Source organism: Strongylocentrotus purpuratus, unplaced genomic scaffold (assembly GCF_000002235.5).
Source record: "Strongylocentrotus purpuratus isolate Spur 01 unplaced genomic scaffold, Spur_5.0 spur5_scaffold_12, whole genome shotgun sequence".
Classification (NCBI taxonomy): Eukaryota; Metazoa; Echinodermata; class Echinoidea; order Camarodonta; family Strongylocentrotidae; genus Strongylocentrotus; species Strongylocentrotus purpuratus.
In genome coordinates this window covers 2,760,481-2,904,659 of record NW_022145597.1, presented here as the reverse complement: position 1 = coordinate 2,904,659, position 144,179 = coordinate 2,760,481, and the positions used below count along the sequence as shown (strand labels likewise).

General features: G+C 37.8%; 7 protein-coding genes and 1 long non-coding RNA gene across 13 annotated transcripts; 5 read left to right on the top strand and 3 right to left on the bottom strand.

The window, feature by feature from the left end:
- Nucleotides 1–8,412: 8,412 nt before the first annotated feature.
- On the top strand, nt 8,413–19,370 carry LOC105446168. Of its 3 annotated transcripts, none has more exons than XM_030981599.1 (8): nt 8,413–9,366; nt 10,308–10,483; nt 11,122–11,224; nt 13,443–13,521; nt 13,792–13,950; nt 14,680–14,783; nt 16,518–16,635; nt 17,404–17,506. In XM_030981599.1, exons 1-7 carry the CDS (start codon nt 8,458–8,460, stop codon nt 16,632–16,634), a joined length of 1,647 nt encoding a protein of 548 aa, XP_030837459.1. In that variant the 5' UTR covers nt 8,413–8,457; the 3' UTR covers nt 16,635; nt 17,404–17,506. The 3 variants fall into 3 exon arrangements, with proteins under 3 accessions (XP_030837459.1, XP_030837460.1, XP_030837458.1); XM_030981598.1 differs by having other exon boundaries at nt 8,414–9,366; nt 16,518–16,614; nt 17,404–19,370; XM_030981600.1 differs by lacking the exon at nt 13,792–13,950 and having other exon boundaries at nt 16,518–16,614; nt 17,404–19,370.
- Nucleotides 19,371–34,226: 14,856 nt separating this feature from the next.
- LOC105446162 lies at nt 34,227–36,439 on the top strand. Its single transcript, XM_030982533.1, has 4 exons — nt 34,227–34,959; nt 35,582–35,654; nt 35,982–36,149; nt 36,318–36,439. Exons 1-4 carry the CDS (start codon nt 34,348–34,350, stop codon nt 36,437–36,439), a joined length of 975 nt encoding a protein of 324 aa, XP_030838393.1. The 5' UTR covers nt 34,227–34,347.
- A 7,427-nt stretch (nt 36,440–43,866) lies between these two features.
- On the bottom strand, nt 43,867–61,564 carry LOC100892364 (neurogenic locus Notch protein). Its single transcript, XM_030982532.1, has 11 exons — nt 61,501–61,564; nt 60,078–60,173; nt 59,361–59,459; nt 58,483–58,581; nt 56,726–56,824; nt 55,414–55,512; nt 50,653–50,751; nt 49,687–49,785; nt 48,910–49,011; nt 48,507–48,682; nt 43,867–45,250 (listed from the first exon to the last, which is right to left on the bottom strand). The coding sequence occupies exons 1-11, from the start codon at nt 61,562–61,564 to the stop codon at nt 45,077–45,079; spliced, it is 1,206 nt and encodes a 401-aa protein (XP_030838392.1). The 3' UTR covers nt 43,867–45,076.
- A 2,464-nt stretch (nt 61,565–64,028) lies between these two features.
- LOC115922568 lies at nt 64,029–68,711 on the top strand. 3 transcript variants are annotated; one of them, XR_004063478.1, is made up of 5 exons: nt 64,029–64,353; nt 65,183–65,282; nt 65,840–65,961; nt 66,609–66,723; nt 67,866–68,711. It is a non-coding gene; the product is annotated as an uncharacterized LOC115922568 (long non-coding RNA). The 3 variants fall into 3 exon arrangements; XR_004063479.1 differs by having other exon boundaries at nt 65,840–65,970; XR_004063480.1 differs by lacking the exon at nt 65,183–65,282.
- A 2,941-nt stretch (nt 68,712–71,652) lies between these two features.
- LOC762641 lies at nt 71,653–103,204 on the bottom strand. Its single transcript, XM_030981596.1, has 18 exons — nt 102,643–103,204; nt 93,262–93,303; nt 89,466–89,539; nt 88,775–88,843; nt 87,483–87,549; nt 86,438–86,576; nt 86,008–86,076; nt 84,667–84,790; nt 83,571–83,670; nt 82,515–82,573; nt 80,870–80,934; nt 79,817–79,966; nt 79,141–79,183; nt 77,623–77,737; nt 76,767–76,854; nt 76,258–76,327; nt 75,625–75,728; nt 71,653–74,964 (listed from the first exon to the last, which is right to left on the bottom strand). Exons 1-18 carry the CDS (start codon nt 102,908–102,910, stop codon nt 74,841–74,843), a joined length of 1,770 nt encoding a protein of 589 aa, XP_030837456.1. The 5' UTR covers nt 102,911–103,204; the 3' UTR covers nt 71,653–74,840.
- A 2,480-nt stretch (nt 103,205–105,684) lies between these two features.
- Nucleotides 105,685–115,167, top strand: LOC762632 (S-formylglutathione hydrolase). The gene is made up of 9 exons (XM_001198332.4): nt 105,685–105,811; nt 106,673–106,760; nt 107,653–107,741; nt 108,857–109,080; nt 110,350–110,414; nt 111,715–111,769; nt 112,598–112,696; nt 113,749–113,916; nt 114,706–115,167. The coding sequence occupies exons 1-9, from the start codon at nt 105,721–105,723 to the stop codon at nt 114,778–114,780; spliced, it is 954 nt and encodes a 317-aa protein (XP_001198332.3). The 5' UTR covers nt 105,685–105,720; the 3' UTR covers nt 114,781–115,167.
- A 4,368-nt stretch (nt 115,168–119,535) lies between these two features.
- LOC753877 (coiled-coil domain-containing protein 28B) lies at nt 119,536–128,182 on the bottom strand. Of its 2 annotated transcripts, none has more exons than XM_030981594.1 (8): nt 128,046–128,182; nt 124,325–124,537; nt 123,697–123,869; nt 122,909–123,062; nt 122,121–122,220; nt 121,057–121,117; nt 120,580–120,602; nt 119,536–119,926 (listed from the first exon to the last, which is right to left on the bottom strand). In XM_030981594.1, the coding sequence occupies exons 2-8, from the start codon at nt 124,518–124,520 to the stop codon at nt 119,869–119,871; spliced, it is 765 nt and encodes a 254-aa protein (XP_030837454.1). In that variant the 5' UTR covers nt 124,521–124,537; nt 128,046–128,182; the 3' UTR covers nt 119,536–119,868. The 2 variants fall into 2 exon arrangements, with proteins under 2 accessions (XP_030837454.1, XP_030837455.1); XM_030981595.1 differs by having other exon boundaries at nt 128,069–128,182.
- Nucleotides 128,183–139,789: 11,607 nt separating this feature from the next.
- LOC115922825 lies at nt 139,790–140,621 on the top strand. The gene is made up of 2 exons (XM_030982531.1): nt 139,790–139,860; nt 140,264–140,621. The coding sequence occupies exons 1-2, from the start codon at nt 139,790–139,792 to the stop codon at nt 140,619–140,621; spliced, it is 429 nt and encodes a 142-aa protein (XP_030838391.1).
- Nucleotides 140,622–144,179: the final 3,558 nt, after the last annotated feature.

Here is a 144,179-nt window from a genome sequence, read left to right as displayed (position 1 = left end):
TATCAAAATGCTGAATAACTATTGAAATATTACATGTCTATGATGTAAATGAATATTTATTTTGTTTGGACCTTCTAATATATTACCTTTTTTAAAAATATTTGTAGAAAGAGACCTTTCCTGAATGATTTCGTTATTTTATGATACATCAGATGCTCCAGCAACAATTGCTCCATTCTTTGTTTCATGAACAGTATTGGGGTTTGGGTTTCAATAGGGTTGTATCTTAAGTGTATTATTGGATTAAGGTTAGGTTAAGGTTGAGTGTTTGGTATAGGGTTGGAGGTAAGAATTTGATTGGTATAATATATTAGTCGGAAGCAATTGGCTCTGGGACGTGCTGTTATACAAAAGATTGTATACCACTAATCATTGTGACCAGCAAAGCTGATATGGTACTAAAACTGTCTAAATACTACATTATTACAAAAGCATATCAACGGTTGAATGTAATTCTGTAGTTGTATCCAAATCTACAACATGCCAAATCTACCATACTTACATATTGCACATGTACACAGACTGGAACATGTACACAGTTGTATTTTAGCTTATGTTTTTCATCAGGTGATATGTTGTTAACCAAGATTCTATGTTTTACATGAAACATCATTTATATTTTTCTATCATAGCTTGCAATGTTTCAGACAAAAACTGGAGTATGTTGAAGACTTGGTGTGCATGCATGTGTGTACTCAGTTTGTGAATCTTTTCACAAAGCAACAAATTTTGCCCACAAGAGTTTTCATTTAACCTTCATGTAATGCACCTGTACAAATGTTCATTGCAGGTACATATAACAAAGAAAGCATAAAGACTCATCTTTTTTGTTAACAGTATCTTTTGTGATAACAAAGGTGCAGACTGAGAGCAGTCATAACGTGGCCCCAAAATCCATTTCTTATCAAGTGTGGTTTACATGAATGTATTCATTCTCATTTCTGAATTATGTAAGCAAAATGCCCTTCACTTTGGGTGAAAGTAAACAAAAATGAAATATATCAATTAATAATAATAATAATAATAATAATTTTTGGTTCTTGTATAGCGCAAATCGCATACAAATGTCTCTATGCGCTTCTTACCAAATTTGGAAATTATTACCCCGGCTTTAGCTGTGCTGCCATTACGGTTGCTCTAGCATTTCAAGGAATTAATTCCTGCCAGGTACCCATTTTTTAGCAACATTTATCTTCTTTTGCTTTATCTAAGATTTACGATTGGACGTTGAAACAAAGCGTGTGTTAAAAAAAGAAAAAAAAAAGAAAATGCTTTCCGCATTTGCATTAACCCATCATTACATGTATATGCAATAAACTCTCGAAGAAATATGTGTTGTACTGGATGTGCTAGCGAAAAACTGTAGATGTATAAAATGTAATAAGTGTATCCATGTGGGATTCAGACTTATACAGAAAGCGGAACAAAGTAGTCTTCCATGCTCAATCGAGTTGATGATACTACATATCGCATTTATAATGTGCCATCAATCTAGTTTACTATACTGAGGCACAGATAGTTATTAAGGGCTGGGAGAAAATAGAATGATGTAGAAATAGATATAAATAAGTAGGTGTACTTTGGGAGAGAATTGATATTATGATATATCTCTTGAACTCGTCCAACTATGTGATGATATCAAATGAAATGTGATGTATATTGACAGATACTATGGAATAATAAAACTTTAAAAAATGTATATACTTTCCCTGTCATTATTTTATTTTAGAATTTCTACTTGACATCATACCAAGAATAATTCTATGACAGGCAGTGGTAGGAGAGGGTGGGTCCGGTGCCCCCCTCCCATGATGAAAGCTTCTTGCATTTCAAAGAAATGCGAGAAGAAAAAAAAAATCAGATGAGGGCGAGGGGACCCTCGTACAAATTTTCAGAACGCCAATAAAACTGACATGCTGGTCTCGTGAATCCTCAAGTATTTTTTAGAAGGTCATGCAGAATGCTGGAGCGTTAATGAGGTATAGATTATTTTCAATATAATTATGTGGATATCACATCTGAGCCAAAAAGGTGTTTTCTTTTCCATTATTGAATGAACGAATAGTTTTTACATATCAGATTTGCTCCTGAAGACTCATCTCTATGCTTTTGCTTCTTTAAAAATGTTTTTGTGTATAGTGATGTATAGTCTTCTTTCAAATCAAACTAAATAATTTCTAAGTTGGTAAAAAACATTTCTTATCTTACAACCATTCCCGCAACCATTAAAATACAGTTTATTGCATCGATATTTATTTGTTTCATAAATAATAATAATAATAATGAACGTTACTTTTATAGCGCATATCGCTGACACAAAGAAAGTCCCTTTCTTTAATCTGGTCAGGAGATTCAAATTCTAGGGATTTATTTGTATGAATAACTAAGTCATTTCCTAATTTTACACAAATGCATTCTTTATCTTTAAAAATAAATAAAAATAGTGCATCATACATGGTGATTCAATTCTCTAGCGTTCGTCCCACACCTATTTCCATAATAATTGTCTTCATGTCTTATGCCTTATTTCAAAATTCAGAACTACTTTGCATTCTAAATCCATCTTGGTATTTTTTAATCTAAATTTTTCTTTCGAATTGGGGTGGTGGTGGTGGATTGACTCGTTCTTAAACCCATCAAGGATGTGCCAGGATGTACACTTTACCAAATCTAGGGACTTAATAATTCTGAGATTTCTTCCACACTTACCCCCAAAACACATGCATATGCTACATTTATCCATCATTTTATGCAAAATTCAACTTCTTTGCGTTATAATCATGGTTAAGATCTTAGAATATTTATGATGTGGAACGGGACTCGCCCAGACCTACATGTATTTCTGATATATCCAACATTTTGTTTTCAAAAGGGGAAATTTTGTGCATCATAACTCATTTGGAGAAAAAAAATCCCCATACCCCGTTTTCAAAATCATGATAGGCCTGTATTCCTTTCATTTTCTCTAAAATGTTATTGACGTTATTGGCTGATTTGATTGAGCAATTGGATTTTCCGAATAAAATTTAAAAAACAATGTTCTCAGCACCACTTTCATCCTTTGAGTATCCTTCAAGTTGCTCTAAACGTTATAACATGGCGTGCATCATAGAAAGTCTAGATAAAGTAGATATGTAGACTCTATTCACGTATGTGCCTCTACCCCCTTTTTGGGCTGGCGTTCTGGACAGCCAGGATAATGCCAATTATCCAATATCTTGTCAGCAAACTATGTTCGCATTTATATAGGATCAGTGCCACGAGGTGGGCAGGGGGCACAGTGCCCCTACTTTTTCAAATACCCCAAAAGTGTCCCTTTAGCTTTGTAAGAATTGCCCCTTTTTACATGGAAAAGTGCCCCTTCTACTTTAAAAAAGTGTCCCTATTCCATTATAAAAATGCCCCTCCCCTTTTCACCTCTGATAAGTGACCCTTTTTTGACACGTGCCCCTTTTACTTCCACAAGCCTTGCATAAGCCTTGCTTTCAACCAAGGTCACCTCATCTTTCTATTGTAACGCCATATTCTGTTCACTTGTTATATTCATGTCATATTTGTAAAGTGTGTTATGAAAGAAAGATAAATAAAACTTGAAACCTGAACTTGAAACTTCGACAATTTTTCCTTCGCAATAATTGCAATTTTTCCATTCTCATAAGTGCCTTTTTTATATTCCTTGTGAGTGCCTCTTTCCAGGTGTAAGAAGTGCCTCATTTTCACCTCTGGTAATCACCCTTTGTACCTTGAAACGTGCTCCTTTTCTTTTCTAATAAGTGTGTTGATTTATCCCTTTCGATAAGTGTCCCCTTTTCCTCTCATCATGAAACGTGCCCCTAATTTAAAGCGACTAAGAGCAATTTTCCCCAAAGCTCGCTCGCTAACCCCATCAGGATCGTTTTTTCCTCCTCTTTATAAGATGTAATTTTTCACACTGCGACCTCACAAATCTTAAAGATTTTCCTTGCTCGCTTCGCTCGCTCGCAAATGAATATTCAGACATCACACCTAACTGCAAAGTTCAATGCTTAAGTAATATATTTTATGATGTATATAGAGAAACAAATATTGAAATTATCCCTGATAATGTAATCACAACGTAGGGGTATATACCAATGTCTAAAAAATGTATATTTTCGTTTTGAGATTTCCCATTGTAGGTTTCCCTTTTTTTCTCCAGAAAGTGCCCCTTATTGTTGGTGCCCCCCCCCCCCAGATTCCTGAGAAATTATATAGCGGCACAATTACAATAATTACACTATCATCATTACAATGAGGAAAAAAGTTCCTACATGCTATCCAGTCAAATCCAGAGCCATGTTTAATGAATGCTTTTATATGTTATACAGGCTCTACCACCTGTATAAACCCATTCTGTATGCAACTTAATATATACATATTTATATTTTACTAAAGGTGTCATTAGAGGGACATTGGGAGTGAAAAAATAAGTCAATAAGTAGACATTGTCATTAGGACAATTTGGTGTCCTCTTAACGTTTTTTTAACGTTTTATTTCTCATAGAAGGCCCAATTTTGTTATTATATATCATCTCTCTCTATATATGTAATTTTACTAAAGGCGTCATTGGAGGGACATTTGGAGTAAAAAAAAGTGAGTCATTAAGTAGACATTAGGGTGAGGGGTAGGATTAGGGTTAGGGTTAGGTTTAGGGTTAGGGTTAGGTTTAGGGATAGGGTTAGGTTTTAGGGTTAGGGTTAGGGTTAGGGGTTAGGATTTTTATCGTTCGTTCGTTCGTTCGTGTCTCCTTAGATCAAGATTACTGTAATCTTGATCTTCGGAGTAGTTGCTACAACCGGCCGTGTCAGACACGTTGCCCCGGGGTGCGAGATAGGACTCTTGTAGCGTGCCCCCATTTAAAACAATTATACAGTTACAGTTAACAATACATTTAATTAATAGTATGAAACTATTAAAATTACTCTCATGTTACGGGATTTTTATGAAGTCCACTTAATGCACCACTTAATGCACTTAATGCACTTAATGCACTTAATGCACCACTTAATGCACCATGTAGGGTTATATATATTTGTTTTGTGGTTATTTCTCGTAGATTTCAAACGACTACATTTCTTAGATAAAGTAGAATTGAAAATAAATACATTTTGATTAATGGTGGTGGTCATTTTACCTGACTGCTAAGAAAGCATACATGCTTGTAAGTAAGCAACAAGAGTACCGACGGCTTTAGGTCCTCTCCGAGAGACCTCGTGATTAGGATAAATACCTTACCAAAGGGCGCTTATTAGTGCATCGACTTGGTATTGAACCCGTAATACCGGATTACGAGACCACTGCTCTACCAACTGAGCTATCGCGCCTCTTACATTAAAATAATGAAAGCTGGAAATCCATTTTACATTAAAGATTCAACCGACACTTTTGCTTCTGTGCAATCATTTTATTACAAAGCCCAGACAGAATTAATTTTCTATGATGGATATTCAGAAAGATAAACAAAACATTAAGATAGATTCTGTTGAACTCTACCGGAAATGTATACCAAAATTAATTCTACATTGTATATCCGCTCTTATTCTTATTATTTTTTCTTCTTTTTTTGCTTAAAATTGAGTTTGTTGAACTTTACCGGGCATATCAAACAATACATCGTATATCCGCTCTTATTCTTATCTAAATTACAGGACCGGAAGACTATTTTTTTAAAGCTAGGTTCATTTACTGATTCTAAATCGGTCAGATTCTAGTCAGGCCAGTCGTTTCATTCGAACATGATACCGGCAATTAGAATAGCGTGCAAAATAGTTAGTGAAAGTAAAATTTCTTCCTGTGTCATATATTTGATCATTGGTTGATATACGAATCGGATGAGCCTACCAGATTGTCTCCTCTCACTCCCCTTATTAAGGCCTCTCTAATCTCTCCTTCTTTAAAATTCTTTTCAGAATAATCGATACAATTTTCGCGCACCTCTCATTCGACTTTTGTATAGTGTTACATCAGACATTAGAAAAACCAAGTTGAATTATGGCGGCGTGTATCATTAAATAACTTGTAATTTCATTTATTCAGGATCATCTTGAGATCCATTAATTCTCTTTATTTATTTTTTATTCATGGCTATAGTTTTATTGATTGATTGTTTTTTTGAAACCACATAAAGACAAAATAAAGTATCACCAATATTGAAAAGGCCTAAGAAAGCGATAATTTTTTTTTGGCCGTCGAAAATTTGAACGCCGGGGGGGGGGGGGGGGACTATCTAAAGAAAAAAGGTAAAATTAACGTGTTCTTACACTTTTTTTTTCCCAGGGCGGAGCCCTCAGAAGCATAATTTTATACCTTATTTTTGACACTGGCAGGTCACAAATTGGCGCGGGGTCCAGGGGGCGGAGCCCCCGGAAGCTCAGGGGTTTGGGGCAATAAATTACTGGCATAGGAGCATGATTTCATACCTTATTTGTGACATTTGTAGGTCACGAATTGGCGTGGGGTCCAGGGGATGGAGCCCCCGGAGGTCAAGGGGTTTAAGGTATTTAATTACGGTCAGATGAGCATATTTTGATTCCTTTGATATCTTTACCCTTTAATTCCTTTTTTTTTGTTCCTTCTTTTTTTTTGTTCCTTCTTTTTTTTTGTTCCTTCTTTTTTTCCCTTTTTTCCCTTCTTTTTTGTTCCTTCTTTTTTTGCCGGGGGGGGGGGGGCGGGCCCCTGGCCCCCTGAATCCGCCACTGGCTGCTAGCTCGCTCGAGCTTACTAGCTAACTGCAGCAATGTTTCGCCGAATTCATATAACGAATCAATATATTCAGGGGGGCACCATAAAAAGGGCACTTTCTGGGAAAAGGGGCACCTTCAAATGGAAACGTCAAAGCGATCTTTTAATATTGTTTTATACATTGGTATATTACACCCCCAACATCGTGAATACATTATCAGGGATGATTTCAATATTTGTGCTCCCGGTAAATTTCAATATTTTCAAATAGCGCCTACGGCCATACAATGGTAGTTGCGACCATGAAAAGCTCAGAATATTTAGTTGTCATATAATTTCCAAATGGGATTAGTCAATCGGTCGATTTCAGTCAAGAAACATTGTTTCATAGCTTAATTAATATCGTGACCTTGAGAGGAAGCTATAAAACGAAAAAAGTTAATTTTTTTTCACTTTCATCACTTTAGACTCGATTTCAACCGCGACAACGATTACTGAATATTGTAGGATCGCATATGTTTCCAATTATATTGCTCCGGTTGTCTCATTTTCGCTCACTGGTCGTATATAGCAGGCGGCAATCGGCGGATTAGACGACACTTCGTAGTGAATGTGTATGTGATATTGCTTTGCTAAATATAACATTCAAGAAATTTTCCATATCTTTAAAATATCTGATCATTAAATAATTATTAAAATAAACCTACCAAACTACATAATACAATGAAATACTTGACTTAAAATAGGGGAGTTTGATGTGGTGCACAATTGCACCCCTCTGTAAATAATCGAATAGTCCATGGCGATCATGAATATTCATGTTTTTGCTTACCTCGGCAAAATGCTTGCCTATACTAAATGGAAAAATTACGGTGGGGGGGGGGGGGGGTTGGCTGAAATGGATATAATGAACCGATCAGAACTGATCTATGATAATTCATGCTTGTTATCCTTCGTGTGATTGACCTATAACCTTAAAATCGCTTGTCAAATTGCGTCCAAAGTTCGACTTGTTTCACATGTGTTATATAGGCAATGGCGAGCTAGCGACCTATTTTGACCAAATTACGGTGGGTGAACTTTCAAAAGTCAATGGGACATGAGGGTTCCAATGAAAGAGCTAGTGTCAACGTACGTCGGGGTGAATGTGCTTTTCGTTTAAACAAAAAAATGAATTTTTAACGATTTTGGGGGGTAAAAGTTAGTAGGCTAACATGTTAGGCTGCTGGACTCTGACGATAGGGGGCGTTGTCCAATGGGACTATTCGGAGCCATATGATGTGTATTTGAACCAAATTCATGGCCCCATACCAAAACTTTGTAATACCTTTAACAAAGCAAAGAGCATGTTTTACATGTGTTTTCCTATATCAAGCTCTAAATGTTGATTGTGGGATTTTGTTACACGTTACAATTCGGCGAAACATTGCAGCTTGCTAACTCGAGCGAGCATGCAGCATGAAGCCAGTTATAACGACAACGCACTGTACTGTCCGTCCACACGCAGCGAATAATTTTTCGGAGCTTAGGCACCGTTTTACACTTTAAGACCATGTTACACTTTAAGACCTTATCACAAGTCACTCCAGGCCAGCTAGTCACCCTTTTTGCCTACGTCACTTTTCCACGCCTTCTTAGCGTCCGCCCCTTTTATATTTTTTCCGGGAATTCTCTTCTTGTTATTAACAGGAAGGTGAGACCTTATTATTACATATCACTGAATCCATGGCTTGTGCGCAGTGATATACGTGTGTTGAATGAAAATGATAAATACCAGGACTCGCAAAGCTACCTGCTCATTACCTACAAGGATACCGATCAACTACAACACAGAAGAGGTTTCAAGTATCAATCGACGACCAGTACATAGTTTTTATTTCGATTTAAGAGAATTAAACAGCAGTTCCAATATGGCTGAGCAAATCCAAAAAAGAAAACGATCTTCTGAACATTACGTGGGGAAGGCTGTGATCAAGCGGCAGGTTTCAGCGCGAACACAGGTGGCAAATAAACTTGAAAGCTGTCTGCATCTGGGAAATTCATCACCTAGAGTGATGGCGGATCAAGTGCCCTCCCTACCCAAGAAATTCAAGCGGGCACAAATCGAGAACTTGGACGATCCCTTCTTTCTTGATAGAAAGGTTTCCAAGAAGAACTCCTCGACCAAGGAATCCAAACCCGATATCGAACGCGAACGTTGCTCCGAATCAGAGCAAGAAGACCATTGCCTGAGCGAAGACTTGGAAAAAAAAGACGTGTCATTCAGCCAGGTACAGGTTCCTGTCAAACCTCAGACGACGGAAGCCGAGGAGGGCGTCGAGAAGGAGGGGTGTGACGAACCAGAGCAAGAAGACCATTGCCTGAGCGAAGACTTGGAGAATGCAGACGTGTCATTCAGCCAGGTACAGGTGGTCAATGTCCCGATCATTCCTGTCAAACCTCAGGCGACGGAAGCCGAGGAGGGCGTCGAGAAGGAGGGGTGTGACGAACCAGAGCAAGAAGACCATTGCCTGAGCGAAGACTTGGAGAATGCAGACGTGTCATTCAGCCAGGTACAGGTGGTCAATGTCCCTAGCATTCCTGACAACACTGATCCGACGACGGAAGCCGAGGAGGGCGTCGAGGAGGAGGGGTGTGACGAACCCGATGGACTCTTTGGGATAATAGTAAGTGTAATAAATTTGTTTTGTTAATGAACAATATAGTATTATGACATATGCAGACCAACTGATGAAATCATCTAACATTTTCTCAATGAGTTCTTGCTTTATAGGATATTTCAATCATTCAACTTTTTAAGTCGGAAAATAGTTTGTATGATAGATCCAAACTCTCGAATCTCACCTATCCATCATGTCAAACTAGAATAGAATGAGTTATTACGTCGTACAGTAAGAATGTCATTTCATTGAGATTTGAATTACAGGATAATGACAAATGGTGAGAAAAAGGAGAAATAGTATAAGCGGACACTTTTTTTTGTTTTTTGGGGAGTCCAAAAAAAAAATCACAACGACTCAGCCAGCCGAAAAGTCGCTCAGTGGGGGGGGGGGGGGGGGGGGGGGGGGGGGGGGGGGGGGGGGGTCTCGAAATTTGAAAATTTGCTCCGTTGGGGGGGGGGGGGAAGGCCAGCTTTCTTAGGTCAGCCATGGGGGTAATTTTTTTTATTTTTTTTAAATAATTAAAAAAAAAAAACGAAAAAAAAAATCCAAAGGGGGGCGGGGGGGGGGGGGGGGGGGCGGGGTTTAGGGATTTTTTAGGGGGGTTTACACACATAAAAATACCAAGGGGGGGGATTTACCCCCCAAACACCCCCCCCCTGCGTACGCGCCTGGTGTGACCCGCTTCGGCGACCACCTGTACAGACAGACCACCTGTCTATAAAGACCGCATTTTCTGCTTCCCTGGAATAGTTTTTGTTGTTGAACTTGAACTTGTCGTTGTTAAGGAACTTGTATGTTAAGACCATCTGCCTAAAGAAAGACCTCTTTTCTTGTCTCCCTTGAGTGGTCGTTATATACAGGTGTTATTGTATTGATCATCTTATCAAAACCTTCACATGATAAAATCTCTATCGACCATCTATTCTTTCTTTGTTGCTTCCCAGCACCATCACCATGATGACGACGACTATGAACTGGACGGTTTCAGTGTTCATCTACCGGCTCATTTTCATCGATTCGCCGACCCATGCCCGTTTGGTGCTCGTCTCAATAAATCGGAGAAAGGGTATAAGCTTGCCAGGGTACTCACTAATACAGCAGCATATACGGCTGGTTTAAGGTACGTCTGTTCACACATGATTTTCATTTGCTTGTGCTTGTTCATGTTTTTGGTTCTTTGTATGTTGTGTGGGTGTGCTAATTAAAATTGATATATTAAACGCAGGCAACTAGCCCCTCATATGAATTCATTAGGAATTTTGTGGAAATGAAAGAAAACCACATTTTAAAATTTAAATGCATTAATTGTTTTCTGGTGTCGATTTTTAGAAATTGGATGAAATGAACCTTTGTTTCGCATTTGAAACTTTATATGAGTTTAATAACAGTAAGAAGTCATGCTTCGGTGCTACGTACTGTATAAAAACCATGGGCTGGTAATAATAATATACATTTATAGTACAAAAAATGACACTTAACTTGTCAAATTCATCATATTATTTATTAACCTCTTCTTTCTTTGTTCTTATTTGCCTCCCCGCTCTAATTCTGTCTCTTCTCTTCTGGTCCTACTTCTTTCCTGTAACTCCCTCTCCATTTTCTCCTTCTCTCTTTCTCCCTCTTACACACACACACTCTCTCTCTTCCTCTATCTCTCCCCCTCTCTTTGTCTCTACCTCTCTCTTTATCTTTTTCTCTCTCCCCATCTCTCTTTCTCTTTCTATTTCTCCTTCTCCCCATCTTCTTCATTTCAAGCAGAGAGTCTGATACACTCACCCATCTCAATGACACAGAATTACACACATTAGACATCAGTGAGATTCAGAAGCTCTTCATGCATATTGAGACAACGTTCACATTGGTAAGTTACCTTAATCCTATCTATTCTCTATTCAATATTTCTCGTTATTTGATTGGAAAAACGGAAGTGTGAGAATATACAAATAATACACAGGTGTGAGTGCGTTATGGTCGATGCAGCGTATGAGGGTATTCACTAGGGTGCAATAAAATTCACGAGGCGTAGCCGAGTGAATTTTGTGCCATTGTGAATACCTGAATAGCGCTGCGTCGCCATAACGTCACGAACGAAAAACCTGTGTATTATTTGTTTTATAAAATGGGTCTACTATCAAATCTCTTCAGAAAGCAGCTGAAAGTTCGGCTTCTTAGAGGCTGCCATTTTGCAACAGGGTCACTCGGCGCTCGGTCATTGTCATCGCACAAAATTGTATTAAAGTGGGCATGCAGGGGCGCGTATTTGTGCGCGCACACAGCTAGCTAGCTACAGACGATCGCGCGAGAGCAGTGACCTTTGGCAGTGACCTCGTAAACAAACTGTGCAATGCACGGTAAATATCCATTGATTTACACGCAACCATTTTATAAAACAAATAATACACAGGTGTGAGTGCGTTATGGTCGATGCAGCGTATGAGGGTATTCACTAGGGTGCAATAAAATTCACGAGGCGTAGCCGAGTGAATTTTGTGCCATTGTGAATACCTGAATAGCGCTGCGTCGCCATAACGTCACGAACGAAAAACCTGTGTATTATTTGTTTTATAAAATGGGTCTACTATCAAATCTCTTCAGAAAGCAGCTGAAAGTTCGGCTTCTTAGAGGCTGCCATTTTGCAACAGGGTCACTCGGCGCTCGGTCATTGTCATCGCACAAAATTGTATTAAAGTGGGCATGCAGGGGCGCGTATTTGTGCGCGCACACAGCTAGCTAGCTACAGACGATCGCGCGAGAGCAGTGACCTTTGGCAGTGACCTCGTAAACAAACTGTGCAATGCACGGTAAATATCCATTGATTTACACGCAACCGTGTGTTATGCTTTTCTGTTACACACTTTTTTGCACGGCTGATATCACCAAGAGCGCATTGTTAAAATTAATGCACTCACACGTGATTTATAATTCTCATTGGCTACATTCTTGAACCCATTTTTATAAACAAGTAACGGTGCACACAAAGAAGCTTGTTGACTGACTTCATGTACTATATGTTTACGTCTGTGTATAAACATTGTCGCTCACTTTATGACTGTTTTTATATCTTGATCAAGTTTTGACGTAACATCATGATCCATTCCTAATAACAAGATAGCAACTACATGTACTTTATAAAAATCAACCTAAGCTAATTTCAACAGCCTTGTGTGTCACCTATCGCAATGTGTGTCACCTATTGCAATGTGCGTAACATATCGCAATGTGTGTCACCTATTGCAATGTGTGTCACCTATTGCAATGTGTGTCACCTATTGCAATGTGCGTCACCTATTGCAATGTGCGTCACCTATTGCAATGTGTGTCACCTATTGCAATGTGCGTCACCTATTGCAATGTGTGTCACCTATTGCAATGTGCGTCACCTATTGCAATGTGTGTCACCTATTGCAATGTGTGTTACCTCTTGCAATGTGCGTCACCTATTGCAATGTGCGTCACCTATTGCAATATGCGTCACCTATTGCAATGTGTGTTACCTCTTGCAATGTGCGTCACCTATTGCAATGTGCGTCACCTATTGCAATGTGTGTTACCTCTTGCAATGTGCGTCACCTATTGCAATGTGCGTCACCTATTGCAATGTGTGTCACCTATTGCAATGTGCGTCACCTATTGCAAGGTGTGTCACCTATTGCAATGTGCGTCACCTATTGCAATGTGTGTCACCTATTGCAATGTGTGTTACCTCTTGCAATGTGCGTCACCTATTTCAATGTGAGTCACCTATTGCAATGTGCGTCACCTATTGCAATGTGCGTCACCTATTGCAATATGTGTCACCTATTGTAATGTGTGTTACCTATTGCAATGTGCGTCACCTATTCTGTGATACAAAAAACAGGATCCCAAATGCTTTCAAAAATCAGCGTAACGCAATGTCAATAGACCTGTTCAATTTTGAAATATGCAGACAATACAAGGTCACATTGCACTGTCGTAATATTTTCTCTAGACTATTCATATGGTTTTAAAACTGATCTTCAGTTTGCGATCGTGTTTGACGCTTGTATAAAGGTAGGAATTTACCTCATTTTTTGCTTTGACTATCTTTCCTTGAGCAGACAATTCTTAGAAAATATGGAGAAGGTGATGAGGTTCATCTCGAGAAGACAACGATACGGGTCAACATAGATGATGAAGGTAAGTAGGACATCCCCCCGAACAAAAAAGATAATGATAAAACCCACTGAAAAACAGCAACAAACTACAGCAACAGCGAAAGGATACGACCATGATTCGTAATGTGCGGAACAATAAAAAAAAATAAAAAAATGGGAATATTTGTAATTTAATGAACGAATTTTAAAACGAATACATGCATAAATAACTAAACAAATAAATAAATGTAAATAAATGTAAATCTACTATTCTAAATGAAGATTTTGGTATTTGCTTTCATTCATAATCTAGTTGTAGTGGAAATAGTGCATACGGAGATCATTTGCAGTGAAAGGCCGATCAACACATCAGCACTGTCTTTCATTAGTCAAGATGAAAATGATGTTTCACAGATCTATCTCAATGCTACAGGAGAAATAGTTACCATGGGAGGATTCACCGATGCAAGAGGTCCGTAACCATGGTTACTCAATAAGACTGAGATGAAAGTGCTGCTGCTGCTAATGATGATGGTGATGATGATGGTGGTAGTGATGGTGGTGGTGATGATGACAATGATGATGATGATGGTGGTGGTGGTAATGATGATGGTGATGGTGGTGGTGATGGTGATGGGGGTGGTGGTGATGATGGTGATGATGGTGATGGTGTTGATGATGGTGATGATGGTGATGGTGTTGATGATGGTGATGATGGTGATGGTGATGATGATGATGATGGTGCTAATGATGGTGATGGTGGTGATGATGGTGATGGTGGTGATGATGGTGATTGTGGTGATGATGATGATGATAGTGGTGATGATGACAATGATGATGATGATAGTGGTGATGGTGATGATGACAATGATAATGATTAGGGTGATGATGATGATGATGATGACAACGACGATGATGATGGTGATGATGATGGTGACAATGACGATGATGATGATGGTGATGATGATGATGACAATGACGATAATGACGATGATGATGATGGTGATGATGATGATTATGATGATTTTTTTCCTTTTTCTTACTTTTAATTCCCTCCACAGGGATTTTATTGATTTACATGTGCAACAAATTAAGAAAAAAAATGATTATTTTTTTCTATACGTTCATCAGGTTTAGCTGCATATCAAGAAAAGATATGTACATGAAATTTGAACAGATTATATTTGCTTCTCTTCTGTAGCTCAATTCTACCTGGACTTCTATCGAGGGGGGCAAGGCCAACGCTGTGCAATTCGTCATCATAACACCAATAGACTATACGACGCGGTACAGAACAGCATGAAGGTACACAACTGAAATCTTATATTGCTTGAAATTATCTAAAGGTTTTGTCTTCCTTGATTCCCGTGATTTGAAATTAATAGTTCAAAATAATCTTTTAAACCTCCAGAGATTCTATATCCATGCTAAAATCCCCCTAAAGAAACTCAAGTGCCATTCCTCTCATTCTGTACCGTTCTTTTTGGTACTTTTGGGGATCGCGCGATGAGTGGAGACACAGCGCTGTTTGTGGGATTCAGGGGCGGCGATTTCTTTTCATGACCGGGGGGGGGGGGGGGGTGGACGAGATGCGAGGGACGAGGGAGCAGTGGCGCAATGAGCAAAAACTTTTTTTAATAAACTTTTTGTTGTTGTTGGGGGGTGGGTGGTCAGAAAAACAAATCCGCATCACCACCAATCTTACATGTTACATGCTGGCCCCACGAAGCGTTTTCAAAGTGGGGGGGGGGGGGGGGGGGGCTCGGCCAAAGTATTTACGATCAGGTAGAGCAAAGCGAGCGAAGCAAGTGGAGCGTAAATTGAAGTGGGGTCCAGTGGCCCCCGGCAAGGGTCAAGGGTGAGACACATGAAGCTCAGGGGTTTTAGGCATTTAATCAAGGTCAAATGAGCATATTCTTATACCTTATTTGTGACACTGACATGCAAGTCACTAATTGGAGTGCGGTCCAGGGTGCAAAGCCTCCAGCATCTCAGGAGTTTTAGGCATTAAATTACGATTAGATGAGCATCCAGAGTCTAGGGGGCCGAGCCCACGGAAGCTCTAGGGTTTTAGGCATTTAATGACGGTCAGATGAGCAACAAGGGGCCCGGCTAAAAGGGCCCTGGTGGGGTCCTGGGGGCGGAGCCCCTGGAAACTCAGGTTTTTTAAAGGCATTTCAGGTTTTCAGATGATGTACCAGGGGCCCGCCTTAGGGCCTTGGTGGGGTCCAGGGGGCAGAGCCCCCGGAAGCTCAGGGAAAAATCATGCCGTTATGCAATTTTTTAAGGGGGACTGCCCCCTTAGCTCCCCCTATCAGTACGCAAGGGCGAGGGAGCAAAGTGAACGAGAGGGGCGAAGATGACGGAACTTAATACCCCCGCATAGGTTTTTGAAGTTTTGTTGTATTAAAAAATTATATTCCTTAGCAAAACTATAGTATAAAACAAACAATATACTATTTTCACACTTCACTTTTCTCTGTATTTACTTGTACATTTCGAAGGATATTATGCGAGGGAGCGTAGCTCCCGAGCGAGAAGATTTTTGCATTCTTATTTGCCAAAAGCTGCACTCTTGGGCCCTCCAGAGCCTAAAAGTGTATTGCAGCCTTTAGACATTATTTGCTATACATTTTTTTTTGCACTTTTTAAAATTTTTAGTGGGTACGATCCCCCCTAAAAAAAAAATCAGGGGGTACGTGTCCCCCTCCCCCGTCCCCCGGGATCGCCGCCCCTGGTGGGATGTTTGCGTGTGACAGAAGAATACAAAATAGAAAATCGGACTGAATGTGGACTAGGGTGTTAGGTGCATTCTCACAAAGTCTAGATCAATCGTACTCCCAAAGAAGGGAAAAAACTTAGTTTACCCTCTATACTACACTGCACATGTCACAGAAAAAATGATACCGCGCATATTTGCCATTTAGATTAATTGAAACTGAAGGTCATGTAGATAAAATGATTCAAAAAATATATTTTTCAATGTACTTTGTTTTATAGTTAAACCCATGATTTTCTGCATTTATTGTTTATTTTCAGCTGATGGAGGATCCTTATAATCCGGATCTAGCATGTATGCTTGACAAGATACACAGAAGTGATGGCACTTTCGTGTTCGAGTCAGTGGAGCTTCAAGGTAACTATCAACTGAATTAGGGTGAATAAAATAAAGACCTCCTAAAGACCTCCTAAGAAAGTGGCAAGTAACTTTGCCAAATTTGACCACCTGTTACAATACCACAAACAATAGCAACATATAAGTTACTATGTCAGACATGTCAGACTAAACTAATATTCTAGAATAGACAATGGTATGTAATTTCCCCCAGCTTAGCACACGTTCATAATAGAATTGCATGCTTCCATACATATGTACGATACATCATCATTGCCTTTGTCTTCCTGATGATGCTACAGCATATCTGACATAGCAACTTGTATGTTGCTATTGTATGACGTACTGTAACAGGTGGTCGACTTCGGCAAAGGTATACATACCACTTTATCAAGTTTGCTCATTGATGACTGACAGATGATGACACAAGGGGAATGAGATCTGGAGGTTTTTGGGGGTGGAGCTTAGCAAGTTTGAAAAACAAATGTTTCAAAAAATATTTAAAAATCTATGAAACAAATTCAAAAGTTTACATAACAAAATATGAGATGTATGCAGGACTGCACACCAACAGGAATACACTTGTATTTCGATTTCATGGGCCCTTTAACTGTGAAAAGTTGAATGGGATGTTCAATTCTACCTTAAGGAATTATTATCTTGATTACTAAGGGATTGGAGAAGGGGAATTAGCAAATTCTTTTGGATTCTTTTTTATGCTAAGAATAGGGATTAAAAAGAACGTAAGCCTCGAATTCAACCATTTTACAATCTTTCTCTTTCTCCCCTTCTTTCTCTCTCAATATTAAGGTCATTACCTCATCTATGACAGAGCTGCAGGAACACTAACATTGTCTAAATACGACCGTCTAAGTTTAGTCCCGTCTGATGGCTCTTTCGGTATCCCTCGTGTATAAAACCCTACTCTATCAAGACCTTCAAGGGTGTGGTAATCTACAAGGTTATCAGCAAGGTCATCATCAAAGTCATTGTGAAGGTCATTGTTTATAATAATTAATTTCATGAGCATTGTCAGGAGAATACGAATTTGTTTAATAGGTTCTTGTAAAGAATGTGATCTGTTGAAGTTTCAGATTGAAAATCCAAGTCTGACATAGCGTAGTCACACACAATAATTATGTTCCCACAAATTTAGGTTCGATCATGCCCCCATGTACCACAAACGTACTTGTGAACATGTGAAAATATTCCTTTTTTCATTAATTTTGCTTTTCGCTTATTCTGTGGCTAAGAATGAAAAACCCTAAAACTATTGTTCCAATTATATATGTCAGTACCTACAGATGCTCCCTTTAAAATGAATCGACAGATTTATAGGAAACATGTTATTAATTGCAATATTGAAAGTTGAATCGGAATTCGATGCTTAGAGACTTTGGTGAAAAGCGCTATATAATCACCGTTTTCATTATTATTATTTTATTATTATTTATTTGCTTTAATCAACACGTTAGCATGGTTAGAAAAGATACATAAAATGTGATCAACATATAATGGCCTCCAGGTAGGGAATAAACCATTCGGTATTTTTGTACCAACCTTAGTTTATTGATATAAGTGGTCATATTCTTACTGCAATATGTTTTATTATATTAACGAGTAAATTAGACATTTTTCTCATTACAATTCTTGAGATTACATACAGAAAAATGCCTATTTCGAGATGATTTGTCTTGAAATATACATGTTAATCACAATTACAAGAGTATTAATAATTTCATTAACAAATGCACGCTTCTTACACATAGGTTCCACTTGTAAATAGCATTTGTACATTGGATGATATTTATACTATTTTCACGGGCATATATGTCCTCTTAAACCATTCTCTGTATGAGAAAGTTGCACTTGCTGTAGTTTCTAAGAAAATTTGCTCACTTTTTATTTTTTACATTGCCATCATTATTCGTTATAGGCAAATACATGCACTTTGGGAAGAACAGATGAACGAAACAAAGAGAGAAAATATATCCTATTTAATATTTTGTGTAAATAATGTATATAGGTTTCGTGTTTTATGTAATTGGTAGTTCTCATGATAAAGGTCTCTATTCAATCGACCTTGATAGTAACAAACAAACAAAACAGATAATAATAATATTCATTTTGTAAAGCGCAATAACTATGTGGATATATTCTACTGCGCTGCAAGAGCTCGTAAATGCTGTGCTATACTGTCATACTATATGAACAAGTGAGTTTTCGGTTTTGATTAAAAATTATCTGGTGATGGGGCTTTCCTTATTTCTAGTGGTAATTTATTCCATAATCTAGGGGCAGCACAGAGAAATGTCCGGTCCCCGAGGGTTACTTTGGTTTTATATGGGAGTATTTGCAACATAACTGTGTCTTGTGTACTATGAAGGTTACGACCATGAGTTTGAGACTTGATATGCAACAATTCATTAACGTAACTAGGAGTTTGACCATTTAGAGCTTTGTGTCGTAATTTTATCGACAGCCAAATCAAATATACTGATTTCAGGATATCAATTGTTGTTTCTTCGGACTTGTTGACAATCTCTTTCTCAATCTCCCTTTTCTAGAGCTTTTGTTTTTGTCTTCTACTATTTTCCTCCTTTCATTTTTTTCTTTTCTTTTCTTTTTCTTCCTCATTTTTTTCCTTCTTCCTAGCTACATAATGTCTATTTATTGATCTATAAGCATACTTTGTTCATGTTTTATTGTAAAATTTGCATCTGAGGAACTAACACTTCAACAAGCTCTGCTTCAAGTTAGTTCTCTTTTCTCGTGCTATTTCCACTATATTTATCGTTTCATTACATATTTGTTGTGATATAATTATTTTTGTATTATGTTTTGCATGAGAAATAAAAATCAATTAATCATTTATCATTAAGCAATGAATAGAACCTTATTTGAACTTGAACTTGAACTTGAAACAAGTTAAAAGAAGTATTTCCATCAGGAATATAGGGTGTTTTTGGTGATTTTATGCTTTTTTGTATGCAATCTGAAACGGACGAATGTAAAATAAAGAAATATATTGGGATTGATACTTGTGATTGAGAATCCAATGTTTGCAAAATAATCAGAGCTGACAACTAAAACTAACTGAGAGAAGATGATGAGATGGGGAATAAGAAGAGGAAGGGCATGAGAGAGAGAAAGAGAGACAGAGACAGAAAGAGAGGGGAGAGAGAGAGAGAGATGTTTATATAGATGGAGAGAGTAAGAAAGAAAGAGAAAAATAGAAGAGGAGAGAAAACACGAGATAAATGGAGAGAGAGAGAGAGAGAGAATAAAGTCCATATATTAAGAGTTTAATATGCGAAACTTGTCTGTAGGTCAGTCGCTTTGCTCCGGTAATTTTGCACCTAAAATGGGATATAGTGCAAAACAAGCGTTTTTGAAGGGTTAAAGCCTCGGTCTCAAATACCTTTACCACCTGCTAAGAATGCAGTACGAACGATTTTCAGACCATTTCGTAAGATCTTCTTAAGAAGGCCGTACGAAATCAGCGTTCGTAGACCGTTCGCAGACTGGTTGATGGTCTTGTCCAAGATTTTTTTCAACCTCGTATGAAACCCTCTCTTCGTAAGGGGGCCGAACGAACGTCGTAATAACATCGCAAGAACCACGCAAGATCTTCGTACATTTCGTAGGGTCGAGAGGCAATTCTAGAAGCCTCAAAATCTTACGATGATCGTAAGAACACCTTAAGTTGTTCATAGAGGACTCTCACGGCGTTCATAGAACGCCTTGCGAATGGAGATTCGTATGGCCTTCGTAAGAACGAATCCTGACGTTCGTAAAGCGTTCGTACACACATAAGATCTTTTACGAATGACTTGAGAATGCCGTCAGTTACAAGTACGACCATCTTGCGAGAACCAAAAACTCGTAAGATGGCCGTAAGTCTGACGTAAGAAGAACTTCAAGGCATTCTTACGAGAAAAAAAAACGAAAAATTAAACGGCGTTCATACGAACTCCATCAGAAGGACGTAAGAAGCTATGCCCAATCTAAAAATCTCTACAAACTCTGGAATTCGTACGAACAGGGAGATTCGTACGAACGCATCGTACGAAACTCTGTGACCATATAAGTCTGTCTGCTTTGATATCAAGCACAATCAGGATCTTCATGAATTCTGCGTCCCAAATCAGGATAAATACGCAGCTCCAAAGGTGCAACATTCGAGAAAAAAAATCCTATATTTTAATGGAAAATCAAACCTTAATTGACAACTACTCTAAAAAACAGAAATTCAGAGTAGCTGACTGGTGAACGTTTCAAATGTGACAACAAAATAACGACAGAACGATTTTAAAAAGTTTTAATCATATGCGGTCGTATGGGCACTTCAAATTGGCTGAATTGGTAAACAGTCAAGGCGATGTAGTGCCGGATAACTTTTCCATATGTTTCAATACACAATTAACAAATTTCCCAAAGCTCCATTTAATGTCAATGGAAGTGGTTACCATTATTTATTGACACTCGATGCTGGATATGAAGAGGGGGTACTCCCCCCTCCTACCACAAACACACATACATACCTTCATTTCACTTCTTTCTTCTTCTTCTTTCGTTTTCTTTTTTGAAGGGGGGGGGAATCATCAACCCCAATTTTGTCATCTAACCTGTTTTCTTGATAAACACAATATAAACCTATCCCTACCTCCTAAAAATAGTCGAAATATGCCCCCAGACTTCAATTGTCGGTGTGCATCAGACACGCTAATAAATTGACGAGTAAATGACAGTGTGCATTATTTTCAGATCATTATGCTCTATTACCCCTAAAACATGTCAAATCTTTTTCAATCGGACATATATATTTGTTTATACCTATATAATTATAGTGCACGTGCTCTTTTTGCGCATTTTAAAATTTGCTATTATTATCATTATTTGGTGGTTCCAAACATTTTGTTATGAACAAAGACAATATCTGGGGTAGTGGGGATATTACAGACTGGGGGGGGGGGGGGCAATAATCATCACAAGCGAAATGAGAGGGCTAACCACTACTCAAATCAGTCCTGCTATATGGCAAATAAAACACTGCGTGGAGAGGTGGGGTGACAAGATTTTGTTTGTTATCAAAGGGAATAGTAGGTTACACCGTCATCAAATCCTGCAAGTGGTTATTGACTAGGCAGTATCTAATGTTATATACCTCTTTGTAGAAATCTAGCCATCTGATTGGTCGAAATTGGAGGCGTGATTTTCAGGGGCAGATCCAGCCGGCGGCAGGGGAGGGGGCCCAATTCGTGAGAAAATATTTAGAGGCGAAACAGCTGCGATAATTCGCTTAGTGGGGGAGGGGGGGGGGGTAGTGAGCACGAATTTTTTGTTTGGCCCTCGAAAATTTGAAAAATCGCAACCCCCCCCCCCCCTTGAGCACCAGGGGAGGGGGCCATCTCCCCCCAAAAGGTAAAATTAACGTGTTTTTAAACGTTTTTCCTCCAGTGGGAGGGGGCCCCTCCTCTGGATCCGCCACTGGTGATTTCAGCCATGCCTGCCTACCATTCAATAGTCTTTTAAAAATGGCCTCATGCTGCGATCCCATTGGTTTACGTGTTAAAATTATCTTTGTGCGAGCGCGGACAACATACAGTGCTTTTTGTCTGCGATTCCAAAGTGATTGAAACTTTCATTCATTTTTCCAGCGAAGATTAACAAACAGTTTTTCAGATTTTCCGTGATGTTTTAACCAATCTTTACTCGATAAAAATATAAGGTAAGAATTCTTGGTAGATTTTTGTTTCAATGCGGCATATAAAAGACATATCGACTGCTTTAATATTCGAGGTCTGGCTGAAAAGCCACCGGGAACGTGCACATCCTGCCATGACCTCTCGGCGCGCCTGGCCTCTCAAAGCAGTCGATATCTCTATAATACAAAATTACACAAGTCATACTCGTATGATTCTTGGGGAAAGGTTCAATGGCAGAGTTCGTCATATTCTACCCCAAAGACCTCGTCAGGTTTTGGAATCGTCTTGTTCTGAATTCCCGGACACATTTAATTTTTTCTTGTTAAGATTTTTTTGGGTCACTATTCCGGGCTCTCCTAGGGCATCCGCTTCCAAAGTCAGAGTGGGAAAACAGATATTGTTTATCTATAGTCCATTATTATCATATGGTAGAAATTGTTGCTTGATAGTCGGTTTATACAATTTTTAAATGCCTTTTAGATGTTGTTGGGGATGTTGTTTCCGGGAAAAAAAATTCATGAAGCTTGGGTCGAACTGAAAGAATGTGTCCTTGAACAAGTCACGCAGGAAAATTATTAGGTGGTCTGTCAACGACAGATCACCTATTGTTTTCGTCAGAATTTTCTTTCTTTATTTATTTATTTATTTATTATTATTATTTATTTTATTTCTCCCCGTTTTTTGTTCATCGGTTAACTCAAGATCGGTTGTGTTAATTTCTTTCAATTTTGACACAGTCATAGGTCATTGTCATGAGACGTGACAGTAACCTTTTCAAGGTCATCAGGTCATCGTGACGTCATCCAGGCGCCATTTTGTGAAATCACGTTATCCATCATATCTTCATGATGCCTAAGCAAAGGTCATTCATATTCAAATCACATATATTTCAGGTCAAGGGTCAACAAGTCATGTCATCAAAGGTCACATAAAGGTCATGACGCGCACGTACGCGCGCGTCAAAATTTTAAAATGCTCAAAATCACTTAACTACTAAAGGAGAGTACGAATCAGGTCATTTGAAGCATTTCAAAAATTTCCATCCGTACTTGTCCCCGCGCGCGGTGCGCGCGCTCACAACGCGCGGAAAAGGTCAAATTCAATTTGTTTACATGATTTAGATTCCTCTTACCATAAATGACAATTTACATTAATTTCAGTTACTCTTGACCTTTCATAAGGCCGTGAGCGCGCGTCAAAGTTCAAATTCCGCGCGTGCTGCTATGGGCAATATAATGTAAATTTGATCAAAAACATGCTACTTTATAAATCGAAATAGCTCTTCAGATAGTCCGTCGACCCTCAATTTTTATATCATGGTTGGAAAGAGCATGAGCTGGAGATATGATTTCATACCACCCTGACTCGTACAAAGTGAAAAAAAATCTTCATATTTGCATCTAAACTAAAGAAAATGTATTTTGTTGATGACGTCATTTTTGTCTTTGTTTAATTGAGATTATCTCGCTTATCGGTAATCGATTTACTCCCAGATTTTGATATGTTGTAGCTGAGCTAATTCTCTACCAGAAATATGTTCTTTATTTTTCATTTAAATGACGTCATCATAGTGAAATATTCGATTAAAGGCGACAATGCATAATTTGTCATATTTGCGTGTTACGTCTATGGGAGGTCACTTTTGTCAAAACATGTATCTGCATGACAATGTGTTTTGACCAGTATCTCGGTTATTATTCAACAGTTTTCTCCCAAATTTTAGTATGTTGTAGCTGAGACTATTTGCTATTTAAATATTTCCTCATTTTTTTCAATCAGATGTCAGGATTATGCTTATGGTCATCATCATCATTAACATTATCGTTTTTATCATCATATAACATTATCATTATCATCATCATCACCTTTACTATCATGATTATCATCATGTTCATCATGATCATCATTGTTTACATGTCTATATAACTTCTCCCATTCTCAAATTTGTCATAAGACATAGACAGACCACCTTATTCGTCTTCGTGACGAATTAAATTCTAGTTGTCTTTGTTGTTGTTGTTGTTGATGTTTTTTTCCCTTTTGTTTCTTCGATGTCGCTATTTTTTAAAACGAAGAAACCTGGTCCTGTATGAAACCTACGTTTTTGGGGGAGGTGAGTCCATCCATCCAAATCTGAGCATTAAAAGTTACGTCCTCAGATTTCGGATGTATACCAGTATAGCGCCCCCTTCATGCAGGGAGACCATTATTGGTGCAAATAAACAAGAGATAGAGAGGGATGGCGAATATACTAGATACAGAAATGAGAAGAGGATTAAACAATGATTATACACTATGAAACAACATCATAATAATAAGGGAAAAGTTGCTATGTGCTACCCAGTAAAAATCCACAGCCATGTGTGCATTGCTCTGATCAAGTGCACAAAAGTGTTACATATGAGGTGAATTTTAAAGTCAATTATAGACTGTGGCAACATAATTTCGTAATCTGCAAACATTATGCAACACATAGCTAAAAAATCAGACCTTAACAAATTGCCGTTAAACGGCAATCAGTAGCCAAATATCACCTTATCAAAAATGTTACGTACATAACTCGGTGTCCACTTCATGCTGATATTTCTCTTATAATTTTTTTCTGATAAAGGACATTAGATGTTAAAACATACCATAAACAAAACTTAAAACCATTGCCATATCAACTTTTTTCAATTTAGTTATCAGAATATGGCCAAAACAAATGTGGACACCGAGTTATGTACAGTACATCTTATTCTCTAGATGCTTTCTCTTTGCCTTATTGTCAGATATAGTTTTGCATTAGTCTAATAACGACTTCAATTGAAGGAATTATGTGTTTCCTGAATGAAACATAATTTGCAATGTGTTAATAGTTTGTAAACTACTATTTCAGGACTGAAATGTAAGATTTCTGTACTTAATCGTACATAACTGTGGACACCAAAAGTAAGTAGTTTTACATTCAAATTATAACTTCTGGTTCCTTAAATTCTAAAATGTTTGTTTAAATGAAAATGCAGAAGGGTGCTATTCATGCTGAAAGAAATAAATTGATTCATTTATGATAATTTATTTCAAATTTTGATTGGTAGTAACGTACATAACTCGGTGTCTTTTCATAACGGTGTCTTAGTTATGTACATGACATGAAAAAGCTCAAACTGCAATATTTTGTAATATTCTCTTCACCAAATCAGACGTGTGTATGTCTTATACATTGTTTACTTCCTTACCATAACAAATATCTAAATATAGGTGGTCTTATTGAAGAAAAAAAAACATGGTGTTCGTACATAACTCGTCACGTACATAACTCGGTGTCGATTCATTGTTGATTAAATCTCACATACGAGTTAAAATGAGGAATCCAATGTTATCAGTGCTCTTCATTCACCTATATACACCATTGCATTATCATTTTGAAAAAATACAATATGTTTTTGTATAGATTCTGTTGCATGGTATGTACATAACTACAGGACACCAAACATTTTCCATTTACAGAAATCTGAATATTTTTAAAACCATGACCCAGAATGAAATGATCTGATTGGAAATCAAAGATGAAGTGAAACTAAACATTATAACATTGCAAGCTTGTAAATAAATCAATTATTTATACACCCTTCTTCAGTTAGTAGGATTTGAAATTTGCAGGACACCACAGTTATGTACATATCACAAAAATTGTATCACGTGTAAATGGAATAAGAAACTAAAATAATAGGAATTAATTCAACAGAAATGTTAATTATTACAAAGATTCTACATCAAGATAAAACAAATCACAAGTTTTGCATCCCATTAGTAAAAATATGGTAATCAATTAGTGCATGTTTTGAATGTAACATTAGAAGTGCTGAAAATAGGCCTTTTTTCATCATAAAATTGCTCTAAAATCTTTAATTTGAACTCAACGAAGCTGAAAACTTGTTTGGAGCTTTCCCCAATGATACTCTTTAATATAAAAATGTTAATTTGTGTCTGGGTCTCAACGTTTTGGATAATTGAACAATTTCCCAGTGTTCAATCTAAGTGTACCCTTGATCTGAGCTATGCACATGTTTAAAGAATGCTTTTATATGTTATACAGGTGTTACCCCCCGTAGAAACCCATTCTGCATGCAACTGAAACACAATATAGATATATTATTAATATATATATTTTATGTGATTTTTTTTCTCGTAGATTTCAAATGACTACCTTTCTTCTTTATGAAGAAGATAAAATATAATTGAAATCAAAAACATTTAATAGTTAAAAAACATTACATCTGGATATCCAACTTACATTGAAGATTCAGCCGACACTTTTGATTCCGTGCAATCATTTATACTAGCAAGCTTATACAGAGTTAATTTTTTGTGATGGATATTCAGAATAATAGACAAATATTGATATAGATTCTGTTGAACTCTACCGGAATTATAAAACAATGTATGGTACATCGTATTATCCGCTCTTATTCTTATCCTTTGTTGTTGCTTAAAATGAAGGACCGGAAAAATATTTTCCTGGCTAGTTTCATTCGAACATGATGCCGGTAATTAGAATAGCGTGCAAACAGATTACGGAAGTTAAACTTCTTCCTGTGTCATATGGTTTTATTATTTTTGTTTTAGTATTATTTTTTTTAGTAGTATATTGATGAGATGGTCTTACATACGTGTATTTTATACCGTCTGTCACAATGTCGTTATACAACGAACTCTATTCGCTTTATTTCTTTCTTTTCTTCTTGAGATGTGTCAGCGAGTATTAACTATGACATGAGATTCAAAGCCAACCTGAATGTGATCCTTCCATATTTTCATTTCTTAGGATATCATAATATGATACGGAAAGGTGGATATATACAGAGAAGCGAAGAGAAGTTGGCGCGCACCGAGGAACGAATCATGATTACGAAATTAGATTTTTACGCGATTTTGATCTATTCTCCCTTAGTAAATTATAATGACAAAGACTTTCAAGAAATAAACCAAAGTAGGTGTCAATGGCCTTGTCTTTTACCCATTGTGTGCCAGAGAGAGAGAGAGAGACAGAGATTAGAAAGTGTACCAATTAATTTCATACCTACACCTCAATTCACTTCATTCAAGTATATACATCTTCTTTGACCCAACTACCTAGTTAAATACTTATTATTTCATGAGTAAATGTTATGGCATTATTTTTGTTATACGTTTCTGATACGATTGATAACCTAGCAGGTTTTAATTCCTTAAAATGCTAGAGAGCTGTAATGGCAGCTACTCTTTAGCCGGGGCAATAATAAATGCGCCTCGGAATATAAAATTTTGTAAGACGGCGCTATAGAAATGCCTATTATTATTATTATCATTATTGTATTATTTTTTTTGTACACGACTCCGTAATTTGGCCATTGGCCGCGATTAAATGTTTATTAATAAACTATTTCAATTTTTGTTTTAAACTGAACACATTATGACATACGGTGAAAGTAATTGAAAAGCAATTCAACCTTTATAATAAGTTCATTTGTATGATACCAGAAAACAAGAGGAACGGAATGGTGAAAGTTTGAAATAAATCAGACGAATAATAAAAGAGTCAGAAATGTTTGAAATCTGAAATCTCAAAAGCTCTGCTTATCTCAGATTGGCAATTCGGTCAGTGTGTAGTGTATTGTAAAAGAGTAAAGAACTCAACTCTCCCGTTTGTTGTCTACAGAAATATCATCAATTTCTGTTTTTCTCTATAAATTTTCCACTACTTTTCCTCAAACTTTCCATGCCATTATTATGGAAAATTACTTCTCAGCTGTACATGTGACACATGATGGGGGAATATCCCGTCCAGTTAGCCACAGTGAATACACTTATATTGTTTACACATGATTGTGTGTTATTTGAATCCATTGTTTGAATTGTTTTCATTGATTGATATCATTATGCTTTCACTTTTGCTTTGTAAAAAAATAGATTTATGCCTATCAATACGTTTGAGGAGATGTGCCATAATATATAGTAGATCTACATTTAATATTCTATATTTTGGTTATAGTAAGACAGGGACATAGTCAGAGGGAATGGGGTGTGTGATTCAACCCCTTAAAATATTCCAGTCGGCGCGTTGAGAGCCTTGTAAATTAATCGCGTAATGATGAAATAAATGGAACTTGAACTTGAACTTGACCTTATCGTTTTATGTCTTGTTTCTGTTTTTGTTTGTTGGTAAAAAAAAACGTGCTAACCTATCTGCAAATTTGGTCCGACCTCGCACAAATTTGTGATGACGAATTGCTGCCCATGTGTTACATAGTTGGCTTGCTAAATATGACAGGGACTGTAAGATTATATGCCGTATGGACAGCAAATTTGTGATTACAAATTAGTGTTCCATAAGGGTTGTGAGCTAAGAATCGTGTAATCTGAAATATTATCCAGTATAATCACATTGGGAGAACAGCGAGAATTCATCATTTTCATAAAGAAAGATTAGCCTAGATGAATAAGGAGGATATAAGTTTGTATAGACACAACTTCACTCAATCACATAAAAAGGCGTAGCCAGGGGCACAAGAGGGACACCTCACCTCTCCCACCGTTCCTTCGTCAGCTTAAAAAAAGAGGTTCTTCTACGGTTTGATTGAAGGATTTTATTGATAATTATCCATTCTCGCAGTCCAAAGACTGAATTGCAATGGTTACAATGTATATACATGATAAAAACAATTATACAATAATATATTAAAATGGTTTAGGCAATCAACATTGAAATTCAAATAAAAGTGATCAAATGACAATTATAATGGCAACTATCATTAATTTCAATTATTAAGCAATAAAAATCTTAACTCACGCATATGCGTACCCTAAATAACACTGAGGGGTTTTAATTTACAGAACTTAGGGGGTCGAGACATTAACCCTACCCCTATTCCTAACCCATGGGTTTGGAAGCATAATACTCAGAAAAGATTGTGTGTGCACCCCCATCGCCCCCCCCCCCCCCCCCCCCCCGTTCAACAATTCTGGCGATCACAATTACAAATACGTGAGGCGGAAGTGACAAAATATAGAGGAACACTCTATTTGTATAAGAGACGGTCGTAAAGCGTGTCTAGCTCTCCGGGAATGCAAATAACGTAACAAAAGACAAATATCAATGACCAGAAAAAGAAAAAATACTATCATGATGACATCATTCACAGGTGCAAGCGATCTCTCAAATCACGAGGAGGTATAGTTTTATAAAGCTCATTACATGTTTTATCGATTTAAGTTTTTAGATTTTTTTTGACAGAAATATTGATAAAGAGACAAGAAAATGCACAGACAGAAAAAAGGGAGTTGAATAGAAAAATACACAAGGAATACAGAAAGACAAAGTACGAAACAAAAAAACACGGACAAGTAGAAGAGAGAGAGAGGAGAGAGAGAGAGAGAGAGAGAGGAGGGAGATCAAGAGGGAGGTGGTGAGGAGACATGGAGAGAAGGGGAGGGTAAGGGAGAGAAAGAGAGAAAGAAAAAGAAGTAGAAGGATCCGCGAAAATAAGTCTACTTTGACAAAACAGTGCAGTTTTTATCACGCGTATAAAAATTATTTCATTGTCATAGCGTCGAAGTAATATATTTTTATCCATGATATTTAAATACATCTAGTGGTGAGTCAGTCTCCTGAAATGATGTGACCTTGAGCCAATTTTTGTCATGCTTTATAGCTTTAGGATGATAAACATCATTTGAATGATTTTCTTTGATAATCAGCTCAATTCAAAGTTGAATATACGAGATAGTAGTACCTCAGACACTTCGTATAGTAGGTGCATGCTTCGACAAACCTTCTCCATAATATTATGTATCTACTTCAAACCGACCGATTCTTGGTTATTCAGAACAATTAATGTAAATATTTATTTGGTCTGGTGACGGTCTCTGGTGCAAAGAATTGCATCTAGGAACTGTTCATTGTGTCAAGAAAACCGTCTTAAGTCAAGTTCTTCGAAATCCTTTGGAAATATATTAAATTACCCATGCGCTTGAATAGAATTTCGGCGAACTTGTACTTGTGTACTGTTGTCTTTCTGGTCGGTGTGATTTGGGAGTGGAAAGCAGTCATGCTCTCTTATTCCAGTCAGACCGACACCAGACCGACACCAGACCGACACCAGACCGACACCAGACCGACACCTGACCGCAAAAAACATTACATAAACGCCAATTGAAAGAAAACAGTTGGTGAGTTCAGAGTCGGTCTTTAGTTGGTCAAGTCGTGTAACTAGGCCTGGAGTATCGACCTTTTTCACTGAATGAACTTTGAAATGATTCGATCTCAATGCACCGATCACGAGCGACTTTTCTGTGACCTCACCTGTCTGGGAAATCCCCTTTATACACGTGACTCTGTTATCCCATGTGACCAGAAACAGGTAGTCAAACTCGAGCAAATTGTTTTGGTAAACAAGTTAGCTTCAGAAAAAGTGCGTGGGTAGCTAGTGTGTATATTGATATTATCCAATATAGCCTTCCAATGGGTTGCCGTATCATACAAGCCCTTTCATTTTGTTTGATTATCATCATCAATCACACTAAAACTCTGTGACCCTCTTCCTATTCCATGTCTTATGTAATTTAGTAAACTATGGTACTTTTACGGATATTGTGTAAATTTGATAGTAGTCTTTCTTTGGTTATTGACAGGTTCATAGTCCAGACCTTCAAAATACATCGGAATCGTGAGAATAGAGAAACTATTCACCCGGATGAGAACTCTGCTTGTAACTGTTTGTAAACTCGGCAATGCTGAGCCATGTTAAGTTATTGTTTGAGAATAAGGGGGACCTTTAAACCTCTTACGAAATGTTAAGTAGTTATTATTGAAGAGTGTATGAATTGATAGAACCCCTTGTTGTAAACATTAGTCGTAAAACTAAACCCTTAAATATATTTGAACATGAACTTTGAGTCTAAATTATAAATTGAACCCCAGTCACTTAGTCAGAAGGTTACGCAAACTATTATATCGGCGTTAATATCAAATACTGAATGATCGACAGACGTAGACGAGAATAAACAAACCATACAACATACTACACATGGATTGATAAAATAATTTCCTGCATACTATTGATAAGAGCAGTGTCAGCTTATAATAGTGGTAACATTTAATAATTGTACTCCGAATGGACGTTATGGCTATTGAGCAATATGTCAGAGTCTGCATGCTTGAATATTTCTCCTCTGCACAACAAATCTCTTTGTTTTGCAAAACGCCTGTGTCAATCACAGAACCCATTCATATAGACTGAACTTGTTTTGGTGAGCGGGAATGTCCAAGCCCTCTTTCCCATTTAATAATCGTTCTCCAATTTATATGTCATGTAAATCAGATAATACTACTTATGGTGGGGGACCCCATGGACCTCCATTGCATGAGATGAAAAATTAATAAATGAATGAATAAACACTGCATTTGGTTGAACTCGCAGCTCCGATAATGTAATTGATATGTTTATCTTCACAATTACGACTTGAAGTAGTAGTAGTAGTAGTAGTAGTAGTAGTATAGTAGTAGTAGTAGTAGTAATAATACATGTAGCATGATTAGTAGTAGTAGTTAGAGTGGTAGTAGTAGTAGTAGGAGTACTGGCAGTAATAGTGTTAGTATAGCAGGCGCGGATCCAGGATTTCTTAGGGGAGGGGGCCCAACTTTTTTTTTTTTTGCTCCCGAAAATTTGAAAATCGCGCCGGCCGAAAAGTCGCTCAGTTGGGGGGGGGGGGGGGAGAGGGGTTCAGAACACAATTTTTTTTTTTTTTTTTTTTTTTTTTTTTGCTCCCGAAAATTTGAAAAACGCGCCGGAAAAATTCGCTCAGTGGGGGGGGGGGGGGGGGGGGGGGGGGGGGGGGGGGGGGGGGGGGGGGGTAGTGAGCACAGTCAATTTGCATGAGCAGGGGGGGGGCAGGTAAAAATACGTGATTTTACATGTCTCAAGGGGGGGGCCCGGGCCCCCGGGTGGATCCGCCACTGTAGTATAGTGGTAGAAGTAGTAGTAGAAGTAGTAGTAGTAGTACTACTAGTAGTAGTGGTGCTGCTGGTGGTGGTGATGGTAGTAGTAGAAGTAGCAGTATAGCACACCAAAAATAAGTACAACAAACACATTTTATTTGACGATTGCAAATTATCAAGCTTCATGAAAGTTTAAAAAAAACAAAAAACAGAATTGAAATCGGTCAATGCGTTGTGATTTTATACCATTTTTTTGATATCGCATAATTCCCGAAAAACCTGCCAGAAACGGTCAACTTGGCAAAAATGGCAAAATTCGACAAAGTTGACATCTTAATTTGTCACTTTCTTGGACACAAAAAATAAATTAAATTATCAGACACTAAAATATCATCATTGTGGTAAAAAGACAAAAAAGAAAATTCATATATGATATATCTATTACCGTTTTGAAAACAGAAGCCAACAAAATAAGTTATTTTTGCTCTTTTCGCAAATCTGCAGATATGAAAAAGTTGTGAAAATAACTAAGTCCGCCTAATTAATATGCGCATATGTAATCAAATCAAAACTGAACATGATACATCAGTGAAACCTATGTATATCAGACAGGTATGGAAATATATTTCATTTGAAATATCAAAGAAAAATCATGAATATTCATCAAATATGCAAATTAGGTCATTTCAGCTAATTATATAATCGCGCACTCATTATGCAAATTAGAAAAGTCAAACTGTTCATTTTGTTGGCATTTTTAAATCATATATTCATAGATCATATTTACACCAAATATTAACCTTAAATTTTTCCAATTTTTTTGGCAATGCCAATAAAATATGGCGATGAAAATTACTTGGATCACCGTCACAGCTATTTCCTCATATGTTTCACAAATTATTCAGAAAAACCGATCATATCATAAGAATTTGTAGACTTTCAGCTACATCACAGTATATTTTGCTATTTAAAAGATGTCAGAGAAACCATTCAACAGGCCATAACATTCCACAGGGACTGAATTTTAGAGTACCAACAAGTTTTGTGACCCCAATATAATTGTTGCTACCTGGAGTGTAAATAACAAATTTATTCAATGAGTGAAACACATGAGGATATTTCATTTTTGTAGGGGAGTTTTATACATTGAGGTGCATTTTCACCAAGGCGATCAGCGTGCCATGTCACACATGGCTGAAAAGACAATATTCTAATTAAATAATTGAACATATATCCCACATGCTTATAACAATTAAACTACACAGAATTGTAGTTAACGGTATGCTCAAAATATATGTAATATACAAATTAAAAAATATTGTTTAGATTTTTTAAAATAAATTTACAAAAATTGCTATTTCTACCAACTGACTGCTGTTGTGTGTGTGTGTTCGCGGGGCAGATTGTGTGCACAGGCAGTGTGATCACCCTACTACTACTACTAGTAGTATTAGTAGTAGTACTACTTCTATATACTACTACTACTATTACTACTTCTACCAACAGTTATAAGCTTCAAGTATGCAAATATTGTTGATGGGAAGTACATTAAAATTTACAGAAAAAAACTAAATAAAAGTGGTCGAGATCAGAACCAACCGACCCATCCCCCTATGGGATCAGGCTGTGTTAATAGAGGGAAAATAGAAAACATAGTCTTATGACACGTGATAGGACACTTTGGACCTAATCACGTGGTTCTTCCTGACTGACTTCACACCCAACCTCTATCGAGTTATCTAACTGAATGCGTTGATGTACAGGTCACGAGATAAAGCTATTGAGCTTGACAAACTAACGCCTTCTTTCCCTTTCGTTCCTTTTGTGTTTTTCCGAGATTTCCCTTCTGGTTATTACATATCACTGAATCCATGGCTGTGCGCATTGATATGTGTGTTGGATGAAAAGTATAAATACCAGGACTCGAATAGTGACTGCTCATTAGCTACAAAGATACCGATCAACTACAGAATAGAAAAGCTTTCAAGTATCAATCTACGTTCATTACATGGATTTTATTTCGATTTAAGAGAATTAAACAGCAGTTCCAATATTGCTATACCAAACAAGCAGAGAAAACGATCTTCTATGAATTTTAATGAGAAGGTTGGGATCAAGCGACATTTTTCAAAGCGAACATTGGCGGCAAATAAGGTGGAAAGCTGTCTTCATCTGAGAACTTCATCCCCTAGAGTTATGGCAGATCAAGTGCCCTCCCTATCCCCACAATTCGAGCGGACACAAACCATAGATTCGAACAATAATTCCTTCTTTCTTGATAGTAGAGTTTTCGAGAAGAACTCCTCGACCAAGGAATCCAAGTCCGATATCAAAAGCGAAAATGACTATTGCCTGAACGAAGACTTGGAGAATACAGACGTGTCATTCAGCCAGGTACAGGTGGTCGATGTCCCGATCATTCCTGACAACACTGATCAGACGACGGAAGCCGAGGAGGGAGTCGAGAAGGAGGGGTGTGACGAACCAGAGCAAGAAGACAATTGCCTGAGCGAAGACTGGGAGAATACAGACGTGTCATTCAACCAGGTACAGGTGGTCGATGTCCTGATCATTCCTGTCAACACTCAGACGACGGAAGCCGAGGAGGGCGTCGAGAAGGAGGGGTGTGACGAACCCGATGGACTCTTTGGTAGAATAGCCTTCAAATCGAAAGACGTTGACTGTTTGATGCCACATCATGTAAGTGTATAAACTTTGTTTTTTGTATTAACAATATGAGTTCATTTAAAAAAAAAAGTTGCGATCATCTGTAATTTACTTTGTATTACATACTTTGGTGGTGGTGGTTATTTTACCTGCCTGCTAAGAAAGCATAAATGCTTGTAAGTAAGCAACCAGACGGCCGACGGCTTTAGGTCCTCTCCGAGGGACCTGGTAATGAGGATTAATGCCTTACCAAAGGGCACTAGCGCATCGCCTTGGTTTCGAACCCGGGTCACCGGATTACGAGACCACTGCTCTACCGACTGAGCTATCACGCCTCCAAGTATTGCCAGTGCTATTTTCTGACAGTCACACAAAATACCACGATTAGTATAATCTCTAATATTTACAACAGGATTCCAAATGCTTAAAAAAAAAATCAAGCGTAACGCAATGTCAATAGACCTGTTCAATTTTGAAATATGTAGACATTACAATGACGTATTGCACAATCTTAACAATATTTCTCTTGGCAATTCAGTAGGGTTTTTGAACTGATCTCAGTGGATTTCTTGAAAGACTTTGCGATCGTGCTTGATGCTTGTAAAAGGGTTGGAATTTAACTCACTTTTTGCTTCCATTCTATTTCCTTGACCAGACAATCCTGAGAAAATATGGAGATAAGGTTCATCTCGAGAAGACAACGATACGGGTCACGAAAGATGATAAAGGTAAATAGAAACACCCCCCCAAAAAAAAAAACCACACACACACACACACACACACACACACGAAACACTTACAAATAGCCGCAAGATACATCAACAGCGAGCGAATACGACCATGGTTTGTAATATGCGGTATACTTCAATAAATGAACATCATTGGAATATTTGTAATTAATGAACGAAACTTAATAAGTGAATAAATGGATCAACGATTAAATAAAAAAAATGAATACTTAACTAAATAAATAATTATGAATCTACTTTTCTGGAGTACGATTTTTGGTATTTGCTTTCATTCATAATTATTTAATTTTGTCTTATATATTATAGATGTGGTGTGCGAAGGGCACTCTGAAATTGATGAAGTGAGTCGATGGCCCAGACACGTTCACACATCAGCACTGTCTTTCATCAGTCAAGATTTAGATGATGTTCCACAGATCTATCTCAATACTTCAGGAGAAAAAGTTACCATGGGAAGATTCACAGGTGAAAGAGGTCCGTAACCATGGTTACTCAATAAAATGGAGATGAGAGTGCTGCTGCTCATGTTGATGGTGATGGTGGTGGTGATGATGACGATGAATATTTTGTTGGCTCAACTATACATGTGAAGATTATATTTACATGAACTTAGAATAATTTGTATTTGCTTCTCCTCCACAGCTCGATTCTACCTGGAGTTTTATGCAGACAGACGTCAACAAGGCCAACTTTGTACAATTCGTCATCATATCACCAACACACTATACGACGCAGTACACAACAGAATGAAGGTACATAACTGAACTCAAAGAAAGGTTTTGTCTTTCTTGACCCTCGTGATTTAAGATTAATAGTTCAAGATAATCTTTCAATCACCATATTGTTGTGTATCCCCCGAAAGAAACTCAAGTGAGATTTACACATTTTGAATCATGGGTGTAAAGATCAGATCGTATTCCCAAATAAGGGAAGAGAGTTAGTTTACCATCAATTTTACACAGCACATGTCACTGAAAATATGATACCGCCTCAATATTTACCATGTGCAAGTCATGTAGATCAAATGATATGTTTGTGATTGAAATAATTGAAATATATATTTAAATGCACATTGTTATATAGTAAAACCCATGATTTTCTGCATTTATTGTCAATTTTCAGACGATGAATTATCTTCGTCCTGATCAAGCATGTCTGCTTCACAAGATATCAAGACAAAGTCATGATGACAATTTCGTGTTCGAGTCAGTGAAGCGTCGAGGTAACTATATATTAGGGTGTCTCAAATCAAGACATTCTCCTATACCCCCTCCCCCAAAAAAATAATGATAATAGTAACGAGAATAATTTACAAAAAACAAGGGGGGGGGGGGAGTCTTTGGCGGTAGTGTGGATGAGGCAGACGATAAAAATGGCTTAAAGTAAAGTCGACAACAAAAATTGGAGGCTAAGTAAATTTTGCCGCGCCCATTATTATCAGTTATTTCTGCTTTCGCCACTGAATGAGAATATATTGATATACTGATAAAAAAGGAATAAAAGGTAACTTTAACTTGTGCTTTTGATATTGATAATGCTTTTACCAATTGCTTGTTATACATGTATGTCTTTAGTCATACATTGTCACTATGCATGGTGCAATTGGAAAGATGAAAAAGTGTCGTCTGAATTTCTTAATGAGATATTCACATTGTACAAGTCTTACTAGGGAGAAAGCTTCAAATCTTAGAAAGTTATGTCAAATTCTCTTCTTACCATAACATGTAATAATTGTTAGCGTACCTTTTTTTCCTTCTTGTTTTCTGTCGAAAAAGGGCGTTATATAACTTGTTTAATGAGTAGAGAAAAGTACTATACACTAGTAGTACATAGAGATATATAATATGTATCTCATTGCGCTAATACAAATTACAACTTTGAAAAGTTGAATGGGATGTGCAATTCTACCGTAAGGGAGTTAACTATCTTGATACCGGAGGAATGGGGAAAAAGTGGCTAATTCTTTTCGGATTCTTCTTTTCGGAAAAGAATACAGATTCAAACTGAACATTTGCCTCACACTCTCTCTCTCTCTCTCTCTATCGCTTTAATATTTAGGTCAATACCTCATCTATGACAGGGATGCAGGAGAACTTAAGTTGTCTCAATCCGTTAGTCCATCTTCAGTCCCTTCTAGTGGATCTTTCCTTGTCACTAAAGTAAAACATTCTGCTCAATCAAGATCATCAAGGCCCGGCCCCTCCACTCAGTGTTATTTAGGGTACGAATATGCATGTTCCCTCCTTTTGAAAACACCCGTTAAGTCCGATGTGTAAAGCCTCTTTTGTGTATGTACGAGCCGGACTTTGGTGCGTGAAAAGTACCCCTTTACCGGACATTTTGGTAACACGCATGGTATCCCTCCGTTCACGGATTGGGGGGGGGGGGCATCAAGGGCGTGATCATCTACAAGGTTATCAACAAATCATCATCAAAATCATTGTCAAGGACATTATAACATTCAATTTAATGAGCTTTGTCAGGAGTAATACGAATCGTTTTAGGTTCATGTAATGAATGTGATCTGTTGAAGTCTCAGGTTGTAAATCCAAGTCTGACATAGCATAGTATAGGCTTACTGCTTAGTTTATTGATATGAGTGTTCATATTCTTACTGCGATATGTTTTATTATAAAATCAAGTAATTAACTGCGACGGTTTACTGATTACAATTCTAGAGATTGCATACAGGAAGATTGCCTATTTTTCAAACATATATACATGTTAATCACAAATACAAGAGTGTTAATAATTTCATTAACAAATGCACGATTCTTGCACATAATAATGTTCCACTTGTAAATAGCATTTGTAAATTGTATGATATTTCTATTATATTCACGGGCTTATTTCCTTCAAACTATTTTCTGTATGAGAAAGTTGCACTTGCTGTAGTTTCTAAGAAACTTCGCTTACTGTTTTTGTTTCATTGCCATCATTATTCGTAATAGGCAAATACATATATCCTTTTTAATATTTTTTGTAAATAATATAGGCTATGTGTTTTGTGAAATTGGTAGTTCCCATGTGCATGGGCGAAGATCTGTATCGATACCTATTGTTCATGAGGGAGGGGGGGGGGGGTGATCTATTCATTCACCCCCTGAACAATAGGTATTAAGGATCTACGCCCATCTCCACGTGTGAAAAAGATCTCTATTTAGTCCACCTTGATAGTAATAAAAACAGATGTCGTAATCGTATCGACAATCAAATGTACTGATTTCAGGATATATGTTATTGTAGCTTGTAAATGAACAATTTTATATGAAATATGATGTCATTATGATTTGAGCTTGTAATATGCAAGAATATGAATGATATTTTATTAAAAATTAAAGATGTTTTTCCCCCTGAATAGGCCTATAGTGTGTTTCTGGTGATCGTATGCCCTTTTGTACGTGCTCTGAAACGAACAAATTCAAATGTTTGCAAAATAATCAAAGCTGACGACTAAAACTAAATGAGAGAGGATGATGAGATGGGGATTAAGAAGAGGGATAGCATGAGAGAGAGAGAGAGAGAGAGAGAAAGAGAGAAAGAGAGACAGAGAGACAGAGACAGAAAAAGAGGGGGGGGGGGGGGGAGAAAGAGAGAGAAAGAGAGAGAGAGAGAGAGATATGTATATGTAGATGGAGAGGGTAAGAAAGAAAGAGAAACAGAAGAGGGAAGAGAAACAAACGAGAGATATGGAGAGAGAGAGAAAAAAAAAGTCCATATTAGAGTTTAATATGCAAAACTTTTCTATAGGTTAGTCGCTTTTCTCCGGCAAATTGGCACCTAAAATGGGATATAGAGCATAACAGACGTATTTGAAGGGTTAAGATTATGAGTCTGTCTGCGTTGAATTCAAGTATAATTTACATCAGGAGTCTTGATGAATTGTGTGTCCCAAAGTAGGATAAGGTGCACATTTTTTTTTTTTTTTTTTTGAAAAGAAATATCCTAAATTTTAATGGAAAATCCAACCTTAAATCCAATCCAATCCAATCCAAAGGAAATTTGATATAGCGCCTTTTCTTTGCAGTTACAAAGCGCTGCACACACGCTCCACAAGATACTATGTCCCTTTTGCAGCCAACATCAAATTCTGTAGAACATATCCCTGGTAGAACTTTGCAGGAATTATGAATATGTCATGTATCTCCTATCTGTGCAATTTAAACGTTAGCAGTGTCCTAATATTCAAATTATGCAAGGAAACCCGTTTACTTGCTAGACTTTACTGTCAGACACTAATGAGTGACTGACTGGCTTCTTTCTTCTTTGGTAATAACATACACAAAATGAGCTGTAAAGGGTACATGAGCATTTGTCTACCATATTGCTCCGATTGTCTCATGTTCGCTCGCTGGAACATTGCCAGCACAAACCACTGACCTCTACCTCCTGGACGGATCATCGCCCATTCCCATTCACTATACGTTAAGTACTAAAAGGCTGTATTGTCTGACCGTTCATGAATATTCATGTTTTTGCTTACCTCGGCAAAATGTTTGCTTTTACTAAATGGAAAAATTACGGTGGGGGGGGGGGGGGGGGGTGGATGAAATAGACATAATGAACCAAGCAGAAGTGATCTATGATAATTCATGCTTCTTATCCTTCGTGTGCTCAGGGGCGTACGCAGGGGGGGGGGGGGGTTAGGGGGTTCAAACCCCCTTTGGTATTTTTATGTATGTAAAACCCCCCTAAAAAAACCTAACCCCCCCCCCCCCCACTGAGCGACTTTTCGGCCGGCGCGATTTTCAAATTTTCGGGAGCAAAATATTTTAAAACCCCCCCCTTGAAAAAATCCTGCGTACGCCCCTGCGTGTGCTTGACCTATAATCTTAAAATCGCTTGGCAAACTGAGTCCAAAGTTCGACTTGTTTCACATGTGTATTATAGGCAATGACGAGCTTGCAACCTATTTTGATCAAATTACGGTGGGTGAACTTTCAAAAGTCAATGGGACATGAGGGTTCAAATGAAAGAGCTTGTGAGAACGGACGTCGGGGTGGATGTGCTTTTCGTTTAAACAAAAAATGAATTTTTAACGATTTGTTTCGGTAAAAGTCAATAGGCTAACATGTTAGGCTGCTGACTCTGGTTGAATTGGTTGAATTTGTAGACAGTTAAGGTGACGTAGTGCCGGACAACCTTTCCTTATGTTTCAATATACCAAATGTCTCTGAATGTAAATTAACAATGTCCCGCCCCAATCATCCCCAAAACTCCAGGTTGGGTGACCTCCAAATATTAGTTGATTCCTGTAGATGTGCAGGGCTGCATACAACTCATATTTTGTTATTCAAACATATATATGTATATGTCATAGATTTTTAAACATTAAACTTTTTTTTTCTTCCGAGACCTGCTAAGCTCCACCCTAAAAAAATGTTCCTGATCTCATTCATCTTGTGACATCATCTGTCAATCACTAGTGCGCTAACATGAGACAGTGGTATATAACTTCCCCCAGCTCAGCACATGCTCACAAAACAATTGCGTTCTTTCATACCACACCTCCACATTACCCTTCTTTTCCTGGTGATGCTACAGCACGTCTTACATAGCAACTCATGTGTTGTTATTGCATGGCCTATTGTAAACAGGTGGTCAGCTCTGGTTTTGGAGGGGGGGGGGGGGGGGGGGCAAAATCATCAACAATGAATTTCCATTGTCTGAGAATTGTTCGTACGGCGTTCGTAGCAGTTCGTAATGGTATTTGCGACTGAGGCTTAACCTGTTAAAACTCGATTAACATAATATAGGCCTATCCCTCCCCCTGAAAATAGTCGAAGATGCCCTCAGACTTCGTTTATCGGTTTGCATCAGACATTGAACAAATGACTAGTATAAATGAGAGTGTGCATTATTTTCAGATCATCATGCTCTAAAGCCCCTAAAAAGGCCTAAAATGTCTAATAAAACTATTCTACTTCATGTCAAATCTCTTTGAGCGTGGAAAATTTAATCGAACATATTTTTTGCTGGTTGTATCATTTTGAACCAAATTTGGTACAGATGTTCTCAAAGCTATGCCTCGTCCAACGCTATTGGCTATACGCCGAAGAGTAATTGCGCTTCAACAGGAAGGGCACAAACAGGTCGATATCGCTGCTTTCCTTGGCATATCACAGAGCACGTTTTCTAAAATCCTTAAACTTCATCGGGAGGAGAGTAATTTGAGGCCATGGCAATCTTTAGGACCACGATTGAGCAGCGCACGAGATAATTGCCGGTTGCTTAATATGTGCCATCAGAACAGGAAAATCCCGACAAGTCGTCTTCGTCGTCTGTGGAGATTTTGACACGTGCCCCTTTTCATAACTAATAATAAAAAAATTCCTTCTTATAAGTGCCCCTTCCCCTTCTCATAATTACCCCTTAACATCCCTGATAAATGCCCGATTTATTTAAAAATGTGTCTCGTTTTGTTTTCACTTTTGTGTGTTAGTCGTATCAGACACGATTAGCATTAAATGCTATTTTCGGGTCTCATTTATCCTTTCAATGTTAACCATTCACATTTGATTGTTATATTGATGTACTTTTTGTTTGGATAATAAACTTCAAACTCAAACTCAAACTCAATATGAGCCACTTCCCTCTTTTATCAAAAGCCCCCTTTCACCTCCGATAAATGCCTCTATAAAAATCTGATCAGTGCCCCTTGTTATAACAAATGCCTATTTCCTTTATCATAAGCACCCCTTTTTCATTCTCACAAGTTCACCATTTCAAGTGCGATAACGACCCCTTTTCACCTCTGATAATTCCTCTTTTAACAAGGATACGTGCCCTTTTCCCTTTCTAATAAGAGACCTATCCCCTTTTGACAAATGCCCCTTTTCACCTCTTATAAATGCCCCTATGAAAATCTGATGGGCGCCCCTCTCCCGTCGACAAATGCCCATTTCCCATTCTTATGAGTGCCTTTTCTCATTTCAATGGTGTCTCCCGGATTTTCTAGCCGGGGGTGAGGGGGGGGGGGGGGGGAGGATGTTGTTTTAATAAAAGTCCCTGAGATGGGAGGGGGGGGGGGGGGTTCTTGGGCTTTTCCATGACATTAAGTTAATTTTCCTTTCATGTACTTGAAGATCATTGTGAAAGAAATTGTACAACACGAAGTATCAAAATGTAAAAGAAGCATAAAGAATGAGGAGAGCCCTATACAGTATAGCTATTTACAAAAATAGTAGAAATTCTTGTTTGCAGCCCTCATCGGTTAGTGTGTAATTGTTATTTTGTTCCTTCAGACTATTGTTATGTTCTCTAATGTACCGGGTATTTGAATTTAAAAAGAATTAAAAAGTGTCGTTTGTATTATTTCCCTCAGCAATACAATTCAGTGTGTACATAGCAACCAGATGCATTGAATTTTCACTTTTCAGTAAAATCGAGGTGTTCCTATTATCTTATTTCTTTTCTTTAAGTATTGTTTTTTTGTCCCTCTGATGTCTTTTTTCAATAATTTTGCTTATCAAGAGGGAAAAGGAATATCCCACATCCCCCTGCATCTATACCACTGGTTAGTTAAAACACGGTACAAAAAAAAAATCATCCTCAAAATCATCCTGCAACATACACACTATTGTATAGAATATTATTTCGCAGAACAGCAACAACCATACAAAAGAAAATCGTAAAATACATAATTATGCAACTACAGTTCAATAATCAATCAGCAATGGCGTAGCTACCAGCAAAAATGGAAGGGCTCATTTATTTTACTCCTCCTTTCTTTACCCATATTGAAAAGCAAAAGGGTGAGAGAAAATTAAGAGTGAAAGATAGTAAAAAGATAGAAAACAGAAGAGGGCCAGGCAATATAGAATGAACATAATACGACACCCTCCCTATCACTGCATGGCCTTGCTATCTAAGAGTTTATACACATAGTATGACCGGTTTCCATCAACAGCTGGACCCAAGCTATGACACATCACATACACACTTTAATCAAAATTAAAAATCGAACAAAGGTCTTCATCATTCATTGATACCAAAGCCACAGACATATATTCCACCATTGCCATTTGGGGATTTCTTCTAAAGTACATTTAACACATGATTTTGGTTCCTTTAACTTTTATTTGAACTCTACTAATGATACTTCATGATAATCCATTAAATGTAAGCAGGTACATTGCATTTCTTTATTCATGGGTTTTATGATTCCAAAATGTAGATTCTTTACTTGATATAAATCTCAACTTTTGAATCAATGCATGATCTTTAATTTCAGAAATATCAAACAAGCTACTGTCACCGTAATACCGTATGATGGTTATAACATACTGAGATGATACACACTCATATTGAGTTCTCACATTATCTTTAGTCATTTGAATGATAAGCATCATTTAGTCAAATCAGTAATTAGTTCCGAAATACAAAAGCATGAGTGAGACAATGTGTGCATGCAAGCTTGTCGAATTCTGCCGATAATAAACTAGCCCAACCCCAAGGGAGGGGGATGTGGGGGGGGGGGTACTCACATATTAAGACATACTGGGTGTGCTGCGCTAATGGGTAAATATTCCACAAAAATCCTTAAACATGGGCCCCATTTTTTTACAAAATACATGCCTAAACATGGGTCCGTTTTTTCAAACTGTGCAAAATGTTTCGGAAGTCGCATGCCAAACACCCGAAATTTGTGAAAAACGGGCTTTACTTGAGCGGCACACCCCGTCCAAACCAAATATAAATACCCCCCTCCCCGTAAATTAGCATGGCATCATAATGACACAGGATAAAGTGTTCGAATGGTTTTCAAAATGCTCTATGATAGGTTGATACTAATCAGAACTACTGAAAGTTCATATGCTTATGCAAAACTACACATAACCTAGGCCTATTAGCAGCAGATATTACATAAAACAATTTATTTTTAAAGCTAAGCTATTCCAATCAGTTTTTTGAAGAATAATATATCATAAGTTTAAAGTCCATTATATAGTGCTGAGAATCACAGTACATTAGATCCAAATTATACATTTACATTATATTATTTCAAAAATAGGTAACACCTTTTCTTATTCAAAGTTTCATTTAAAGGAAAATTACAATGTTGTTTTCGTTGTCGGAACCCGATGATGACTCCGCCTAGTCCAGGCTTACCATTAGGATTATGCACGTGTGCATATATATGCAGTGCAAAAATAATGGCGAACGAGACTGAGCAGCCAGAATGCGTAGTGAAATCTTGATCACACACCTTGAATGGGTGACTTGTCGGTGAAATCGATGGCACAATTGCGCATAATATTTCTTTTAATTTTGAGTTCGGGTTCAAATTTGATATCTGTATATTATTTTACATTAACATGCTATAGAAACATAGTTGCTTTTGCCGCCCCACAAGAATGCACAATTTCGGCGGTCATCCCATAATCTAAGATGCTACGGCGCTAAGGTGCTCTAGCTTGCTGGAATTTGAAGGTCCCATCGACGTCTTCCTCTTTGTTAAGGCAACATTCAACCTTAACCTGCAGTTGATACTCACGGGTGATATCTGTACCGTCTTCCGGATTAGGCTTGGCGTAAGTGATTACGTTGGTAAATGTAATAGTTGTTTCATCCTCCTGTAATGACACAAAGTAATATAAAATACAATGATGTTACGAGAAAAAATGAAAGCCAGTATCGAGTTTGATAAAAAATATTGAATGTATACATTGTAACTTTGTAATATATATTATTCTTTTCCCTTCATTTTAAGATGACTCTGAGGTGATAGTTAGGTCTCTGTCCGGTAAATTGCATTTAGTAGGAGACCAGCCTGTAGGTCCCGTGACCAATCTCGGGGAACAAAGGTTTGAAAGTGTTTTTGTGTTCCCTGATGAATACCGAACAATTTTGACTTGGGCTGCCCCCTTGAAAATCCCAGGCATTTTCGTGAGGGGTCAACAAAGGTCATACAGGGTAGAGATTCAAATATATTCCAATCGTGGCGATATGCATATCAAACTACTCGTCTGGCCATGAGGATTCAAAAAATGTATAGTTTGCTATACCTCCGACCTTAAATGAGGGCGCTATGGTCAAAAACGTTGAAAGGTCAACACACTTTTGACTGGTGATCAAATTCAGCAACACGGTAACGATTCTAATGATTTTAGTGTCTAATAATATGTTTTCTGACATAACAAATTCAACTAAGCAACTTTTAAAACCAAAAGTGGTTGCCATAACCTTGAAATTTCCCTCAAACCCATGGATAAGAAGTTATATATCTTTGTCACCGAAACGGCAGCCATTTTGAATGTACATGGTCAAGGTAAGCACTTTTACTTTTGAAAGTTGTATAGTTGACTTTGCCAGAAAACATATTATAAGACACTAAAATCATTAGAATCGGACAATGTTAACTGTGTTGGTGAATTTGACCACCAGTCTAAAGTGCATTGACCTTTTTACCATAGCGCCCTCATTTAAGGTCGGAGGTATAACAAACTATACATTTTTTGGAATCCTCATGACAGACGAGTAATTTGATATGAAATAAGATAAGGTTCACTGTGTTGGTGAATTTGACCACCAGCTAAAGTGTGTTGACCTTTCAACGTTTTTGACCATAGCACCCTCATTTAAGGTCGGAGGTATAGCAAACTATACATATTTTGAAACCCCTTTACCAGACGAGTAATTTGATATGCATATCGACACGATTGGAGTATATTTGAATCTCTACCCTGTATGACCTTTGTTGACCCCTCACGAAAATGCCTGGGATTTTCAAGGGGGCAGCCCAAGTCAAAATTGTTCGGTATTCATCAGGGAACACAAAAACACTTTCAAACGTTTGTTCCCCGAGATTGGTCACGGGACCTACAGGCTGGTCTCCTACTAATTACTGAATACTGAGTATGAACTTGAATCGGTAATACATGGAGTTACTGTGCGGGTGATATCACGGTCTTATAAATCCCATACCAAGTTATAGGGAAAAAAGACTTCTCATTATACAATATGAACTATACCAGCCATCATCTAACCACCCATGCTACTGATACTGGTGTTACATTAAGTTTTACTCACGTGTGTCGAGGGGGGGGGGGGGGGGAAGGGGATGCTTTGGGGGCTGAAGCCCCTCTCACATTCCCCCAAAGGAAAGACGAATGCTCCTTAGAGACCAACGATTTTGAAAGTAAATAGATTGAGAGTCGTGCACTGTTCTTCAAGACTTAATGAGCAATTTCATTGGTGAAAAAGGTCTTAGCACCCTACGTGTGAAAAGGTTCCGAGGCACATTGGCCCAGAAACCTACAAATCAATTATAGTGAGTGCCAGTCCCCCCCCCCCACCCCATCCCCCAAAAGACGGCCTCTGGCGATTTTTGTTTGTGTTTTCATATGAAATATGACTGTATTACTCCGTATGAAACAATACATAAATATCTATAAGTAAATAGGTTTTCTTTCTTAAAGTTAAAAAAAAGCCATTTAAAAAACGTGTTATATACCAGACTATCAAGATTACAAAATAGATTTATCACATACACTGGCGTGCTGATGGGCAGGGGAGGGGGGGGGGGGGCAGTTGCCCCTCCGGAAAAATGGTTTATTTCTAATTCGTTACCAGTGATTTACAAATGTTGCTAAAATCTTATGATTTTCCGTATTTTTTCCTCAGTTTTTTATAAATTATACTTTTTTATGCGTTTGTTGGAAAATGACAAATCCCCAAATTTACAGTCAGCCGAAACTATGGTTATTTAGATGCTAGATGTCACGGCCCGCAGAACGGCTGGGCTCGGGGGGCTCGAGGGGCTCGAGCCCTCCCCCTCACTGTTTTGAAAAAGTATGTTAAAGAAAAATAAATAGAAATACAGAGAGAATTGTGACCTGCCAGTGTCACAAACAAGGTATAAAAACATGCTCATCCGCCCGTAATGACATGCCTAAAACCCCCTAGCTTGCCGGGACTCCGCTCCCTGGACCTCAAATGGGCCCTAAGGAGGGCCCCTGGATGCTCATCTCACAGTTATTAAATGCTTAAAATCCCCGAGCCCCCCCCCCCAACAAAAAGATTTTGCTCATTACGCCACTGATCACATAGGACCTAAAATTAATATGCCCGAAATTCAAAAAGAAGGATTAAAAATTTGCTCTCAGTTGTCTTTACATAGAATTAGCGAAATGCCAGTAAAATCATGTCAATTTTATGAATATATACATGTATGTCATTAATAACAACTCACTTTTATATTCGTATCTGCCCATAATGTCGTCGTTTAATGTCATGTGAAAATGGGGTAATAAATGCTGTTGCCCCTGTGCATCAATTTCTTCTTCTTATTTGATTTAATGTCAAGAGACATTGTAGCGGAATAACATGTACAAACATTGTTATTACCGTGTGATGATATTTCCTAAATTTACGGCGAGAAAAAACCCAGAAAAATCAAGAAGTAGGCGGAAGCGCTATATACAAATTAAATATTATTATTGTTATTATCGGATGCAGACCAAGATAGACTCCTGGACTTTGACTATCGTTACTTACTATAATAAAATATATTCGTTATTTGGAATGAAAGTAAACATTATGTGTTTATGCCAGCATGTCATGCCTGTCACGGCGAACTTCAAATCAAACTTTTTGGCCCGAATTCACAAACGAGGTTTGTCGACAAACCTAGGTTTATGTGCGTCATATGATGCGCTGTACCAATAAGGCTCTGCCCTAGCTGGACCCTGCGCAGTTAGGGGGTGCGCTCTCCTGGGACCCAAAACATTATGTTTAAGCCCCCTATTCACATATCTTACACACGCCAATTGTATAAGTAGCCACGACAACAAGAGTGATCCATACCAGTTATTATTTAAGAAGTCATACCTCAAAGCTGGTGCCACATTGACTGTAGTCTGTAGTTAGAGTGATCTCATTAGGGATAGAGCTGTATTCACCGGAGCAGGATTGGTCTCGAAAATGAACATCAGATGCTTTACCTATGACTAGCCCTTGATCTATGTTGACGGTCATTGAACTACTTCCACACTCAACAGATGTCACTGGTACGAGAGAATCGTCAGGAAGAAAGAAAATGTCAATACCGTCACTTTTTTATTTTATCTAAGATGTCAGAAGCAAAAAATGACGTAATTAATAAGGGCGATTATGGAACTACGGGTGAGGGTAAGCGTGTGTTTTCATACACACGGGTAGTTCATATATCCTGGCTAAATCATGATGAACATGAATTCGTCTAACACAAAAACAAAATATTCAAGATACTTACGCTTATCTTGACACCGTCTCCCGGCAAATCCTGCTGGACATGTGCAAGAGCCTTGAGCCTGCTCACAGGTTCCTCCATTACGACAACGGTTATTACATTTATCTGAAAAAAAATCAGAGACAAAAGTTGCTCTATTAAATGATGTGGCACCTGAAAGTACGAAAGTAAAGACCTACTTGAAAAACTGTTTTAATATACATATTTAGACTAAAAGGGTACATTTATGCGCTTTAACCTCCCCCTCCCACGATGGAATTGAAAAGCAATAGACAGGTAGATGTACTTTAAAACTCAACAGACAACCATTTAAATCTTCCAATGACTTTAAAATATCTTATCCGTTGGCTCAAAATAATGTGCACGCGTCCTTTACACCGAGTATACAAAAAGAGAGTAATTCAAATTACTTGTGAATACCATGTACTACTTTCTGGTTTTTCCCGGCCTTCAGCCTTAACAAAAAATGGGGTGGGCTTACTTCGTTGCATCGTGCTTCGTGTCGGGTCGGGTTTACGGGCTACCCCAACTTTATCCGATATATAACTTTATCTAATATCCGAAGGTTCAAATTGTAACGTTTGTGAAATACATCTCTTTTTATTTACATTTTCTCCACAAAACCCAAATATCTTTCGTTTTATATTTACCAACAGTCTACAGAAAAGTGAATGATGTGAATAGAGTAAAACTGAACGCTTCATTATGTCCTTCTAGCGACGCTCCTTTCTTTGGTCGCACAATTTGTGATAATACAGATATGACTTTCTTTTTTGGTACCTATTTGGCAGAAGTTTCCGCGGAAACCCTCGGCACAAACGCAATTCTCGTCCACACACGTTCCTTCATTGTGACAAGGGTCTGATGATCCACATGTGACTGTTGGAAAGAAAAAAAAATACAGTTTTTGACAACAAAGTATATTTCCGTCTGTGGTCTATCGAATATATAGTGAGAAATAAACCGGATTAGACAAACAAATAATATGCAGCTTTAAAACTCCTTGTTCCTCCTTTGATAATACTTCCTTGTTTTTGTTGTAATTACTACAAAGCTTGCAAAAGCTTGTCTACGCTGGAATCGAGACTTGGTCTTTGACTGTGCACGCAAAATTCTCTTACCACTAGACGACGTAGGCGGATAGAGGGGTATTCTGCTAAACCAGATGCAATCAACGAAAACTAGACAGCCTCTCAATCGAACCTCTTACTAGTTACTTTCTTCCTTTTTTGCCAAAAATCTTGCTAGGAAAACTACCGCCACGGATAGTCACTTTACACATTTTCTAGCCCAGGGTGATAAAATATATATGTTGGGTATTATGAGGAGGCTAGGAACAGTATGTGGTATATGTGTGCCATGTGGTCGGGTGGTGTGTGTGTGTGTGTGTCGCGTGTCGCATGGTGGGTGAGGGGCGGTAGTAGTGCGTGGATGATGCTGTTGAGAGTATGTTGAACGGGGGAGGGAATGGGAGAATAGACACCAATTCTCTCTCAAGGATACTTTAATATTCTTGATCTTATATATGAAAATGTTTTCAAAACACTTCATTCAATTATTGCAATTTGTGTTTAATCCAAAATATCAATGTACAATGTATTTAGTTTTGTGAAGAACGATTTGTACAATATGTATTTGATTTGAGTGAAAATAATAAAAAATATCTTTAAAACAAAATCCTGGATATTAAAATCATGATGAACAGGAATTTGCAAAACATGCACACGAAAATATTCAAATACTTACGCTTTCTTTGACACCGGTTGCCAGCAAATCCTTCTGGACATGTGCAAGATCCTTGCTCACAGGTTCCGTCATTAAGACAATCGATCTTATCACATTTATCTGAAAACAATCAGAGACAAAAATGCTCTAATAAATGATGTAGCACAAGACAGTACGAAGGTCAAGACCAACTTGTAAATTAATTTTGTTGGGGCCACTTAGAGTTCGAGTTAGATTTAGTGTTGCTGTTGCTACTTTTCTTTCTTTTTGTTGAAATTTCAATATAGGCATTGTGCGTGTTCTTAAAGAAAAACTTGAGTCTGGTAATGATAGAAAATGAATTCTTACAGAATCCAACCAAATTTACACTGAATGTTAAAGATAACAAATAAATGACGATTTTGGTAGATATGGTATAGGGGCTGAGCAATGAGCATCAAGGTGAGTAGGCTCGACACCATGTGCTTAACACGGGTCATTATGTGCAAATAAGAGTTGCGGTTTTATTTGAAGATGATTTTCAGCAAGTTTTTGTGAGTTTGTTTTTATTTTACTGGTTCATAGAATCAATCTACTGCAGGATAAACAAACTAGACTGAATTATAGCCGTGTTCAGCTTGAAGGTAACAATTGCCTTCTGTTTTAATATACATTTTTAGACTCAAAGGGACATTTATGCGCTTTAACCTCCCTTTTTCCAAAGGAATTGAAAAGCAATAGACAGATAGATGACCTTTAAAACCCGACAGACAACCATTTTAATCTTCCAAGGACTATAAAATACCTAATCCGTTGGCTCAAAATAATGTGCACGCGTCCTTTACACCGAGTTTACAAAAAGGGAGTGATACAGCGATCAAAGAGCCTTAGTCACAACGGATCGTACGAAACTTTGTTGTAGTAGACCGATAAAATATATGTCGTGGCCACATCTTGCAACATACCCGAAATCTATTTCGATTAGTCACAAAGGCTACGACACATTAAGTTGGTTTGACGAGGGGGACGCGTCAGAAAAAAAATACATGTCGTGGTCATGTTGTGGGTATGTGGCAAGTCTGTCGGGTATTATCGGGGAGCTGTTTTTCACGTGATCAGGTCATGGGTCACTCGTGGGACGCTCGCGTGTCCGTCGCCCGTCTCTGCCTCGTACGACAGACTCCCGACAGCCACAATACATAGATGACACCTAAATTTCGTAGGACTGTCTTGTGATGACCAACGATTTGCCCAAATTTTCTGTCGTGTTGTGGCACAAATGCGTCGTGGGTATGTTATGACCAAGCCTCTACTTAGTAAGCTGTCTGGCCCAGTAATTAAAATTACTTGTGAATACCATGTAGGCCTACTACTTTCGGGATTTTCCCGGCCTTCAGCCTTAAAAGAAAATGGGGAGGGCTTACTTCGTTGCATCGTGCTTCGTGTCGGGTCGGGTTTACGGGCTACCTCAACTTTATCCGATATCTAACTTTATCTAATATCCGAAGGTTCAAGTTGCAACGTTTGTGAAATACATCTCTTTTTATTTACTTTTTCTCCACAAAACCCAAAATATCTTTCGTTTTATATGTACCAACAGTCTAGAGAAAAGTGTAGTTTGCCAGCCTTAATGTGAATAGAGTTAATGCTACGGTCACAAATGTTCGTACGAACGATTTGTTCGTACGAATCTCCCTGTTTTTACGAATTTCAGAATTCGTAGAGATTCGTAGACGGTACATAGTTTCTTACGTCCTTCTTACGGAGTTCGTACGAACGCCGTTTAATTCGCAAGAAGAACTTAAGGCCTTCTTGAGAAACGAAGTGATTTTCGGTTATACAATGGCCCTAGAGTTCGTACGTTTTTCGTAAGAACGCCTTGAGTTCTTCTTACGTCAGACTTACGGCCGTCTTACGAGTTTTGATCTTGCAAGGTGGTCGTACGTGTAACTCACGGCATTCACAAGTCATTCGTAAGAAGATCTTACGATTTTTTAAAATATTTGGTCGGGTTGCAAAAAAAGCGCTGCTGTATACGGTCGAAAATTTGAGTGTTGAAAGTTTGATATTTCACGATGGCAGTATTGCCAAGAAGACTACAACTGCAACTGCAACTCTATCAAGTGATTCTTTAACTTACTGTTTTTTGTTCTCCATATTTTTCCCTCCACAGGGATTTTATTGATTTTCATTTGAAACAAATTAACAAATATATATTCAAGGTAATTTACATTTATAACATTAATACAATTGGTTTAGTACAATCACATAGCAGATGTATAACTGTTTCAATCTGTTCATTACAAAACGTACATTCTTTTCTTGGGACTAAATTCATTTTAAACAGTAGATCGTTCGTATATAATATGCGTTGCAAAACTTCAAACTGAAACCATCGTAAGCCCACATCAATGGTAAAATTAAATCCAATAGAACAATATGTTTCCCAACTCTTATCATTCAGGTCGAAATACACGTTTACATAGTCTTTTTCTTCTCTTTAAAAAAGTTGCATAGATATGTAAACATCCTTTAATACATTTCATAACAAATGTCATTGTATCTGGGAAAAGAGGTTGTGGCACCATGTTAAAACATAGTACAATTGTTAAACCCTTGTCTAATTGCATCGCATAATCCACGATAAAAAAGAAAATTTATTTGAATATTATACTTTTCTTGGAAATGTTTCAGAGAGAAAAAAAAATCACCATTTGTCTCTAAAATATCATTGACAAAGCGAACTCCCTTTTGACACAATTTTATATTATATATTGAGCTATTACCTATTTTAATGTGATCATTATTCCATAAGGGTTGGCAAGAAATGTTATCACAAGAGCGTACTGTAAGCCATGAACATTTCTTTCCAAAAAAGGTTCTTTGTTTTACCTGCCAGTTCCCGAAAATAATTGTTTACTGTTAGCATATCTGTTACTTCCTTTATTATAAAAGCAGCCATGTTCACCGAGGAAGTCAACAAGTTTTTGCTCTGTGGTGGCATCAAAGTCATACTTCTCCTTTCTTAGTTTCCCCGTTGCCTCATCTTCATCGCTATCAAACTGCCGTCTTGATGGTTCTTCCTCCTCGTCGTCATCGTCTTCATCTTCCATCGCCTCCTCCCGGTCGCTTTCGATGGCTTGATATTATTGCTTGATATTATTGTTGCTGCTCTCCTCCTCTTGTTTCCCTTTCCTCTCTTTCCTCTAACGGATTTCCCCTTTGGTCCCATATTTCTTCGACAGGGGGGCACCCTCGACGACACTATGAACAGGCGCACCGGAAGCAGTTTAGGATTGGGGGTGGGGGGGGGGGGGCAAACATTTCAGGGGCTCACCTTCCAGGGGCAATGGCGTAATGAGCAAAAACGTTTGGAAGGGGGAGCAGAAGAAAAATCTGCATCACCACCACTCTTACACGTAAATTCGCGTGGGGTCGAGGGGCTGAGCCCCCGGAAGCTCAGAGGTTTTTAGATATTTAACTACGGTCAGATGAGCATCCAGGGGACCGCCTTAGGGCCCTTAGTGGGGTCCGAGGGCGGAGCCCCTGTAAGCTCTTGGGTTTTAATTAGGCATTTAATTACGGTCAGATCAGCATATTTTGATACCTTATTTGTGACATTGGCAGGTCACTTATTTTTTCTCTCTTTCTTTCTTTTTCTCTGTAACATACTTTTTCAAAAAGTGAGGGGGCTCGAGCCCCCGAGCCCAGCTGTTCTGCAGGCCCTGACATGAAGGCTTTAAATAAGCATATTTTTCGCCCGACTGTAAATTTGGGAATTTCTAGTTTTCCAACAAACGCATCAAAAGGTATGACTTACAAAAAAATTGAGAAAAAATACCGGAAATCATATCTTTTCAGTAACATTTGTAAATCACTGCATGGTATCGAATAAGAAATAACAATAAAATCAGTACGCCAGCGTTCAGGGCTCATGTCTTCTCACCCCAATACCAAAAAACACAAATGCTTTCCCATCCTCTCACAATAATTCGACGATATGCCCGTATCGCTATTATAAAAACCTCCATTGATAAATAAAGGTTGCATGCGGAATGTTTAAGAAATTTAATTCCTGTTAACTTTCCTTTTCTTTGAATGGAATGTTATGTGTGATATAATTCAGGTTTTACCAGGTTTGTCCCCCCCCCACCACTTTTTTGGTTGGCCGGGGGCGGGGCTCTATGATTATGAACATAGTAAGGATTTGAACTTCACGCACTTGGCTTTATAACCGCTAAAAATCAAAATTAGCATAAATTGTGTACGTACACCTTACGAGCACCTTACGAACGCCTTACGAACGCCAGGAGTCGTTCTTACGAAGACCATAAGAATCTCCGCTCGTAAGGAGTTCTTACGAACGCCATAAGAGCCCTCTATGAACAACCTGAAGCGTTCTTACGTTCATCGTAATAATTTGAAGCTTCTAGAATTGTCCCTCGACCCTACGAAATGTACGAAGATCTTGCGTGGTTCTTACGATGTAATTACGGCGTCATTACGGCCGCCTTACGAAGAGAGGGTTTCGTACGATGCTAAAAAAAATCTTGGACCAGACCATCGACCAATTTGTGATCTTACGAACGGTCTACGAACGGTCTACGAACGCTGGTTTCGTACGGCCTTCTTAAGAAGATCTTACGAAATGGTCTGAAAATCGTTCGTACGGCGTTCGTAACAGCCCGTAAGGGTATTTGTGACCAAGGCATAAACTGAACACTTCATTATGTCCTTCTAGCGACGCCCCTATCTTGGGTCGCACAATTTGTGATAATACAGATATGACTTTCTTTTTTGTACCTATTTGGCAAAAGTTTCCGCGGAAACCCTCGGCACAAACGCATTTCTCGTCCACACACGCTCCTTCATTGTGACAAGGGTCTGATGATCCACATGTGACTGTTGGAAAGAAAAAAGAAATACAGTTTTTGACAACAAAGTATATTTCCGTATGTGGTCTATCGAATATACAGTGAGAAATAAACTGGATGAAACAAAAAAATAATATGTCGCTTTAAAAATCTTTGTTCCTCCTTTGATAATGCTTTCTTTTTCGTTGAAAATACTACAAAGCTTGCAAAAGCTTGTCTACGCTGGAATCGAGACTTGGTCTTTGACTGTGCACGCAAAATTGTCTTTCCAATAGACGACGTATGCGGATAGAGGGGTATTCTGCTACACCAGATGTAATCAACGAAAACTAGACAGCCTCTCAATCGAACCTCTTACTAGTTTATTTGTGACTTTTTTTGCCAAAAAGCTTGCCAGAAAAATTACCGCCACAGATAGTCACTTTATACATTTTCTAGACCAGGGTAATAATAGATATGTAAAGCGCTTAGAGTCTTTTTTGTTCATTTCAAGCGCTATATAAATCCAGATTGTTTCTATTAAATGGTCAGATTGAATGATGTTTGAATAAAGGAAACTGTGTTTTACCCTTTTAAATACTGAACTTCTCAAACTGTCTTCTTCCTTATCCCTTCCACAGTATCGGAATAACACATCATATATTGAATTGTATAACTGACATAAATGCATGGGCGTCCCAGCGACTTCCAAAGTTGAGAGGGGAGGGGGAAGAAAGAAAAGGGGCACTTTCAGGAAAAGGACACCTACGAAAAGAATTCTCAAAGCGAAAATATACAGCGTTTTTGTGAGGGTGGCCTGTGTGTTCATGCACGTGGTTCATATATCGTTTCGGTTACTCTGAGGAGGTTAGGAACATTATGTGGTATATGTGTGCCCTGTGGTTGGGTGGTGTGTGTCGTGTGTCGCATAGTGGGAGGGGGGTAGTAGTGGGTGGATTAGGGTGTTGAGAGTATGTTTAACGGGGGAGGGAATGGGAGAATAGACAACAATTTTTTTTTCAAGTTTACTTCATTATTCTTGATCATATATGTGAAAATGTTTTCTAAACAGTTTATTCTATTATTGCAATTTGCGTTTAATCCAATATATTAATCTACAGTGTATCCATTTTTGTATTGTACAATATGCATTTGATTTGAGAGAAAATAATAAAAAATATCTTTAAAAAAACAAATCGTGGATAAATCATGATGAACAGGAACTCGTCTACCACGCACCAAAAATATATTCAAATACTTACGCTTTCTTTGACACCGGTTGCCAGCAAATCCTTCTGGACATGTGCAAGATCCTTGCGCACAGGTTCCGTCATTAAGACACTCGATCTTATCACATTTATCTGAAAACAATCAGAGACAAAAAAAAAAAAGCTATTATAAATGATGTGGCACAAGAAACTACGAAGGTAAAGACCAACTTGTAAACTAATTTTTGGCCACTTAGAACTCGAGTTAGATTTGATGTTGCTGTTGCAACTTTTGTTTCTTTTTGTTGAAATATCAATATGAACATTGCGCGTTTTCTTAGAGATCAGCTTGAGTTCTAGTAAAGATAGAAGATAAATTATCACAGTATCCAATCAAATTTACACTGAATGTTAAAGATAACAAATAAATGACGATTTTGGTTAATATGGTATAGGGGCTTAGCAATGAGCATCAAGGTGAGTAGGCTCGACACCATGTGCTTAACACGGGTCATTATGTGCAAATAACAGTTGCGGTTTTATTTGAAGATGATTTTCAGCAAGTTTTTGTGAGTTTGTTTTTATTTTATTGGTTCATAGAATCAATCTACTGCAGGATAACCAAAGTAAACTGAATTATAGCCGTGTTCTCTCGACATACGATGCCCTTACCAGAGCTCAAGATCAGCTTGAAGGTAACAATTGCCTTTTGTTTTAATATACATTTTTAGACTCAAAGGGACATTTATGCGCTTTAACCTCCCTTTTTCCAAAGGAATTGAAAAGCAATAGACAGATAGATGTCCTTTAAAACCCGACAGACAACCATTTTAATCTTCCAAGGACTATAAAATACCTAATCCGTTGGCTCAAAATAATGTGCACGCGTCCTTTACACCGAGTTTACAAAAAGGGAGTGATACAGCGATCAAAGAGCCTCGGTCACAACGGATCGTACGAAATTTTGTCGTGGTAGACCAATAAATATATGTCGTGGCCACATCTTGCAACATACCCGAAATCTATTATATACGAGTAGTCACAAAGGCTACGACACATTAAGTTGGTTTGACGAGGGGGACGCGTCAGAAAAAAAATACATGTCGTGTTCATGTTGTGGGTATGTGGCAAGTCAGTCGTGCGACAGTCGTTGAACCATCGTGAGCTGTCGGGTATTATCGGGGAGCTGTTTTTCACGTGATCAGGTCATGGGTCACTCGTGGGACGCTCGCGTGTCCGTCGCCTGTCTCTGCCTCTTACGACAGACTCCCGACAGCCACAATACATAGATGACAACTAAATTTCGTAGGACTGTCTTGTGATGACCCACGATTTGCCCTAATTTTCTGTCGTGTCGTGGCACAAATGCGTCGTGGGTATGTTATGACCAAGCCTCTACTTAGTAAGCAGTCTGGCCCAGTAATTCAAATTACTTGTGAATACCTTGTACTACTTTCGGATTTTTTCCCGGCCTTTAGCCCTTAATCAAAAATGGAGTGGGCTTACTTCGTTGCATCGTGCTCCATGTCGGGTCGGGTTTACGGGCTACACCAAATTACGTGAATATTCAAGCTGTAATTTCCGAAGGTTCAAGTTGTAACGTATGTGAAATACATCCCTTTTTATTTACTTTTTCTCCACAAAACCCAAAATATATTTCTTTTTATATTTACCAACAGTCTAGAGAAAAGTGTATTTGCCAGCCTACATGTGAATGGAGTAACTCAACACTTTATTATGTCCTTCTAGCGACGCCCCTATCTTTGGTCGCACAATTTGTGATAATACAGATATGACTTTCTTTTTTGTACCTATTTGGCAAAAGTTTCCGCGGAAACCCTCGGCACAAACGCAATTCTCGTCCACACACGCTCCTTCATTGTGACAAGGGTCTGATGATCCACATGTGACTATTGGAAAGAAAAAGAAATACAGTTTTTGACAACAAAGTATATTTCCGTATGTGGTCTATCGAATATATAGTGGGAAAAAAAACTGGATGAGAAAAACAAATGTCGCTTTAAAAATCCTTGTTCCTCCTTTGATAATGCTTCCTTTTTCGTTGAAATTACTACAAAGCTTGCAAAAGCTTATCTACGCGGGAATCGATTGGTCTTTGACTGTGCACGCAAAATTCTCTTTCCAACGACAGCTAGGTAGACAGCCTCTCAATCGAACCTCTTACTAGTTAATTTGTGACTTTTTTTTGCCTAAAAGCTTGGCAGAGGGTGAGGGTGGCCTGTGTGTTCATGCACACAGGTAGTTCATATATTCTTTCGGTTTAATACTCTGAGGAGGTTAGGAACAGTATGTGGTCTATGTGTGCCATGTGGTCGGGTGGTGTGTGTCGTGTGTCGCATAGTGGGAGGGGTAGTAGTGCGTGGATTAGGGTGTTGAGAGTATGTTTAACAGGGGAGGGAATGGAAGAATAGACAAAAAATTCTCTCAAGTTTACTTCATTATTCTTGATCATATATATGAAAACGTTTTCTAAACAGTTTATTCTATTATTGCAATTTGTGTTTAATCCAAAATATTAATCTACGATGTATCCATTTTTGTTATTGTACAATATGTATTTGATTTGAGAGAAAATAATAAAAAATATCTTAAAAAAAAACAAATCGTGGATAAATCATGATGAACAGGAACTCGTCTAACACGCACACAAAAGTATTTAAATACTTACGCTTTCTTTGACACCGGTTGCCAGCAAATCCTGGTAGACATATGCAAGAGCCTTGCGCACAGATTCCGTCATTGCGACAATTGATCTCATCACATTTATCTGAAAACAATCAGAGACAAAAGTTGCTCTAATAAATGATGCGGCACAAGAAAGATCGTGATTGGTGACGTGTCGGCTTTACGTGCTTTGCCAACCAGGGGCGGATCCAGCCGGCGGCAGTGGAGGGCCCAATTTGTGCCCAATTTGTGAGAAAATATTTAGCGGCGAAACAGCCGGCCGATAATTCGCTCGGTGGGGGAGGGGAGGGGGGGGGGGGTAGTGAGCAATTTTTTGGATTTGTTTTGTTGTTGCTCCCGACAATTTGAAAATCGCGCCGGCCGATAATTCACTCAGTGGGGGGGGGGGGGGCATCTCGAAAAAAGTAAAAAAATAACGTGTTTTTACACCCCCCCCCCCCCCGGATCCGCCACTGATCCCAACTTACGTGAATAATCAAGCTCTAATTTTCGAAGGTCCAGGTTGTAACGTTTGTGAAATGCATCTCTTTTTATTTTATTTTTCTCCACCAAACCCCAAACATCTTTCTTTTTATATTTACCAACAGTCAAGAGAAAAGTATAGTTTGCCAGCATTAACACTTCATTATGTCCTTTTAGCGACGCCCCTATCTTGGGTCGCACAATTTGTAGCAATACAGATGTGACTTTCTTTTGTTACCTATTTCACAAAAGGATCCGCGGAAACCCTCAGCGCAAACGCATTTATCGCCCACACACGTTCCTTCATTGTGACAGTCGGACGGTTCACATAGAACTGTTGGAAAAAAGAAAGAAATATAGTTGTTAACAACAAATTCTATTTCCTTATGTGGTCTACCAATATACAGTGAGAAATAATTTGAATGAGACCAAAAAAATAAACCTATGCTAATGCTCATAGTGTTTTCTTTATTTGTTGAAATTACTACAAAGCTTGCAAAGGCTTGTCTATGCTGGAATCGATTGGTCTTTGACTGTGCTCGCGAAATTCTCTTTCCACTAGACGACGTATGCGGATGGAGGGGTATTCTGCTACACCAGATGCAATCAACGACAGCTAGGTAGACAGCCTCTCAATCGAACCTCTTACTAGTTAATTTGTGCCTTTCTTGCCAATAGTCTTGCCAGGAAAAATCCCGCCCAGATATAGTCACTTTACTGATTCTCTCTCGGCTTAAAATCTGATATGTTTATACTTCACTCCGATTATTAAGGTGGAGATTATTAATGTAATCAATTAAATGAAAAATAAGCAGAGTTCTGGTTTTGTAGGAATTAATAACTGTCTTTTGAAAAAAGACACCAGATATATTAAAGGTATAGAATAGTTCTGGTAATGCGATTGCATTGTGAAAGAAACGTTGTGGAATCGATCAGACAAGGTTGATCATATAGCATTATAAGTATCGTGGTGTAGCCTACTGCAAGGTTCTGGAATCATCAAAATGATAAGAAATTTGGCCCAGTCTCGCTAAAGTTACAAGCACTGTACACAGAAAGATGTATATGGAACTACGCAGTGTTGATGTTTTTTCTAATGTATTATGCTACGATGATTTGCATGGAACATAAATAAAAGTAGCCTATCGAATTTGGATCTAACACATTGGAATCAAAATTAATGCACACAAAAAAAATCTTCAAAAGTTGAAAGGAAAGCATAATCAAAAAGCTAACGTTTCATTCCACAAGAGGCTAAATCCAGTACGGCGATTAATGGTTTGTTCATTTAAACAACCTGTCCTGCAAAGTTTACGATTTACGTATATATAGTACAGTTACCAGTCTAAACGATCAGTGTAAAACGTTATTCAGTAAATTTAACATATCTAAATATTTTGTACGGATTTTTTTTTTTATTTAGCTCCTTTTCGAATGAAAATACAAATTCAGTGAACGATAAACTTAAACAAGATGATTACATATAATCTATTAGCAGTTTCAATGTGTTTCACATTGAATTTGACTCGTTAAAGTGGTGTAAAAGTGCAAAAGGCTCTAAATCTACAAAAATTAAATTACGAAACAATATGAAAAATAGAATTCATTGCTAGAATTTTCTCATTATCCAAGTATTCATTTATGAAAGAAATAACACTTGCCAATCCGACGAGCGATCCCACTGATGGTGAAACACGAAAGAATGATGTACAGGTAGGGAATCATCATAACCGTTCTGTATCTCGATCAACAAACAAGTGATGGAAAATGCAGGTAGACTATGCCAGATGGGATCATAACATATATGAGCAAATAATAATCAAGGACTAGTACGTGGCAAGGGGCGGCGATTGCTTTTCATGACCGAGGGGGGGGGGGGGGGGATGCGAAGGACGAGGGATCATAGTGAACGAGACTGACGAAGGTGACGGAAATGACTACCCCTCATAGGATTTTGAAGTTTTGTTGTATTAACAAATTATATTCCTTAGCAAAACTACAGTATAAAAAAGCAATATATTTTTTTCACACTTCACTTTTACGTTGATGTTATTTAGTATGCAGTCCGGAGAGTTGAAAATATTTAGTAGGTAAATTTTTAGTAAGTAGAGAGCTTGGGTATAGATGGGTTTACAGTTCACACTCTAGGCCTCTGTCATGATCAGTGATATCGCTATGTGAGTTGAAATGGCAAACATATAGACTATGTGTAAACATACAGTGTAAAATGTGCTTACGTGATACCAAAGGAATACAGATTTTCTACAATATTTACTTGTTTATTTTTTAAGGATATTATGCGAGGGGGCGCAGCGACCGAGCGAGAAGATTTGTGCATTTGTATTAGTCTAAACGCTTCACTCTTGGGCCCTCCAGAGCCTAAAAGTGTGTTGAAGTCTTCAGTCAGTATGTGCTATACATACATTTTGCACTTTTTCAAATTTTCTAGGGGGCACGATCCCTCCTTAAAAAAATTGAGGGAGGGGGGACGTGTCCCCCTGTCCCCCCGTTGATCACCTCGTTTCTATTCTTTTGTCTCATGTCCGCACATCTGCTTACGATTAAAAAGCGGTGGCCTTCAATCCTTTCACACTTTCTCAGGTCTGTTAACAAAAATATTGATTGGGTCCTTGAAATATTTTTGTTTGTGTTAATTAAGCCCGACGCACACATATTACACATCACGATTCGACTGCGATCCTATTACTATGCGACTGTGCTTGGGCCCAAATGGGTAGGAAAGAATCGCACGCTATTTTCCCCAGTAAAATGTCCTCTAGCCGAATGTGGGTAGCCCAGCCCGCGTATATCCCAAAGACGATACGTTATGTTCCCCTGGCAAGTGCATACACAACCTAGTATGTTTGCCTAATTACAAGGACTCCGACGGGCCTCTTGAGAAGAAGGGATATGAATAAATGGGTGTAAAAGATGGGATAAAAGTAAAGAGAGAGGGGAGCTGGGCGAGGAGGAGGGGTGGAAAAGTGAAAGTTTGCAAAAAGTCGGTAGGTGCGGGTACATGTAAGTGATCGAGGGGGGGGGGGGGTGGGGGGGGGCGGTGGTAAAAGGTGAGAGGGAATATGATGAAAAATGAGACAGAGTCAAAATGCTGGGAATGGAAATGAAGAGGAAAGAAAAGCTATTAAGGAGGGAGTGAATGTGGAAAGAAATATAGGTGAGATGAGAAGATTCAGAGTGAGAGACGGCTTGGAGAGAAAGAAGAAGGGAGTCAAAGAAAAAGTATGAAGTGCACGGTTAGAAATGTTCCACTTTTTTGTATCCAATAATTGTCTTTTCATCGAATAATAATTCACCACCCCTCCTGTTACTCCCCATTCCCTTATGTCTCTCCCTTACGCTCTTTTCAGAGAAATTAAAAACTGAAAATAGTTTTTTTTTTTTTTTTTTTTTTTTTTTGGGGGGGGGGGGGGGGATAGTGAGCACTAATTTTTGTTTTGCCCTCGTTAATTTGAAAAATCGCACCCCTCCCCCCTTGAGCACAAGGGAAGGGGGCCCATCTCCCCCCAAAATGTAAAATTTACGTGTTTTTAACGGTATTTTTCCCAGGGGAGGAGGCCCGGGCCCCCTCCTGGGATCCGCCACTGCTTCTACCAATCGACCATCCAAAGCGTAATGACATTCAACCTAATTTGCACTTTTGGTAACATGTCAAACGAGCAAAAGGGAAGAGTAGATCGAACTCGAAGAGTTGCACAGAGGGTTATAGGATCAGACCTGCCCCTGTTCTAGCACTTTATGAAAAACGCCTGCTTGCAAGATTGTTATACTGTTATCAACCTTACAGATGCAGGTTACATGTTACTCTTCGAGTTTAGATTGTATTTACGTAGTATAGTTTAGTTTGTTATACTCTTTGTAAGATTTGTTGTTATTATACTCATCATGTTTATACTCCCAATATATCTATGTAACATATGTTTTATGGACCTCTGCCTTGTGCAGCCGAGTCTGAAATAAAGTTCTGAATTGAATTGAATTAAAGTTATAATGGCAGACAATACTCATCTTCTCAATGATTGTTTCAGGTTCAGACGTTCTGGAATAAAACATGTGCCCTCCCCGTACTCGCCTTTCATGTTCTCGGAATTCACTCATCCCCAATTCCATACATGTGTATAATTCAACTGTGACGCGATAACTATATATATATATATATATATATATATATATATCGTCACCGTTTTCACGAAGTGGCCTCAGTGGCCAAAATCGTTGAAATTTTTAATTTCGAGTTTTGACCGTTTTTGAGCAATGTATATAAATGTCTACAACTTCAGTAATTTTCAAAGTCTAATCTTGCTTAATTACGTCATACGTGACGTCACGAAACGTATCACAAGCGGTACAACTGGCAAACACCGTTTTCACGAAGTGGCCTCTTACGCGCAAATGTAGTCTGCTATTGATAATCGTACACGAACCGGCTCCGCGAAGCCTTTGTCACAGATGCCGGTGCTTCTGGCGGAATTGTTAGAGGAATCTGACAGCCCTAGGTAATTATTTTCACTTATTTTAAAACAATGTTATGCATCGTTCAATAATATCGTCTGTAGCAGTATAAACAAACTCATATTCTAAACGGATATCAAGTTACGAAATGGCGAGATAGGTCATTACAGTCCCACGCACTGTTTTCTGCGTGAGTTGTATTGTCGGTCTACTAGTATGCAGATCTAGTAGTACGTGTACGTAGTACTCGCCTACTACTACTAGTACTATCAACAGAGTGCTACTAGGTATTAAGTAACACAGTATCTTAGATAAGCTTGAACATGTATAAGTGCAGGAGCAGTTACATGCAATAACAACAATGTCACGAGTCACAAGGCGAATTTGCTGAAGAGTGAAGCCCAGCCAGGGCAGGGGAGATATCAATAATAATTTTACATTAACTATGTTAACTGATTAAAGCAGTACCAGCCCAAGCCTCCAAGGCATGGCCCAATTAGCCAAGGGCACATTTTGGTTAAAATTCAATGTCAATGTTGATATGACAATGCCAAATCATAAAATGGCAATTGCGACGTAGGAGTTGAGTCTAGGCTCGAGCGCGAGCCTAGAGTCTAGATCTACTACATTGTCATTAGTACTAGATTTAAATGTTACATGACCCCCTCGTAAGCTCTTTCCATGTTCATGTTATAAATACGAGACTGAGACTTGAATAGTAAAGCCAGGTATGCTTGAATGAATAAACAATTTTGTGCTTGCTAATAATTTAAAGGGAAATCCAACCATGAGAATTGAGATGAAGTGGCTTAATTTCAGCAAATGCAGAAAAATGAAGCAAATACATTTCATGTTTCTTCCCGGTTTTACCAGTAGAATAGCCGGCTGAGAGGACCATCACTAGCACTCCCAGGCCCAGTGGCTGATGTCTAAGTAGGAGTTTGACGTGGAGAGCTTTCAGCATGTTGTTGAGGTACTAATGGATGGGGGGGGGGGGGGGGTCAACCTAGCATAGGCTAGAGCGGCTTCTTATACACTCGGCTTTATGCTCATAAACGCATACCTGCTCTTAATTAATTTGCTTTAAAGACAAAGATAAAGCTGATGGTATGGGAAGACGTCCACTACAAATTCCTCCCTCTTTATTGTGCATGATAATTTCATTTTGCCACCAAAGTTGTGGTTGAGCTACTTAAGGTGTACCTTTTGCCTTGGACTTAGAGGATGACAGGCTTTTTGTTTTGTTGGGGGGGGGGGGTTTGCTTATAATAATAGTACTACCGTAGTTGCTTCTGGTATAGCGCACATGTCCGTCACGTTGTGAGGGGGGGGGGGGGGGAGTTGGCACTAATTTGGGTTGTTTCATCCCATGTTTGCAAGACTGAGACTTAATTATGCAAGGTCTTCTTAATTGCTTTAGATAATGATGTGCTTGCTAATAAGTTAAAGGGATATCCAACCGTGAGATGAAGTGGCTTGTTTGAACAAATGCAGAAAAATTAAACAAATACCTTTCATATTTTTTCATAGTTTACCAGTAGAATAGACAGCTGGGATACGCAAGAGATGAGGGACCACTAGCACCCCCAGTGGTTGATGTCCATGTAGGAGTTTGTGCAGCTGATGTGGAGAGCTTTTAGCAAATTGACAAGGTATGTGTGGTAAGGAAATTAGCTCCAAAAGAAAAGTTATAGATTGGGAGTTGGGCTGGCGAGGGGAAGGGGTCAATCTTTAGCAAACAAATGAACTATTTTCATTTACATAACAATGATCCATGGACAAAACTATGCTGGGAAGTAATTTTCTAATGTGCGCAAAGTGGTGGGGGTGCTAGGAGGGCCCTCCAAAGATGACGGGTTCCCAAACACTCAATTTTTTTTCATAAACGCATGACTGATCTTGCTTTGAAAGGTTTTAGGCAGTTGATGGTATTGTAAGGCATCAAACACAAGTTCTTCGCTCTTTAATGTGCATGACAGACATTCATTTTGCCAACATGTCATGTTTGAGCTACTTATGGTGTATCAACTTACAAGATGACAGGCTTCATCTTATATTTTGTATTTTTCTTATTGTCTTTTTTTCATAGGGGGAAGGGGGTGAAGAAGGAGAGTTACACTTATTTGTGTTGTTTCATCACAGAAAAAATAAAATAATATGCATTAACCTGATGCCAGTAATTTTTTGAAGAGATGCGATTTTAAAATCATATCATCCCAGTATAGCTTCCTGTACGAGCTGTGTTGGGTTTTTTTTGCATCCATCATGAGTTATCAAATATATTCTCCTTTTAACCCAGCCTCTTCACCCTCTGCCCTTGAACTGATTGCTTTTCCAATACCACGGTTTGGAGGTCAGACCAAACGACTGACAGACCGACCGACTGAATAGCTAAGTCCCCTCAGTCATCAAAGGTAAGTTTTAACCTAATTTGTTACATTTTATATTGTTTATATATGAAATATTTTATAATTTTGACTGGCTTTAATGGGAATATGAAAATATATTGCCCAAATATAATCATATTGGCCGGGTCGAAGACGAGGGCAATATGGTTATGTTGAGGGCAATATTGTCTCATATCAACCAAAATGTGAGCCAGTCAATGTTATTATTATCAATTATCCTCTTGTTATATTTCAAGTATCACTTATACATGTATCATGTACAAGTACCCAGATGTGAAACGTATGGTAATATGCTCTTATATTACCCGCTGCTACATCACGCGTGTCTTTATGCGATAATTGCACCATAAATAATAATGAATGATATTATACGCTTGACTAACTTTGAATATTGATCCTTATTGAGTGGTCTTTCTGAAAGTTGATATAATAAAGTTTCTTTCAATCTGGCAGACAAGTACATGCAAGTGCATTCATTGTTACTTACTGGGTTTATAACATTCATCACAAATTTGCTGATAACCTGCAGATTTTATATCTTCTTTAGATATGAACATATCAATTCAATGATTGACAACAAACCCAGTAATACATATGGAACCCTATCATATCATCTTCAGTGGTTGATAAATACTGTATAGATGTCCGCTACATTTTTTATTGAAATGGAATACAATAGTACCATACAGACCATGGAGTATGCTGTCACAATTTTTTAAACAATATACCAATCCTCCCAACCTAAAAGTGTTGAACACAGGAAAGCCATTCATATTTTTAAATAGGAGTTATACCACTCTGATTTCCTACCAGGACTTTAGTGCCACAATGTCACAAATTGCATTCTAAGTGAATAAATGGTGCAACAGTATTTATAAAACAATTGCAAATCTGCTTTTCTACTCGGTGCATGCTTCGCTTTTTTTCTGTTAAAAGTAGACCTTAAATTCATATTCTGATTTTCATTTATAGTTACTGTATATTTCAAAATATCAATTTAGGACAGAGTAAAACCACTTTTTATTTAATACCCGTTTCTAGGTTTCATTCCTGTTTTATGAAATAATATTACTATGTCCTCTCTACTTATCATTGAACAGAGTTATTGATAACGTGATTGTAACAATCTTTTGTCAATTACCTCTTAGGATGGACAAAAATACAGAAGTTATTGTTAGGTGGGATCTTGATGGAGAGATCAATTGTGGCAAGAAACGAGATCTCGATATAACGGAAGGCTTAGGGTGGGTTCAAGAGTCACTATGAGCTAGATGGATGTGGACTGGACGGGGACTGCAACGCTGACAGGAGACTCTGACTCCGAATGTGCCTCCATTTAGAGGTTTTGTGGTCTAGTGGATAAGTCGTTGGACTGTGGATCACAGGATCCATGGTTCAAGTCCCGCCACAGCAGTAATGTCTTTTGGCAAGATACTAATCTAAATTTGCCACTCTGCTGTGAGCACCGAAAGCGGCTGCCTAGCAGAGCCAGGGTAATAGTTGGAGCGCCTTGAGCATATTGTTATTATTATTTTGACAGTGACAACCTCCCTCCTTCCTCACTAAGAACAGCACAGACTAAGGTCCTCCATCATATGAAAGTTGCATGTAAGAAGTTTTAATCCCATAAACTTACAGTGTTGTATGTTTTTAGAAGGATTTGGCATGTAGGACTAATATTAATTGCTAATAGTTTATATTTCAAAGGGCAATCCAACCTCTGTAACAAGTTGATTTATGTTAAAGCAGAACAAAATGAGTGTAATAGACTGGTGAAAGTTTGAAAGAAATCAGACATAGAATAAGAAATAATGTTTGAAAAGTTAGATTACAACATCTATGTAAATCTCAGATCTGCAATTTTATGAGGCAACAGGGACGTATGCAGCTGACAACTTTGTATGTCATACACAAAAAATATAAATAATTAATGATTTTCTTTTAAGCTCCTCTTCCATTGTGGCAGTACTCAAACTATATTGTAACCCTCCCTCCCCCTAATCAGTGGCCTTGTGAATTTGCATTTCAGAATTTTCCAAGAACACCGGTACCCCCCTTCTTTATAGAGCTACCATGTTGTATTTTTTGCCATGAGTGTGGGCTACAGTTAAATAAGTTGCAATTTTGATATTCAAACATGATTCATTACACCGGAGTGTTGGCTCAGTCAGTAGAGCATCCGCCTCACAACCGGGAGGTCGTGGGTTCGAATCCCGGCCGCGTCATACCAAAAGACGTTAAAAGATGGGAGTTGTTGCTACCTTGTTTGGCGTTCAACAATAAGGGATAGAGCAACGTCGATCTGGCGCTGCTCAGTGGCTGCCGGGCTCACGATCAATTGGGCAAAAAGAATTTCTGTTTCGGTTTAATAAAATTTTGAGTGAACTATTAGGCTATTATTATTATTATTATTATTATTATTATGATTTATCAATTTTTAATGATTGTACATGTAATTGTGAAATGAACTGTACAAAAACGATTCCAGTTACTGTATATTGCAAAGAAATAAATGCAGTCATAATCAAGACGAAAGTATTAATCTTAAGATTTGATTGCTTTGTGCTATTCAACGTTTATTCTTATTTAGTTAGATTTGTTTATAGGAGAAATGTGTCTGAGAGAGTAATGTACTAAAATGATAATGACTTATGTGACAACAAAGAGGGGTAATAAACGACAAAAAGAGAGATAAAGAGAGAGAGAAAGAAAGAGAAGGAGGGGGATGTTCTTGTTTGCATGAGAGAGCTAGAGAGGAGAGAGAGAGAGAGAGAGAGAGAGAGAGAAAGAAAGAATTGAGAAGAAGTTGTACATAGTGCTTGGTGTGCCCCCCCCCCCCCAACAAAAAGTATACAAATATGCTATTGATCATTGACAAAAATATTTAATTAAACTTAAATCACATATGAAGCAGGACAGTATATACAATTTCCATAACAGGCATTCAGAGTCACTAACAAATTATTGCATTTCCTGCATTATGTGAAGGATTCAGGATGAATTTCTGGATGGGGCAGAGTGATGCGAGTCTAACATTGAATATAGTGCTGTGATTTCGAGGAAACAGAATCAGCTAGGTATGACAAATATAGTTTTATGGGTGGGGGGGGGGGGGGGGGGGGGGTACGCAAATGGGCATTGCTTTGCACAGCGCGCACGTCAACTGGGACGGTTCGTAAAAACGAAATTTCACATAACCAACAGGGGAAACGGGGCCGCGTAAGCTGCGGGGCCACTACGTGAAGACGAGCCTAAGCGTGGATGTCAAGTTTTTCGTTTTCACGAACCGTCCTCTGACTGTCCTCTGTGATTGAGGTCTAATTATTGTTTAAATAAACATTATTTCCACGTAAAACTTATATCATTTCATTCTGTAGATAGTGTACTATCAAGATATCAAAAAAAATGAACACCATCACATAGTTTTTCCCCGTGAAAACAGCGATTGTAAAAAAGTGAAACTTTAAACGCGTTTATCTCAAAATTTGTTTCTGTACGCTAAAACGCTCTTGGGACACTTCGTGAAAACGGTGACGATATATATATAAGGTTATCCATCTTTCTTTATAATCAAATATTTCCTACTGTATTTGAAATTGTTATTGTTGTTTTCGATAGCTATCCGTTTGGTTGCACTTCAATATCAGCTATTGAAGTGCAATTAAACGGATAAGTGATGGAGACTGCGGATCGGGAGCTAGCGGATGGGAGGGGGGGGGGGGGGGAAGCTGACGGGAAATATTATGAGACATTTTAATTCATGATGCATGTTAATTGTAGACAATATGAAATTGAGGGGCACATGCACATTATAAATAATTATCAATATTTATGTACATCGTTTTCTATTGTTAAATGTTATATTGTATTTTCTATAATTTTATATTATCACTGTAAAAAAAGCCATTGGAAGCCAAATTTCTATATAATGTTTGCATGCATGGACCAATATAATAATAAATCTTGAAAAGAGCATTCATGAACAAAAAAGTATTTTTTTGACCCCCTCATTCCAACCCCAGGCCCTACCAGAAACACGATGAAATGTAACATCCCAATGTTTATGATTTTACTAGCATTGATTCGTTAGTCATCAGTTTGATTTGTGAGTGTCTTTTATACCAAGGAATAATATTTGTGTATTGTGTTTTTTTAAGCTGATTCCCATGGTAATGCAATCTACCTGAATGAAAGAGAATTTTCGATTCAAAGTAATCAAAATGTCATTAAAGAAGCTCTCAGGTAAGTGTACATGCTTGTATATAATAAATAAAATGAGATTTTCATGTATATCCATCCAAAATGGACAGTATGATGATGTATCGTGATGATTGATATATCATGGAAAGAATGGATCAATTATAACTAAAAATAAAACCAACAACAACAAAACGATGAGCCATTCTGGTCTCAATGCTTGCAAGGAAGAAATTTAGTAAACGCCCCTTTCAGTGTAAATCAAAAATAAGGGGCCCACGCACTGCAAGCTGTAACATGAAACGTTTTCAAGCATACATGTCATATTTATATTAAGCATTTGGAGATGGAATAATCGTTCAATCGAAGGTAATCCATCACAGTGCAGAGCGGGAAACAATGGATTTTTCCAATACCCTTGATAAGTGTTAAAGGTATAGACCTGTTTTGGAAATGCCCCCTCTCAAAAAATGAAATAGAAGCTCTTATTACCAATGAAAGATCACCATCATTTTACCACTACCGGTCTTTACCTTTAAGTTTGTTTTTCCCTGTCCTTAAAAAAAGAGATTGGGGGGGGGGGGGGGGTGGAGCGGTCAGACTGCCCCTTTTTCTCAACCCCTACTTCGATACCGTTGTGACGGCAGGGTTATAATTCATATACTTCACTAATTGGGACAAACTTACATAAATACACAAATAGCACAATAAAAATAAAATACAATTTAATTTTGTATAGACATGATCAATATTTATATTTATTTGATACAGAATATATACCACAAAATAATCATATATACAAGTACTTCTCAACATTATAATATATAACTGTCTTCAATGAAATAAATGTACAAGCATATAATTTGGCTACACATAGTTGTATCTCTATTGGAAAATGTTACACACGTGTACTGCTTCAGCATTTCGACATGACTGACATGATAAACGAAGGAAGGTCAACAATGTGGTTGGGTATGACTTGACTATTAAACTGCCCATAAACAAATTACTGACTCGCACAATATTTTTAAACCTCACATAATGTCAACAGTATTAAACATACAGTTTATCATAACGAATGAAATAACATCCATATACATTAAACCTGATGAATACTTGGCCAGAGATAACTAGGGCTGGAATCTACAACAAATATGTCAGACCATACATATGTTCTACTCTCTTTACATGTTTTGTAGAACTATGTTTTCATTTTTTGTTGTTTAATACTAAAATCAGCATTAAACCTTTAAAAAAAAAAATGCACAGACTTATAGTTGATTGCAATGTCACTACTTGGTTCACAAGCATTGATAACATATTTGGGTAAATCCATTGGTTCTAAAAACTGAAGCAAACTATAACTTGAGAATAATAACATCTATCATAGCATGTATCTAACCATCAACAACGTATAAACTTCGGAAGCATTCATAATGAAGCCATAAGTTGGATTGACTTCTAAGAAAACTCTGATAATATATACTTTCAATCACAATGACACAGAATGCTTTTTTCTAGGTTATCATTAGATGTCTTAAGTAACTATCGCCATACAAAAAGTCCACACATAATGTGGATGACTTACAAGTACACATTAAACAAACAAATCTTACAACGGAGAGTAAGTGAGTAAAGGAAAATTGAGAGTCAATCACCCCCCAAAAAAATATATAAACAAAATAAAATAAAATTGTTACAATAAACTATGCATATTTCAATCTTAGAAGACCAGATCCATTGCTACTCTGCCCATAAAATAATGTTTACAAAACAGATTTATTATTGCACAAGAAATGCAACATTGCCCTAAAAGCAAGTGCTCACAAAAATTGAAGTGTAAATGAGAAATGATTACATTGCAATGCACAGTTGCCCACGATCAATCAAATGCTAGAGCAAAGTGAGTAACTAAAGCCCTCCCTCAACTAAGTTCACATTAAACATATAATCATATTTCTATAAATATATTAAGTCAACACTATTACATGAACATGATACAAGCAGTATTATAAGCATTTGCAAAATAGATTATTAAGCACATTAGCACCAATCAAGTCACAGACAATATTTTAGTCATCATCTCAGTCACATAAAACTCAAGCTTTTCATATGGAATCAATAAAACAGAATGTCTTAAAGATAAACAAGCTTACTGCTACCTTTTTGTCTCCTAGATATTTGTGTCATAACCTATGACCCGAGTAGTCACCTGGGGCCCATTTCACAAAGCTTTTTTTCAGTGACAAATGACAAAAATCAGTGACAAATATGTTGATAACCAATCAGAAGGAAGGATTTCAGTAGCTTATAAAACAAACTGTCATTTGTCACTGATGACAAGCTTTGTAACATGGGTCCCTGGTCAGAGTTCCATTCATTCATATTGTACATGTATGTGTATGCAACTTCCTATTAATGTACTGAAGATAAAGATCCAATTTAACTATCCCACCCTAAAATGATGATACGAAAACAACAATCATTTCAAAAATTGTCTTCCAATAGGTGGCAGTGAAGCATCCATTGCTTAACATGGAATTATAAAAAGCCCTACTCTCACAGGATCTCACAAAGTACATACAATATCAATACATGCATTAACAATGATTATCATTTCAATGTAAGTTGACTTTTTGGAATATGGAATGTATCACAGTATCATTATTCGGCTTTTACCATAGTACTGGTAGTCCAGAGCAAGCACAAAGACAATCAAAGAGAAACATAATAATTAAAAAAAAATAAAAAAAAAGCTATTGCTATTACATGTAACTGTCATTCTTCAAAAATAACCACTGCAGAAGCATTGGTCCCTTTACAATTGAGACAGCTGTTCACACCTGATTCTAGAAACGCCCAATATAATTGATTGATAATATAACAATGAAAAAATTTGTCCAAGGTCAGCCCTTTCACACATCACCCTGTGAGCTAGCAGTGGTCTACATGTACATGTACATTTATGTATGTATTGGCACACAAATAAGGACCTATTCATATGTGAAAGCAACCATTGAAGTTAACTTTGATGCCATTCCTAAAATAACCTTGTGTGCTGGGAACCAGTGAACATATAAAAGCTTTACACCTTGGGGCTGTGTCTCAAAACCGTCATAAATCTAACTTTTTAGGCATCCTGTTGAAACGTGTTGTGTTATAGAATTAACACAGGTTTCTATGGGATATCCATGAACTTAGACTTATGACGGGTTCGAGAAACTGGCCCCTGATTCTAGTCAACTTGAATACCATTCTTTACATATCTTAAACTTCGAACTTGACAGTGGTCCTTTCATATTTAAAAAATTACCTGTCAAATTTCATGATAAGTATTCAATGGCCATCACTGTGAAGTCATAGATGATAGAACCCTGTTTACATTGGAAATTTTATGTGATGTTTCATGTGAACCATTCAATGGCCGTCACTGTCATGTCATGTCATATATGACATGGTCCTATATGTTTAAACATTTGATAGTTAACCTGATGAATATTCATAAGTATTCAATGGCTATCACTTTTATGTCATATATGAGAGAAACCTGTTCACATTTGAAAGTGTATGTGGTTAAAAGTTTCATGTGAACCATTCAATGGCTATCACTGTCATGTCATAGATGACAGAAACCTGTTCACATTTGAAAGTGTACGTGATTAAAAGTTTCATGCGAACCATTCAATGGCTATCACTGTCATGCCATAGATGACAGAAAACTGTTCACATTTGAAAGTTTACGAGATGAAAAGTTTCATGTGAACCATTCAATGGCTATCACTGTCATGCCATAGATGACAGAAAACTGTTCACATTTGAAAGTTTACGAGATGAAAAGTTTCATGTGAACCATTCAATGGATATCACTGTCATGTCATATATGACAGAAACCTGTTCACATTTGAAAGTTTACGTGATTAAAAGTTTCATGTGAACCATTCAATGGCTATCACTGTGATGTCATAGATGACAGCAAACAGGAAATAGATAGCGATGATGTAATGAGTTGGGTAGATGTACCGATGGACAGGGTATGGGATTATCAGACTCCTAGAAGAAAGAAAACATTTGATTTGATTCAATTTATTTATGTTTCCAACAAAACAATACAATCAATTATAAACATTCACAACAAGTGCAGAAATACATATTGGAAACAGAGGGGTCCACTCAAATGCAATGCTTGTACAACTGTGAACACCTCAAATTGTTCATGTTTGTAGAGTTTCAAAATTCTCAAATGGTAACAACTGAACTTTTAAACCTATCTGCACTAGTTTGGCCAGAAGGGATTAGACCTTCCTGCATGGACACTGGCAGGTGGTTGTCTCATCAAGTCAGCTCTTAATTAACATAAGAAAAAGGGGACCATGGGGGATAAAAAGGTACAGCTTAGACATTGTTGGCTGTATAGAGGGCACAAGTAGCTACAAGTAGTGCAGTCCCGCTTTAAAGACCAAAATTCGACCTACATGTACACCATTCCTTGTATCTAAGAAAAAAAGTTAAGGGTATTACATCTAGTTTTTGCTTTGTATGTACATGTACATTGTGGTTCTGGAAGACAGTTTGCTACATGTATCAATACAACTTCAGGATATTGTGAAAAATACAATCCTGTTGAAATATTACCCAAACTTTGTATTACCTTTAAACAAAATCAATCAAGACTTTCACGAAAGCCCATTTCTGCTATGTAAATTGTCTTACCTATATTTAGCTGAGTTGCTCCTTCTGATCATAAGAAAGATGAAAAGACCAGCCTCCAAGTTGAGAAGAAGAGAAGCAATCTTATCAAGCATGGTTACAAAACCCTGTTCATAAACAAACAAATACCAAATGAGAATGGTTCAGTAGCTTCAAATGAGATGCTAATTCAATCATAAATTAAGAGTTAATCTAAAAAAACGATAACCTGTTAGATATGATTAGACTTTGCAGGGGTGAAAGTGAGCGCTAAAAAGTAGGGTTTTAGTGAGAGTTAAAAAAAAAGAAGAGGTTTTAGAAATGCAAGTGCTTGCACAAGGCGTTCAAGCACGTTCAAGCCTTCAAGGGCACCTCACCCCAGCCCTTCTATTTTTAAACCGGATTTACATCGCTCTCAGGAACTGTTCATTTTTTATTTATTTTCATCTTCTAAAAGGTTTATCAGTGTTTATAACCAATGGAGCTGGTAGAATTGCAACTTGCTCACTATCATGTTTGTCAAATGATTTCTTTGTATTTTCTCAAGCCACTTTGGATTTATTTAGACTATGCTAACTCCATTGGTATCCTACTTTTCTTGAATAAAGAAATTATATCAAAAACAATAGAGGGCCATATTCATTTTGTCTTTCTTACCTTTGGATCTAACATAGCTACCACAAACACTAAACCAAAGACAAGAAGACTCAACAGAGGTCTGCATATCCTGAAATAAAACAAAAATACATTTGACATTTAACTTCACATGCTGCTATAAAAAAGCGTAATATTGGATTCATTCATACTTTAACTGCAACAACCTTAACATTTCATCCACATCTAGAACTGAATATCAACAAAGGCATGTAATATATATACAGGCCATACAAATGAAAGCTCTAGCTGAAAATAAAGTACCATTGTATTGTACAAATATTATGGCTTGCCCTACCTAGCAACACTTAATATATGCAGTTTGCATTCTGACTATTGACATAATATTATCAGATCTTATCTTATCAGAATAATTTGTATTGAGGCACTTCACAAAGACTTATGCATTAAATTTGGTTACATTATGAAAATGGCCGATTCTATCAAATGCAATTTTCACTATCATGATCACTCATGATGCAATACCTAACAACAGAAAGACCCCAAAATACCTTTTCGGGCAGTATTTAACTTTTGCTGGGACAGTGTTTCCTTTATCAACTTTATCCCAGGCCATGTGGGCATCCAGCCAACCTAGAACTGAAATACAGGAAAAGTAAAGAATTAACATAATGGTGATGTGAATAATATAAAAGAAAAAGAAAATCGTGTTTAAAGAAAGACTTGCCATTTTTCACTGAAATAACGTTGATAGCAGAAGTTTCTACAACAAATTAATACAATTCCCGATACAGCACTAATGTCCTTTGGCAAGGCATTAATCTTCAACTGCCACTTTCAACCCAGGTGAGGTAAATAGGTACCTGGCAGGAATTAATTCCTTGAAATGCTTGAGTGCTGTAATGGCAGCTAGGCTGAAGCCCGGGTAATAAAAAATGCATCTCGGAATAGAATTTGTAGATAGGCGGCACTATACAAATACACTTATTATTATTAATAGATGTATCATGTATCATATATCATTGACAAGGGTAATCTCTAATTGTGCATAAATAAACATGTCTTATCAAATTGGCAACAATGATAGTCTTTATCGTAATAAGTATTTCGTATTTAGTAGAATGAATACAATAAAGAAAAGTAATAGGAAATTGGCTTGGCTTTGCCATATTATTTCTCTCAATCAGCCTCAAAGACATTTTTATTTGACATTTCCAGTTTCAGAGATCAGTCATCATTGACTGAGTTTTTCAAAGTTTCTAATATGAATTATGTGAAGTAAGATACAGTAATACTGATCATGATAAAGGTTTCTATGGTTACTCACATGAATGTATAATGGCTGATCCTATAGTGAGGTATGATACTGTAATACTGATCATGATAAAGGTTTCTATGGTTACTCACATGAATGTAACATGGCTGATCCTATAGTGAGGTATGATACTGTAATACTGATCATGATAAAGAGTTCCACCAGTATAGCCACCCAGGTGTATTGTGGGTAATCATCTTCTAAGATCTAAAGAGAGAAACAAAGCAGACAGATCCCGTAACATTTTCTGTCAAACGACATACATGGATCAACATTGAAAAATATATATTGGGAACATTGATTTTAGCCTTATACTCCTTTATCATTCACAAATTCTGACCAAGGCAAACTTCTCTAAAGTTGTCATGGTTCGTTCGTTCGTGTCTCCTTAGATCAAGATTACTGTAATCTTGATCTTCGGAGTAGTTGCTACAACCGGCCGTGTCAGACACGTTGCCCCGGGGTGCGAGATAGGACTCTTGTAGCGTGCCCCCATTTAAAACAATTATACAGTTACAGTTAACAATACGTTCAATTAATAGTATGAAACTATTAAAATTACTCTCATGTTACGGGAAAAAAATATTGCATATACATATATTATGAATCAATTGATTTGGTCGATCCAGTTCGATGGCACAAACACGGCACTACTGGACGGAGATCCTAATAATTACAGAGCTTGGTCTTGTTGCTCTGTTCGCCAGCAGTTTAAGGATATGGAATCCCGCGGCATGGTACACATGCAGTATCAGTCTACTTCAATTTAGTTTGACAGACGTTGAAATGATTGTCTCAGCATATTGATACATGTAGAAACAAACTGTAACATTTCTCCAAATGCAACATTTTTTGCCATTTTCCTTTTACATGTACATTAGAGCAGGCTATCAATAGAAATCAGAGAATATTCTGACCAAGGCAAGCTCCTCTACAGTTGTCATGTTGCACAGAGTATCAGTCTACTTCCATTAAGTTTGACAGACATTGTAATGATTTAAAGGTACTATGTCCCTTTTGCAGGCCAAACAAATGAAAAGGTTAAATTCCAATGGCATTTGAAAGATAATACTACTTTAGAACTCCCCTTAAAAAAATGGGGCTTGAAAATGTCTTTAAGTGGGAAAATAATGACTACTAGTTGTCAAATCGACTTAGGAGCTATAGAGCCAATAACTAACTAACTCAGTTTAAATTTGGCCATTACAAGAAGTGGGTTATTGTAGTAGACAAATCAATTTACAGCTCATTTTATGTATGTTATTACCAAAGAAGAACAAAAAGCCAGTCAGTCACTAAATACTGACAACAGTGTCTGACAGTGAAGTCTAGCAAGTAAATGGGTTTCCTTGCATAATTTGAATATGAGGACACTGCTAACGTTTAAATTGAACAGAAAGGATATACATGACATATTTATAATTCCTGCAAAGTTCTACAGAATTTGAGGTTGGCTGCAAAAGGGAGAAAGTATCTTTAACATTTCCCCAATGCAACACTTTTTGCCATTTTTCCCCTTTACATTATAGCAGGCTATCAAAAGAAATCAGAAAATAGGTGAACATGGCTGAATATAAGAAACTGTTTTGTCAGTAATGCTGTCATCTTACCTCTATCAATGGAACAGTTGATATTTCTCCTTGTTTGGCAGATCTGAAAAAGAAATACATTTAACATAAGGTCACTTCTAAATTACCAACATCACAAATATATGTATCACAAATATATGTATCGCCATACACTACAAACACCAAAAATTGTTTTCTCTCTCTGTCCTCTCCAAAAGAACGTATAAGAATAGAAAATGGCAAAGATTATAAAGGTTTTAGTGGTAGCAGCAGTAGAAGTATCGGCAGTACAAGAATTATTAATATAAGAACATGTACATGTAGTAGCAGTAGAAACAGAAGTAGTACCACTATAAGTATTAGTAAAAGTAGTACTGGCGCTATAGGAAGGAGAGGTGTTTTTCCTTTAATACCTAAGCCCGTCTCCATTCCTATATATATATTTTGTCCATTGCAATATATATCAATCAAATTAATTAGTGCTTCCAAGCTCAACCTCATGTTCATTGTAATTGAATGCCTGCTATGGTATTCTGTACCCACATGCATGTACTGTACTGTACTCTCCTTAAGGCAAAATGGCTCCTAAGCCTCAAGCTCACATAACATTCATGGCAATGCTGATTATGTGTTGAATATAATTACAAATTCAATTAACTCCTGCTTTGTCTCTATAAAGGCAGAATGCTGCCAAACATTTAATAGGTGATATACCAACCTTTCTAAGGATAAATCTTCGACACATGGTGAAACCGATGGACTTGTGAATACATTAACTTCGGTGGTATTTTCTTGAACAAGGACTTCTTCTGTTATATGAGTTGTACAGCTACTCAGTTGAGGTACTATGTCTAACACAGCCCAACACCTGTCAATCAAAAGGGGAAGGAGGAATATCAATTTATTGCAATACTGTATCAGCAGTTATTTTCGCGAGGGAATTGCATTTTATCGCTAACTTATCACCTCATCATTTCCGGAGCGCGAAAATATCAGCATAAAATGATGTGCTTGCTTCCTCTCGATCGCTAGCTACTAGTAACCGACTTTAATGCAACGCTGTCGCCTCCCGCCCCGCGTGCTTCTTCTCTCCCCCGCGTATATATTGCACAGATTGCACGACGCACGCACGTAATCCCCGTACGTACTGGTACAGTACTCGGCTAGCTGTATGTGGTGCATGGTATGGTGCGATGGGCTGCCTAAAGTTGTGTGTGCACTTACGTGGCCGAGTCCGTGTGTGTATGTGTTGACGTGAGAAAGTTTGTGAGTACCTCATGCCCATTCATCAAAAATGCTGTGTGCTATTTGCAAAAGCAACGACTCGCGAAAATGCCTCATAGCCTATCATTCGCAAAAAATATCTGAACGCGAAAATACAAGCTTAAACAGTATACACATATCAAGTTTCATGCATTTAAACTGTAACTCACATTACAAGGTGGTTTCGCCTTGAATGTGATTAAAAGAATTCTCAGTGAGATTAGGTCCCAGGTAAATCCCTCAGAAAGGTCAAAGGTCAAATTATTGGTGTCAGCCCTGCCGAATGTTATCTGTTCTTTCTCATCTGTTCATCAATCTGCACAGTTCTAGATGTGTCATATTGTCACTTGATAGTATACAAGTATACTGCTTGGACGTGACTTTGGTCGACATCATTTAGATACATGTGTCTGAATGCATTGGGAACTGACCTAGGCTTATTATTTTTCTTGGGTAACATGAGCCACATGGGCTGTTGACAAGATATTGTAATGACGTTAAAACTCACCACAAGACATTGAGGATCATGCATGTAGCAAGGCCTGCAAACACAGTCCACCAAAATGAAGAAATCTGAAATGATCAAACACTCATAGTGAACACATTGAAAACACTCCCGACTACAGTAGTCACATCAGGAGCAGCTGTGCACCTTTGGAGGGCAGCCCTATATACCCATTATTATACCCCCCCACCTTAAAGAGAAGGTTGAGTTCTGGGAAGAGGTGAAAGATAATTTGTGAGCGTTATCATTGTCAAGTGTGAAAGAACATCAGCTGAAAAATGCTCCCCCAAAACATTGCTCTTCAAATGACTTTATATTCTAAGGATTTGGATGCCACAAATTTGTGTAGTCCCATAGTTATCTCTCTGTGTACAGTGCTTGTAACTTTACCCATGCAGACTGGGCCAAATTTCTATCTATTTAGATGATTCCAGAATCTTGCAGTACACACTATTTACTTAATTAATGCTAGATGATCAACCCTTTCTGATCGATTCCATAACGTTTCTTTCACGATGCAACTTTTTGGACATGACGTAAACATGCACTTCTTCATATTTGTGAAACCACCTTATTCAATCCTGAAGAGTACTGAAGGTAAAACTTAAAGGTATGATGCCTCTGGGGAGAGGAAGGAGGGTATACATGTGTAACTGTGAATCGATTTATGAAATGCGCTTTTGGATTTCAAATTAGTTTAATCATGAATGAAACTAGCACTTATTTTTGAACAGGTTATCTATAATGAAAAAAAAACAGTGCACTGCAAAACAACAATTATTTGAAATTCACAGAAAACTTTCATCTTTTATAGGGTCTTTAATCAGTGATTTATTACTACATTTGCAACCTAATTTGTCATGATTTAAAGAGCAAGTCCACTCCAAAAATAACTTACTTTCAATAGAAGCAGAAAAATCAGATAAACCAATCAAAAAAAGTTTGAGCAAAATCCGATAACTATAAGAAAGTTATGATATTTCAATGACATGAACAATTTTGAAAATCACAAGACAAATTGGCAACTCACTTATGAGTCTGTGACTTCATTGCCTCACTATCCACTAATTGATTTCTTTATATTGATAATACAAATTTCCCATTTACCCCCCCCCCCCCCCCCCAAGAATGTTATTTCCTCACGCCAGCATCCAAGTTATATTGATAGTAATATGTTTTTGATTGGATGCACTAATATAGAGTAATTTCTTTTTCTTCAGTTAATCATGAAAATTTTATATTTAAAAAAAATTATGAATATACAATATTCAGAAAATAGTATCAATTCTTCAAATTCTTCAAATCTATCAAAATGTCATGCACGCAATATGATACAAATCATATAACCTGGGCAAAGGCATGGGGAAATCAAGTTTTGGGGGATAAAAAGGAAATTAAAGGGATAAAATATATAGAGCAATTGATAAATAGTGAGGCAATGACATCAAAAACTGATAACCAAATTGGCAATTTATGTAGTGATTTCCATTGGTCCATAGTTTGTCATACTGTTTCAAAATTCATAACTTCCTTATTAGTTATCTGAAATACTCAAATCTATTTTGCTCTGTTTATCTTGTATTTCTGCATCTATTAAAAGCAAATTATTTTTGGAGTGGACTTGGACTTTAAAAGCTTTGTGTCTTACCTGTTTTCTTGAATACGCTATTCTGCTGTACATCATCGGCATTACATTGCACACACCCCCTGGAAATAAATCACAGAACCAAATCATGAAGAGCGATATCTACACAAAACATCACTTTACTTGCCTCTTTTTACTTGGCTACATAAACATAGAGATGAGCCAGATTTCCCCTCTCCACACTTCAAGATTAACTGAGGTGTACAATTTTGCTAGCTAGCTTTCTTGTCCTGTCTGTCGCAAACATTGGCATCTATATGACTTTTCCATTCACTTTCTTTTCTGATAACTTGTAATGACTTGGTACTTTTGTTACAAGTCAGCCCAATTTAATACTCAGATTCAAACATTTGGTAAGTTCTCTCTTCTGCTTCTCTTTTCATCATTTTGTTTTTCTCCCATAAATATCCAATTAGGAAGACTACCTGGGTTATCATTGAGAGCGCTAGTTAACTTTATCTACCATTTGAACACTGACAATTTTAAACTTTCATAAATTGCACAAACAACAAATTTGGGCAAATTAGTAATGTTATGAATTGACTGGGAGCAAAAACATCATCACTTCAAAGGTAAAGATCAGTTTTGGAAACGCCCCCCTCTCAAAAAATGAAATGGAAGCTCTTATTACCAATCATGTGAAAGAATCTGTTTTGACTAATACGTGATGATAAAACATTTACAGAGAAACCGCCTAATAATTGATATATTTGGTAAATTATTAAATCTATTTGGACCTGATAGATATTGTACACGTGTAGCGTAGTCCCAGATACATCTTTCTGTGTACAGTGCTTGTAACTTTACCAAGACTAAGACAAATTTCTTATCATTTTGATGATTCCAGAACCTTGCAGTGCACACCAATACTTATATGTTAGATGATCAACCTTTTCTGATCGATTCCAAAATGTTTCTTTCACAATGCAATCGCATGACCATAACTGGTCTTTATCAAAGCCAAACCAGCTCTACACTGACTCCAAACTGACCGATTGATTCTTGGCCATAAATGATATTAGCTGTTTGGGTTTGTCTTTAGCTGCATGGTTTACTCACCTAAAGCTACTGTCCCCATCAGGAATGGTGAACCCATGTAGTGAAAGTCATTGGTTATAGTGTTACCCACAGCTGATCCAACACCAAATGTTACCACAACCTACAAGGTAGCAGAAAGAAGCAAAAACAAAAATACACAAAAAAACAATAAAGAGGACAGTCTGATAGAGATTTTCTGGCCAAACACCATTTCAAATGAAGCACTGTATGCCCAATGCCATCAGGACAGCATGGAGAACATCATCACGAGACGAAGGTGGAGATGGATCGGACATGTAATGAGAAAGAACATACATGACATCACACGAACAGCCCTCCACTGGACACCAGAAGGCAAAAGAAAGAGGGGACGTCCTAAAAACACTTGCCGAAGAACTGTGGAAGGGGAGATTAGAGACCTGAACCACACATGGGATACCATCCAAAGACTGGCCCAGGATTGGAAGGAGTGGAAGACTTTTGTTGCTGCCCTATGTGCCAGGAGGCATAATGGGCAGTAAGTAAGTAAGTCTGATAGTGAAGGGAGAGAGTGGGGAGAAGAAAGGGAAGGACAGGGGGAAGAGGAAGGGAGAGGGAAAGGGTGAAACAAAGAGAGATATATGAGAGAGAGAAAGAGAGGGAAAGGGAGAGAGAGAGATAGAGAGAGTGAGAGAAAGAGGGGGAGAGAGTAAGAAAAAGAAAGGGCACAGACAGAAAGAGAGACTCACAGAGATAGAGATAACATTTGATTATGAATAAAATGTTCACCTGATTGCTGTAATGGAATTTAGAAATATTTTCAAATGGTTAAACAGATTTCCCCCCTTCATTTTGCCTCCTTTGCAGATAGCTTTTGATAACCACTTACTTAGCCAGAAACCTGTCAAGATAATTAATGAATCCAAACTAAATTTTGCTGACTCACAAGACAAACACTAGGAATGGGAATTTATTTTCATGTACAGTGGAAGTCCTATTCAAATGGAAAACATAAATAATTGAAGCATAACAGAAATGGATTAAACGTGCATACATGTAAGCAAAACCAAATTTACATTTAACACACAGTACAGACTTTAGATTCAAATCATAATTACACCTAATAAAGACAACTTACTGTTGCAACAAGTAGACCCCCTTTAGCTAACGTGAAGAGAGAGACGACAGGTTGAATGATACGCTGGGCAAACACAATGCCTGCAGAGAGAATCCACACAAAGGCTGGGATGATGTACAGGTACCTGTGAAGATCAGATGAAGAGAATAGTAGATTAGAGATGTTTTTTCAGAGCCCCTTAAAATATATTTTATAGACCAGTAACCTTTTGCATCAGAATTTGTCTACATACATTATATGTCCTTCTCAATAAGTCTTTCTTCTGAATTATAAAAACTCTTTGATTATATATTTATACATATTGCATGCCTGACATATCAGCATATGTTCTACATACTCCTCAACAAGTTTTCCTTCATAATCTGTAATATTCTGTATAAGAAGTAGATTCTCAGTAATGCTATAATATAGGGCAGGTGAATTGGATAGCTCATTACCAAGGGTTTTGGAAGGAAAGATGCATAAATTTGAATACAAATAAATGGGTCTTTCAATCTGTTGTGATAGAATACATCATGTTTTTTCTTATTGTCATTTCAATTCAATACATTCACAGTACGGTATCACAATCCAATTTCAAATCCTGGAACAGGAAACAAGACTTTTGCTTGAAATACTGCAAAAGCTGTTTTGTTTAGGGAAGAACATGTATTAAAGGGATCCGGTAACTTTGTCTCAGATTCTGAAACAAAATTCTGGATTTAGCTCATGATGCAATGATAATTATAAACCTTTAGGTCAGTCAGGAACCCCATGACTTTTACAAGCCGATCGCCTGTCCGATTATCAAGATATTTATGATTGGAATTACAAATTTTGAAAACCGTTCGCCTGACGGTTTTCATAACACTACAGTCTATTGGGGAAAATGAGTATGGTAAAACCGGTCACTCCAAGATTTTTTACTTTTTTGAGGCACTTCTTGATCATTTTGAAGCGCAATTTTTTTAGGGCTTCAATATTACACCATATCACAGACACTGATAACACGTAGGGCCGTGTATCTCAGATTTAACATTGTTAAACGATCCCTTTAAAGGGAGTGAAGCTTGGCAAATACTGGTTAACGCCATCTACGTCTTCATTCTACGAATGGACTTGATTAACAGTAGTCAGCGACTTAATTTCTACACAGACCAAAGTTCTCCTCACGCTTAGGTTTCGGGTATGTTGCACGCAGGTCGCGTCATCCCGTATTATACCTGATTGGCCCCGAGTCAGGCCACAGGAAAGACACATAGTTTTGTCAGGCTACACTCTCTTTAAATGAAATTACTATTTTGTGAATGTTTGAAGAATTACTTGATAGGTTGACATCAATAAGATAGGATCTGGACTTACTTTTCAATATGAAGAAGTTGTGCATAAGCTTCACTCCCAGCCAGTGCATAGCTGATTAAGATTGAAACACTGTACGTCAGAGCAAAAGAACAAAAGACAAAAAGAAAATAGAGACAATTATTAAAAGGACAAAAAAAGAGCCAAAAACAAACAAAAAATAATCAAAATATAGAAACAACAGGCACAGGGGTCCCAGCACGTCATGAAAACAAAATGCTTTTCGATCACAACACAAAACAGAAGAGACTAACCACTTTTTCTGGGGAAAAATAACTTCTTTTTCTGCTTTCAGTGACTTTCCAGATTTATTTCATTTCCAGGATATCTCGCAACCCTCAAGCCCTACGAAGAAGAAATAAAATGAATATAGTATGCACCTTTGGATTTAAAAAAGTAACAAAACTGATATTATTTCTTTTCATCTACTTACAACTGTAAGAGGAGAATGACATCAAATGCTTGGCTAAGACCACGCCCTAGAAACAACGTGCCCATCATATGAAGGTTTGGTGTGGCCACTTTTCTCGCTATCCTACGCAGCGAGTGTCTTGAGCTGCCCTTAGAAGAACAACCTGAAAATAAGATATTAAAATAGAATTGTACACCCACTCTTTTCCTTGAAGGCATCTTGTAACAATGTTAAATCTGAGATGCATGGCCCTACGTGTTATCAGTGTCTGTGATATGGTGTAATATTCCTAAAAAACTTGCGGTTCAAAATGATTATGAAGTGCCTCAAAAAAGTAAAAATTTGAGAGACTGGTTTTACCATACTCATTTTCTAGCAGACTAAGCTGACAGCATACTGCATAGGCTATGTACTGTAGCTGCTCCCGACACAGTCAGACTCTGACAGAGCTAGGCTTTGCTCAAGGCTTTAGGAATTTTGGTTAAGTGTCGAAGCAAGAGTCCGTGCTTGCAGATCAGTAGTGGTAGTGGTGGTTATTTTACCTGACTGCAAAGGACCTAAGGCTTTAGGTCCTCTCCGAGAGACCTGGTAATGAGGATTAATGCCTTACCAAAGGGCACTAGCGCATCGACTTGGTTTCAAACCCGGGTCGCCAGATAACGAGACCACTGCTCTACCGACTGAGCTACATTTGTACTCTCCTCCTGTTCTTCATCAGTGAGATTTGTGAGTGGTATTCTCATCTATGCTAAGGTACTACATGTAGGTATCTCTCTACATGGGAATGATCTGGATAATGTATGCAGGGATGCCAGTTAAAATTGATCTGAGGGCCTGAAAATCACATAGAAAGAGCTAGTTTGTACACAAAAAGCATAAGCTACGGTATCAAAATAACTCGCCAGGGCCTGAAAACTGGTATCCCTGTGGATGAACTCATCTGGAACTTCATTGTTATTTAATATGTATATATTTATTTATTCATTTTTGTCCTTAATTCTAGTTTTATAATTATAGCCTCTATGTATTTGGCAATCTCCTAAATTTCAAAGAATTTGATTCTTACCGTGGTTTGATTCTTCATTTTCAGTGAAATTTGTGAGTGGGACTTGCTGCTCCTCAAAACTCAGACACTGAAGAAAAAAAAGTAGACAAATTTACATCAATTAAATATTAAACAGTTCTTTGTGGATTAATTTTTTAGATTTTTTAAAATGTCTCAAATGTCTAAAAAGAATTCAGTGTTGTTGAAGTACAGCTTCCAGAACTTCTAGAACCTCTTTTTATTTTTCTTCCTTTCTCATTATCTACATGTATTTGACTTTAAAACTTACATCATGAAAAGAGTGCATACAGTGATTAGAAGCAAGATTATGTATGCATAGCAAATAATTAGAATTTCATTCAAAATTAATATGTAGTGATGATACAATACATACAGATTGATAGTTAATAGTTTATTATGCTTATACTGTGAGTGGGCCTATAATACTTGTGTAGCACTGCAAGTAAATGCATAAATAAAACAGAATAAATAAATAGATAAATAAATAAATATAGAGGTAAGGATGTGCTAAAGTAAGCCTATTAAACAATAATTTGTAAGCGATAATGACACAAAACAATCTTGAAATTAATTCTTTTTACATCAAATAACAAGGATCTAGGATTTTAATTGTATAAAACAAGTGATGCGTGTATACATTTGTTTCTCACAGGATCTATCCGCTCTTGATGAGGCTGTTTATGCACCTATCATACTCAGCCTGATAAGTTTGTATGATAGATGCATACAGCCTCAACTCAAGTGCGGATAGATCGTATTAACTCATTTGTATGCATCATTTGTCTAATATGAATTTAAGTATAATTTTAACTTTCAATTGGCCATTTTTGTAATGTTACCAAACTTAATGCATACATGTACGTCTCGGTAAAGTGCCCCATACAAATTATTTCATTCAACCGTTACAACTAATTTGTACATGTATAATTTTGACAATATTTGATATTTCAGGTAGGACTAACATTAACATGTAATGCAATTTGTATTCTGACTATTGGAATATCGTTGTTTGTTAACAGGTTGAATAAATAATCAATATTGAAGCACTTCACAAAAGATGCATTCAGTCAATTTGCTTACATCATGAAAAGGCCTACCGGTATTAGAGTACAATCCTTACTTTTCAGTTGTCAAAACTAATCAACCATACAGACAAAAAAGGAACAATCTAGATAGTCCTACAAGTACATAAATGCATATTTTGTTTGCCTCCATTCGAAATTACTTCCTAATTTTCATATTATATAAATTTGTACCTCTACACCATGTGCGCTAGAATATGAATTTCTTACTTTATGTTTCTCAATGTTGTATGCATGAGCTCTCTGTAGCACATCGATGAAGAAGTAGATGAGTAGGGCCTAGAAATCAAAACAGTCAACAACAAAAAAATAAACATAGAAAGTTTTTGGTTTGATCGCAAAAAGAGAACTAACATATCATTGTGCAGTTGAGAATATCTGTAAAGAAATGTGCGACAATATTACAATTATTAATAAAGAGTAATAATTATCGTACCAAAATAATTAATAGCTGAATGGCCATGTTTTCCCGGATTTAAAGATTTTTTTTCTTCTTCTGATTTTCATACCCAAAACATTTTCCCCATGTGATGTACAGTACCAGTTTAATTACAATAATCAGAACTTGTGTTTGGAATAGAATCTGTAAATGTACATGTACATACTTTATAGAAACTTAGAAAGCAAATATCTCTATGAAAATTACCCAAAAAAAAAGCAATTTAACAAAACCTTTTTTTCTTTCTTTTTTAAAAACAATATTCCATCATCTGCAGCATGCTTTCACCAAAGTCCCCAAAATGGATAACTTTGTATAAAAGTATTAAAAAAACGTGCTCTTGACAGTAGATCTCTTTGTACATATACTTGATAGCACTAAATGTAAGGTCTACATTAACATTGAGTATGTACTTTCATCTAGATGAAAGATATTTGTTTGTGAACTGAGATGCATTCATACCTGAACAACAAAGCCAATGAGAAATGAGACGAGAAACGGGAGGAAGCCAGAATGAGACAGAGTCACCGGTAATCCTACAAGAACAACAAGAAAGAGAACTTATTAATATCAGTTTATCATCATTTCATTCAAAATATAGAATAGATCAACTTGTAAGATATGCAGGTAGAAATGTCCTTAATTTGTACATTTACAGGTACTTGGTATTCATACTAAAAAATGATAAAGAACCAGCAATTGCACTAAGTTCTGATCATGGGTGTCGATCCGTAACTGATACCTATTCATCAGGGGGGGATGATCTATTCATTCATCCCCCCTGATGAATAGGTATTACGTAAGTATCGACACCCATGGTTCTGATACATTAATATTATTTTGTTATCAGTTGAAATCATCTTCTTATGATTTTTAAACAAAACAGCAAATATCCATTGTTGTATCGAGAAAGAGACAGAAAGAGACACAGAGAGAGACATGCAGAGTGAGAGAGATGATAATACTCTTTTTGATGGTTTTTTTTAATTTTTTTATCTCAATGCAAAGAAAGATATGTGCTAGCATCAAAGAAATCAAATACCTTCATTGACACAAATGAACATTTCTAAAGTGAAATAAGTTTTCAAGTGGATGATGAAAAAAAAATTTGGCAAGTAGGTACAGCTTCAAAAATCCTTTACACTGACTATCAAAACAACAAAAAACAGAGCAAAAAACCTGCCAAAAAAATTAAACCCTCCATGCTGCATATCAATCCTGTGAAAAACAAGCAATTTCAATTTTCCATTAGTAAACCAGAAACTCTGCTATATCAATATTAGTTGATGTAATCCACCTCCAGACACTGTCTTTGTATAAACAATCCCATAGGATGACAATCTGGTGGATGAAAACAAGTAAGAGTATCTAGAGAGACCCCTCATTCTCAACACTAATATTTCTTGTATAAATGGTATCTTATTCAAATTTAAATTGTTTAGCTAAATACGATGTAAGTTAATAATAATAATAATAATATTTAATTTTCACATAGCGCTTAATACAAATGTCTCTAAGCGCTTTACAAATATACTATTACTCCAGTCATTGGATTCAGTGCTTGCCCGCACACACTGTGTGCACAATCTCCACTCCCTGGAGAGTCTGAACATCAACTACAAAAAACAAACAATTTTTACCACCCCAATATCTTTGTTCAAGCACAATTCCTTTTTTATTACTACTATTACCACTCATTATGTGTATGCTTTATTTGTTGTGCAGCAAATCACACGTTTGAACATAATTTTCGTACAAAATTTAACAAAGAATATCAGAATTCTATTCTCATCTAAACATCATACCCTACAAAAATTAACGATAAAGTTGAGTTCTGGTCATGTGATTGCATTGTGAGAGAAACGGTGTGAAATCTATCAGAAAAGGTTGATCATCAAGTATATAAGTATTTGTGTGTATTGCAAGGTTCTGGACTCATCAAAATGATAAGAAATTTGGCCAAATCTTGGCAAAGTTACAAGCACTGTACACAGAATGATGTATATATGGGACTACACGAGCACATGGCAAAAAAAACCTCCCCCCCGATTTTTACGATGTTTCATGTCATATTTGTCATATTTAGAATATAAAGGCATTTGAAGAGCCATGCTTTCAGGGAACATGTTTAATCTGATGTTCTTCCAACCTTGCATAATAACAATGATAACGCTCACAAATTATTTTTTACCTCTTCCCAGAACTCAACCTTCTCTTTAAAGCGGTTCTTGGCTTATTGTGAGCATGCACCGACGATTAGAGAGCTGTCATGTCATCGGATATATCTATAGCTTCAAAACGTTTCTAATAAACGATGTTGTTATACATGTACAATGTAGGCCTACATGTATTTAGTGCGTACACACTTTCAACTATATGATGGTACAAGGTTTCTTCATGGTACAAGTTTTGTATAAATTGCCTGTACTGAGTCTGAACATGCTCAGTAAGAAAGGACACTTAAGATGGTTAAACTTGATTAGATACGGATGAGACCCATGGGCTTTAGATTATGCATAGCTTCTACAACATGCATGCTACCTACACTACAACCTTGCATTCTAAGTGTTTTCTTCTTATGCGGAGAAGGGTTTGGATTTAGGGTTCAATGGGATAAACCTCTTAATGCAAGGGGGGGGGGGGATGCTTCATGTAAAGCCCTCAAAATATTTTAGAAGACTGAAAAAAGGAAGAGTTTTTTATAATATGAAATACATTAATGTAATTGGCCACAGAATTCTCACTTTTAGATACAAACCTAAAAACAGATCCTGTTTAATCACTGATGATAGTACAATACAAAAAGAGAATCTCATTTAATAGTAAAAAGTAATACAATATGATTTTCATAATCAGCAGCAGATCCACTTGACATAACAGGTCGTTCATAAATTAATGAATTGAAGACCCAAGATATCAATGAAATTCTACTGAACACCATATCACTTCTGAGATGTACACCTGTGCCATAAATCAGCACTGTTTAGATGGTGATCCAATTTGACAGGAAAGACAACCCACAGGGCTGTAAATTATGCATGCTTCTATGCATACTAAACACACAGATCTAGGGCATTGACGAAGAGGGCTTGAAGGTACCGGTATCTTTCCTTAGCAATGGATTCAGGCTTCAAAATAAAAATTAGAGCTAAAACCCTTTAGAATATTAACTGGATGGGTCAATTGAGCAAAGAAAAATGGTGCATAGATGCACAAATTGGAGACCATCACTTTGATAAATTATTTTAACCTAATAACCTAATATCAAATTCATTTCAAGATAGACAAAGCATGCAAATACACAGGGATGAAATACTATGTACCTACATGTACATTTCATGTGTAGTATCATGATATCAGTAAAAGTAAATGTGCATTTTTTTTTGTCCTTTCCAGCTGATCATCTTGTGACACCACTCCGGCAAATTACTGACAGTCGTGTTTAATAAAATGTTGGTGCAATGACTACATCTAATGGAAAGTGACAGTGTACTATCAGTATGGATTGTTTTTCTGAAATGATACAAGCAACTACCCCCCCCCCCCCCCCAAAAAAAAAAAAAAATAAATAAAAAAAATAATAATAATAATAAAAAAAAAAAAAAAAAAAAAAAAAAAAATATATATATATAAATAAAAAAAAAAAAAATAAATAAAGAAAAAAAAATAGTACTACTACTTATACTAATAATAATAATTATACAAATAAATAAATTAAAAAAAATCAAAATAAAATAAACAAAGTAAACAAATACATACATGTACATGTATATATTTTTAAATATATATATATACAAATAAAGAGAAAATAACAAAAAAGAAAATGCTGTGGTAAAATAGAGCTCATACATAACCCACTGTTATACTACTTCTACATGTACATGTACCTAAATAACTTCAGTTACTTTATTAAATTCATTAAGGCAAACAAAGTAAAAGTCAATAGTCAATACCGACACAGATGAGAAAAACTGAAGGAATTCAATGCTGTTCTAACCTTTCAAATGTGGTTCTGGTGGCTGCATGCCTCACACAAATGCATTAATCTAGATAGAACAATATAGGCACATCATTCTCTGACATTACTACACACTAGTGTCATGTATCTTTGTAATGTTAATTTTCTACAGACAGACAAAAAATATATACAAACACAAAACAACACCAAGAAAACAATCTTGTAAGAACAATAGTGTAAAGAGCTTTTGGTTTGGAAGAAAAAAGGGATGTTGGGGAACAAAGAAGAACTCAAACTTACCGAGGATGCCTGTTCCTAAGATGCAAGCAATTGTCACGAAATCTGAAGAAAGAAGAATGAGATGAGGAGAATTTAGAACAAATAGGAGACATTAAAGATTGGTTCAAATGGGTGAGAGTGTAGAAGTAGAAAATAATTTCAATTTAATTCAATTGGGGTTTTATCAATATAGAAAATAAAAATTTAAAATTTGACTCCAAACACTAACAATATCAATTTTGTTGAAAAGAAATGTTTGGCTTGCACCCAGTAGATAAAGATTGCATGCTCAACTTGTAATGACAAGTCAGATTTTTTTTTTGAACAGCAGGATTTGAACCTTCCATCTAATGCTAGCCGGGCAGAGACTGTACCACCAGGCCATCACTGGTCCATGGTACAGTCACAACGAACCACTTACCTTTGAAAGTTCACTGTTAATGTTTATTTGTTATGTTACCCGTTATATATTGTGATATTATTATCTTTGAATGATAGGTTTCCTCCGAGAAGTTTCAATTGTTGTTGGTTCCTAGATTTTTCCTGATTCGTTTCAATTACAAGATCGAGCACATGATCTTTATCTACTTGGTGCAAGACTGCAAGCCAAAAATTTCTAAACAATTGAAACTTCTCTGAGGAAGCATATATTAGCCTAACGTTCAAAATTAATATCACAATATGGCCATTAATGGGTAACTTTAAAGGTAATACAAAGTTTTGGGAATGGGGTCATGAATTTGGTTCAAATGAACATAATGGAAGCATATGCGATCCTACAATATTAAGTGATCGTTGTCGCGGTTGAAATCAAGTCTAAAGTTATGAAATTGTAAATAATAAACTTTTCATGTTGTATAGCTCCCTCTCAAGGTCAAGATATTAATTAAGCTAAAAAAATAAAACAATGTTTCTTGACTAAAAAAGCTATTCCCGTTTGGAAATTATATACAAATGTATCATAACTACATATTTTGAGAATTTTATGGTCGCAGCTACCATTGTACATGTACGGCCGTAGGCGCTATTTGTAATTTATCAAAATTTACCGGGAGCACCTGTAAATTTTTATGTTGTTTTAGGGGCTAAATTTTCTAGTGCTTATAATACATCCACAGGGGCATCCAAATATATCAAAATTGTAAAGAATCACTATCCACCCAATTTTCAAAATTTCCTAAAACTTTGTAATACCTTTAAAAATAAGCATTATTCATTAAACATGAAGGTTACGAACTCATTTCCTTATGACTTTCCTGCCCTCTACGAAAGTTCATTCAACTCAACAGCTCAACGGCATATTAACCTGGTAACCTAAAATCACAAAAAAGGTACAGGAATGCTCTACAGTTCATGTGACATACACGTATCACAGCAGATTCAGAATTTTATAGGGGACAGGGGTTAAAATTTGGGGAGAAAAAAAATGTCTAAAAGGTTGCGTTTATCGTGTCTTGCCACTAGATATGTACATATCGAACCCCACTATCGAACCCCACTATACGAAAGTGATTTATGGGATGTTGCGTTTATCGTTTCTTCACGATTCAAGGCCTTGTGTCTGCGCAGCTGTTTTGCGCCGTTTGACCCGGGAAGCAGACAGTTTCTCGGAGGTCAACTACACACACATGCTTGTACACAACACATGGCGCGCGCTAGCCTCCGAACCGGAAATTAACCTGGGAAGGTCCGATTTGTATGTGGGGTTCAAAACAGCTTTGCGTTTATCATCTCTCAGAAACGTGATTCTGGCTGTATTCAAAACACACCTTTTTGCGTCTTTAGATATGCCCATATCTAAAGACGTTTGAAAAAAGGCTTTGCATTTATCACCTTCAAAATTTGCCTGAAAGACGTTTGAGAAACCTGATTCTAGGCAAAAATTTGGTCAATAAAGGCACCCAAAGCCAAATAAAGTAGGAAAAGGGTTATCACATTTTCAGGTATAAGGGGAAGCCCACCTTGATATCAAGTTGGTTTTAATAGAAGTAGACAAATGAGAGAAACAGGTCAGTGATACAGTAGTTTGGTGATGTAAATGGGTACTTGCCATTTTTTTACCTGGCAGGAATCAATTCCTTGAAATACTACAGCGCTGTAATGGCAACCATGCTAAAGCCAGGGTAATGATTGTGGAGCGCCAAGAGTCTGACAGGTACATGTATGAGCGCTATACAAGAACCGCCTATTATTATTATTATTAATCCTTGTAGTGCCAGGTTCACAAAGAAAAAAAGAGGCCAAATCACAATTATTTTATTATCATTGTGCAATTTGTGCCAACTTATATTGTTCATGTCCATACAAATAGAATATCATACATGATGCATGTAGTTCAGAAACCCATTTTATATTTTCATTATGAAATATAATATAGGCTTTTCTTTGCCTAAAATAATTAGATACAATATAAAAATTCCGGCCTCATAAGAACAAACAGCTTACAGCAATAAAAAGGATAATAAATTTCCTACCATCTCTTCAAATGGTACTACCAGTATTTATCCCCTAAAATTAAATGTTCATAATATATGTCCACTATCTTCCCTATGGAATTTGACTTTTACGCTCTTGAGATGCAATCATGCAAGGCCCGGCTCATTTCCAATATAGGCGTCTTGTGACAATCAATAATTCCTAGGGCTTTCTCACCCTCCATCCTCAATTTAATGCCCAACTTCTTCTCTTTATGAGATGCGGGGACATGGAATAGTGTTTGATTCATCACTGGATACATGTGCATAGAGTAAATGTATTCAACCGCGATGCTACCGGGCTGCAGGCATAGACACTTATGGAGTATGGATATTGGATACAATACAACTTACATTTGTTAATGGTGATTTCAGAGAAACACAAATTTAAGTTTTTATGGCAGTGTAAAATCGACAAATGGCTTAAAATACTGCGTGCACAGTACATGTTGATCTATAACTGAGAGAGTGCAGATGCCCTACATGTATTTGAGGATTTGTGTTTACAAACACAACTATATGTCCTCCAACAAATAAAATCGTAATTCATGGGGTACAATTTTTGAGATGGACTTTATCAGCTAACAACATAGTTCCCCCGTATTTAATAGATACTTGATTATTCTGTTCAAAATTTGATGATGATGATGACACATTCATTTTTCATCAACACAAAATAAACAATTATCTTTTATGAATAATAAATCATCTGTTGAGAGCATGTCTCTGCGAGCCTTGGTACTGTAAATGATTTGTATAAGGGTGGATTCACGATCACTTGGCCAGTCTCCGGCTATTATAGAGCAAAACCTTGGGTGTTGTGAAACCTGTTAAGATGAAACATGTCTCAAAGAAAACGACAAAAATAGGAATTCCTTTTAAGCCTTCTTTTAATAAATTACTTGGATTTCCTTCTGAATTTAGCCATTTTAATGCAAGGACATGCTGGGAATTGAGCCAGCATACAGAAGCAATAATATAATTTTAACCGTTTGTGGTGCCGTGAATACCACATGGCAGTTTATAAATGGTATAGATCTGTTATCTCACTGTGAAATAATTTTTTTTGCAGGTACATGTACATTTATTTTACCCATATGCCTCTAAGAGACAGATACCATAAATAATGATTACACCGCCACCTTGTATTTAATGCACCACATACCGCTAAATCAAACAATATTTTACCCCATATGCCTCTACATTGTAAGACATACTAAAAATATACAGATCCATTATACTAGAAAAGAAAACACAGAAAAGGCAACATTTTCTCACTACATTGCCATTGAAAAGAATTTTTACCATAAGCGTTTGTAAAACCCAACCACTTTCATTTTTAAACAAAATTTTTAAAGACATACATGATTACCTGTATAATAATGTAAAATTGATATGGTTTGATTTGATCAGACTACGTATTGCTCTGCAAGGGGTAACAATGAGCTCTAAAATAGAAGCACTAGTATTTAATCGTTTAAAATACCGGTAAGACATTCAGCGTGTCCACACACAAAACAATTTATCCCGAAACTCTATAACGAAATGTCATGTAAAGAATCAGCGTATAAATTACAGAGTGTCCACACACAAGAAACGTCGTATAAATAATCATTGTATAATAATAATAATAATAATAATAATATGTCTTGTTTACCCAGGGTAGCCTCATCAGTATTCATACTGTTCTCCCTGAGGGCCCTGCAATCATATTATTACCCCGGTCATCGGATTCAGGCTTACCCGCACCCAATAATTCCAGGATGTCCACACACAGAAGAAAGTAATCCTGAAACTCTACAGTTAAATGTTGTATACAGTGTAGGTGCACAGTTTGCTACTGCTGTCATGAAATGGAAGCGGAAATGAGAGGTCAGGTTTCCTTTCGCGCGAGGTCACGTTAAGCCCCGCCCAGTTACATGTAGTTACACTAGTTACACTAGTTACGTCCACACATAACACCTTCCGTGATAAGGCATGATTCTTTATTGAATTCTAGTTCGAAGCGATGCCCAAACTTGCGTTTCATTATACGACGTTTCGTTATACGATGTATCGTTAGTGAGCGTCCGCACACACAATTTCATTGTATTACTATCGCGAAACTGTATAACTATCGCAAAACGGTATAGCTAATCACGGAAAATGTTGTGTGTGGACAGGGGGATTGTCTCAACCACAAAATTATATTTTAGTAAAGGTATTAAATGCAGATCTACACAAACATCATTGTATCACAATTAACCATAGTCAAGAATTTGATAGTGACTGCATTCTATGCCCTGATCCTGTTTCCTCAACCAAAGTCAGTTTGACATGATTACTATTATTTGGGTGGCCTCATATATTCAGGGTTATTACCTTGGCAACGGACGATTGCTGATCTCATACAAATTAACTCACATAGCTATCGCCACACAAAACAGTCATCTTTCAAATGGCCTTGACCATTTTATTGACAATTAACAAACCAAGTTCATAAATTTTTTGATAGATGATCAATTAGTTATTGACAGTCCATACATGTGTACATACATACATGTACAGTGTACTACCATGAACAGCATTCAAGATACAATCTAACATTTAAAACAAGTCAAGTCAAACTGGTATGGTATAAAACTAAGTAATGCACATGAACACATCTACCAAAATTCACTAACTAATTTATGCAAAATAAATCAATTAGACATCAAGGTCCTCATAAATAGAACTCCATGTTAAGTCGTTTAAAGGGTGTTAAGAACCACAACGCATTTAAACCTAAACTGAAAAGAAGAATACTTGCCACTTATTGATTTGTTGAAATACGCAATTGATTCGTATATTTTGTTAGTATGTATGTAACATTATTAGTATTGTATTGTATAACATTTCATAGTATTGTATTGTATTGTATTGTATTTTTTTTTGTCTGGGGTTGCTTGTTTAAAAGTTTTTGATTTATTTTAGCAATCCCAGTATTTGAAATGTTTTAATGTGTGGTTTTTATCTTTTGCCAAATAAATGTCAACTGAATTAAATTGAATTCAATCACTTGCATAAAACAACAAATTATTTTTCAGCCTGGCACTGGCAAAATAAAAATGTTTCAGCCTGGCAATTTCAAAACGACACAACACTTGGACAAGGATTCTCTTCTTCCAGAATATGCCAAAGAAAACACAGTTCATCCCCATAAGAGATGTTATTGATTTATAGATACCATAGTTTTTAAACTACACTCCTTTACAGTATTTCAGATCTTAACATTCAAAATAAGCAAAAAGCAATATGGCATAAAATTGAAACATGTAGATGTACATGTAGCCATACAAGATGAGGGGACGAAAAAAAATAAAGTTTTGGTCTGGCACTTTCAAAACCACAACACCTGGACACGAGCTGTCTTCACCTAAGAATATGCCTAAATGCAATTAAAGGCGTTACAGGCAGATTAATAATTCCTTTGGAGTTTGGATATACCCGGACAGCAAGCGACCTAGATTTGACAAGCAACCGAAAAACAAAAAGGCGCCACCAGCATGGGTGTCGATCCGTAACTGATACCTATTCATCAGGGGGGGATGATCTATTCATTCATCCCCCCCTGATGAATAGGTATTACGTAAGTATCGACACCCATGGCCACCAGCACCAAAGAAATTTGTCATCTGGGATTGAATTACCCATCCCAAGCGCGATACTAATTTGATTGTTCAATACTGGAAAAGTGTGTGGTGTTGGATTTCTTGATGTACCTGGGAAACCTCACTACTCGAAGCAATGGAAGGCAGTGTTTTTTTAAAAGAAAGCCAAGGCAGGAAAACAAAGCATGGAGAGTATCTGTATCATGTGATTATTGTTATATTTCATGGAAGGAAAATGCAAGGCAGTTAAGTTAACTGGTCTCTTCCTCAAAGATTTAAGTTGAGTTTTTGTAAGGATGACAAATAATTTGTGAGTTTTCTCACTTTTTTTCCATCTACATGTACTGTATTGTATGTATGTAAGTTTGGAAGAGTAATTGAAGTAGAAATATCTTCTGATTAAGAAAAGACATATATTGCTCTTCAAATGCCTTATATTCAAATTATAACAAGAAAATTAAGAAATACATGTATCTGAAAAGTTAGGAATAAACTTTCATGCCACATATGAATGTAGTCCCAGACTACGTGTGAAATCTGTATAAAATGCATGAAATTTTCAGGAAGAATCAAGCGCGTAGCCAGGATTTCATTTTAGGGGGGGGGGGGGGGGGCAAAGCGTGCGAATCATTTAAAGAGCGCTCCCTAGGGGGTGGGTGCAGGAAGCTTTGAAAAAAGATGATTCGTTGTACCTTTCTTGACTCATAATCCTTGTCTAAATTCAGTCCGCCTTTCCTGCGCATAGCGCAGAAGCTTTGACGTATTATAAAACAAAGAAGACAATTCGTTGTACCTTTCTCGACTCTTAATCATTATCTGTATTCAGTCCCCCTCCCGCAAGCTTTGACGTTTCATTAATTTATTAGAGAAAGAAGACGACTTGAAGTACCGTTCTCGACTCATAATCATTGTCTGAATTAATTCAGCGCCCCTCCCCCCTCCTCCTGCGCAAAAGCTTTGACGTATTATTAGACAAAGTAGACGATTTGTTGTACCTTTCCCGACCCTTAATCCTTTTTTGAACTCAGTTTCTCCCTTTCCGCGTGAAGCGTTGAAGCTTTGACGTTTCATTAAATTATTAGAGAAAGAAGATGATTCGTTGTACCGTTCTAGATTCCGTTTCCCCTTTTCTTCCGTCTTCTTACTTTTTCTTTTTTTGGCCAGCGTTTTTCTTTTTTTTTTTTTTTTGGGGGGGGGGGGTGACTGCCCCCACTGCCCCCCCCCCCCCCCCCTCCCTGGCTACTCGCCTGGGAAGAACAAGTCAATTTCAAGTTGTTTTGATGATTCCAAAACCTCACCATATATACCTTGAATATATACCTTGAAGTCCACACCTCGCCATCGTGGTGATGAAGATCCCGTAGATAGTGTGGTGTGGCAGGGTTAAGGGGTCCCATAGGACCCATTTAAAAACCCAGATTGGATAGTTGTTGTTTGAAGCTTAGGAGTGTGGGAGCATCAATGGCAGTTTGTGGCAGCTTGTTCCATTTGCTTACAATTCTCTGGCTATAGAAATTTTTCCTGATGTCAAGGCGGCTTCTTGTTTTGGCTAGCTTCATGGAATGGCCTCTTGTTTTTTCATAGTTAGCAAACTGAAAATAATTCTCCGGGTTGGATTTGTCGATTTGCGTCATTATCCTGTAGGTTTGCAGTAGGTCTCCTCTCTCTCTCTTCTTTTCTCCAAAGTAGTTAGTTTCAGTTTTGCTAATCTCTCTTCATATGGTAGATGTTGAATACTTGGAATGAGTTTTGTGGCTCTTGCTTCTTTTTGTCTTTTTCCAGGTAGGGACACCAGGCCTGAATGGCGTAATCTAGGTGGGGTCTGACGAGTGATTTGTACAGTTTTAAGATCACTTCCTTACTCCTGAATGTAAAGTTGCGTTTTATCATTCCTAGTGTCCCGTTTCCTTTATTTGCTGCTGCAGCACACTGAGAGGCAACTTTCAGGGACTTGTGTACTAGAACCCCTAGATCTTTTTCTTCTGTACTTTCTTTCAGCTGGAAATTGCCCATCATGTATGTGTAGTGTGGGTTGTGAGTTCCAAAATGCATCACTCCACATTTGTCTGCATTGTACCTCATCTGCCATGTATTTTCCCATCTGTGAAGGTGGTTGATGGAGTTTTGCATGTCTGTTCTATCATATACTGTACATGTACAAGAATCTGACTACAGAAATCAACCTTTCAAACATGTCCTCCCTAAATTGAAATGCATTCAGATTTGTTTTACTAAATTAAATACTTGTAAGACAAAAACAATGAGGTCTGTACATTTTTGGGCTCTGGATAACAAAATCCCCCCCCCACCCCCTCCTGAAAAAATAGTTAGTGTGGATTGGAACCCCATTATTTACCCAATAAGTTGCATCTTTTATGAAGTATCATTTTCACTCGGTCATATCTTTATTAAATACTCAACTAATATTTCACTTTCTTATTCGCTTCTTCAACATGAAATGAAGCCTTGAGTTTTGGTAGATATATTACAGAACATGCATATCCAACCAATTTTTGAGTGTCTGTGTAGTTTTATAAACAATTATACGGTAACAAATATTCAGAATTTCGCGAAACCAAATTATTCTGAATTATCTCTCCACAAATCGCAGTTACCTGGAAGAATCCTGGATCGATGAACAGGCTTAGACCTACAACATCGTGTATTAAAGTAAAGTAAAGTATAATGTATAGACTATGTTATACAACAAATACCAGTGTTATGATAAATGATGAATGTTAACAAACAGTCAAAAATGAGATGTGAGTTTTAATAGTTGATTCTAGTCTATTAAATGAAGAAAACAAAAATGAAAACAGAAAGCCAGCTAGGGAAAAAATATAAGCACTGGAAGGGTCCATTTCAACATCTTCATATTTTTAGCAAACTATCATTTCATCAGGGCGGACTTCCACATTAACACCTGTTTAACACCCTGTTTATTATTAGGGCAAAACACTGGAAAAGAGCTAGACCTAAACTTCTACTTCTTCTAGTCTGCTACGTCATGAAAGACGAATGAACATCTATGGGAAAAAATGAAAGGAATTGGAAAGAACCTCAAAGGCTCCATTCTACAGTTAAACAGTTTATTATCATGAGGATTTTTAATAACTTAATTTGCCAGAATGATTGGGTGGGGTGGGGATTGGGTGGGGTGGGGATTGGGTGGGGTGGGGGTGGGGTGGGGTGGGGTGGGGTGGGGTTGCTATAATGGAATGCAGTCGCAGACAGTTAACGATCACTAGCAGGGAGTAAGGTTAGATCTATGATAATATGAATATTTGCAAACGACTTACAACACTGAATAAAAACGACACCAACTCCAACGCTTTGCATGAAGGTTCTGCTTCCTCCTTCATTTCTCATTTGATCAGACATGTCAGAAGAATCCATCCCAAGCGAATCATCTTCCGTCTCCGATTTGAACCCATCTGCGAGAAGATCGGGTGCAACATCGTTTCCATCTTCACGATCTTGGACATTCGCAAACGGTGAATTGGGATTTTCAAGCTCATGTGTGATATCGAAAGTGTCTTCCAAGTTTATCTCTTCTTCGTCCTCCATTTTCTAGTTATCAAAATACTGAAAATACCGAACGTATACTGGTCAAAATGAGACTGGCATAAAAGCGCTGTACACAATCAGCTGGCCAGAAATATTAATCAACGTGGCCCGCGCCCCTGGCCTGTGGCAGTCAAGGCAATGTACGCTATATCTAGAGCATGCAAAGAGATGGCCAGCTCACGGGAAACGGTACTTGGTGCATGTATGTTATACGGGGCACAAGCTCGCCAGGGTCCGGTCGACCGATCCACTGTTCACATTTGCTGTGGACGTGTGCCTGTAATGTTATGATGGCTCAGTGGTAATTTATACCAGCTGGCGCTGTTTATGCGTGAAAGGGGAAGCCCCATTCACCATTCAAAAGCGGGCCTTGACCTGGGGTAACACGAAAATGCGCATCAAACCCTCGCTACCTCATCTTGACCTTGGCAAGTCCTTGCGAACATAACTTATGCAAGATTAATTAAATATACAATCAAGAATTGTTGGAAAAGGTAATTTCAGTAATCTTGTCCGACAATTGTAAAATCCACATCAATAAATAAATAAATTAGACGCACTATACACGTCATTTTGGCCTATCCTGACCAACTGAATATGGTTGACGACCCCTTCGCTTCCCCTTCCTACTCTCGTTCTATTTCCATCACATATATTAATTTAATTGTCTTTGTGTATATGTTGTTTCCTCTGTATCGTACCTATAATGTACATGATTGGATATCATGTATTTTAAATCATGTCATAATCATAGTGTATGACCTAGCCCCGCGTCTTCTTCGTTTTGTACCTATATATATGTTTCGATCTTTCTATATTTTTTCATATTTCATTTTGTCTTCTATGTGTCCAGGTTCTGAACGCATAGCATTACTATCATTTTTGTTGGTAATATTACAAATAGTATTTCTATTCCTCGATTATTTTTATTTAGGCCTATACTTTAATTCAGTAGTGTATTTTGTAATATCAATTTTTATTTACTTATCTAATACAAATATTCCAATGCATTTGGACCCCTATGGAAATCTTTTATTGCTGTGAGGGTGTTCCATCCCATGAGAAAAAAAAAACGAATGAACGAATGAATGAACTAATAAGTTAACCATTTTATGTAGTGTTAGTGTTTAAGTAAATGTTGGAGGATCTCGGCAATGCGAAACTTGTCCTGATAATGAACCACTTTAAGGATGTTATGTTGAAGCTATAACATGTTTCACAATTGAAAGTTGATATGAAAAACTCTTTCCAGTTGTTCCAAGAAATCTGCTTCTAATATATTTCCTTCCATCTGCAATCAATTCCTTCTTTTTCCTGCTCAGCTGACGTCACTAAACTGGGTGCTTCCCTAGCCTGTCCCCTCTTCCGTGTATATTATATCTTCCCTTGCTCTTAGTGGTAGGGGTACGGTAGTGAGCACTAATTTTTTGGTTTGCACTCGAAACTGATTTGAAAAATTGCAACCCCCCCCCTTGAGCGCCAGGGGGAGGGGGGGGGGGGGGCCATCTCCAAGAAAAGGTAAAATTAACGTTAAAAAAGGTTAACAATTCCCATTCCCCCCTCCCCCCCCCCCCCCTGGATCCGCCACTGACTACATCACTACAATCTGGATCATTGGCCGGTATAGGGAATCACAGCCGAGAAGACAGCGTCACGGCTATGCGATTGAACATCGGACTCCCAACTCTACAAGAGCGACGACTGGAATCACGTCTAGCCATGATGTACAAGATCCTCCACCACCAGATAGCCACCCCTCTTCCAGATTACATCTCACAGAAAGACAGAGCTACAAGGAGTCAACATCACCTTCGTTTCACCAGACTTGGTACATCCTCCGATTCTTACAAATCAGCTTCTTTCCTCGCACCATGAAAGACTGGGATGATTCCTACAAATATCATTGAGCTGCCCACATTGAAGCAGTTCAAGGAAGCCATCAGCTGCGAATTGTCACAGCATCATCATTATTTTTATGATTTTTATGATTTTTATCATTTTACTTGCACCATAAACATGTATATATTTCGGCACAAATTCACACAAGCCGTCCACCGTCGGCAGAAGATCACCCTTGTCTAGATGCTAAACAGGCTTTGACAAGTAGTAGAATAGAAGTAGAAGTAGAAGTATATTACAGTATGAAGTTGGCAAACAATATTTTAAGCAACAGGCTCTTGCTCAACTACTATTGTTTCTGAAAGTAATGAAAAACAAATAAACAGACAAACAAAATTTAACACAGTCGACATGACTGCATGTATATTATAAAGGATGAATATGATTTTGTAATTTGAGCAACTAACTAGAACAGCTAAAGACAGAAAGTTATCGAGAACCTGCGTCCCAATGTCTATTTCATGATCACCCTAACGGCTTACAAACTATGGGACATACGGTAGATATATATATGTATACATATATATATATATATATATATATATATATATACATATAGAAAGATATTGACGTTGATTAAGACGGCAAGTCGTTACATAATTATAAGGCCTATCGTAATCTTGAGGGGGAAAACTAGGCCTTTTCACTTCTGTTGATGTTATAATGTATAGATTTAACCCTTGAGCTGCATGTTTGTTAAAATTTTTCAATAATTTTTCATAGTTATCCGATACGACATATAGTAGTACAGCTATCCAAACGTGATGTTTTCCTATGATGACTAGATCTATATTACTTTATAGCCGAAGGCAGATTATAGATATGTTTTTGCCTTTTTTATTTGTCGATCGGCAAGACCCTTACCGGCCTTTGGCTCCTCCCACCCACCAGACGTGAGACAACATCTTCAAATGCTAATCAGCAGAATCACAATTTTTGTCAAAGGAATCACCAAATCTACCCAGATAAAGAATTGGTTTGAACATTCGCACATTTTCCAAGGTAATGTTCCTGACAATGATATGCAGAAGTGTCTAAAAATTGAATTACGATCGATATTGTGTGTTGTTATCTTACAAACTAAATTACACTAGGCCTACAGACAGTCCCGTGTGCTCATTGCTGTGTATTCGTTACATAATGAAAAAGAGGATGAGCAAGGATAGTGGTTATGATGATAAGATGATGGTTAAAAGGAGGTGGAGAAGAAGAACTGTAATATAATTAATATATTTTTAACTGTCTGATGGGATAGATAGCCCTTTCAACGTCAGGACAGAGAAGTGGGAAGAAGAAAGAGGAAGAAGAGGAGGAGAAGAAGGAATAAAAAGAGGATGAAGATGATGAAACTAAAGATGTGAAGAAGAAGAAGTGGAGGAGAAGGAGAAGGAAAGAAGAAATCTTCAGAAGAGGAGGGTGAGGATCGAGGAATAACTTTCAAGAAGGAAAAGAAAGGGAAGAAAAGGGAGAAGAAGAAGGTAAATAGAAAAGGAGAAAAGGAGAAAAAGAAAGAAGAATCAAATAGAAGATGGAATAATTACTTTTGAAGAAAAGGATTTAAGTAGTGAAAGAGCTGGGTGAACAAGGTGGAAGAGAAGAATATGATATTGATCTAAGTTTACAATACCTGGAAGAAATAAATAGTTTTAGGTCAATAAGTCAAGTTATTTACCATGGATCGTGGTGAATAAAAGCCTTTTAAAACAGGAGGATTGAGTTACGGGACTATTCAACCTACCCAGGTGACCCAGCTACATATTTTGGTTGAAAAGAAAGATTGATTGCCTAGGCCTTCTTTGAATTTGGTATTTATGGATATATGATGAAGTGATCTTTATTCTTTTTTCCCCTTATTTAATTTAGGATATAGAACAAGAAAGATGAGTGGACTAACTGAGGTATCCTGCAATAAGAGCTTTGGTGGCTTGCAGAAAGTGTTTTCTCATGACAGGTAAGGAATTAAAGAATCATGCTCTCTGATGCTCTGGCCTAATGCAAATGAAGTACAGTCAAACCTGCTTTAGTGACCACCTGTCTACAAAGACCACCTGTCAACAAAGGCCACACTTGTTGTTTCCCTTGAAAATGGTTTCTCATTGAATCATGTGCTAAAGGAACATGTCTACAAAGACCACCTATAATTTATAAAGGCCACTTTTTGTGTTTTCCTTGGGTGGTCGCTATAGACAGGTTCGACTGTAATTGTTTCATGTTCATATTAACCCTTTGACTACTAGGAAACAATACACGATACTGTTTTACAATGTACAATTGTAATAACATATTCGTGAACATCCTATTAAATGTGTGATAGGATTTGTATCTAGGTCATGCTTGAAAATGGAAAATATCTTGAGAAATACTGATATGAAATATGGTGTCGTTATCATGGATGTGTAATTGCAGACTGTTCCATTTCCAGTGACTTTTCTATGGTAGACCGATGTATGGATGCATCTAATTTACTTCATAAAGGCGTTACAAAGTTATAAGAACAATTTGTATGATGCTTTTATATTAAAACCTGTTAAGAACGTTAAGAGCCATTAAGAACTTTTCATTGAAATGAGAGCTCATGAGATAAACTTCAGTTTTCATTTTTTCGCTGCCCATCAAACTAACTTAGTTGACTTGAGATGTTATTCGATATATAACAGGTTTAGAGTTGTGACAAGTCTCTTATTGGGAAGTAGTTGCTCCTCTCCGCAAAGGTGGTTTTGTAAAACACTTTATAGCTGACAAGTCGAGCGACAGAGTTGAGATGTCATTGATCTTGTAGTTATGATGGTTTCGTGAAGCGACCCCCTGGTTGTTGACTTGTTTTCTTGTATTATTTATCACAGCTCAGAATGCAAGTGCAAGATGACCTTTTCCGTCTATCTTCCAAGTCAGTCTGAGAGTGGTCCATGCCCCACACTCATCTATCTTTCAGGTAAGCAATTAAGGTAAACTATAAAACCTGAATGATTTGTTTTTAGTCCATTGATACTAAACATCAAGTATAGTATCAAGCTCTTTGTTCTATACAAATTACTGTGAAGGACAAGTCCAAGCTTTTTTTGTCTTCTACATCACAGACCACTGCTGGTCCACCACTGAGCAGGCCATTATGATAAGGTGTTGAAGTTCAGTTTCGATACCCCCCTCCCATACCCCAAAACCAGGGCCCATTTCACAATTTTTTTGTTGTTATAAGCTAGTGAAATCCTTGTTTCTGATTTGCTATCAGCAGATTTGTCACAGATTTTTGTCATTTGTCATTGAAAAAATGCTTTGTGAAATGGGTCCCTGCTCTTTTTTTTCACATGCTGGTAATAATAGCACTCTGTTGTTGAGTTCTAATGTTGCTATGGATCACTTGAAATACCACCCATCTCCTTCATTTTGCTTTATTTACCTACCGGTATCTATTTCATAATTGCCATTCTAATGCCAATTAGAATTACCCCCAGCGGTAGCTTCAAAATGTCTTTATACCTTTGTTGCCTGCCTCGGCAATGGCCAGGAACCTCTCACCCAATCGGATCCTCTATATATGACCATGCCTACGCGATTCTTCCTCTTTTTGTCTGCTGACTTGAATATCACATTTCCCCTCCAAGTCAGGTCCGAAAAATGATGTAATTTCCTTTTATATTATCCAAATTTTCTTGCAGTTGTTGTTCTTTTCTACTCCAATAGGAGGTTAAGATTTGGTGGATTACTTTTCTGTTTTTTCGATTATCGTTTATTGGAATTATTGCCTTGCTAATTCTGCCACAGATCATGCCTTCTTCTCGCGCTTCACCAACCGCGGCGCTCAGAGGCAGACAGTGCTCAGCACTCTCCCCAGGAGCAAGAGGGCTAACACCTCTGAGGCTTCCACTGCCACTCGGACTCCTCCCTCCCCAAAAAGGGAAATAAGATGGAGAAAAGCCTAAGATTAGTACTAGTGTTCCTTCTCAAAATCCATCTAGAGACCACCTGCTATGAATATCACCTGTGTAGTCTCCCTTGAGTGACCTTTATGTACAGGTTTCCTTACATCTTTGATTTCAATCTGTATAGGGTTGACCTGTACCGATCAGAATGTGACGAACAAAGGAGGATTCCAGCGTGTTGCTGCTCAGTATGGCATGGTAGTTGTCTGCCCAGATACAAGCCCACGTGGATGCAGCATCGAGGGAGAAGATGAGTCCTATGACTTTGGTTCCGGGGCGGGGTTTTATCTCGATGCCACCGAAGAGAAATGGAAGACAAACTACAGGATGTCTTCTTACGTCACCAAAGAGGTATCATGTTTTCTTCATCTGTTATTTCATTCCAGGGGGGTGTTTCACAAAGATCCTAAGTTCAACATATCTCTAAGTTGGAATTCATAATTATGGACATATTTTGTAAAAGATATTTTAAAAGGCGTAAAATGTTGATTCAAATCATTCTGATTTTTGTTTATTATCTAGGATATTTCATGTTCTTGATGTGGAATTTATGAAAAGTCAAAAATACTTGATTTTCTGCTTTTGAATATATTTCATTTCTAGGCTACAAATGGCTCTCCATAATTTGTAAGTCCAACTAAGAGTTACCGTAAGTTCTACTTAGGATCTTTGTGAAACACCCCCCAGATGCATTATATTCTTAAGTTTTGTTCTGTTATCTCATTATTGTGCTCTTTTGGGAACCAACCTAGGCGCCTTTGTTAGGAGATGAACTGATTACATTTTTGTGTTTGACATTCTTATGTAACTTGATGCAAGATCATAGATATGAGCAATGTATAATCAGATTTATCTCATACACTGGCCAATGTCCAGCAGTACTTACAATCAGAAGCTAAAAGTGTGAGTGTGTTTGTGTGTGTGTGTGTGTGTGTGTGTGTGTGTGGGGGGGGGGGGGGGGGGGGGGGGGGGGGGGGGGGGGAGGAGGGGGGTTGAGGCATACCAGGCTCTAAATTGATTTAGTTTGATTTTATCACATATTGCTATTTTTCTTTGAAGCTTTCATGAGAAATGCAGTGAAAAAAAAAAAGATTCCTTTTTTTGTATGAAGCAAGATTTTCTTACCTTTTCTCTTTTCTCTTTGTTACTTTGTTCCCCCCATTTCTCTCTGGCTTTCTTCCCTCTTTCTACTTCTCTCTTTTCCTTTTCTTTCTCTATTTCTCATTTTGTTTCAATCTCACCCTATCTCTCACCACACACTCTCTCTCTCTTTCTTCTCTTTCTCTCTCTCTCTCTCTCTCTCTCTCTCTCTCTCACGCTATCTCTCTCTTTCTCTCCTTCTCTTTCCTTTCTCCCTCCTCTCTCTCCCTCTACACTTCTGCCACTCTTGTGGAACTCACTAACTTCCTCTATATGTGAGATTGATAGTCTAGAATGCTTTAAGTCAAAACTTACCTACCGTAATTCACCTAATGTGAAGATACTTATTTTATTTCATAAGCCTGCACATTTGAAGAAGCAACATTCAAACAGAAATATGGAGCAATAAAAATGTTGTGATTCTTCATTTATACCTTCTGCTCTTTTCTTCCCCATCTATTTTTCTTCTCTTGGACACAGTTGTTTGATCTCATAGTGAACTCTTTCCCTGTCAATCCTGACAAGGTTGCAATTACTGGGCACAGGTAAACTACTTTTATTTTTTTTCTTTCTTCCTTTTTTAACTTTCGGAAGTCAAACTACTTATATTATGATGAGAGACTTTGCTATTTTTGTCTCGCCTGGGTAGCAAAAAGCGAGACATAGGCGCCGCTTTTCCTGTGGGCTGCGGCGACGGTGGTGACGGCGTCAACATCAAAAACTTAACCTAATGTTTATTTTTTTAATTTTTGATATAACTTTGAAAGTATAATTTCTTAGTGAATGAAACTTGGACTATAGGGTAATCAAGTATTCCCAATCATGTGAGTAGAATTCAGGTCACTAAGTTAAGGTCAAAGGTCATTTTAGGTCAACAAACTAAGACTTTTTTGTGGCATCAACATCAAGATTTTGAATTTTTAGCATACGTTCAAAGTGTTTTGTTCAAATTCCATGAAATTTGTACCCAAGGGTTATCAAGTATCACAAATCATATGACACAAATTGCAGGTTACAAGGTCAAAGGTCATTTTAAGTCAGTAGACTTGGATTATGTTTTCACAACTTCATATGAGAATAAATGAATCAATTTTTGTTATTTGTTCATGAATCTTAGTCAATATTCACTTCAAAATGCTGATTGTATTCAAAGGATTTCATTTTTCGAGGCCTGCTAATGGGCCACCTGCTTATAAATAAGGTTCCAACCTCAATTTTTTATCTTATCTAATTACGTAATGCAGGCGAGACTGCCGAGAGCGTTTCCCTTGTTGTTCAGTTTGAATGCTATTATCATTGCTGCCAACCATTCCTATTTGGGGGCCCTCAAACTAAATGTTATGAATGAAGTTGAACTGTAGATTCCCCTCCTTTGTCCGAAAACAGAAGTGTACAAGATAGTAATAATTGTAATAATAATAATAGTGCGTTCTTGTATTGCCCTCATGCATGTCAGGTATGATGACACTCTAGACTAGCTGTGCTCCTAATCTTTCCCAAAGAAATTCTAATTTTTTATTTGAAAGGTTGGTAGGTATAAATTATATGAATAATAAATGGACGTTGACTGTTAACCACAGGAAGAGAAATCATCTAAATACAGGTTTTCCTTCTTTTTGTAGATATATCTCATGTTTACTAAGTCTATGATCACATTGTGATTGCTATATTAATCACACTGTTTGAAGGTATGTAAATAAAATCAGAACAATGACGGTTGGAGAAGCATAATACTATTAAGTTTGAGAGGATCTGTATGTACATGTACTGTCTAAGGTTTGATCTTGTAGTATTTATACTCTAGTATGATTGACCAGTCATTATAATTCCTCTCTATGTCTGTAGCATGGGAGGACACGGTGCCCTGACCCTTGGTCTCAAGAACCCACATCTGTTCAAGGTAAACATTCCTTTCCTATACAGTATCCAATATGGTTTTTCTATATCTGAAAAGCTTGTTGGAAATGTTTAACCTTTGTGAGGTTTGAGATTACGTTAAAGCCCCTCTTAAAGAGTTGGAGCTCCAAAAATTTGATGGCAACATTTCGCTAAAAATTGTATCATAATCTGAACGAGGATGTAATTTAAGACACATTTCTGCAAGGATTTTCCAGCAAAATATGTTTGAAGTCGAAAATATTGATTAAAGAATTCAAAATTTAGTTTTTCTGCGTACAACAGAAAACCCAAATTATGTATTTTTTTATCAATATTTGTTTTTCGATTGGCTTTAAGCAAAAGAAGTAGAGGTAGAATTACAAGATATCATCCTTGTATCAAATACATTTGGTTTATTACTTTAAAATTTCTACTGAAAGATACACAATATGCTTTAAGGTGTATCAATTACCATTTTCAATAATTAATTTACTATATTAATCCGGAATTGCGGATGACATCTCTGACCTTGTGCTCAGATTTATAGTCAACATCGTTAAGGAAGATAACATTTAAATGCAGTACAAAAATGTTGATTAATTTACTGTATATAATGTTAGAAATACCAAGTTTCTGAATTTTGATATAACATACATGTTCAGTGACTTTCTATATCTTTGTCACATTCATTCATTATTATAATCAGAATGTCTGATTTTTGCTCTCATACTCTAGTCTGTAATCAGTCAACTGTCCATGGGAACCGAAGGCCTTTACTTTCTGTATAGTAGTGATATGAATGACAATGAAATATTCATGTTATTAATGATGTCTTGATCTCTTTCTCTAGTCCATATCAGCCTTTGCTCCTATCTGTAATCCTATCAGCTGTCCCTGGGGACAGAAAGCCTTCAAGGGATATCTAGGACCTGATGAGAATACATGGAAGGTATGTTTGCTTGTTTTTTAATACCTGACTGCTTTGAATGCAGGAGTATGCTTGTAAATAAACAACCAGGTGATTAACAGCTTTAAGTCCTCCCGACGGACTTGGTAATGAGGATTACTGCCTTACGTAAGGGCACTAGCTCATCGACTTGGTTTCGAACCTGGGACCTACAGGTTACAAGACCACTGAGCCATCACAACTCCTGGTTCCATTCACAATAATTTTGTATATTTTCGGATTCAACTGAGCATGAAAATATTCAGTCTTAAAATGGGCAGTAGATAGCACTCACATAATGGTGTACTACTCTGAATAAATTCTTATTTTTATGAAAATGTTACTCTGTAATACATGTACATTAGGTGGCACATACTCATTATATATATACAAGCAATATTATGTGCAATGTTGGTTGGGTATAGGTATAAAACTAAGAACCACAATTCAATATTGATATCTCTTTATTCAAAAGAGAATTCAATGGCATACACTTCAATCTGACAGGGACATTAATTTTTTGACTTGTGTGTTTTCTGAGACGTGTTGGGCCATAGGAACATGGTGTGTACTATCAGTATCTGGTAGTTTAAAAGATAAAGACCAGTTATGGTCAAGCGATTGCATTGTGAAAGAAACGTGGAATCGATCAGAAAAGGTTGATCATCTAGCATATGCATGTAAGTATTGGTGTGTACTGCAAGGTTCTGGAATCATCAAAATGATAAGAAATTTGGACCAGTCTTCGTAAAGTTACAAGTACTGTACACAGAAAGATATACATGTATATGGGACTACGCACTCGTGCGTGACACGTGCATTATATCTATCATGTCCAAATAGATATAATAATTTACCAAATTTATCAATTAGTAGGCGGTTTCTCGGCAAAATTGTATTATCACGTATTAGTCAGAACATATTCTTTCACATGATTGGTAATAAGAGCTTCCATTTCATTTTTTGAGAGGGGGGCGTTTCCAAAACTGGTCTATACCTTTAATGTTTCTTTCCTGCAGGAATAGTAATCTTGTATTGTTCTCACGCTTGTTTAGGAATACGATGCATGTGAGCTTGTTAGTTGCTATGATGGGCCACCAAGAGAGATCCTCATTGACCAAGGAAAAGGGGATAATTTCTACAACCAAAAGCAACTTCTTCCCGAGAACTTTGTAACGTCTTGCCAAGTCAGCAGGACTGGATGTATCATGAATCTACGTGAGGTGAGTCCATCCCAATTAAGTATTTACATCACATGTACATTATTTCAGGTACATTTTACTCCTATCCCTCTTACAGGCCCAATCAATATTTTATTTACCTGTCATTTTTTTCTTTTCAATTTCATATTATCTGGGTGATTTGTCATTTTGTTTGAGGGCATTTGGTACATGCCTTTAATATTTCATCTACCGGTACAATTAATTTTCAAGGTTGCACTAAAGATAAGTTTACAGTAAGCGTTAGGTTTATGTATAGAGGTGGATTCATGCTTAAAGTTTTGGATTTGACCAGTGCCAGAGGTGGACTGGGGACCAAATGTAACCAGAGAAGAATCTTTACAGTATGAACACATTAACAATTTTGGGTCAGAGGAAATATTCAATTTGTCCCTGAACAATCGTTTCAAAGTACTTGTACAAATGCAGATAGTGCAACGTCCGATACTATGCTAGAGATTACTCATTAAATCCATTTGGTATATACATGTTCATGTATTTGTAATTTGTTTTTAATGAAAATGGTAAAAGTCTCTACAAGAGATTGATTGCTGTGTTGATTTTATAAATGTGTGGGCAAGTCTATTTTGTTCCACACATCGCCAACAACATTGAATTTTTAAAGTATATCTGACTATTGTTTTAATTTAATAGCCATAGAAGACCATAGATCAGACCAAATCTGAAGTAAACTGACAGATTTGGGAAGTCCACTACATATTTGGTAACATAATGGGAAACCAAATGAACTTGCCTTTCTATCTCAATCTCTTTTATTGTTGTTCATCTCAGGGGTACGATCACAGCTACTATTTCATCTCAACATTCATGGAGGATCATATCAAGTTCCACAGTCAACACCTGTGATGACATCATGACTTGGTTGCCATGGAAACCCATCAATCCTTGAATCCGGAACGTGAGAGAGCTTAGGGATATTTAGAACAGTTGTAATTAACTGCACGTTTGATTTTCAGATATTTTCTCAAGAGTTAAACTCAATCATATCATGGAATTTTGATTGTAAAAATGAGTACAAGTCTTATCTATCTGTTAGTGTGGCGACTCAATATAGAATGCAATTAAAGTCATTTCATATTCAAAGAAACTTGTTATTAATGATTAAACCAAATATTGATATTAATCTCCTTTTGTAGGCCCTTGCGTGGTTTGATTTGTATGTGGTAATTTTCTGTGCTATCTTTCAAAGAGAAAAAACAAACCGCCAAATAAAGATGCAATGTTAGAACTCCACAATCAATGTGCCTTCCATGCTGCTTCATGTATCTCGTCCTTTCTTTTAGATTATCAATTCATAAAACTGTCAACTTTACTTGTATCTTTTCCTTTCTATTAGGTTATCAATTCATAGAACTGTCATCTTTACATGTACCATATGGTAGAATGTTTTATGTAGAACCATCATTGATACATTTTAGAACAACCATTCTCAATTTCGTTTTCAATTTCAAAAGGGAAGCTTTTAATAACCCTATGAGTGTGTTCCTAGGTAAAGCCTTTTTTTTGGGGGGGGGATGCCATTGGTTCTAAATAAAAGATAACATAACTTCCATGTGCACATCTATTATTTGTGTCAATGAAATTCCATATTTTGTACAAATGACTAATATATGTATCAAGGAATGCATGAATTTGTCTCAGTTGTTGAACACTTGACCTAACTCAAATAAACATTTCTTGATAGTGGTATCAAAACAGCTATCAAATAGTATTACCAAATGCAGTAGAATGAGTCCAAATTTGTATGGATGTTACTGTTAGTTTTTAAACACTGTAAAATCAATCAACTTCTTCACAAGTGAAGTTGTCTTAATTGATCTAGGCTTTGTGTAATGGAAAATGTCACAACGATGTTTCAACTTTTACGTAGTATGTATGATTTGTTGTATAAATTGTAATACCTATGTGTGTAAATCATGCAGTTTATGAATTTTCTAAGAAAATAAAAATCATTGAAAATAGAGACATGGTCAGTTTTGTAATTCATTTTTATTACTCCACAATCAGTTGGTTTTCAGAACACATATTAAAACTTTAGATAACTAAAATGAGTAAAGAGTTGGCTTACATCTACAGGGTATTAGAACAGAAAAATCAGAATGAGAGGCTAGGATAAGAGGAAATCACATGGAGAGAGAGAGAGAGAGAGAGAGAGAGAGAGAGAGAGAGAGAAGAGAGAGAAAGAGAGAGAGAAAGAGAGAGAGAAGAGAGAGAGAGAGAAAAGGAGGTAGAGAAAGGAGAGAGAAAAAAGGAGAAGGAGAGAGAGAAAAGGAGAGGGAGAGAGAAAAGGAGAGGGAGAGAGAGAAAAGGAGAGGGAGAGAAAGAGAGAGAGAGAGAGAGAGAGAGAGAGAGCAAGAGCAAGACTGATAGAAATATTATTGTTCTGACCTTGAATCATAAAAGCTAATGCAGTGGAATCACATAACTTGGTCCTCGGGACCATGGAAATTACCTCAATATATCGGGGTTAAAAAACAAAAGAATATAATTAAAAGAGCTGGGTCAAGCAAAATCCCCTTGTTATAAAGAGATACCTCGTTATATCAGCTCTTTACGAGGTTTCACTACACCTTTCTGCAATCAAACTTATTTTAACGTTGTAAAAATGGTCATCATGATGAAGTTTTCATTACGATTTACAAGCACAGATATTTATTCGTCAAGGTTGGAAATTAATCACCATTTTGTAGCATGGAATTTTCCAGATCATACATTTAACTGGAATGGAATCAATTTTCATCTTGCATTTCATTGTCAATAAATACATACAAGTAATATAAATTAACGCAATTTCAAACAAATGATTACAATATATACAGATAAACAGGCATAGTATATAAATCTTAAGTTATATTGCACTTTGAACAATAACGAACAATTAATTCAAATAATTTCTCATCATCCAACTTGTAGGTAAGTGTTCATATAATGTACAAATTCTCTTGGCCAGGGACATATTAAGGTATAATTAAATTTGAATTTTCTACCAAACAAGAATCTTCAATACGCAGTGGCAACAAGATTTACTAATGGTAATCCTGCTCAAGACTCCAGCCTGAATTATCTTTGGCTGAAGTCTGTGTACATTGTGTCTTATATTAAAACCAAATCATACTCGAGAGATGAGAGTTTGCAAAGGTACCCTGGCCTTTATGTGTTTTTATTTCATTACTCATTTAATAATGGTATAGTTATTCAAAGTATGTTTCACAGCCTAGGCTGAATTGTATAAATGCATATAACAATAATACACCAGCATAATATAGGGAATAAAAGAATGATTCGTGATGTGGCATGGTTAATGTTAATCATAATTAACATGATTAATATAATCCGATAGACTAATCTTCTGTCCAAGGAAAGAAAGAAGAAAAAGCAAAGGTAGAAGTCATAGAGAAGAGAAAGGAATGGGTCAAAATTAGAAGTTAACAAAAGTAAGGAAAAGAACAGGAAAGACTGATGAAGAGAAGGAAGTCTGAATGTAGAGTGCTTTAAACAGACAAATAATAAGTTTGATCCTGTAATTAGACTGACATACATTTATATCATCCATTTCTTGCAGTAAAGTTCTAATAATTCATTTCAAATAATCAGTAAATAATGTTGATTGAGTATACATGTATATACAACATCCGTATATCTACTGATGTAAGGTGCTTATAGTTACACAATGATTGTACAGGTATATGTAGCAGTCAAAGTATGATGGAAGTATTCAATAGTCAATAATCCTAATTGTCATGCGAGTCAATGACATTTCTACTCCTCAAGTCAAACCAATCAAGAGTGCAATCTTAAGGGAGTCATGCGTCAGTTTCCATGTGCAGAAGGCAATGATTCGCTGACACCAGACTTGGTGGAAATACCATTAATGGGAGTACAAATCTGCACACAGCGAACCCGTAGGCCAGTCAAGAATTACCCCCTAATCTCTCGGAGAGCTCAAGTCTTCGGGTGAGGGAAAAGCAAAGCATTACATAAGGTCTAATGGTCATAAAAACTGAAGGCTAACCCTGGTGATTGACAACACCTGTTATTGAGTAAACACCCGAACGATGTCTAATTCCCCATGAGAGCTGACTTCTATGTGTCTTTAAAATGTTGTGATCATCATAATACATTCCCAGTCTAATGTGGAGAGTGCATATCTGGCCCTCAGATCCTGCATATATTCAGTGCACTCAAAACCAACATGTGCTAGAACATACTGCATTAGTTTTCTGTATTAATATGTGCTTTTTAGTACACATACATGTAGAAGTGTTATGGTCTAGTTGAAAGGTCACTGGACTGTGAACCACAAGGTACAGGGTTCAAATCCCTGCCACAGAACTAACATACATGTAATTTGGCAAGATGTAATCTATGTCTGCCATACTCCACCCATGCAGGTATTAAGGTAGTACATACACATGTAAATGGGTTATAACCAGTAGTGATACGTTGGACTGCTGTAATGGCAGCCATGGTAAAGCCACGTTAATGTCACTGGAGTGCCACAAGTTTCAAGTCAGACTATTATCATTATTTAGATACTTTCCACTTTGCAAGATTTTCCATGCCACTTCTCCTCTGCTAATACTATTCCATCAACCCTTATGGATATGATGTCTCTAGCCATGTTCCATCAGGACCAGTGCATATATCTGTGTATCACTCCTTCTTCCCTTACATGTGCAGTGCAAGTTCATAGAACTTCAATTCATTCTACTACCAAATGCTCTGTACTAATCCTGATCATATGAACTTATGTTCATGTCACAAAAGCCAATTTATGTTCCACACAATACCATTAAAGATTGTGGATAAAGTCATTTCAAAGCCAATATTCCCATTTGTTTCCTGCATTGCCAGTGCAACTGTGAACAAACACATGGTTGCATGTATGTTTCTGAAAGGCTACGTAGCCTATTACATCTACTATCATACAAGTCCAGAGAGCACATGCATGAAAGTATCAATAAACCATTTCAAAGTTAAATGTGTGCATGTAAGATATAGGTAATAAGTACAAACCACAAGGTCAGTATTCTATGTCAGTATGGGCACATCATTTCTCCTCTTATTAGCCATTGATAGACAACTAGACGTAGACTTACATCTAAGTCATATTTACTTACATTTGAATAGACATTCTATACAGATGGCACAAAGCCGCACAATACAAATGACCATTATTATTATCATCATTGTTAGTTAGTCAACCACAAGAAATGCAGGTGTGCATACACAGTATTAGAATAGATTGGGGTCAATGAAGACCTATGCTAACCTACAGTGTATATTGTATCTCCCTCATGTCACTGTAAACCACAAAGTTCTTAATTTTCATGACACTAGTATGCTACGCTTTACATTTATTTATCTCATAACATGCGCTGAGTGGAGACAAGTAGGACCTTTGTTGAATGCATCTGAAGTTCATTTACAAAAGGTTTACCATGGCATATCTAAAAGATCCTGAAATGAAGATGGATTAAGAGCATCCTCTACATGCTATGCCGAGCCGAGATCACATGTTGCTGCAAGCACACAGCCCTTCACTCAGTAAAGTCACAGTTAAAATGTCTTTTTTGTAAATCACGCCTGTTGTTGAGTAAGTTTATATTTCAATCATAACATACTGCCTAAAGAAATGGAGCTTCTCCTAATGTATGACTCGAGGAGTGAAATAAATCACTGGGTTCCAAGGCAGGTGGTCATAATGCTATCACAACACAGTCATCTTCTAGATACTCCCTTCACAAAGGGTTCTGATGGTGCAGCTCATGAAAAATTCCACAATTGTCGTAATCTGGCCAAAATGCTTATTCCACCAAATGGCTACAAAAGTGTCTTAACCATTCTATAAGACATGGTTTAAAACATCTTGAAACAAACATCTGTCTTAATACTTCATTTCTGGGATGTTTGATGAGATCGGTTGGTCGTTCTTTACATTCTTGGTTCCGGTGGAAACACACTGTTATCCCCTGCAGGATGTAAGCTTCGTCTGATGTTCAAAACTAGTCAAGGAAATATTATCCAACAGCATTTTGTCTTTTTGACACAAAATCAATTGTGAATACTAGTACTTACATGTATCTAGGACTCCATAAAAGGCTGATCGATAACAACACCAGTGGCGGATCCAGGGGGGGGGGGGGGCACAGGGAGCACGTGCCCCCTCGGCCAAAAAAATATGTTAAAATCAGCCCTAAATCCGCCCAAATATACTGAAAAAAAGGGCGTGCCCCCCCCCCCCCCCCCCCCCCCCCCCCCCCCCGGCCAAAATAAAATTATAATATTTTTTATTTTATTAAAAATTAAAAAAAAATTAAAAAAAAAAAAATATGCCAATGGCTGACCTAAAAAAAATTGACCTTACCCCCCCCCCAACGAAGCAAAATGTCATATTTAAAAATTGCGTGACAAAAAAAATAAAAAATGAATAATAGTGTCCTCTTACCCTTACCCCCCACCCCCCGCCTAAGTCGTCGCAATTTTTTTGGGACTAAAAAAAAAAAAAAAAAAGTTAATAATTAATAATTCATTTTTTGTTGTTGAAACAAATAATAAACAAAAGCATTAGTCACTGCATTCTAGTAAAGTGAACAAGCCTTAAAACACATTTTCAGTCTCAAGTAATTGATATGTAAAGGATACACTGCAATGCTCAATTGGTCCAGCTATCATGAAAAGGAATAGAAAAACATATTTTACATCTACTTTGCAACAGAATACATATTTATTTCCTCAAATTACATAGAGTTACATGTACAATTAAACAGATGACATTATGGTAGTTTCTTTTGCTGGTTAAAATTCATTCTCATAATTTGTTATTATCTCTATATTTTCTCAATTCATCAATCAAATCAAAAATTCTAGTGAGATTGGACATAACCTAACCCAACAGAAAAAATCTTACTTCTAAATATTTAACTATTAAAAGGAAGATACATGTACTATAATGGGGAATGTTTTTGATAAACGAATTTATAAAATATACTTAGAACCGTCAACCAAATACATCTCAATAAAAATGCTCTTTCAGGCAGTAACAGAAACTTTGCTTTTGATTTATAGCTAGTGAAAGGGAAATGTAATGACTCATGTTTGTAGCATAAATGAGATACTCACATTAGATAATAAGTGATCCATATTTTGATTGGCCAATGTTATAGCTTCCTTGCTCCCAACTCTGTAAGAAAAGAACAAATAATGGTAAATACTTGTTTATCTACAAAGCAGCAACTTACAAGAAGTATTTTGTGACAATATAACTTATAGACAAATGAAAGGCTAATGGCTGGATGGCTGGATGAATCTATGGGGATGGGAATCAAAGGAGGAAAACTGATACTTCTTGACAATGTGTAAAGATATCTGGTAGTGAGGATGTATGTCTGATAAACACTAGGATAGATTTATCTTTTTCAGCAAAATAGTACCGGTACATGCCTTAAAAAGAGAAGGAAGAAATAGTCCCTTAAAAAAAGCATGTTAGCACAAGGACAAGAAATGAGATGATAGTGAAGACCCCTTTGCCTGGAGCTGTATCCATCTCAAAGCAAGTCTAGCAAGTGAAGACCCCTTTGCCTGGAACTCTATCCATCTCAAAGCAAAGTCTAGCAAGTGAATACCCCTTTGACTGGAGCTGTATCCATCTTAAAGCAAAGTCTAGCAAGTGAACACCCCTTTGCCTGGAGCTGTATCCATCTCAAAGCAAAGTCTAGCAAGTGAATACCCCTTTGACTGGAGTTGTATCCATCTTAAAGCAAGTCTAGCAAATGAATAGAAAGGGTAGTGGGGTGGAGGGTAGGGGCTAGGAAATAAGTGGGAGTGCCTATTTACCACTGTGCATGGAGCTGGCCCTCAAATCAGAATGAAGTCTTACAACCTTGGAGGAACACGGGGGTAGGGATGTGAGCGATGGGGACGGGAGGGGCATGAGGGTAGGGAGGGGAGGGACATGGGTGTAGTGAGGGGAGGAGCAAGGAAACAAGTGGGAGTGTCTATTTACCACTGTGCATGGAGCTGGCCCTCATCTCAGAGCGAAGTCTTACAACCTTGGAGGCGCATGGGGGTAAAGAGGAGAGGGGTAGGGACGGGAGAAGAGGGTATGGAGGGGTGGGGAGTGAGGGAAGGGAGGGGAGGGGCATTGAAATTAATGGGATAAAGAGGGAGGGGGCAAGGATACTTACCCCTGTGCTTGGAGCTGGTCATCCATCTCAAAATGAAGTCTTGCAAGCTTTTCTTGAAGATCTCTAACATTACTCATCTTCTCATAGGAACAGTTCTCATCTGCATCATTAAAAATAAGAATTGGTACCGTATCATGTTAAAAATTATATGTAATTACTTCAGGTATGGAGTATGGGTACCACTTAACCCCCCCCCCCCAAAAAAAAAAATATATATAAAAAAAAAAAAAAATAAATAGATGGATCTTTGACTGCGTGCAGTCGCAAACATGTATAATGCCTCCGCCATAGAGCAATTTACAAACCAAAACAGAACTAATTCATAAAATTCAAGTTTGATTGTAATCCATGAACATGTTCTCAAAATATCGTGATTACAAGCTATTTTTCATACACACTGTACATGACTCTGCAAGATACATACATGTACATGTCCTCCACTAATCGCTCTATCCCCGAAAATACACCCGTTGTAGGGTAAGAATGAAAGGGCTGAGTGTCTCCCCTTTAGCAAACAGCCCAGGCAGTGGACTAGTCATATGTCTGCCTAAAATTACAGGACAAAATGAGGCAGAAAGACATTGTATACATGTACATGTAACAATTACAACATAGACTATTAAAATGTAATTATGAAACTTTCACTAATTTTACAAGCGGTTCAGATTCGGAAACGTTTCATGCCACAAAATAAATCTATCATAAATGACACAACACTAGGTCTCTGAAAATCGCTTCAACTTGTAGTTGCCTAACTTTCTGTATTAGGATACACTACAGCCACTAACCGAATGCTTGTAGCTTGCCAGAGTTGAACTCTTCTAGGAGGTTGAGAAGACCATTCTGCATGTGTCTTATATCTGAGGCATTGGTGATGAAACTATGCTCCTTGCATCCCGTCTCCATGGCACTGTCAACGACTGTCTTATGCTTAGACTTCTCCTGTAACACATCAACAAAACAAGAATGAAGAATGAAGCAAGAGGTTCTTTTTATGGAGAATGATACTGGTACATGCAAGATGAGGTGATAGTGATGGAGATTAAAGGAAGGAAAAGTACCCCCAAAATAACCATCGTACATTATCATATTGAAATATACAGGAGTGGAGACTGATTATAACTTTTAAGAAAAGAAATGGTTTCAGTAAAGATGTAGGGTCTAGCATCTAACCCTGCTTAAGATTACATTACATTACGGCTAGAGTAAAGTGTAGCTGATCCTCAGCAGAATCCTCAGCAGAAATGGACAGCCCTAATACAACTTCAATCAGGTCAAAGAACAATAAAAATGACAACGGCGATGATAAATTTTAATACTAAATTTCTTTATGCATTTTAGAATAATCACTGCCAAAGTGATGGAGGTGCTACTTGGTGCTTTATGAATACCTTTTGTTTGCCCTCTTGAAAAGAATACTTCTACCTGTATATCATAGAATATACCACTTTTGGATAACTGAATAATGATTACATAACTTTCATGAAAAGTATCCAGCAGTCGTCTCAATTTTTTTGTTGTAAAAATGACCTTATTCTGCTGAATTGTATCTGCAAAGTTGCTTAGTATAACCTACCTGTGTTTTGTTCTTGGATGTCCTACTAGGGGCATTTCCTGTTGTTTGTTTGCTATGTTTAGAAGGTTGATGTCCTAAGCTATGACTACTACGGGCGTACTGAGGTCCCATCCACGCCACACCGCTATGACTACCGGCTCCTCGGAAATCTCTCCCCATTCCAGCTGGATACCCTGCACAAAAGACACACAGACATAACTCTTTATGAACACTACTCAAGGGAGACAAGCCTGACAAGGAAAGTGGTCATCACGACTTGTATGTATTTTCTTCTCAATTTCAGTAATGGTAGAAGAAAAAAAAAATCAGTTTATACGACTGCAAAGTTTCTTTTAGTCAATAAACCATACTGACAGTTTTGTCATCCATGTCCAAACTTGAGTTACATGTGAGCCTTTTAAGAAACAATGCATATGTCTCCTAACTGTTAACCTTAAAGGTCCAACTTTTAGCTAATACCTCACAAATTTTCTTGCCAATATATTAATTTCTCAATTACTATGACAAATTCAATACCTACCGGAGATGAGATCTGACCAAGGCTATGTCTGCTTTTTTTTAGAGTAATTTGTTTTTGAGTTTGGATTTCCCTTTCTATATGAATAGTGTACTACCGGTACTTTCTTACCTACGGGTGAAGCGATCTGACCGAGGCTATGTCCACGTATGTGTCTGGATTTGACCCCTGCCTGAGAGGTCAGCGATGATGATACAAGATGTGGTGCTACCAATGAAGCAGGTCTGTGAATCTTAGTGACCTCTGAACCTGTCTGATGAAGCGTCTTGGGGCTCCCATGTATCTGACTGATTCTATTGGACGCCATTATGAATATCAAGAAGTCTGAAAAGATGAAGTGTGAATATGACAAGCTACAAAGATCTTAAAAATACACATAAAAAGTACATTTTCAAGATACATGTAGGTAAATTTGCATTATAGTCTATACCTCTCTTAAGAAATCTAGCCATCTGATTGGTCGAAATTGCAGTCGTGATATTGGATATTCCCGCAAAGAGATTAACACATAGTCAATACAATAGTTCATGACTGATTCCCGTTGCCACGGGTAACAGGCCGCATAAATTAATTGTGCTCAGATCCACATTGGCATTGGTTTATGTGTTAAAATCTTCTTTGTAAAAGATTTTATTTAGTCTAGGCCTACTGCTATTTACTATTGTCACTAAAGTACCGATTTTGAATGAACTCAGTTGAGTTTTGTACAGTGGTGTTTGAAATGTTGAGAATCAATAGAAAAGTTGGCGCTAGTTCAGAAGTCTATCCAAAACTTGACCCGTAACTCCGGCGTGGAGATGTGTGTTAAGTTAGCAACTGTAATCTTAGTTTACGGTCTCTAACTGAACACACGCGCGCGCCCGCACCCCAACGTCGGTACGGTATGCAATTGTATTGTGCTGCAGTTTGCCGTGAATCCAGTGAGAAAGTGCATATTATAAGTCTTCGTTTTTAGGAAAAATACTCTGAAAAAAGATAAGAAAATTGACACGAAACAGGTAACAACTAACAAACCTATCGACTTTTAAATCATGACCTTTATTTGGACATTTGATGAATATTTACTTCATTTTGGGTATGTTTTAGTAGGGTATCTCTACGCCGGAGTTACGGGTCAAAGTTTGAATAGACTTCTGAACTAGTTTTTAATACACAGCCAGGATAGTAATGCAGCTAGGTCTATGTCACTCCAGAACCAGCAATAGTATGAGAGTCAATGCTAATGCGTATTGACCTCTAGCAGGGTGTCTGAACGATTTTTCAATTTTCAATTTGGGATCGTTTTTCACCATTTTTGTTTGATATTTGAATAAAAAATGTAATCAGAATAATACACTTCAAGTCTCACCGATGTTTCTATCAAAAGATACAGCCCCTCCAAAAACGCTGCAATATTCATATCGATTTGGCCAGAATCGACGAAAAAGACGTACACGCAGAGTTATGTTGTTTTGCTAAATTTAGCCGGACAGCTGTATCGCGCAATATGCAAGCGTATGCATAGCGTACGCATGTTATGCGCAACTTGCAGCTTGAGCCACGTTGTCTCCACGACATGTGCCATTGACTAGTATGGCTAGCTGTTCGCACAATAAACCCGGAAGTGAATACACATTATAGTCACTAGGGCGCTTTAGTAACGAGACGGAAAGCACAGGAGACGGAGTGTTTAACCAACTGTGACGGGTCTCGCACTCTTGTTACCGTCATGATATTTAAGCGCTTTCGCTATCTGCTAAAGGCGACGGGTACGCAAAGCCGTATCCAATTCCCGCGCTGAACTGCACGCCTGCTGCCTTTTGGTGCTAGTGCTCTAGGGCCTTGAGGCTTGGCCGGAGCGCCGGGGCAATGGGCTGTAATGCACAGCGTTCAGGCACGTCATGCATAACGATGAAAAAGGTCCCCGAAAGTAGGCCTAAACGGCCAAACCATCAATTTATTGTAGATTGGGGTATAGAATAAGCTACTTATCGAACAGACATTGGAATCACTAGTAGATTCCCTGTTTTTATCTTCAGTAGTCACGGTAGTGCCCTGCATTGTTAGATCTAGATCAAAATTATTTGTCAGCTCCTCTCTCTTATGTCGTGTTTAGGGAACGAACGCTATGTTGGCCGAGTACCGTTCCGAAAATTGACGGGACGGAGAGATTTCAGATTCGCGCAGGCGCAGTTCGTTTTTTTCGCTCGCGTTACCGTCTCCTGTGCGTACCGTCTCGTTACTAAAGCGCCCTACTGGCAATATCGCGGAGACAACATGCACGTTGTCTCCGCGATATTGCCATTGACTATAATATGTATTCACTTCCGGATTTATTGTGCGAACGGCTTTCCATACTTTCATTCACTATAAGCGCAGATGTTATGCGATGTAACCATGGTTTAGATTGAGCCGAGCTCACGCCTCCCTAATTAACTGATCCGAAAAATGTGGAGAAGGGTATTTTCAAACTGTAATCAGTTGTGATCCCTGGGGTCTAGCAAAAAAATAAGCGCATAGATATATTCCTTAGGACTGGGACTACTTATCGATCGGGGCGTCATATCTCAAAAGTGACAAACCTCAGAGTTAGCCAGGACACAATGTTTAAATTGCTGTTTTGACCAAGATATTTTTACAATTTCGAGATGACCCCCCTTTGGAAATATTGGAATTCACCTGCTCTTTCATATGACACCTCATTTATTGAGTATCACCTTCAGGATCACAACAGATAAAGGTTTGAATCTCAAATTGAAAAAAAAAAGAAGACTTTTTTTGCATGGTCGCGCAATGCAAGTAGACTGCATAGGGATGCGTGCAATCTCTATGGGAAGAATTTTAGCACACATCATCGGGTGCGCGATCAGACACCCTACCTCTAGCGCTGTACTAGACCTACGTGCTAATACTTAGGCAGCATTTGCACACATGAATAGTCAATACACTCTTAATACACAAAGGCAGATAATCATGCCGATGTGGCAGATCGGCACGTTTGAGTTACACAGTCAGAAGACTTACAATTTGAATTTTTAAATTATTCTTTCTAACATTGGTAAGTTAATTTTTTTTTTGTATTTTACTGCTATTTAGGTGTCATTAATTGCCCCTAAAGTACTGATTTTGACTGAAATCAATTGATTTTTGTACAGTGGTGCTTGAAATATGTTGAGAATCAATAGCACAGCTTTTAATACACAGCCAGGATAGTAGGAGGCGAGTTGGCTAAGAAGGCGAGTTGGCTCAGTCGGTAAAGCATCTGCCTGTCGAACCAAAGATCCCGGGTTCGACTCCCACCCAGGCGGATGACTGAAGTCTGCGTTGTGTGTTAACGTGCCCCTTCCCTTGTTCATAGACGCAGGTTATGTCAAGTGGAAAACACTCCGTCCCTCGGATAGGACGTTAAATGGAGGCCCCGTGTACAGGAGAGTCACCACCATTGCACGTTAAGAACCCATTGCACTATTCGTCTACGTCTACGTCTATGCTGGTACTCGTCAAAAGCCTTTTCAGCAACTAAACGAGGATATTGTGGTATAGGGGGAAACCCCGGTGTAATGGTCCATCTGCACACCCCAATCAGGCCGAGTATACGGCATCTGCAAGAATCTTCAGTATTGAATGAGGCAGATTATCTTGAAGAAGAAGAAGAAGAAGAATGCAGCTATGTGTTATGTCATTGTGTAGCTGTAGTTAAACTTCAAATCAAACACACATATTTGGTAACATATGGGGCTACAATGTAGCAAACTTGAATACAGTCAGTGTCAGTAGTCTTCATTATTTATAGATCTAGATATATTTCAAGTCTTATGTCGTTTGAATCGTTATCTAACAAGCAACATCATACCTCATGTATCAACCACTCTGTACCTTATCGAAAGGCTAACGATGCAATAAGACGCGTCAATCTGCAACTTTCATGGGTCTTTCACCACCGCTGCGCCACTCTCTGTAGGGAGCTGAGCTGAATTTGGCGACCGCTAGTTCGCGACCACTCGCCCCTTGAATCTGGCGACCACAAGTTCAGCGACCAATTACGGTGTCTTCAAAAGGGTAAAAAGAAAAAAGAAAAGATAATTTTTTTCCGCTCATTTTCTTTAGATGCTTCTCGTTAGAAAATGTAATGACTAATGAGTAATGAGTAATAACTTCTGGCTTTTTGGTGGTACATTTCACTTGTCGGAAGAACATGTCTTGACCTTATTGTTTAACTTTAATATCGGCTCTGTGGTCTGAAAATATCGGTAAATCCGGACAATGGCATGATATCCCTTTCAAAATGAGGTGCTTAACTCTCAAGGCGCATTTATCTTTGGCCGAAATTTGTTATTCTTAGCTGATTACATATTCTGAAAGAGGGGATTTCCAGCTTTCTGGTGGTATGGTCACCTGCCGGGGGAAGATGTCTGGACCTTACTGTTTAACTCTAGAGTCGGCTCTGTATTCTGAAAATGTTCGGTCATTTCGCCGAACAGCTTCAAATCCCGAGTACGCAATCCAAAATGAGGTGCCTAACTGTCAAGGCGCCTTTATTTTTGGCCGACATTTTTTATTCTTAGCTGATAACATATTCAAATAGAGGGGATCTCCAGCTTTCTGGTGGTATAGGTCACCTGCCGGGGGAAGATGTCTGGACCTTACTTTTTAACTATTAAATCTGCTCTGTATTCTGAAAATGTTCGGTCATTTCGCACAAAAGCTTTAAATCCCGAGGACGCAATCCAAAATGAGGTGCCTAACTGTCAAGGCGGCTTTATCTTTGGCCGACATTTTTTATTCTTAGCTGATTACATATTCTAAAAGAGTAAATTTCCAGCTTTCTGGTGGTATAGGTCACCTGCCGGGGGAAGATGTCTGGACCTTACTGTTTAACTTTAATATCGGCTCTGTATTCTGAAAATGTTCGGTTTTTCCGAACACTAGCGTCATATCCCGTTAAAATAGCATTCCAAAATAAGATGCCCAAATGTCAGGACGCCTGAATCTTTGGCCGACATTTTTTATTCTTAGCTGATTACATATTCTAAAAGAGTAAATTTCCAGCGTTCTGGTGGTATAGGTCACCTGCCGGGGGAAGATGTCTGGACCTTACTGTTTAACTTTAATATTGGCTCTGTATTCTGAAAATGTTCGGTTTTTCCGAACAATAGCTTCAAATCCCGTTTAAGCAATCCAAAATGAGGTGCCTAACTGTCAAGGCGCCTTTATCTTTGGCCAACATTTTTTATTCTTAGCTGATTACATATTCTAAAAGAGTAAATTTCCAGCTTTCTGGTGGTATAGGTCACCTGCCGGGGGAAGATGTCTGGACCTTACTGTTTAACTTTAATATTGGCTCTGTATTCTGAAAATGTTCGGTTTTTCCGAACAATAGCGTCATATCCCGTTAAAATAGCATTCCAAAATAAGATGCCCAAATGTCAGGACGCCTGAATCTTTGGCCGACATTTTTTATTCTTAGCTGATTACATATTCTAAAAGAGTAAATTTCCAGCGTTCTGGTGGTATAGGTCACCTGCCGGGGGAAGATGTCTGGACCTTACTGTTTAACTTTAATATTGGCTCTGTATTCTGAAAATGTTCGGTTTTTCCGAACAATAGCTTCAAATCCCGTTCAAGCAATCCAAAATGAGGTAAAGAACAAGTTGGTAGAAATATTTTTCCTTAAATTATGCAAAATGCTAACATTTTGCATTTTACAGAAAAATATTACATATTTGTCTCTACACTCATTATGAATTGCTTGAACGGGATATGAATCTATTGTGCGGAATGTTCGAACATTTTCAGATGACAGAGCCGGTATTAGAGTTAAACAGTAAGGTCCAGACATCTTCCCCCGGCAAGTGACCTATACCACCAGAAAGCACGAAATCCCCCTCTTTTATAATATTTAAACAGCTAAGAATAAAAAATGTCAGCCAAAGATTTAGGCACCTTGACAGTGAGGCATCTCATATTAAATTTGCTTGAGCTGTAAAAGGGTACATGAGCATTTGTCTACATCAATAACCTCCTTCTTGTTTTTTTTTTAAAGGTCTGAAAATCATAATATTTACTAACATGACTCTAGTGATTGTAATCACTAAAGTCGATTCGACAACTAACGTTTATCTACATCAATAACCTACTTCTTGTTTTTAAAAAAGGGTCTGAAAATAACGGTCTTTATTTTCCCACAAAAAGACATTTTCAAGCCCTTTCATTTTGAGGGAATTTCTAAATTTATTGAACTTTTTCATTTTTTTGGCCTAAAAATGTAGATGATAACGATTTCGGAACAAAGTTGAAGACATCACTCCCTCATCATAAAAATGTGAGGCATCACAATTACATTACAATACTTATGCAACACGGGTGATATATTTTATAATATTGATGTATAGACAAAGATAGAAATCGTCTGGACTTCCTCTTTAAATCATAATTATCAATATTAAATCAAATTTAAGCTCACAAAACATAAAGAGAGTATATGGGATATAAAGTCGGATGTGAGGTGAGATGTTAGTGGGGAAGAGGAGGAAGGAGAGAGATAGAGAGATATTTTAAAAAAATGATAAAGGAGAGGATATAGAATGTAAATGACCACACCTCCTCTCTCTCTCTCTTTCTCTCTCTCTCTCTCTCTCAGTCTATCTCTCTTTCTCTCTCTCTCTCTCTCCCTCTCTCTCTCTCTCTTGGAATGTGTAGAATAATAGAATTTAAGAGATATAGAGCGGAGGGGCAAAATAGACTGGAAAGGAATGAAAAAGAAAATAAGAAAACGTAAAAGAAGATGGGATGTCTATTATAAGGCCTAAAATACAAACTTGTTGTATTGCCCTTTGCGACCGACCCAAAAATCTGAAAATCTACGGTCGGCATTTAAAAAAAAAAAAATATCCGTTTTTAAGATTTTTATTATTCATATTAATGAATAAAAAAATATGTATTTTGTTTGTTGGGATAAATGTGATATAAATGCATAAAATCAAATCATTCCCAAATTCTCACTCGTCTTCTGCCCTAGTTTCAAAATCCTACTAGCGTAAACATCTCGATCAACACAACATTGCAAACCATGAATTATTATGAGGTGAAAAAGATATGAATGGAATGATGACGCTGAAAGACATGTATTAAAGCATTACAAACTAAGAAATACTTACACTTTTTTTTTTAGGTCCCAAAAAATCGCAACGACTCAGCCAGCCGCTGAAAAAACTGGGGGGGGGGGGGGGGGGGGGGGGGGGGTAAGGTCACCTTTTTAGGTCAGCCATTTGTATATATGTATATATATATATATATATATATACCTATACATATTTTTTTATATTTTATTTTAATTAACAAAATGGGCCACGTCTCTATTTTTCAGTACATTTCGGCGAATTTAGGGCTGATTTTAACATAATTTTGGGCGGCCAGGGGGGCACGTGCCCCCTGTGCCCCCTGGATCTGACCCTGTACTTAAACGGAAGACATTATAATAAAAACTTTCTCATAGGTTTCACGATAACCCACTACAAAATACCGACGGTGTAATGTACACTTGTGTGAAGTTAGCGACCGTAATATCAGCTATATCCTCATTAAAATCATCATTACGGTCGCTAACTTCACGCCCCGGTACACTCCACCGTACCAGTGTCCTTTTCCATCTGATGAGTACCTCTTAGAACTTCCTTTACTGTATACCGGTTTGAGGACACCATAGCGAACAATTCTATTGTTATCATGCGGTCACGGTTCGGTGCACACGAGTGGTCGCTGAGTTATGGTCGCTAGAAGTAGTCCAATGCGACCACTAAAGGCCCGGTCACACAGCCTTTCGCTTCTGTATCGCGGGTAAAATTTCGCGATTTGTTTTTGCCCGCGGTTGCCCGTGGTGGAAAATGTGCAAAATTGGCTTACCCGCGGTTTACTCGTGGTATGCCCGCGGAACAGACGCCGGCGACTGTTCCGCGTCCTTATCGTGGGTGAAGCGCGGCGGTACCGCGGCCTACCACGCTTACACGCGGTACACACGCTAATGCACGTGATAACAACGCGGTACAGACGCGGAACAAACGTGCTATGACCGTGCTCCACCCGCGATTACCCGCTAAAATTTCGCGTCCAATTCCGCGTGTAACCACGTCTTAACCGCGGCCGTAGCACGTCCTAGCACGTTCGTTCCGCGTCTGTACCGCGTCTTTACCGCGTGTGTACCACGTGTACCGCCCGCGATTACCCGCGGTCTAAATTTTTGGGCAGCCCAAAACTTTTTCGCGCGGCCAACCGCGTGTGAATTTCTTACCGCGTGTAACGACGGGTAAAGTACGGCTGTATCGCGTCTTTATCGCGACCTCAAAGCGTCCAACAGCGTCTGCTTCACGGGCAGAAATTTTTGGCCGTGATTCGGCCGCGATACGCCCTTGGAGGGCTGTGTGACCGGGCCTTAAAACCTAGATGGAATATAATATATAGTGCGTACGGTTTACGCACAATAGTCCCATCAGTATAAGATACTGTACAAATACTGCTGTGGCTTTCATCTCGCAACTAGAATAAAGTTACCCTCCTCCCTACTTTTCGTTGACAATCCTTTTTCTTAAGCATTTACACCAGGTGATAGGGGAGATAGTGCATGAGAACCTTATATCAGATGTCCAGCTCTGGAACACTCTTCTTAAAACTTGTCAGATTAATTGCTTTAAAGTTTGGGATTGAATTTCAGAATTTTCAGGAAATGATCACCGCCTTGGTGGTTAGTGGTCGCGGGGTAGGGGGAACTTCACCCCCTCCCTACCTTACGCCGACATTTCTGTTTCTTAGTTATTAACACCAGAATTAGAGGAGATGGTGCACCCCAAGACGAAAATCCAATTGAATCCCCATTGAATGTCCCCATTGAATCCCAATTGGCAATTTGGAGTAAATGGAAAGTGAAACAATGGGTACCCATTGAAACCAATTGGCAATTGGTCCCCATTGAAAACAACTGGCAATTGGTTTTAATGGGGACCATTTGCCAATTGGTTTCAATGGGAACCCATTGTTACACTTTCCATGTACTCCAAATTGCCAATTGGTATTGAATTGGGATTCAATGGGGGCATTCAATGGGGATTCGATTGGTAAATCGATCCAGTTAGAAGAACCAGTGATAAATTACTGATACTTCATAATCAATATTGGCAACTGTCCACCAACTTTAGGTATATTCCAATCTCATTTGCATTAACTTCATCGCATAGATCATTTGGAGTGAATTCAAGAGTTTCATTAACAGTGACACAGACTCGTACATAATATAAATTATATATACTAAATATGCATGTTGTTTCTTGGTTAGTAATCATATAATCAATATATCTATTGCTAAAACGTGAATGTAATTGTAACATGATCAGACAAAATAATCTATTGGTTAATAATTGCCGAAGGAAAATAGAAATCACAAAATTGATGTGCATTGTCATAATTTGCTTAACAAATCATGATAAATTTATTTTTCTGTGACACGTGTAAAGTGATAATGAATATTCATGAGATGCCTAGATTTGTTGGTTTCTATTGGTTTATGTTGGTTTCTATTGGTCCTATTGGTCCTATTGTTTTGTATTGGTCTTATTGGTCCTAATGGTTTCTATTGGTCTAATTGGTTTCTATTTAGCATGGGTCCTATCGGTTTCTATTGATTTCAATTGGCCCTATTAGACTTTAATGGAATTTCAATTGGTTAGAATTGGACCAATTGAAGTCCAAATTAAGGCCAATTGGTCCAATTGAAACCAATTGGGGACCCATTAAAGTCTAATAGGGCCTAGGCCAATGGGCCGGCCAATGGGTCCAATTTGTCCAATGGAGCCAATCTGGACCAATTGAAACCATCTGAAGTCCTATTAAAGTCCCATTGATACCTGTTAAAACCTATTGAGACCAATTGGAACCAATTGAAACCAATTGAAACCAATTGAAATTTCAATTGGTGTTCAATTGGTTTCAATTGGATTTTCGTCTTGGGACAAGAACCCCATATATGTCCAGCTCTGGAACACTCTACTCAAAATTTGTCAGATTGGTTTAAAGATCGGGATAATTTCAGAATTTTCAGGAAATGATCACCGCCTTGATGGTAAGTGGTCGCGGGGTAGGGGGAACTTCATCCCCCTCCCTACCTTACGCCGACATTTCTGTTTCTTAGTTATTAACACCAGAAGATAGGGGAATATAGTGCGTACGGTTTACGCACAATAGTCCCATCAGTATAAGATACTATACAAATACTGCTGTGGCTTTCATCTCGCAACTAGAATAAAGTTACCCTCCTCCCTACTTTTCGTTGACAATCCTTTTTCTTAGGCATTTACACCAGGTGATAGGGGAGATAGTGCATGAGACCATATATCAGATGTCCAGCTCTGGAACACTCTTCTCAAAACTTGTCAGATTAATTGCTTTAAAGTTTGGGATAATTTCAGAATTTTCAGGAAATGATCACCGCCTTGGTGGTTAGTGGTCGCGGGGTAGGGGGAACTTCACCCCCTCCCTACCTTACGCCGACATTTCTGTTTCTTAGTTATTAACATCAGAAGATAGAGGGAAATGGTGCACAATAACCCCATATATGTCCAGCTCTGGAACACTCTACTCAAAATTTGCCAGATTGGTTTAAAGATTGGGATATTTTCAGAATTTTCAGGAAATGATCACCGCCTTGGTGGTTAGTGGTCGCGGGGTAGGGGGAACTTCACCCCCTCCCTACCTTACGCCGACATTTCTGTTTCTTAGTTATTAACACCAGAAGATAGGGGAGATGGTGCACAAGAACCCCATATACGTCCAGCTCTGGAACACTCTACTCAAAATTTGTCAGATTGGTTTAAAATTGGGGATAATTTTAGAATTTTCAGGAAATGATCACCGCCTTGGTGGTTTGTGGTCGCGGGGTAGGGGGAACTTCACCCCCTCCTTATATTGTCTCCTATTTAAAAAAAAAAATATATTCTGAGGATATTATGAGAAATGCTCTGGAAGGATTCAATGGGGGAGTTATTAAAGTTTGGAGGTAAAAAGATCATGAACCTAAGGTATGCTGACGACACTACCCTCGTTTATAGCAGCAGAGAAGAGCTTATTGATTTGTGGAATTGCATCAAACAGGCAAGTGAAGAGAAAGACCTTCTTCTAAACATCAAACAGAAAAAAATAATGGTTGTCGATAGAGACAAAAATAACACTGACTTCACCATAGCTGGAAATAAAATTGAAGTAGTAAATCGGTTTGAGTACTTGGGTTCAATAATCACTAACAAAGGAGAGAGCACCGCATAGATAAGAAGAAGGATGGCAATGGCGAGATCAACAGTACATTAATATGTCTCACATCTGGAGGAGCCGAGGCCTATTCCTCAGTCTGAAGGTTCGTCTGCTTCAAGCAACTTCCTTCTCTATTGCGACTTATGGAAGTGAGTCCTCGGCCATGACAAAGAATGACAGAAAGAGAGTTAATACCTTTGAAATGTTGTGCTACAGGAGGCTGTTGCAGGTGTCATGGAAAGATTAAAAGACAAATGTGTGGGTCCTGGAAAAGATTGGAACAGACTTGACTATCAGAAGGGGAATCATGGAAAGAAAACTAAACTATTTTGGGCACATCGTCAGGAGATCTGAAGGTGTTGAGAAGCAAATACTGTAAGGAGTAGTCGAAGGAAAACGGGGTAGAGGTCGTCCACCAATATCTTGGACTGATGATATCAAGAAAGTGTCTGGACAAGGAATGAAAGGTGCAACAGAAATGGCAGGTGAAAGAGTTGCATGGCGTGCTCTCGTGAAGACCAGAGCAGCACTTTACAGCGCCACCTGAAGTTGATGGTGATCATATGGGTTGACATAGTTTTTACATTAAATTCTTTCAGCATAATTACTCAATAAATGTAATTTCAGTTCGCGTTTAAAAACGGAGCCAATGATAGAGCGAGTTACATCAATAGGGAGTGAGTTCCAAAACTTAAGACCAGTACAAGCTAATGTATTCAACGCAAAGGCAGTTCTTACACGCGGTATATGGAGTGCAGTTGCCTGTCTTGTAAATTTGACTGTTCTTTCTAAATAGCTGTACTAACGTATTCGGGAGGGTACCATTTTCAAAATCATACATGATTGAGCCTAACTGCAAGAGATAGGTATCTTCTACCTTTAATAGTTTATTACTATGAAACAAAACATTAGTATGAGCACGATAATTTACATTAAAACAATTCTTATCACCATTTTCTGAGCGACAAGTATCTTATTTAGTTGCGTTTTACTGACTTCCCCCATGCCAACACTCCGTAATTAAGATAATGCAAAATCAGAGTAGAGTATAAAATAAGCAAAATTTCTTGTGGCACAAAAGAACGTAATTTATAAATTACACCGGTATTTTTAGACTTAACTTTACAAATATTACTACAATGTGATGCCAGAGTCAGCTTCTCATCAAAGTGTAACCCAAGAAACTTGGTAGAAGTTACCCTCACAATAATAACATCATCAAAAAGTACGACTCCAGGTAAGTCTCATACTAAAAAGCATATAGTTTGTCAGAGGTTCGAAGACAACTTATTTGCAAAGATCCACTATGTAACTTTCTTTAATTCATTATTAAAGATAAACTTTAGTTCTGGTAAAAAAAGAAAATGAATTCTCACAGAATCTAACGAAACTTACACTGTATGTTCAAAATTACAAATAAATGTCATGTGCCAAACAATTTTGGAAGAAAATGTATACTGGCTGAGTAATGAGCATAGAAAGAAAAGGAAATCAGGGTAGTACTAGCCCCGACACCATGTGTGTTGTCCCATATACATTTTTCTGTGTAAGTGATTGTAACTTTACCAAGCATTACACACCATTACTTACATGCTATATGATCAACTTTTCTGATCCATTCTACACCTTTTCTTTCACAATGCAATCGCATAATTACCAGTACTCAAGTTTATCTTTAACTGTTTCTAATAACATTTCAGGATTTTTATGAGAAAAAAATACACTTGAATGATCGGGGGGGGGGGGGGGGGGGTTGGGTGGGTAAGGGCACCTTTTTTTGGTAACCTATTAGCTACCCCACCCACCCACCCCCCCCCCCCCCCCCCCGCGTACGCGTCTGCCAGCCACCGTTGCCACATCCCGTTGCCTTATCAAACATGAAGGCCAAATTAGATTAAGATATAATTACTTTCGCTGCATTATCAAAGTCCTGATACATGGATGGCCGCCCATCATACCATATCCTCTGACCGACAATGAGCTCAGTGACAATTATGCAGTTAATTTCATTCGTTTAATATCAGGGTTAGGAATATAACGAACAATAATAAGCCGCGTAATTAACTACGTCCATGTCATAACCATGTATAAATCGCAATGATATACAAATCATTAGAGAGAGCATGCATGTTCAATCACACATTTAAGACAACCGTTAAACTACTTTATGATTAAGGCAGGCCTTGGCGTGAAGTGCTGACTAATAAATGATTGTACATCAATGTGTATAGCTAACTGCTTAAAAGCATATCATATTGGACTGCGTTGGACAGCGTGGAAAGATTAATTAAAAAAGAGCGCGGTTTAATGTACGAAATGTAGGCCTAATTTGTTGTTTTACGATTACAATTATAATTTGTAAAATAATGAATGCATCTCGCAAACGTGACGGAGTAAATACAAATATTAGTCTTGAATGTAATGAAATGTATCACCGACGCCGAATTGATGGCGAATTAAATCGGCGAGCAAAGCGGCGGCAAAGCGTAACAAAGCTTAATTAAAGCGTAAAGACCGCAATAGAGCGTGAGAAAGCTTTGAGCAATTCGGGACATTCGGCAAGAGCGCCAAAATGTTTTAAACTGTTTAAAAATTTGAGGCGATCTGTCACGAATTGCGTAAAGCGGGGAGAGCGTATTAAAGCTTATCAAAGCGTCACAAAGCTTATCAAAGTTTTGCTCAAAGCGTAGGAAAGCTTAACAGAGTTTAACAGAGCTTGGTTCGAAGCGGTGACCCCACTTTGTACGCTCTGTCATTATTGACATGCTTTGTCAAGATGTCAGAGCATAACATATCTGAGGAGATCGTGAGATTTTTTGAAAAGTGACGCCGAATTGATCGCCGATTTAAAGTGCGACATTCGGCGTCGGTGTGAACTGTGCATTTATTCCTATTTTCATATCTTCGATAGGGAATGGCATAGTTAAAATAATATCAAATGTCATTACTATAATGTAATTTCTTATGATTTTAGTTTCTGGAGAATTGAAAATGAGTTTATACAAGTCGTGCTAAAACTGACATTATTAGCGTTTCCATTTACAGGGAATATATCAAATATTGAATAACAAGAAGCCCCCTCCCCTCCTCATTTGAAAAAAGTCGGAAAAGAGAAAACTATAGAATCTGTTTTTCTTAAGCCTTCATGGTATAATCATGGGGAAAATGGGTATTAGACATAACATTTTATTAAGTTACTGAATTCATTTATCACTGATAACCTGAGTGTTGAACTTTGACATGCCTCTTAAACATAAAGATGTCATGGCCTAGTGGATACGTCACCGGATCACATGGTTCGCGGTTCGAGTCCCGCTGCGGCACTTATATCTTTTAGCAAGACATTAATCTACATTTGCCACACTCCACCCAGGTTAGGTAATTGGGTACCCGGTAGGAAGACATTTCTTGAATGCTTGAGCACCTTTGCGTGGTAGCTTGACTTAAGCCGGGGGTAATAATAGCAGGGCCCTAAGTAAGAACAGTAACAATACTGCTGAGGTTACATTATGATAAATCATGTTCATAGCAACCATATAAGTACAAGTTTGTTATTATAAAGAAAATGAAAAGCTTAATTCCAACGGCATTTGAAAGACAATACTCATTTAACCGGGGGTAATAATAGCAGGGCCCTAAGGGAGAACAGTAACAATACTGCTGAGGCTACATCATGATAAGTCATGTTCATGGCAACCATATAAGTACAAGTTTGTTATTCTAAAGAAAATGAAAAGCTTAATTCCAACGGCATTTGAAAGACAATACTAATTTAGCCGGGGTAATAATAGCAGGGCCCTAAGGGAAAACAGTATAAAAACTGGTGCAGGGCCCTCAGGGTGAACAATATTAAAACTAGTGCACGGCCCTTAAGCGTTGGTCACATCCCACCGTGCGTGTTTTTAGTCCGTACGGTTTTTGGGGAGGTCACGGCCGCCACGTTTTCTGAAAACGTAGGGAGGGAGTGGCAAAGGCAGGGAGGGAGTACCGGCAAAGCACGTCACACGCACGGTGTAAGTACGTGGCCCGCACGCCACGCCTGGCCGTGAGCGGTTGCGTGCATCGTACGTTGCGCACGTGGTAAGTGCGTTGTACGTGCTTACAACGTGCTTACAACGTACGGTCTCCGTGCGGTTGCCACGTTATCTTACGGAGGCCGTACTTACACGTGCTGCTCACGTACGGTGTCCTTACTCACTCGCACGTTGTAAGTGCGTGCACGTGCGATGAACTCGGTGAGTCGGGGTATGTCGGAGCATATAGGACGACATTCCCTCTAGAAGTCCCAGCTGCTGCTGCCTCAAGATGCCGCCCATTCCACCGCAGAAACTCCGGGTTCTGATGCTGCAAGAACACCTTCAAGTGGCAGCGCATGAGTACGACGTGGTATTACTTGCCTTGATACGGGAGAGAGAGAGGCAACAGGCAACAGGTGTGTGTCTTCATTTCTGCCATAACAAATTCTTGTTTTTGCTTTGTATTTGCTTTAAAATGTTGTCTTATTTCTATTGGAAGCTTCCCGTCGCTCATTTAAGAATAAATCTCTCTAACAAAGGGAGCAAATTTTGCAAATCACAACTTTTCAGTAAAATGGCTATAGAATATAAACGCCTTCATGTAAGTTGATGATTTTGGTGGCAAATAAAACTTGAAGTGTTTTTCTATCAAATACTATAAACAATAATTGTATTTAGTCATTCATGTATTTGTAATTAAGGTCAATTTTTGTAGCAATCTTTATGGTCCACCCAAACGCTATTAATACATTTTATGTTTCAGGAGTCGCCGCCCTCTTGAGCCTGGCATGAAGCTGGCCATCACCCTTCGCTTCTTGGTGACGGGAACAGCTACAGGTCCCTTGCCTACGACTTCCGGGTGGCACACAACAGCATATCCACGTTCGTGCCAGAGGTGCACCGCCATCTACAAGGAATATAAGGAGAAGATGTTCAACATACCCTCCACACAGGACGAGTGGAAAGCCGTCGCCCGCCAGTTTGGAACGCGATGGAACTTTCACCACTGTTGTGGGGCGATCGACGGGAAACATATCGCTATCAAGAAGCCCAATAAAAGTGGATCGCTCTATTACAATTATAAGCGCTTCTGTTCTGTGGTGCTCCTGGCCATATCGTGAATGCTAACTATTCCTTCTTTCAGACACAGGCGTGTTCAACGAGTCCACCCTCCGGGGGCACTGGAGGACAACACCATTGGATTCCCAGCACGTACCGGATCCACTTCCAGGTGACGACCGGGACTTTCCCTACTTCATTGTAGGCAATGATGCTTTTCCCCTACGAAAGTGGCTCTTGAAGCCATACAGTCGCCGTGCCATGACCCACAAAGAGAGAGAGTGATGAACTATCGGACCTCTCGGGCCCGTCGGGTTGTGGAGAACGGCTTCAGGATATTGGCTCACCGGTGGCGGTGCCTACTCATCACCCTGCAGTTGGAGCCTGGCAGGGTGATTTACGTTGTGTTGGGCTGCCTCACCCTTCACAATCGGCTGCGAAAGCGCCGGCCCGGACTACAAGACCTTAATTTGGACCGCGAGGATGAGGATGGCAACGTGGTCCCCGGGGCCTGGAGGGAGGATGTGCAGATGACCGAACCCAACCAGATGGTCGGCCAACGGGCCTCAAGGGAAGGGAAAACCCATAGAAACTATCTAGCGGACTATTACAGTTCCCACTTGGCCGCCTACCATGGCAAGATCGGGTTGTTTGAACACATGAACTCATGATACTCATGATTTAATTTTATGAACTCTGGAGACATTCTATGAACTCTACAGACACTCATGATTTTAAAGAACTCTGGGGACATTCCATGAACTCATGATTTAATTTTATGTATTTATGTGTGAATAAACATGTAGAAGTCAAACATAATAATGAAATGTTTTTTTTGTTCTTATTTAAAATCAACCTTAACTTTAATATGATATACCAGAATGGTTCCGGTCTCACCTCTTACTTTCACCCCCCCCTAATTTTTAACAAATGGTTATAATAAACTTTTATACAGTTTGCAAAATTACTGATTTTTATTATTGCAGTTTCACTAAATTTGCTTATATATATATATATATTTTTTTTTGGGGGGGGCAGGTTTTTGTTATCATTTTGCCCCATGCACCATGTAATCTTGAGCTCTGAAATTTGTTGAAAGTACAAATCAAGGAGGACTTTTAAGGCAAACCAGGTCTTTATTATACTCAATACTACAACTAATAAGTAATAAGTAATAATAGCATAAGAACAAGAACATTCCAACATGAGCAACGAAAAAATAAGTTAACACTGTAGTCCATAAACGTTTCTGTTATGCCTCTCTGGCCTTCTTATTCGCTGCCTTTTGAGCTGCAGATGCAGCTGACCCCTTATTCTGTGTCTTCTTCGGCGCCATCTCTTCCGTCGGCTCGGCTTTTGTATACTGCATAAATCAGTGCGCACAACGTGCGTTGTAAGTGCGGAGCACGTGCTTACTCGGTACGGTCCACGCAGGCGCGGATCCAGGATTTCTTAGGGGGGGGGGGGGTAGTGAGCACTTTTTTTTTTTTTTTTCCTCAAAAAAAATTTCAATTTTGCCACCCCCCCCCCCCCCCCCCCCTTGAGCGCCAGGGGGGGGGGGCCCAACCCCCAAAAAAGGTAAAAATCACGTGATTTTACATGATTTTTTTTCTCAAGGGGGGGGGGGGCCCGGGCCCCCCGGGCCCCCCCCCCCCCTGGATCCGCCACTGGGTCCACGTGAGTTCTGCGTGCTCATTAGACAGTTGAACTGGGGAAGTGGCGAGTAAGCACGGACCACGCACTTATCACGTGCGCAGCACGCACGTGCTAAGTGCGCCTTCCGTAGAGCAAGTGATCGTGGGAAACAAATTTAAAAACGCACGGAATCAGTGCGTTGTGCGCTCGTTGGCAGTACCGGGCACGCACGTCACGCGCACTGGGGGTAAATCGGTAGCCCGAACGCAGCGAAAGTTCCTCATGCACTAAAAGTGTGTCTGCGTGTTCCCAAATCCGTACGGAGGCGGTACTCACCACGTACCGATACCCAAATTTTGCCCACGTTTTTGCACGTAGACAGCACGCACTTGCAAGTACGGCGGGATGTGACCACCGCATTATATTAGGAAGAACAGTAACGATACTGCTGAGGTAATTAGTAGTATATTTGTAAAGCGCTTAGAGACATTTGTATTAAGCGCTATATAAAAATTAAATATTATTATTATTATTATTATTATTATTCCTTTAGGTCTAAAAGACTTATTATTATATTATTGCCTCAATATCAGGCCATTATTTGTATTATAATTATTCATGTGCATAGACACCTGCCATGGAAGTACAAGTTTGCTATTGTAGCTAATCTGTGTTGATCTCTCGTGGGTGTGTTACCATCACTAAATGCTGATGCAGGGCTCTCATGGAGAAAAGTATAAATACTGCTGAGGCTTCATCGGGTTAACAAGGGATATTATTATAATATAGTTGATGTTAATTCAGCACAAACACCCTCATCCACCAACTGTCTATTTAAACAAAGGAGTCCTGTCAATGCCGTGTTATGATACCATGACGTTTAATGCGCAAAGCGCAAATCAATGCACATCGACTAAACTTCTGAGGCGAAGTGACGTGTAGTAACCTGAAGTGTGGTTCAATCTGTATATGAACAAACAAAACATAAACAATAATAAATACCTTGCTTATATAAATCAACAATCACAAGCATTATCCAATACTGCTCTATTGTAAGCCAAATAGCGGAATCTTATTACCACTTAACTGCTTTAATTAGCTGGACTTCATCAATATTCATGAACATATCATACAGAACGTCCATTTACACCCACTGACTGTCAATGTCAGGAGTCAAATTGTACACAACTCAAAATTAACAAAGCCAGTTTTGTGGCTAAATCATCCTTTCACATATACTGAGTAATTTATCTACGGTTATCTTGCCTGATAACCTCATAACATTTATATCTCTAACCTTACATGTCATTATTTATGTTTCATACGTGCCTTATCAACTCACATACATGTACAATCCTATGCACTTGTTTATACATGCTCATGCGAGCAGCCATTTTGAAATGCCCAACCATGTAGCTATTTCATAACACTTTTCATCAATACGGTCACTAATAATCCTTAAATTATCACAAATTAATAATCATACTACTCTTTAACATCTTAACTACAGGATTTGACATGAATTAACACTTACAACATTGGGTCTCGACAGGATTGACTTGATTAATAGTCGGCGAAATCACTGGGTAAACCTTCCCACTCACAGAAGTATTTGCTGTCCGTAGTAGTAAACGCCCCCACCGGCCAAACTAAGTTATTACGAAAAAGTCGACAAAATTCTGTCCGCAACAATAATGACATCAATATAAGGCCACACATCATTAAGCATTATATAATCATGTTCATATACACCATGGAAGAACAAGTTTGTTATTGTAGCAAAACTGTGTTGATCTCTCGTGGGGTGTTATTGTTGGAATGTGGACTAGTTTATGTTTTATGTAGATCGCGGACTTGTCCGATTATGCAAATTAGTTCGCTACGCGTGTTGCACATGATTTTGCGGATGAATGATTTATTGTGTGATACGCCGCCCACGTTAATGTGTTAACATACATGTTAGTATTGAATCACATTCATGTCAC

Coding starts and splice junctions, on each gene's coding strand:
- LOC753877 (XM_030981594.1), bottom strand. CDS start 124,520: ATGGCGTCCAATAGAATCAGTCAGATACATGGGAGCCCCAAGACGCTT. Junction 122,221..122,908: donor TGGCAAGCTACAAGCATTCG/GTTAGTGGCTGT, acceptor TTAATGATGCAG/ATGAGAACTGTTCCTATGAG. Junction 120,603..121,056: donor TGGATCACTTATTATCTAAT/GTGAGTATCTCA, acceptor TTTTCATGATAG/CTGGACCAATTGAGCATTGC.
- LOC105446168 (XM_030981598.1), top strand. CDS start 8,458: ATGAAAATGATAAATACCAGGACTCGCAAAGCTACCTGCTCATTACCT. Junction 10,484..11,121: donor GCATATACGGCTGGTTTAAG/GTACGTCTGTTC, acceptor CATTTCAAGCAG/AGAGTCTGATACACTCACCC. Junction 13,522..13,791: donor GGTCAACATAGATGATGAAG/GTAAGTAGGACA, acceptor TTCATAATCTAG/TTGTAGTGGAAATAGTGCAT.
- LOC115922825 (XM_030982531.1), top strand. CDS start 139,790: ATGCCGCCCATTCCACCGCAGAAACTCCGGGTTCTGATGCTGCAAGAA. Junction 139,861..140,263: donor CTTCAAGTGGCAGCGCATGA/GTACGACGTGGT, acceptor TTTATGTTTCAG/GAGTCGCCGCCCTCTTGAGC.
- LOC105446162 (XM_030982533.1), top strand. CDS start 34,348: ATGAATTTTAATGAGAAGGTTGGGATCAAGCGACATTTTTCAAAGCGA. Junction 34,960..35,581: donor ACTGTTTGATGCCACATCAT/GTAAGTGTATAA, acceptor TTCCTTGACCAG/ACAATCCTGAGAAAATATGG. Junction 35,655..35,981: donor GGTCACGAAAGATGATAAAG/GTAAATAGAAAC, acceptor TATATATTATAG/ATGTGGTGTGCGAAGGGCAC.
- LOC100892364 (XM_030982532.1), bottom strand. CDS start 61,564: ATGATTCCCTACCTGTACATCATTCTTTCGTGTTTCACCATCAGTGGG. Junction 48,683..48,909: donor GAGACGGTGTCAAGATAAGC/GTAAGTATCTTG, acceptor CTCTCGTACCAG/TGACATCTGTTGAGTGTGGA. Junction 45,251..48,506: donor AATGTGGCACCAGCTTTGAG/GTATGACTTCTT, acceptor GTGTCATTACAG/GAGGATGAAACAACTATTAC.
- LOC762641 (XM_030981596.1), bottom strand. CDS start 102,910: ATGGAGGACGAAGAAGAGATAAACTTGGAAGACACTTTCGATATCACA. Junction 79,967..80,869: donor ATGATCCTCAATGTCTTGTG/GTGAGTTTTAAC, acceptor TTTGATTGACAG/GTGTTGGGCTGTGTTAGACA. Junction 76,855..77,622: donor ATCAGCCATGTTACATTCAT/GTGAGTAACCAT, acceptor CCTGTATTTCAG/TTCTAGGTTGGCTGGATGCC.
- LOC762632 (XM_001198332.4), top strand. CDS start 105,721: ATGCTAATCAGCAGAATCACAATTTTTGTCAAAGGAATCACCAAATCT. Junction 107,742..108,856: donor CACACTCATCTATCTTTCAG/GTAAGCAATTAA, acceptor CAATCTGTATAG/GGTTGACCTGTACCGATCAG. Junction 111,770..112,597: donor AGAACCCACATCTGTTCAAG/GTAAACATTCCT, acceptor CTCTTTCTCTAG/TCCATATCAGCCTTTGCTCC.